This window comes from Cherax quadricarinatus, chromosome 89 (genome assembly GCF_038502225.1).
Source record: "Cherax quadricarinatus isolate ZL_2023a chromosome 89, ASM3850222v1, whole genome shotgun sequence".
NCBI lineage: Eukaryota > Metazoa > Arthropoda > Malacostraca > Decapoda > Parastacidae > Cherax > Cherax quadricarinatus.
Window position 1 is genome coordinate 12,551,905 of NC_091380.1, and position 144,179 is coordinate 12,696,083.

Genomic DNA, 144,179 nt, shown 5'->3' on the forward strand with positions numbered 1-144,179 from the left:
TTCCAGGAGACACTTACCAATTCGTCACATCAAATGCAGCCACGTATCGCGGGATTCTCGGCCTACCTTTAGTGCCTTGAAGAGACTAGCAGGGGCATGGCGATCTACGTTAGGACCATTATCCCTCATTCAAACTCCACTGACCCCATCAACTGTGGGGAGTGCGTGGAGGTTCAGGCTGTCTGCGTACACTTGCCGGATGGACCTCTCGTGGTTTACAACATTTACAGAAGCTCTCGGTACACCCTTGACATTTCAGAGGTGGCAGAATTTGCTCCCCGGGAGGGTCTTGTTGTGACTGGGGACGCCAATACCCACCACCCAATACTTTCTTCTGTCTCTCCTACCAACGCAGCTGGGAGGCACTTTGCGGCTGTGCTGGAGGAGGTCCCTGACATCGCCCTCCTCAACAATGGTGAGCCAACCCATCACTACGGTGGCTGCTTGGATGTCACACTCATCTCAAGGCGGTTGCTCTCAAGTGCAAGATGGGAGGTCCAGCCCCGTCTCACCAGTGATCACTTTGCAGTGGTCACCACGCTGATGGTCCAGCGGTGCCCGCTCCCCACACCTACCCCCAGATGGAATGTAAAAAAGGCCGACTGGCAGTGCTTCCAGGAGGTCATCAAGCACTGGTGGGCAGAGTCTCCTCTTCCGGAACACCCAGATGAGGCGGCTCAAAGCTTGCAGGTGGCCTTCATATGTGCAGCTTAGGCAGCCATACCTATGATTACAGGCAGAGGGTCATACAAACGTGACTGGTGGTTTTACAATGAAAACATCAGGGAGCAGAATCACCGCATCAACGTCGTACACAAGATGCACAGGCGTAATCCCATGGTTGAGTCCATGTGTCTGCTAAGGGAAATGGTGTGGCATGCATGTAATGTCTCACTCAGGGTACGGCAGGCTAAATGGTTCGAGTGGTGTGCCTCCCTCAGCTACTCCTCCACTTTATTTGAGATTTGGACCAAGTTATGATTGGCCACAGGGCAGTGTTGCAGTGTGGCTCAGTTGCACCCAGACCCCGCAACGGAGGCAGAACTTCTAGTGGACCTTTTCACCTCCAGAGCGGCCATGGCTCAACTGCCTCAGGATCTCTGGAACCACCATGCCACCCTCCTTCCTAGAAGGATGATGGTGATCCAAGCAGCATGCTAGGCTAAGGACATCATGGATGAAGACTTCACCGATGAGGAGCTCCAGGCAGCCTTCACATCTCATCGGGACACTGCACCGGGGCATGATGGTATCACCTATGGCATGATTCTCGGTCTGGCCATTCTGGACATGCAGCTGTCCTGGGAGTCGTCAACCGGACTTGGAGAGCTGGCAAACTCCCTGTCGTATGCCTGGGGATCCTGGCAGTGTGAGACCAATCTCCCTCACCAGTTGCATCTCGAAGGTGTCTGAAAGGATGGTGTTGGAGCACCTGAGGTGGAATATTGGCCCTCCTCATAAACACCTCTATGGCTTCACCAGAGGAGTGGGCACTTTCGAAAGCCTTACCACTCTTCTGACCGGCAATGGGTCGGATGCCCAATCCCACATTGTTGTCTTTCTTGATCTCGAGAAAGCTTTTGAGCTAGCCAGTGCACCTGCCATCCTCTCACTCTTGGCCTGCAGGGTAGTTAAAGGCAGGCTGCTTTCATGGCTTTGTTCCTATCTCCAGGACAGGCGGGCCCGTGTACGCTTACAGGGGCATGCCTCTTCTCTCAAGACCCTGGACAATGGCACTCGACAAGAGAGGGCTCTGCAGAGGGTTAGGGCATTGAGTGCCATGACCAACCCTAGGGTTGGGACCAGCCTCAAGGTCATGAGGTTGTTCTACATCCAGGCAATACGCTCCCTCGTTGACTATGGGGCACTTGCTCTAGTTCACGCCAGACCCACAAACATCAAATCCCTCTGCGTGATCCAGAACACAGCTGTACACGCAATGCTGGGGGCTCCTAAGTGGGCCAATGCAGTGGTTCTGAACCTTGAGGCGAAGTTGCAGCCCCTTGAAGAGAAGATCCAACTGGAAGCTGCCAAGAGGATCACAAATTATCTCCGACTCCCAGGGGCTGACAAACTGATGAGGGATTTACGGGTCTGCCAGGGACAGGTCATTCCACTACATCTCAGCCGCCGATGAATGTGGTCGGTAGCAGATGCCACACGGAAGCTCTTGCCCATGATGTTGCTCCATGCGGGAGGCTGCAACAGACTGGCGGCAAACTACACAGTGCCGCCCCCTTGGGCACCACAGCTGTTGGCGGTGCACTGGACAACCCTACCAGACAGCAAGAGGCATTGCACCCAGGACATTATGCAATGCCTTGCCTCGGCTAGCATTATGGGTGTGGCAGGCCCAGGGTGTGTGCCATATTACACTGATGACTCAAGAGACCCAGTGGCAGGCCACACAGCTGCTGGGATATTCCACAGCAATTTGACAGCAGGTTGGCGCCTCCCAGACCATTGCACCATCCTCCAGGCTGAACTCTTTGCCATCCAACAAGCTCTGCAGCATGCTCTTGCAGACCATCAGCATCCCCCCATCACCCACATTGATTCCAAGGCAGCATTCCAAGCAATTATGCACAGAGAGCCAAAGGACAACATACACTTAATCACATCCATCTGTGGTGACCTGCAGACTCTCATGGCCCAGGGTCGCAGGGCCACCATCAACTGGATCCCGAGCCATGTGGGTATCCCTGGCAATGATGCTGCAGATGAAGCTGCTAGCACTGCAACCCTCGAGGCACAGCCACATGCTGCAATCTCCATCAGCCTCAGTCAGATTGCGCTGTGGGCTGCTGGTGCAGCCAGGCACCCACTCCCTGACCGTGGGGATTCACGGAGCCTTCGCTGGTATGTCAGGGCGACCCACAGGGCACTCCCTACAAGTCTTTGGACACAGTTCAGAGAACTGAGGGTGAATATCCACCTCCTACGCTTAGGGTATCCCACCACTGCGCAGATTGTTGAACGGGCATGAGAGGAGCTCTGTGCCCATTGTGACCGAATGGCTCCAAAGCCCTTGGTGCACTACCTTTTAGACTGCCCGGCTATGATGCCCCTTCGCCGTAGACACTTCCCAATGACCCCTGTGGGGCAGGCACAAGAGGATGAGGCAGCACATCCGGTGTGCTTTGCCGTCAGGGACTTGGAAACCTTACTTCCAGTCATTGCACGTAATCCCTCCCCCCGCTGAAGTCGCTGTTAGGGCCTGCTTTGGGCCTCCATTGCACCGCACACCAGCCGCCGTTAGTGCACACTAACGTTTGGTACGTCATCTGGCCATAGAGCCTGTGAGGTAACCCCCCCCCCCCCTTCCCGCTGAAGAACTGCCACGCATGTGCAAGAAAAGATAAACGACAGTTCCCTACCCAGGGAGCCAATGCCGGGTCACCAAAATGGAAAAGACCCAGAATGGGATACCATACCAGAGAATCAAACTGAATAGAATAGAATTCATATATTCGAAAATGCTTCTTGTGAAAACAATGATTCAATTATATTCCTGTCAACAATGAATAAAAGGTTCAAAGTGATTGTTGAAGTTATGGTGTGGGAGTACATAAGAGAGTATGTGTGTACTGAGTATTTAGCATTTAGTCTAGGGTGATTAAGTGGCTTTTGAGAAGTCTTAAATTGATTTTCAGACCGGGTTACTTTAATTTATTAACACATTTTTATTAACACACTGGCCGATTCCCACCAAGGCATGGTGACCCGAAAAAGAAAAACATTCACCATCATTCACTCCATCACTGTCTTGCCAGAAGGGTGCTTTACACTACAGTTTTTAAACTGCAGCATTAACACCCCTCCTTCAGAGTGCAGGCACTGTACTTCCCATCTCCAGGACTCATGTCCGGCCTGCCGGTTTCCCTGAATCCCTTCATAAATGTTACTTTGCTCACACTCCAACAGCACGTCAAGTATTAAAAACCATTTGTCTCCATTTACTCCTATCAAACACGCTCATGCATGCCTGCTGGAAGTCCAAGCCCCTCACACACAAAACCTCCTTTACCCCCTCCCTCCAACCATTCCTAGGCCGACCCCTACCCCGCCTTCCTTCCACTACAGACTGATATACTCTTGAAGTCATTCTGGTTCGCTCCATTCTCTCTACATGTCCGAACCACCTCAACAACCCTTCCTCAGCCCTCTGGACAACAGTTTTGGTAATCCCACACCTACTCCTAACTTCCAAACTACGAATTCTCTGCATTATATTCACACCACACATTGCCCTCAGACATGACATCTCCACTGTCTCCAGCCTTCTCCTCGCTGCAACATTCATCACTCATGCTTCACACCCATATAAGAGCATTGGTAAAACTATACTCTCAAACATTCCCCTCTTTGCCTCCAAGGACAAAGTTCTTTGTCTCCACAGACTCCTAAGTGCACCGCTCACCCTTTTCCCCTCATCAATTCTATGATTCACCTCATCTTTCATAGACCCATCCGCTGACACGTCCACTCCCAAATATCTGAATACATTCACCTCCTCCATACTCTCTCCCTCCAATCTGATATCCAATCTTTCATCACCTAATCTTTTTGTTATCCTCATAACCTTACTCTTTCCTGTATTCACTTTTAATTTTCTTCTTTTGGATACCCTACCAAATTCATCCACCAACCTCTGCAACGAGGGCCGGATTACCGCATAGGCAAACTAGGCATTTGCCTAGGGCCCCATGCATTTGGGGGCCACATGGTCCAAGGGGTTCAGGGGCTCATCCAACACTGCACAAATGGTGCAAGTGCAAAGGGGTCCCTACCTAAAAAGTTCAAGTGTTTGGAGAGTAAAATTGATTTTTAAAAATTAATCAGCACAAAAATAAATAATGAAATAAAATAAAATAAAAATAAATAAACCTAACCAGAGAGAGAGAGAGAGAGAGAGAGAGAGAGGGTGAAGACGTGTCACAGTGTGCTCCACAAACTTTCTTAATATTACTTAAATACGAGGGTTGGTGAGGATAAAAACTGTTCAGTGTCGAAGAACTACCTACAACACATTAGTACAAGTAAGCCAACTCCTCCACTGAAGTGAATATAAGCAATATCAGTGATATTTAAGTGTGGTATGGTGAAGACATGGTGTGAGTGAGGGGACAGCGGCAGGCCTTATGAGTGACGTCACTATTGCCTTCAGAGTGAGCATCTAATATTATCTAATATTATGTGTTTTGTGCTATGTACTAGCATCTGGTGCTTTATAACAACGTGACTGGTACAATGCAACATAGTGATTTGTGTAACATCTTCCTTTAGTGGAAAAGTGGATAGCATAAACAGTGTTTATTAAGTGATAGTGAGAAGGCAACACTTTCAGCTCGTCGGCCCACTGCCGCCCTCACTACCAACCACGCTATAAACACCCCCACCCACGATACACCACCCCACCCACGATACCACCACCCACCCTCTCTCTCCTGTGAACTTCATTGCAAACCTACAAGCCTCCTCTGGGATGACTTCACACCGCAAAATAGCAAGAATATCTACGCTATCTGGCTATTGTCCCAGTAGTTACTGCAGTGTTTGTGGGTATACCACAAGGGACAAAATTCTTCTTAGGTGTAAGGAGCCTACTTGTTCCAACTACTGCCACACAGATTGCATTCCAGAAGAAGAATTTTGTTGTAGCCAGGTTGAAAATTTCAGAAAATTGAAGGATATCCATAATCCTGTGGTATATGTGGATACAAGCCTGGAGCTACAGGAGGAAGGTTCAGAAGTCCTACCTCAGGGACTCCTGTCCAAAGATCAAGACTGCCTTCTTGGGCTGTGTTGTAAAGTTGCAGCTAAGATAATCCATCACAGGGAAGCACTTCATGAGCTCCTCAAATCATTAGATAACCTACAAGCTATTGTAGAAGGCCAGTGCAAGCCTACATCAAGTGACGTAAGCTGCACAGCTGATGGTGACACTATTGACAAAGACTGGAAGTCCCACACTGAGCTTAACTCAGGGGTAAATAACTGGTGGAATTCTGTCATCGCTAAGGTCCCACAGACTGACAGAGTTCAAAACACTACCTTTGGGAATTCTAACACAATTCCTCTGACCACCACAGAGGGAACAAATCCTCTTCCCAGCAACGAGGGAAGCCTTGGATCTGTTAATTCTCCTACACCTGACATCTCTGCTTCAGCCACTGCCAGTCCACTTGACAGTGCACATACCATCTCTGATCCTACATCTGTCAGCACACCTGCCGACACTATTCCAGAATCTGGTAACAGTGCTTCATCAGCAAGTTCTGAGCCAGGAGTTTCTCCACCAGAGATTGGTGCAGTTAATGATCAGGGAACTATCACTGCACCTGATCACCTACTGCGCCAAAGTACAAACAGCAGGGACACATCTGTCAGAACTGGTAGAGGACGGGGCAGAGGACGTGAAAGAGGACGTGGAGGAGGAAGACATCTACAGCCGTCTCACTCTCCACTAACACATTTCCAGCTGCAGAATCTGAGGATAAATCTGCAAAACACAGGAGGTGCAACAAATCCTAGTCCACCCTCCCAGGCACCTAGGCTGTGCTCTCGCTGTCACCGGAAGGGGCACACTGCCTACAACTGCCTGCGAGATACCAGGTGTAATTACTGCTACAAGAAAGGACATCAGGAGGACCAGTGTCGGAAGAAAAAGGAACTTGACAGACAGGGCCACCTGTTTAGAGACCTGTTCTCAGAACAAACCAGCAGGATCTCTGAATTGGTGAACAAACTCACACGTCACCCACTTGGCTACTCCTATCCCAGCCCAGCAGGTGGTATTGTGCCTTATACAAGACCACAGACCTACATCCCTGCAACTGCTTCAGTACCCTACCTCTCTCAAGGGCAGGCACCTTACATTCCCTACACACCCACCACCTCAAGCTGACCACTTCATCATGAGGAGCCAGTCTATCAGCATCCTGTTAGCCAACATTAGAGGTTTCATTACCAATGTTGGAGAGCTCACACATAGTTTTGTGAACACTCGACGTCCCGACATGATAGCTGTTGTTGAAACATTTTTGGATGACAGGACTCCAGAAAATTTTGCAAGAATTGCTGGCTACACCTCATGGATGAGAACAGACAGGCAAGGGCAAGGAGGAGGTGTTGCTGTGTGCTTCTCTAAAAGTGTTCATGCCCAGCACATTGATGTTGCCATCCCTACACATCTTGAAATGATGTTCTTCAAGCTCTGTATAAACACTAGTACCTCTGTACTAGCATGTGCAATGTACAGACCTCAGTGGCAACATGCAGACCCCATCAACTTCCTAATGGAAAATATTGACTCCCTTCTGCTACAACACAACTGTCAACATATTATAATTGTTGGTGACCTCAACCAGCACCTTATACAGAGGGACTTTGATGACCTTGCAGTGTTTGACATGAGAAACTTTGTTGATTTCCCTACTCATATCTCTGGCTCCTCCCTTGATCCAGTAGTGAGTGATCTGGCAGAAGGTATAGCCACTTGTCAACCCCTCGGCTACGTTGGATCGTCTGACCACAAGGCTGTTTTTACGACACTTAAGATCCGAACAGAACGGGGTGAGGAGTCCACACGCACAACCTGGCTATGGGAAAGAGGTAATTGGCCAGCCCTTCGCTCTGAGCTCGCCACCACCGATTGGAATGGTCTTCTCCAAGGGGATGTTGACAACCAAGTGAAAGCCTTCACTGGACACATCCTTAATCTACAACAAGAACACATTCCTCACCGGCAATATGTGACAAAGCCTACAGATCAGCCTTGGTTTGGCTTTCGTTGTAGAGAGGCTGCTACTGCTAAGTACAAAGCATGGCGAAGGTATAAGAGACATCCTACCACCTATAACAGGAACTTGCACACGCAAGCCTGTAGGCATATGGGTGACGTTCAAAAGTGGGCCATTGCTAAATGGGAGGTGGACACTAAAAGAAAGCTAGCATCAGGTAGGGTAGGCTCCAAAACCTGGTGGTCCCTGGTCAAGGACAGACAAGGTGAGCTCATTCCACCTCTAAATCGACAGGATGGGACCACCTATACTAGTAGTCAAGAGAAGGCGGACCTCTTTGCTGAACACTTTGCTACCAAAATGCAAGTTCCTGATCCAGCAAGGGACCCTCCTTGGCTAGCTGCAAGAACTGTGTCAAAACTGTCAGTGGTGACAATAAGGCAGGAGGGGGTGCATTTCCTTCTTAAATCGCTTGACCAAGAAAAGGCTGTGGGCCCAGACAAGTTGAGCCCAAGACTGTTGAGAAGATGTGCAGACCAGCTAGCAGCACCTCTAACTCGCATCTTTCAGCACTGCCTAGTACAGTGTAAATGGCCCTCTCTATGGAAAGAGGCAAATGTAGTCCCTGTTCACAAAAAGAAGAGCAGAGCAGAAATCAGCAACTACAGACCAGTGTCACTCCTGTCAATCACTGGTAAGATCCTTGAGACAATAATCTCAAGACAAATGACAGAGTTTTTTGAATACCACTCACTACTTTGTGATCGCCAATATGGCTTCAGGAAAGGTTACTCTGCTGCTGATCTGTTGTTAAACCTCTCCACTAAGTGGCACCAGTCACTGGATGAATCCAAAGTCAGCTGTGTGGTAGCACTGGACATTGCTGGCGCTTTCGACCAGGTGTGGCACCAGGGCCTCTTAGCAAAACTTCAAGCACTGGGAATTGCAGGCTCTACGCTATGTCTCCTCAGTGATTACCTTCATGGTAGATCTCTAAGTGTAGTTCTCAATGGAACGGAATCAGCAAGACATCCTATTGGGGCAAGTGTTCCACAAGGTAGCGTGCTGGGTCCATTGTTATGGAATGTCTACTTCAACGACCTTCTTCATCTCATCCCAGAATCACATGCATATGCAGACGACTGTACACTGACATTCACTTATCCAAGAGAAGAAATGCCAGCTGCTCTAAGCTACATCAATCACCAGCTGAGAGCTATATCAGCTTGGGGAAATAGATGGCAAGTAACATTTGCACCTGAGAAAACGCAAATGATGACCGTCTCTAGGCACCATGATGGTAATGCTGGTGCAGTAGTAAGGATGAATGGGAGGGTGTTGGCACCTGGAGAAGAAGTTGATATCCTTGGGGTGAAATTTGACTCCAAACTAACCATGAAGAACCGTGTTGTAAATCTAGCAAACAAGGCAGCCAGGAAGTTTACAGCACTTCGCCGTATCTCGCATCTGCTTGACAGTAGGGGTTGCAAGATCCTGTAAGAGGCGCAAGTACGCTCACACCTTGAGTATGCTCCACTTTCTTGGTTTGCCTGCCCCCCCCTCTCATCTGCGACTGCTTGACAGAGTAGAGAACAGAGCAAGACGTCTCATCTCTCGCCTGGACCCATCCTCGATAGATCTGTCATTTCAGCAGAGCCTTCAACATAGGAGGGATGTGGGTGGCCTTACTGTTATGTACAAGACCAATATTGTCAAAATACCACACTTGGATCCACCTCGAGGACAGCGTGAAACAAGCTTTTATGCCACAAGACGGGCAGAAAGCAGCAACTTCACTCTGGCTGTACCCTTCTCCAGAACATCACTCCATCTGAGATCATACATACCCAGGATGACTCGAGTATGGAACACATTCGTACAGCATAATGATGTCAACGAGATAAAGTCAGTTGATCAAATGAAAATGCTGGCCCATAGATGGCTCCAACTTCATCCTGTTCCCTACTTGTATGTCTCATAACAATAAAAATGCTTTCAAATGAGCTGATGTAGGTAACAGGGAATACAGTCACAGAAACCCAAGGCAAACGGAAACCAAGCCTGTGCACATACTATGCACTCGGTATCTGCAGACATGGGAAATCTGGAAAAACAGACGGGACGTGCAACTATGACCACCCTAGAAAATGCCATGCCCATATGACAACAGGAAAATGCAAACTCCCTTCCTGTAAGCTTTTTCACCCTGAAATGTGTCCCTCTTCAGTACAGGAAAGACTGTGCTATAACTTAAATTGCCAGGCACACCATCTAAAGGGGACAAAAAGATACAAAACATCCAGGCCATGGGAAAACCTGGGTAGCCACAGCCACTCAAGAGGGAGAGGTTTTTTAGTGCCAGGAAGGAAAAAAAACTGGCAGGAAATGGCAGAAATCGTACACCAAATCCAGTCATTCCTGGAGTGGAACCACAGTCGATGGCCTCCACTCCAAACCAACAGATACAGATACTAATGCCGGAAAAAAAATCCCCCCCCAGTACCAACAATACCACCAGTCCGATGACATTCTTCTTTGCAAATATACAGGGTCTAAAGCCAGTAACAAACAACAAAATACCTTTCATCCGTGGACTGCTTGCAGAGGCAAAGGCAATGTTCACGGCTTTCACTGAGACCCACATAAAGGATCACTTGGACAACGAAATATGGATCCCAGGTTACAACCTATACAGATGTGACAGAGTGAACAGGCAAAAGGGGGGGGGGGTTGGCCTGTACATTGCAGAGTCACTTGTTTGCACAAAACTGCTAAATGCCTCAAATGATGTAGTGGAAGGTTTAGCAGTAAAGGTCGAGAACCAAAACCTAGTCATTGTGGTAGTCTACAAGCCACCGGATGCAACATCCCAGCAATTCCAGGAACAGCTGTTAAAAATTGACCACTGTCTGGAAAATCTTCCAGCTCCTGCACCCAACATCTTGCTCCTGGGGGATTTCAACTTAAGGCACCTAAAATGGAGGAATATAGCAAATAATATTGTTGCAGTAATAACACCAGGAGGCAGCTCTGATGAAAACTCACACTCACACGAGCTTTTAAATCTCTGCACAAAATTCAATTTAAACCAGCAAATAATAGAGCCTACTAGACTGGAGAATACACTACACCTCATCTTCACTAACAATGATGATCTGATAAGAAATGTCACCATATCAAAAACAATATACTCAGATCACAACATAATTGAGGTTCAGACATGTATGCGTGGAGCCCCAGACAGACATAATGAGACTAGTCACGAGGGAGCATTCACCAAATTCAACTTCAATAACAAAAACATAAAGTGGGACCAAGTAAACCAAGTCCTCACCGATATAAGCTGGGAAGATATACTAAGCAACACAGACCCCAACGTATGCCTAGAACAGATTAACTTGGTGGCACTCGATGTATGCACAAGGCTTATTCCTCTAAGAAAAAGGAGGAGTAGATGTAAAATAGAAAGAGACAGGCGCTCCCTTTACAGGCGACGGAAAAGAATAACAGAGCGGCTAAAAGAGGTCAATATTTCTGAAATGCGTAGGGAGACACTGGTCAGAGAAATAGCAAGCATCGAACTCAAGCTAAAGGAATCTTATAGGAGTCAGGAATCGCGGGAAGAACTAAAAGCCATAAATGAAATCGAAAGAAACCCAAAGTATTTCTTCTCCTATGCCAAATCAAAGTCGAGAACAACATCCAGTATTGGGCCCCTACTTAAACAAGATGGGTCCTACACAGATGACAGCAAGGAAATGAGTGAGCTACTCAAGTCCCAATATGACTCAGTTTTTAGCAAGCCGCTAACCAGACTGAGAGTCGAAGATCAAAATTAATTTTTTATGAGAGAGCCACAAAATTTGGTTAACACAAGCCTATCCGATGTTATCCTGACGCCAAATGACTTCGAACAGGCGATAAATGACATGCCCATGCACTCTGCCCCAGGGCCAGACTCATGGAACTCCGTGTTCATCAAGAACTGCAAGAAGCTCCTATCACGAGCCTTTTCCATTCTATGGAGAGGGAGCATGGACACGGGGGTCGTCCTACAGTTACTAAAAACAACAGACATAGCCCCACTCCACAAAGGGGGCAGTAAAGCAACAGCAAAGAACTAGAGACCGATAGCACTAACATCCCATATCATAAAAATCTTTGAAAGGGTCCTAAGAAGCAAGATCACCACCCATCTAGAAACCCATCAGTTACACAACCCAGGGCAACATGGGTTTAGAACAGGTCGCTCCTGTCTGTCTCAACTATTGGATCACTACGACAAGGTCCTAAATGCACTAGAAGATAAAAAGAATGCAGATGTAATATATACAGACTTTGCAAAAGCCTTCGACAAGTGTGACCATGGCGTAATAGCGCACAAAATGCGTGCTAAAGGAATAACAGGAAAAGTTAGTCGATGGATCTATGATTTCCTCACTAACAGAACACAGAGAGCAGTCGTCAACAGAGTAAAGTCCGAGGCAGCTACGGTGAAAAGCTCTGTTCCACAAGGCACAGTACTCGCTCCCATCTTGTTCCTCATCCTCATATCCGACATAGACAAGGATGTCAGCCACAGCACCGTGTCTTCCTTTGCAGATGACACCCGAATCTGCATGACAGTGTCTTCCATTGCAGACACTGCAAGGCTCCAGGCGGACATCAACCGAATCTTTCAGTGGGCTGCAGAAAACAATATGAAGTTCAACGATGAGAAATTTCAATTACTCAGATATGGTAAACATGAGGAAATTAAATCTTCATCAGAGTACAAAACAAATTCTGGCCACAAAATAGAGCGAAACACCAACGTCAAAGACCTGGGAGTGATCATGTCGGAGGATCTCACCTTCAAGGACCATAACATTGTATCAATCGCATCTGCTAGAAAAAATGACAGGATGGATAATGAGAACCTTCAAAACTAGGGAGGCCAAGCCCATGATGACACTCTTCAGGTCACTTGTTCTATCTAGGCTGGAATATTGCTGCACACTAACAGCACCTTTCAAGGCAGGTGAAATTGCTGACCTAGAAAATGTACAGAGAACCTTCACGGCACGCATAACGGAGATAAAACACCTCAATTACTGGGAGCACTTGAGGTTCCTGAACCTGTATTCCCTGGAATGCAGGCGGGAGAGATACATGATTATATACACCTGGAAAATCCTAGAGGGACTAGTACCGAACTTGCACACGAAAATCACTCACTACGAAAGCAAAAGACTTGGCAGACGATGCAACATCCCCCCAATGAAAAGCAGGGGTGTCACTAGCACGTTAAGAGACCATACAATAAGTGTCAGGGGCCCGAAACTGTTCAACTGCCTCCCAGCATACATAAGGGGGATTACCAACAGACCCCTGGCAGTCTTCAAGCTGGCACTGGACAAGCACCTAAAGTCGGTTCCTGACCAGCCGGGCTGTGGCTCGTACGTTGGTTTGCGTGCAGCCAGCAGCAACAGCCTGGTTGATCAGGCTATGATCCACCAGGAGGCCTGGTCACAGACCGGGCCGTGGGGGCGTTGACCCCCGGAACTCTCTCCAGGTAAACTCCAGGTAAACAGCTCTTAGCTTTCCAATAAAGTTAGGAATCCTTAACCTGTAAATAGCTTGTCAATAAAGCTAGGGATCCTTAACCTTGTCAAACCCTGTGTAAAAAAAAAAAAAAAAAAAAAAAAAAAAGGCAACACTCAACACGCCTTTGTTTACATCAGAACAGCTGTGTTTTCCCGCTAATGGCTGAGTATGGGAGATTCCTCTCCAATTTTCTGTAGTAATTACACTTTATCTAGACTTGTACTGTGACAAATTAACTGAAGTGTTGTTGATAGACATTGATGTGTATGGATAAATGTTTGTTAGAGTTACTTGACCAGTAAAGACGCATGGACCAGTAAAGACGCATTTTTGGTAAAAATACTATAAAGAAAAACCTAAAAACGCAAACTGACTTCCGTTTGTAGGTTTTAAAAGCACTTTGTCCTGTCTTTAAGTCTTTATCATTTCAATAACAGATCTCAATTGATTGATGTTCTACATCACTTCCATCGCAAATACTTAGTTTTCAAGTTGCGACGGAAGTGATGTAGAACATCAATTAATTTACTACATATTACGGGTCGCTTCGCTTACCCGTAACTCAAAGGGGCCCCGCCAATCTGAATAGCCTAGGGCCCGGAGACTTCTTAATCTGGCCCTGTCTGCAACTTCTCTTCAGAATCTCCCAAGAGCACAGTGTCATCAGCAAAGAGCAACTGTGACAACTCCCACTTTATGTGTGATTCTTTATCTTTTAACTCCACGGCTCTTGCCAAGACCCTCGCATTTACTTCTCTTACAACCCCATCTATAAATATATTAAACAACCACGGTGACATCACACATCCTTGTCTAAGGCCTACTTTTACTGGGAAATAATCTCCTTCTTTCCTACATACTCTAACTTGAGCCTCACTATCCTCGTAAAAACTCTTCACTGCTTTCAGTAACCTACCTCCTACACCATACACCTGCAAATTCTGCCACATTGCCCCCCTATCCATCCTGTCATACGCCTTTTCCAAATCCATAAATGCCACAAAAACCTCTTTAGCCTTATCTAAATACTGTTCACTTATATGTTTCACTGTAAACACCTGGTTCACACACCTCCTATCTTTCCTAAAGCCTCCTTGTTCATCTGCTAACCTATTCTCCGTCTTACTCTTAATTCTTTCAATAATAACTCTACCATACACTTTACCAGGTATACTCAACAGACTTATCCCCCTATAATTTTTGCACTCTCTTTTGTCCCCTTTGCTTTTATACAAAGGAACTATGCATGCTCTCTGCCAATCCCTAGGTACCTTACCCTCTTCCATACATTTATTAAATAATTGCACCAACCACTCCAAAACTATATCCCCACCTGCTTTTAACATTTCTATCTTTATCCCATCAATCCCGGCAGCCTTACCCCCTTTCATTTTACCTACTGCCTCACGAACTTCCCCCACACTCACAACTGGCTCTTCCTCACTCCTACAAGATGTTATTCCTCCTTGCCCTATACACGAAATCATAGCTTCCCTATCTTCATCAACATTTAACAATTCCTCAAAATATTCCTTCCATCTCACCAATACCTCTAACTCTCCATTTAATAACTCTCCTCTTCTATTTTTAACTGACAAATCCATTTGTTCTCTAGGTTTCCTTAACTTGTTAATCTCACTCCAAAACTTTTTCTTATTTTCAACACAATTTGTTGATAACATCTCACCCACTCTCTCATTTGCTCACTTTTTACATTGCTTCACCACTCTCTTAACCTCTCTCTTTTTCTCCATATACTCTTCCCTCCTTGCATCACTTCTACTTTGTAAAAACTTCTCATATGCTAACTTTCTCTCCCTTACTACTCTCTTTACATCATTATTCCACCAATCGCTCCTCTTCCCTCCCGCACCCACTTTCCTGTAACCACAAACTTCTTCTGAACACTCTAGCACTACATTTTTAAACCTACCCCATACCTCTTCGACTCCATTGCCTATGCTCTCATTTGCCCAACTATCCTCCAATAGCTGTTTATATCTTACCCTAATGCCTCCTCTTTTCGTTTATAAACCTTCACCTCTCTCTTCCCTGATGCTTCTATTCTCCTTGTATCCCATCTACATTTTACTTTCAGTGTAGCTACAACTAAGAAGTGATCTGATATATCTGTGGCCCCTCTATAAACATGTACATCCTGAAGTCTACTCAACAGTCTTTTATCTACCAATACATAATCCAACAAACTACTGTCATTTAGCCCTACATCATATCTTTTATACTTATTTATCCTCTTTTTCTTAAAATATGAATTACATATAACTAAACCCCTTTCTATACAAAGTTCAATTAAAGGGCTTGGCCTGTACATTGCAGAGTCACTTGTTTGCACAGAACTGCTTAATGCCTCAAATGATGTAGTGGAAGTTTTAGCAGTAAAGGTCGAGAACCAAAACCTAGTCATTGTGGTAGTCTACAAGCCTCCGGATGCAACATCCCAGCAATTCCAGGAACAGCTGTTAAAAATTGACCACTGTCTGGAAAATCTTCCAGCTCCTGCACCCAACATCTTGCTCCTGGGGGATTTCAACTTAAGGCACCTAAAATGGAGGAATATAGCAAATAATATTGTTGCAGTAATAACACCAGGAGGCAGCTCTGATGAAAACTCACACTCACACGAGCTTTTAAATCTCTGCACAAAATTCAATTTAAACCAGCAAATAATAGAGCCTACTAGACTGGAGAATACACTAGACCTCATCTTCACTAACAATGATGATCTGATAAGAAATGTCACCATATCAAATACAATATACTCAGATCACAACATAATTGAGGTTCAGACATGTATGCGTGGAGCCCCAGACCGACAAAATGAGACTAGTCACGAGGGAGCATTCACCAAATTCAACTTCAATAACAAAAACATAAAGTGGGACCAAGTAAACCAAGTCCTAACCGATATAAGCTGGGAAGATATACTAAGCAACACAGACCCCAACTTATGCCTAGAACAGATTAACTCGGTGGCACTCGATGTATGCACAAGGCTTATTCCTCTAAGAAAAAGGAGGAGTAGATGTAAAACAGAAAGAGACAGGCGCTCCCTTTACAGGCGACGGAAAAGAATAACAGAGCGGCTAAAAGAGGTCAATATATCTGAAATGCGTAGGGAGACACTGGTCAGAGAAATAGCAAGCATCGAACTTAAGCTAAAAGAATCCTTTAGGAGTCAGGAATCGCGGGAAGAACTAAAAGCCATAAATGAAATCGAAAGAAACCCAAAGTATTTCTTCTCCTATGCCAAATCAAAATCGAGAACAACGTCCAGTATTGGGCCCCTACTTAAACAAGATGGGTCCTACACAGATGACAACAAGGAAATGAGTGAGCTACTCAAGTCCCAATATGACTCAGTTTTTAGCAAGCCGCTAACCAGACTGAGAGTCGAAGATCAAAATGAATTTTTTATGAGAGAGCCACAAAATTTGATTAACACAAGCCTATCCGATGTTATCCTGACGCCAAATGACTTCGAACAGGCGATAAATGACATGCCCATGCACTCTGCCCCAGGGCCAGACTCATGGAACTCTGTGTTCATCAAGAACTGCAAGAAGCCCCTATCACGAGCCTTTTCCATCCTATGGAGAGGGAGCATGGACACGGGGGTCGTCCCACAGTTACTAAAAACAACAGACATAGCCCCACTCCACAAAGGGGGCAGTAAAGCAACAGCAAAGAACTACAGACCAATAGCACTAACATCCCATATCATAAAAATCTTTGAAAGGGTCCTAAGAAGCAAGATCACCACGCATCTAGAAACCCATCAGTTACACAACCCAGGGCAACATGGGTTTAGAACAGGTCGCTCCTGTCTGTCTCAACTATTGGACCACTACGACAAGGTCCTAAATGCACTAGAAGACAAAAAGAATGCAGATGTAATATATACAGACTTTGCAAAAGCCTTCGACAAGTGTGACCATGGCGTAATAGCGCACAAAATGCGCGCTAAAGGAATAACAGGAAAAGTCGGTCGATGGATCTATAATTTCCTCACTAACAGAACACAGAGAGTAGTCGTCAACAGAGTAAAGTCCGAGGCAGCTACGGTGAAAAGCTCTGTTCCACAAGGCACAGTACTCGCTCCCATCTTGTTCCTCATCCTTATATCCGACATAGACAAGGATGTCAGCCACAGCACCGTGTCTTCCTTTGCAGATGACACCCGAATCTGCATGACAGTGTCTTCCATTGCAGACACTGCAAAGCTCCAGGCAGACATCAACCAAATCTTTCAGTGGGCTGCAGAAAACAATATGAAGTTCAACGATGAGAAATTTCAATTACTCAGATATGGTAAACATGAGGAAATTAAATCTTCATCAGAGTACAAAACAAATTCTGGCCACAAAATAGAGCGAAACACCAACGTCAAAGACCTGGGAGTGATCATGTCGGAGGATCTCACCTTCAAGGACCATAACATTGTATCAATCGCATCTGCTAGAAAAATGACAGGATGGATAATGAGAACCTTCAAAACTAGGGAGGCCAAGCCCATGATGACACTCTTCAGGTCACTTGTTCTATCTAGGCTGGAATATTGCTGCACACTAACAGCACCTTTCAAGGCAGGTGAAATTGCCGACCTAGAAAATGTACAGAGAACTTTCACGGCGCGCATAACGGAGATAAAACACCTCAATTATTGGGAGCGCTTGAGGTTCCTAAACCTGTATTCCCTGGAACGCAGGAAGGAGAGATACATGATTATATACACCTGGAAAATCCTAGAGGGACTAGTACCGAACTTGCACACGAAAATCACCCACTACGAAAGCAAAAGACTTGGCAGACGATGCACCATCCCCCCAATGAAAAGCAGGGGTGTCACTAGCACGTTAAGAGACCATACAATAAGTGTCAGGGGCCCGAGACTGTTCAACTGCCTCCCAGCACACATAAAGGGATTACCAACAGACCCCTGGCAGTCTTCAAGCTGGCACTGGACAAGCACCTAAAGTCAGTTCCGGATCAGCCGGGCTGTGGCTCGTATGTTGGTTTGCGTGCAGCCAGCAGCAACAGCCTGGTTGATCAGGCTCTGATCCACCAGGAGGCCTGGTCTCAGACCGGGCCGCGGGGGCGTTGACCCCCGGAACTCTCTCCAGGAACTCTCTCCAGGTAACACCTGGCACCCCAAACTTACCTACCACACCCTCTCTAAAGGTTTCTCCTACTTTAGCATTCAGGTCCCCTACCACAATTACTCTCTCACTTGGTTCAAAGGTTCCTATACATTCACTTAACATCTCCCAAAATCTCTCTCTCTCTCCTCTACATCCCTCTCTTCTCCAGGTGCATACACGCTTATTATGACCCACTTTTCGCATCCAACCTTTACTTTAATCCGCATAATCCTTGAATTTACACATTCATATTCTCTTTTCTCCTTCCATAACTGATCCTTCAACATTACTGCTACCCCTTCCTTAGCTCTAACTCTCTCAGATACTCCAGATTTAATCCCATTTATTTCCCCCCACCGAAACTCCCCTACCCCCTTCAGCTTTGTTTCGCTCAGGGCCAGGACATCCAACTTCTTTTCATTCATAACATCAGCAATCATCTGTTTCTTGTCATCCGCACTACATCCACGCACATTCAAGCATCCCAGTTTTAGAAAGGTAGGAGGTTGGTAGACAGCAACCACCCAGGGAAGTACTACCGTCCTGTCAGATGACTGTGAAACAGAAACCTGTAACTGTTTTGCATGATGGTAGGATTGCTGGTGTCTTTTTCTGTCTCATAAACACGCTAGATAACATGGATATCTTGCTACTCCTACTTACACTTTGGTCACACTTCACAGACACGCACATGCATATATATATATATATACATATATATATGTATACATACATATATATATATATATATATATATATATATATATATATATATATATATATATATATATATATATATATATACATACATCTAGGTTTTTCTCGTTTTTCTAAACAGCTCTTGTTCTTCTTTATTTCTTCTATTGTCCATTTAGATGTGGAAAAGAATCTTTCCTCCGTAAGCCATGCGTGTCGTATGAGGTGACTAAAATGCCGGGAGCAATGGGCTGGTAACCCCTTCTCCTGTAGACATTTACTAAAAAAAAAAAAAGAGGTTACTTTAATATGTTCTGGTAATGAATTCCATATTTTGGGGCCCTTTATGTGCATAGAGTTTTTACACATTGTGATATGGACACGAGGTATATCAAAAAGAGATCTGTGTCTTCTCTTGTGGTCATTTGTCCTGTTTAGGTTGGTGAGGAGAAGTTTGAGTGGAGGGTTTATATTTGCGTGTATTGTTCTTTGTATGTAGTAGGCACATGAATAAGTATGGATGTTCTTAATGGTGAGCAGATTCAGACTTTTGAAAATTGGTGGAGTATGCTGGCGAGAGTGGAAATTTGTTATCATTCTTCTGCCTTTTACTGGGTTATTAGGGGTTTTAGGTGTTTGGATGTTGTTGATCCCCATGCACAAATTATATATGTAAGATATGGGTATATGAGTGAATGGTACAGTGCCAGGAGAGCTGATTGTGGAACGTAGTACCTTATCTTTGATAGTATGCCTACAGTCTTGGTGATTTTCTTGGTGATTTGTTGTGCGTGTGTTTGGAACTTAAGAGTATTGTCAAGGTGGATGCCTAGGAATTTTCCCTCTGTGAGTCTTGTGACTGATGATCCGTTTAGCATTATGTTAATTGAATCATTTGCAGCTTTGTTTCCAAACTGAATGAAATGGGTTTTATCAGTATTCAGGGTAAGTTTATTAGTCATCATTCAGGCAGATTTTTTTCTGCAATTCGGCACTGACTGTGTTTGCTAATATGATTGTGTTTGGGTGGGAAAAGACATATGTAGTGTCATCTGCAAAAATATGGGTTTGAGTAGCTGTGATGCATTCGGTAGATCATTGATGTAGATGAGAAAGAGGAGTGGTCCAAGGACACTTCCTTGTTGGACTCCTACTGTGATTGGTTGGGTGGAAGAGTTTGCATCGTTTGCATTCACATATTAAGTTCTGTTACTAAGGTATGATTTTAGGTAGTTGAGGGAGTGGCCTATGATATCATAGTGCGTTAGTCTGGAGTACAGCAGTTCATGGTCGACTCTATCGAAAGCTTTACGTAAATCAATGAAAATGCCCAGCAGGATTTCTTTCTTTTCGAGTGCCGTATGTATTAGTTCTAGCATGTGTATGATGGCATCATTTGTGCTTTTATTATTCCTGAATTCAAACTTAAAAGGGTTTAATATGTTGTGTAAGACGAGGTAGGAATAGATCAGTCTATGAATTAATTTTTCAAAGATTTTAGAGAGCAGTGGTAAGTTAGATATTGGTCTATAGTTATTCAAGTCAGCTTGGACACCTCCTTTGTGGATCGGAGTGACCCTCGCTATTTTGAGGATTGTTGGGAAGGTAGATGATTCAATGGATTTGTTAAAGAGCATTGCAATAATTGGTGACAAAACTTGAGAAGCTTTCTCGTACATAAAAGCAGGCAAGTTGTTTATGTCTCCTGCACCTTCTTTTTAAGGGTGTTTATGATGAGTGTAACTTCTATGGGGTTGATTTGGGGAGGTACCTATGAAGTAGTCTGATAGACGGGTGTTTACGCTTGGTATTTTGTTTGCTAGATTTTTTCCTATGGTGGAGAAGAAAACATTGAGTCTGTTTGTTGTATCAGTTGGAATGAGTAGGGGTTCATCTGATTTTGTTATTTTGATTGTTTTGTTTTTGGATAACTTTTTAGTTCCAAGAATTTCAGATAGAGTTTTCCAGGTTTATCTCTTATCACCTTTGATGTTATGTAATCTATTTTCATAATACAATTTTTTAGATCTTTTTATCAGGCTGGTAAGTGCTGATGAGTAATGTTTAGACTGTCAGTCAGATGTGTAGGTATCCTTGTGGGAGCCAATCAGATAGATGACTTCCTATCTACACGACTGGCCTTTAGGGAAGGAATTGGTTTATACAGATCCCCAGTAGGATACATCATAGGTGGAAGGATTCCACCTGAATTCCCTGCCACGCCAGAGAGAGAGAAGAAGGTATCCCCATGATAGCTGGGGGAGTAGTGATAATGAGTACCAGTATACACGATGAATCGCCAGGGAAGCTGAACCAGGAAGGACGTGACGTACACTCGGCCACCTTGGGAAAACACTTTTACGGGGTTCTTAAAGAGGGAGATAGATTGCCATTAAATCCAGGGAACCTCGTATCAATGGGAGGAAAGGCTACCGGGGCATGTGGGCCACTGGGTGGGAAAGTACGGAGCCGCTCAGAAAAGGCTAAATATACGAAAGATGTTAAAGTTAAAGGAAAGGGTGCCAAGACCACCGGAACCAACAAGTTTACACCCCCAGAGGTCCACACAGGGGAAACTGGTTGGTTGAAGTTAGACCGGAGTCTGCTCGACGAGAGTGGCCAGATGGCACTCGTGTCCAGGGTTTGCTGTGGGGGCTCACAGAAGGTGAACTTGATGTAGACTTAGCGCCTACCTTCACCGGCGGGAGGATGTGGAAATTTAATTGGTCCCTAAAGTTCCACAGGACAGATGCATCGTTCAAAGATCCCAACATGGCTGTGTATGGAACGGCTTAGTTGGGTGGCTTTTAAACCCACCCAAAACACACACACACACACACACCCAGGTTGGCGAAGGTGGTTGGAAGGTACTTCTTAATTGATAGATTTACCCTTCAGGGAAGAAGTAGGTAGTTTATACTGTTAGTACACTAATATTAGAACTATTGAGGCAACTGTAGATAACAATAATGTAGACCTAAGACCTCAACATAGGTAGTAAATAGGCCGATAATGTACGCAAACACTAGGTTATGTTAGCCAGGGAAAACTGGCAGCCCAAGTTTGAATGTGGGGGAACAGGGTTTTGAGACAGCTGTGCTTTCTTCTAAGACTAGACACTGTTGGAACAGCAAGTGCCCCCACGTGTCTTCACATACTATACCTGGGGAAATCTGGTGGAGGCACCTCAACGTACCGTAGATGACCTCCTCCGTCAGTCCCATACAGTAAGACAAGACCTCCCTTTTTCTACTCGATTCTGGCCAGTTTCTGGGGAAAATTGTGGGTGAGTTGAGCTGTGGGGCTTTTGTGCAGCCGGCAGTTCATGACCAGTACGTATCGGCATCTCTTGTCAGCCTAGAAGCTAGTGTCACTCTCTGCATAGTAGTCTAGGGGATTCACACCCTCTTGGAAACAGGAATTTCTGAGGTGCAGGCAGGTCACTAATATCGACTGAATATTGCAGGAATTAAGGCTCCAGGTTGCACGTGGTTCTGAGGGGAAGTCCACAGGGACTAAAGCTTAGGGAGGTTGAAGACCGAGACACATTCTTCAACACCAAGTAAATTAGTCCTTTATATGTGCATGCAGGCGAGATTTCTTGGAACATCAGTCATTTATGAAAATCTGTCCTATAAGCCACTTGTGAGGCTGAGGTACCGACCTCAGGGCTCGGTGTCAACAGAGCTTGCCAGGGTAGGCAACTCACATGGAAGCAGTCAAGACAAATTTTCACACTAGTACTAGTAGTACTAGTAAATTTTATATTACTGCTCCTTGGCTGCTGGATCAACTATCAGTAATAATAATAACACTACATATAATACTACTAGTACTACTACTAGTACTAATAGTACTAGTAAACTTTATTTTACTGATCCCTGGCTACTGGATCAACTATCAGTAATAATAATAATAATAATAATAATAATAATAATAATAATAATAATAATAATAATAATAATAATAACAACAACAACAATAACACTACTAGTACTACTACTAGTATTTGTAGTACTAGTAGTACTAGTAAACTTTATATTACTGCTCCCTGGCTGGCTGGATCAACTATCAGTAATAATAATAACACTACTAGTACTACTACTTCATTGTCCTCTTCGCTTTCAGGCCGAGAGGATCTACTGCACAGACACTCCTCAGTTGCCTGGCTGCGGTGGTGTGAAGTGGTGCTGTAGTGCCTCTGCTGTCAAACCAGGAGAACTACCATTAGTCAACATGGCGTTCAGTCATAGACGCCGGATCAACACTGTCGGAATTAAGCCTCTCCGAGAGGCAATATCGCCTGTTTCGGCTCAAGTATTACTACCCATGTTCATCAGAGAGACGTATGGCATTCAGGATGGAGAGTTATACAGGGTAGCTTTAAATGGAGCTCACATAATTTTTGTGAAATTGCTCACAGCAACAGTCTACGAATCGTTGGTCAATCATTTTCAGGATGTAAGTCTTGATTCTACTCCACCTGTTAATGTGAGGATGATTGACTCATCTTGGCATTACATGGATCAAGCTTCGTAACGTTCCCTTCGAGGCTGATGAGGCAGATATTAGAATAGTTTATGAGAAATATGGGACAGTTCATTTAGCCCAGCATGGTATGTGGGTGATGGAAGCCTATGCGGGTAGGCTGTAAGGCGCTTTTAACCTAAAACTGGCATTGTGACACCCCATACAGTCCTACGTGTACCTACAGGAATTCAGGACACAGGTCATGGTTTCATATGCCGGGCAAAGACATACATGCCGCCTATGTGGGGAATATGATCACATAGCAGCGGTGCGTGGGAAGCGGCAACGAGCGCCTGGCCCAGAGGTGGAGGCATCCGCTCCTGCAATGGAGGAAGCAGGTGGGGAACAACGACGTGAGGGAGGGCATTGTCGTCTATGGAGCAAGATAGTGGATGAGGCGCATATGGCTGGGGGAGAGGGTGAGGCCCTCGACCAGTTAACTGGCCCAGAGGCTCTTCCAGAGGCAAGTGATGAGCAGAAAGTACAGGAGGAAGTGCTGGAAATTGAGAAATTGGCTGAGGTGTTGAAGTCTTTGTCACCATCTGAGGAGGCGGCTGCACCTGAGTGGGTAGTAGATGACCAGTTGATGGCTGCGGTGCGTCAACAACCGGAGAACCATACGGACTACGGGATTGATAGCATGGCAGAGGTATCACCGGGATCAATGAACCAATGTACAGTAGAAGTACAGGTCCATTGTGAGGCATTCCCCCACCAATCTATGGAGGATGTGATCGTCACAAGGAAGAGGGCTGCTGCGTCTGATTCAGATGATGTCTTGACACCACAACAGCGGCCTGGGAAGCAGATTTGGGTGGAAGGTGAAGGTAGTGGTGGCCACGACAGGAGGCACCGAAAGAGAGGAAGGGGGGGAGAGAGGGAAGTGTGAAGGTGACAAGTGGAACTACATGCTCTGGCGCCCCTGGGAAGAGTGGAGAGAGGATGCAGGGGTGGAAACTTTAAAAGGCCTCAGTAAATGTTAACGGTTTGTGTAATAGTTTAAAGAGAGAATGGTTGAGAATGCTTCTGAATAAATCTATAGTGGATGTTGTGTTCCTTCAGAGCATAATTTTAAGGAGGGTAGGGTGTTGGAGGTGGCAGGGTTTCAGGTGGTAACCCTGCCATCTGCCCGTTTAAAAGGAGGTGTGGGTATATTAATTAGAGAGGCGATCCCATTTGTTTTGCAGAGAAATGAGGGGGGAGAGGGTGTTGTGTGTGGGTGGTTGGTGGATGGGCAAGCGTGTCCTTTGTAAGTGTGTATGCACCTGCAGAGAATAACATACAGGTGAAACAGGAGTTTGTGTGTGAAGACCTTGTGTTTTTCATATGTGCATTACCGGAGGTGGCACTAGTAGGAGGAGACTGGAATTGCGTTATTAGGAGGGCTGATGTGGAACCGAAAGGGGCAGGATATGTGTCTGTGACCCTAAGAGATTTAATGAGGGATATTCGGTTACTGGATGCATTTGAGGGGGGGGGGAAGCAGAGCATACGTTTGTTAGGAGAGGGTATGCATCGAGGTTAGACAGAGTATATCTTTCTCAAGGGATTGTAGTACAATCTTTCAAAACTATTGAGGTAGCATTGTCGGATCATAGAGCAGTGGTGTTGGAGGTAGGGTGGGAGCCGCTTGCAGAAATATACAGGAGTTACTGGAAATTAAACATAAGTGTGTTGAGTGATGAGGAAGGATTAGAGGGATTTTCTGTCCTATGGAAGGAGCTTAGTGAGGACGCACAGGGGGTCGAATTGTATTGCTAAGGAAAGGATTAGGAAATATTACGTGAGGGAGGGTAAACATATAAATAACTTAAAATGTGGACTTTCAAACTATTTAGAGGACAGGTTAAGGGGTTGTTATGGGCAGGGGGATGTAGGGGGCAACTATCCTATGGACAATATTGTCGAAGTGAAGGGGAGACTGAGGGAGTTAAAAAATGAGAGGTTTCAAGTGGTAAGGGTGCAGGCAGGGGTAGAAGAGGTGCTTTGGGGCGACAAGCCATCAGCGAGTATGTTGCTACGTCAAAAGCAAAGGCAGCAGGTTACAGCTATCCCAAGGTTATAGGTACACGAGTCTGCAGGAGGTTATAGGGTAGGTCAGGAGATCAGGGCTACGAAAGGAATGTGTGCATATGCGGATAAATGGTATGAAGGGTATTGAACAAGAAGGGGGGTGGGGGATGTGGCTTTGGAGAAAGTGTGTGAGTATGTGATGTGCAATTTGGGAAACAGTGATAGGAAGACATTAGGAGGGGTAATTATGGAAGAGGAAATAGAGATGGCATTAATGGGATTGAGGAAGGGCAAAGCACCGGGAATAGATGGTCTCCTGGCTGAATTTTATTTACAACATTGGGAGTTGATAAGGGGTTTCATGGTCAGGTTATTAAATCAGATGAAGGAGAAGGGGGAGAAGCAAGCAACTGTGGTTGAAGTGTTGGTCCCGAAGGGTAAGGGGCAGCACACCATCAAGGAGTACCATACCGTGCCATATTGCTGCTATGTGCAGTTTATAAGGTGTTTGCTAAAGTCTTAGGAAATCGATTTAAATGTGTTGTAGGGAGAGTGGTTTCGAAAATGCAGTTTGGGTTGCCTGGAAGGTCGATGATTAAAGGTCATGGGATACTGAGAAGTTTTGTGGAGTCAAAAGGGGGGGAGGGGGCTGTGTTGTTGGCTTCAGATTGGCAGGGGGCCTACTCAGGAGGCAGGGTTATGGGAAAGAAATAGTTAATTGGGTAACCATGTTGTACAAAGGAGCCAAGATGCGGATACAGATAGATGGATGTTTGGGGGAGGAGATTGCAATGGGTAGGGACTTAGGCAGGGGTGTCCCATGTCACAAATATTGTTTGCGTACATTCGTGACCCCTTCTATAGAATGGTTGAACGTAGTGTATGTAATAAGAGTGGGGGTGGGGGGGACGTAGGGAAAGTTTGGCCTGGATTATTAGGATATGTAGATGATACAACAGTCCTGGTTCGGGAAGTGATGTCGCTGGGGGTTTTGGATGATGTTGTGCAATTGTTTTGAAGTGCAACGGGAATGCAGGTAAATAGTGAGAAGTCAATTGTCATGGGATTGGGAGATTGGGTAGGGGGGAGGGAGATGTAACGTTGTGAGGAAACAGACGGTGTATTTAAAAATTTGTGGTATCATCTATAGGGATGACCTGGATGCTGCACGAGAAGAAAACTTGAAAAAGTTGTTGGAAAGGATCCTGGTGTATCTGGGTGCATTGCGACCTCATCATCTGACCCTCGTGCAAAGAGTGATTGTCATAAATGTATTATTGTATAATAAGGTTTGGCATGTAGCAGCCGAGTTCCCAATAACAGGGACTGCTAATGCGGGCTTCTGAGACGGGTGTTTAAACTCTTGTGGGGTTCAAGTTGTGATTGGTTAAGGAGAGAGGTTGTAATGTTACCTGTGCGTCAGGGTGGGTTGGAGTTAAATGTGTGTTTCTTAAATGGGAGGTTTTGTGCGAGGGAGTGGGGGGAGGGAGCTGAAAAAAGTACATGATAAGTTTGGAAACTTGTATGGTGGAGTTCAGGGAGTGTGAAATCGTCTTGTGGGCTATGATGTTGGTTAGAGAACCAAGGAAAATTCGAATAGGGGTTTTGTGTAGGCTGCTTGCATGGAGGATCATTGCCCCAGTAGAGGGGTTGTTCCCCATGTATGTGTGGGGAAGCATTTGGTATAGGTTTTGCAAACTGAAGTTAAATCCTAGGGTGCGTGAGGTAATGTATTGTTTTCTGCACAGCATCCTACCGTTGGGAGAGGTACTAAGAACCAGAAGGGTAGTAGTGGATGGGAGGTGCAGGATCTGTGGTGGGGATGAGACAGTGTTCCATGCAGCATATTTTTGTGAGGGGTTGGAGGGTGTCAGGTGTTGGTTAAGTAGGGTGGTACAGAGGGTGAGGGGCCGTGGGGTGTCGGTTCTGCATGCACTAAGCCTAGATGTGGGAGGGTTAGACGAGGGTGTCATAATAGCTTTGGATTATATCATGGTGGATTATATATATATATATCATGGGTGATGAGAGGGAAAGTGGATTTTGAGGTGCGGCAGCGGGTACTTGCGGTAACGTTTTATCGTATGTGTCGTAATAAGGAACTGTATGGGAGAAGGTGGGCGCAGGATTTCTCAGAAGGATATAGAATGCTAACGTTAGGGATTCTTGTGCATCTGTGAATTGGGATGAGCGAGTAAAGGGTACGGGTTTTGGGGATTACATACATAGAGAGGGAAGTCAGGGGGTCACAGCGGGGTCGCCTCCTGGGGGGGTGAGAGTGACGTGAATGTGGGTATAGAAGGTGTAGTGGTGTGTTATAGGTGCATGTAGCATCAACCTTGTGGTTGTCATGCCACATATGTACGTGGACCCTGAGGGTTCGTCATGGCCATCATAATATACTAAGTGTGATTGGTGTTATGAATGTAGGTGTAAGATCTTGTAAGAGTAGAAATATAAACACAAATGCAGTATAATGTGATCCATTATTGACAATGTTTCGCCCACACTGTGGGCTTTCCAAATCACAAACGTTGTCAATAAAGGATCACATTATACTGCATTTGTCTTTATATTTCCATTGTGTCAGTATTTTATAACATTTATTTTCATCTTGCAGGAGTATTTGGGTTTATGTAGACTGTGCGTACACAGCCTTGTGTGACATGTTTCATGTGCAATATGTTTATTGCGTTTTGAGGTGTTAATTTGTTGTTATTTACAAAGTGTGTTATGGCTGTTTATGTTAGGATATACTCCTTTATTGTTTGTTTGGTATACTGTGCATTTCTTTCACGCATTGTCCTGACAAAGAGAGCTTGTAATTGTTTTGTACTGTATTTTCTTTTTGCATTATATAATGTGCCTATCTTGTAGATGAGGTAGGAATGCTTATGACTTTCATTATTTAGTAATGACTCGATAAGGTTTGTAGTGAGGCACGTATGTATGTTTTAGAGAATTTCCTGTATCAGGGGTTAGTTGGGGAAGAGTATGTACTTGTTTTAATGAGATTATGATGTAGGTCATTTAGTTTATAGACTAATGTGAAGGCTGTTGTTGGAACTTATTCGGTCCGAGAAGACCCAACGGGGAAAAACACACTGTTCGAGGGCCCTTAAACCCACCCACAACACAAACAAACTCTACCGGATTGGTGTAGGTGAATGGAAGGTACTTCTTAATTTATAGATTTACCCTTCAGGGAAGAAGTAGGTAGTTTATACTGTTAGTACACTAATATTAGGATTATTGAGGCAACTGTAGATAATAATAATGTAGACCTAAGACCTTAACATAGGTAGTAATAGGCTGATAATGCAGGCAAATGCTAGGTTAAGTTAGCTAGGGAGAACTGGCAGCCCAAGTTTGAACGACGAGGCGCGGGTCTCGAAGGCGCCAGATCTTTCTTCTATGACTAGACACCATCTGGACAACACGTGCCGTGATCAGCAGACGGCGCCCCCCACGTGTCTTCACATATGAGACCTGGGGAAATCTGGTGGAGGCACCTCGATGTACCATAGATGACCTCCTCCATCAGGCCCATACAGTAAGACAAAACCTCCACTTTTTCTTAGGATTTCTGGCCAGTGTCTGGGGAAAATTGTGAGTGAGTTGAGCTGTGGCCTTTGTGCAGCCGGCAGTTCATGGTCAGTACGTGATTTTGTCTCTTGTCTACCTAGAAGCTAGTGTCCGTTTCTGCATAGTTATACCTGGGGATACACACCCTCTTGGATACAGGAATTTCTGAGGTGCAGGCAGGTCACTAATATCGAATGAATATTGCAGGAATTAAGGCTCCCAGTTGCACGTGGTTTCTGAGGGGAAGTCCAAAGGGGCTAAGCTTAGGGAGGTTGAAGATCAGGATATATGCTGCAACACCAAGTAAGTTAGTCCTTTAAACGTGCATGCAGGCGAGATTTCTTACAACATCAGTCATTTATGAAAATCTGTCCTATAAGCCACTTGTGAGGCTGAGGTACCCACCTCAGAGCTCGGTGTCAACAGAGCTTGCCAGGGGAGGCGATTCACTTGGAGGCAGTCCAGACAAATTTTCACAGCTGTGATTAATTGATATATTTTCTCGTGCATATTCTTTTTATTGTATTGAACCTTTGTCATATGTCACAGTAATATAAAGTAATATTATGTAACTATATATACCTGAAAGGCTTGGATTCAATGGATGTTTATATAATTCATCATTTGTCCCTGGTACTGAGGTCACCTGTAAGTTATGTCTTTTGTTAGGTTTCTTGTAAATAAGGTTCAGATATCCCATTCTTCTTAATGTTACGTCTGTTATATAGCAATATTTGCGAGTGTATATGTCCACCCTCTTTGTGTCAGTTAATTTGTGTGGTGTTTATTTTGTCAGTGTTACGTTATGTAGGATTGAGATTCATAATGGATTTATTTTAAATTTTATTTAAGGGGTGTTATGTTAAGCTGTATTGTTTTTAAATAAAATATATATGTAAGAAAATACTACTACTAATACTACTACTAGTACTACTACTAGTACTAGTAATACTAGTAAACTTTATGTTACTGCTCCCTGGTTGCTGGATCAACTATCAGTAATAATAATAATAATGATAATAATAATAATAATAATAATAATAATAATAATAATAATAATAATAATAATAATAATAATAATAATAATATTACTAGTACTAGCAGTACTAGTACTACTAGTAAACTTTATATTACTGCTCCCTGGCTGCTGGATCAAATATCAATAATAATAACACTACTAGTACTACTAGTACTAGTACTACCAGTACTAGTACTAGTACTGGTAGTACTAGTACTAGTAGTACTAGTACTAGTACTGGTAGTACTAGTAGTGTTATTATTATTGATATTTGATCCAGCAGCCAGGGAACAGTAATATAAAGTTTACTAGTACTAGTTCTGCTAGTACTAGTAGTACTAGTACTAGTACTACCAGTACTAGTACTACTACTACTACTACTAGTACTAGTACTACTAGCACCACTACTAGTAAACTTTATATTACTGCTCCCTGGCTGCTGGATCAACTATCAACAATAATGATAATAATAATAATAGTACTACTACTAGTACTAGTACTACTACTAGTACTACTAGTACTAGTACTACTACTAGTACTAGTACTACTACTAGTACTACTAGCACCACTACTAGTAAACTTTATATTACTGCTCCCTGGTTGTTTTGTTTATGTTTTGTTCTTAAGGTCAGACTCTCGTGTTGTTTGACTTTATTTTCGACTTTATTGTTCTACCTGAGGTCAAGTATTATGTAATATACACTTTATGTGGTCCTAATATGCGAGTGTTGCTAAGACCAGTGTCACAAATAACAGAAATTAGGTGTAGGTCGGGTACATTAGGCGTTAATTAGGTGACGCTGCTTACTAGGTGCTTCCTTGGTGAAAGGCTTCTGATCTGAGGTATTGGAGGTGGATTAATTAATTTACGAAGGTGAATTCATGCCTGTGAAAGGCTCTTGATCCAAGTAACTGGATTTAACCTCCCGTAAATGAGTTAATTAGGTGTTCCTACGTAGGTGCTTCAGTAGCGGGGGTCTTCCGATCCGAGGAAGTGGATCTGTCTTACCCTTTCTAGGGAGGTGTCTAGTTACCAACGAAGAGCTCTTGATCCAAGGAACCAGATTTACCCTTCACTGTGTTAATTAGGTGACTTTGCTTCGTAGGTGCCTCCGCTGAAGGTTAAAGGGCTCCTGATCAGAGGAAGTGGAGCTACTTTACACCTAAGGGCTCTTGATCCAAGGAGCAGGACTGACCCTCCCAGGATCTTTCCACTGTAAACTGGAAGCTTATTTTAATTATGGGGAAGCCCTAAACCTGTAGGGGTAACAGCATTTACAGGAATGGGAGTTAATTAGGTTCGCTCCTAGGAGACTCTGGGTCCTTGGATCAAGAGTCCTCAGGCACAAAGGCATACATACCTTACACCTGCTGTCACTGTTCACCTAGCAGTAAGTAGGTACCTGGGTACCTCAGACACATTCTTGTAGTCGGTCCTGGAAATCAGCTTTCTCAGCTCTGCTGGGAAGCTTTCTCAGCTCTGCTAGGAAGCTTTCTCAGCTCTGCTGGGAAGCTTTCTCAGCTCTGCTGGGAAGCTTTCTCAGCTCTGCTGGGAAGCTTTCTCAGCTCTGCTGGGAAGCTTTCTCAGCTCTGCTGGGAAGCTTTCTCAGCTCTGCTGGGAAGCTTTCTCAGCTCTGCTGGGAAGCTTTCTCAGCTCTCCTGGGAAGCTTTCTCAGCTCTCCTGGGAAGCTTTCTCAGCTCTCCTGGGAAGCTTTCTCAGCTCTCCTGGGAAGCTTTCTCAGCTCTGCTGGGAAGCTTACTGTGTCAACATGGTCAACCAAAAATTCTTTTTGTACTAAATTTAACATTATGAACATTATTGGTCTTTTAAAGTCGTGAAACCATCATCAGTAAGTTTATTTATGTACAGGTACACATAGCTACACTATTTAGGTACAGGTACACATAGCTACACTATTTAGGTACAGGTACACATAGCTACACTATTTAGGTACAGGTACACATAGCTACACTATTTAGGTACAGGTACACATAGCTACACTATTTAGGTACAGGTACACATAGCTACACTATTTAGGTACAGGTACACATAGCTACACTATTTAGGTACAGGTACACATAGCTACACTATTTAGGTACATGTACACATAGCTACACTATTTAGGTACATGTACACATAGCTACACTATTTAGGTACATGTACACATAGCTACACTATTTAGGTACAGGTACACATAGCTACACTATTTAGGTACAGGTACACATAGCTACACTATTTAGGTACAGGTACACATAGCTACACTATTTAGGTACAGGTACACATAGCTACACTATTTAGGTACAGGTACACATAGCTACACTATTTAGGTACAGGTACACATAGCTACACTATTTAGGTACAGGTACACATAGCTACACTATTTAGGTACAGGTACACATAGCTACACTATTTAGGTACAGGTACACATAGCTACACTATTTAGGTACAGGTACACATAGCTACACTGTTTAGGTACAGGTACACATAGCTACACTATTTAGGTACAGGTACACATAGCTACACTATTTAGGTACAGGTACACATAGCTACACTATTTAGGTACAGGTACACATAGCTACACTATTTAGGTACAGGTACACATAGCTACACTATTTAGGTACAAGTACACATAGCTACACTATTTAGGTACAGGTACACATAGCTACACTATTTAGGTACAGGTACACATAGCTACACTATTTAGGTACAGGTACACATAGCTACACTATTTAGGTACATGTACACATAGCTACACTATTTAGGTACATGTACACATAGCTACACTATTTAGGTACATGTACACATAGCTACACTATTTAGGTACAGGTACACATAGCTACACTATTTAGGTACAGGTACACATAGCTACACTATTTAGGTACAGTTACACATAGCTACACTATTTAGGTACAGGTACACATAGCTACACTATTTAGGTACAGGTACACATAGCTACACTATTTAGGTACAGGTACACATAGCTACACTATTTAGGTACAGGTACACATAGCTACACTATTTAGGTACAGGTACACATAGCTACACTATTTAGGTACAGGTACACATAGCTACACTATTTAGGTACAGGTACACATAGCTACACTGTTTAGGTACAGGTACACATAGCTACACTATTTAGGTACAGGTACACATAGCTACACTATTTAGGTACAAGTACACATAGCTACACTATTTAGGTACAGGTACACATAGCTACACTATTTTTTCACAGTGGTTGTTTTGATATCACCTGTTTTCTGTTATTGCATAATAATGTAGTGTAAATTACTCATCAGAATAGACCAGAAAAATCAAAGTAATTTATTTATTTCCCAGTATTGGGGATCCATGACTTATTTCCATTGGGGTCCATGATTTGTTTCCGTGGCTCATGGCCTGGTGGCTAAAGCTCTCACTTCGCACACCGTAGAAACATTGGGCGTGCTTCTTTACACCAATTGTCTATGTTCACTCATCAGTAAAATGGGTACCTGGGTGTTAGTGGACTGGTGTGGGTCACATCCTGGGACAAGGACGTAATTTGCCCGAAATGCTCTGCATAACAAAGGGCTTTCTATATACAGTAATACCACTGTTTTCATCCTTAATGTGTTCCAGGAGGTCAGCCAAAATCCGAAATGGACGAAAACTAAAATAATATTTCCCCTAAGAAATAATGTAAATCCAATTAATCTGTTCCAGACACCTAAAAATATTAACAAAAAATACATTTTATAGAGAATAACTATAGTTTTACATACAGAAAACAATGGGAAATAATTTTAATGATAAAATGAACATTACATACCGTTACTGAAGATTCTTTTGACATATGGAAGAAGGCGAGGAGGGGAGAGGGAGTTGAGGTTATTGTTTGGTATCAAAGCCCTATCTGGGGTTACTTCCCTTCTATGTCTTATACTGGCACTAGGACCAGCTTGAGAGTCACTGCACCCCTGTCTCACAAAAAATGTGCCAGAGAGGCCTGTTTCTGGCATCTCTTTTAAATTTTGCCTAAAATGGGACAAGACATTGTCATTGAACATGTTGCAGACACGGCTTGCAACAGTTTTGTTAGTGTGACAATTCTCCGCAAAACTTTGCAATTCATTCTACTTTGCACACATGTACTTATTCACTGAAAAAGGCCTATTCTCCCTTCTCTCTCCTATATTTTTTTTTACAAGATCTGCATGTAACTGCCTTGCCTTTTTGCAAATTATCCCCTCTGCAACACTATCTCCTGCTAACTGTTTTTTGCTGATCCACGCCAACAGCAACTTCTCCACATCCTTAATTGTTTGTGATCTCTGTTTTGTTAGCATATTTACCCCTTTTGCAACATCAGCTTCCTTCAGTTTTGCTTTCTTTGCCAGGATGGAAATGATTGTCGATGTCAACTTTCCATACATCCTGGCGAGCTTGGAGACACGTACACCTCTTTCATATTTTGCTACAATTTTTCCCTTGTATTCTATCATGTTTGTCACCTTCTTTACCATGGTGGCTTATTTCACAATCACAATCAATAAACAAGCACAAAAAAACAATGGATGAATGTGCAGAGTATTGCTGACTCAACGAGAGACAGAGACAGACTGAGTCTGGTACATATGAGAAGTGGTAGGTCTCCCTAAAGCAATGGAGAAGCCTATACACGAATGGGAATTTTCCTTTACTAAGTGGAGGAAAATTTTCCCTCACGAAGCGGAGAAGAATTTTCATTCAAAAAGTGAAGGAGAATTTTCCTTCATGAAGCTGAGGAGAATTTTCCTTCTTGAAGTGGAGTAGAATTTTCCGTTTTGGAACCAACCCAAATGAAATTTTTCTCAAACTTGGCAGCATTAAACACAGGCTGGAGTCACATACTAATAATTTTGGCACATATTTATTTATTTGTTTATTTATTTATTTATTTATTTATTTATTTATTAATTTGAACATGATACAGAGAAGTACAAAAGAATACAGTTAAATTCAGCATGCCAAAGCCACTTGAATGCATAGCATTACGGGCAGGCTTAAAATTAACTTAAGATTAATTAAGCAATGAAGTATTCAGTGGTAAAACATTATTGTAAACAGATAACAGTTAAGCACAAATGAGTACATGTATTACAAAAGGTCGTATGGTTGCTTGCATTGCTGTGCAATCAGTATTTATTTATTTATTTATTTATTTAATTTGAACATGATACAGAGAAGTACAAGGAATACAATTTTTAAAGTGCAACATGCCAAAGCCCCTTGTTTGCAGAGCATTATGGGCAGGTTTAAAATTAACTTAAGATTAACTAAGCAATGATATATTCAGTGGTACAAAAATTATTGTAAAACAGATAACAATTTAGTACAAATGAGTATTACAAAGACAGGTCATATGGTCATTACTGTGTTGCTGTGTAATCAGTAGAATGGAGTATTCTGTTAGGTAATGAAGTTAAATAGTAACAAAGTTTGATTGGGTCATAGGTTGACATTTATGAGATACAATAATGAGATACATATATGAGATACAATTTATGAGATACAATTATTCAGTATTTATTTAGTTGTGGGTGAGTAAGTGATTTTTGAGAAGAGACTTGAATTTATAAACAGACAGTGTTTCTTTTATATTCACAGGTAATGAATTCCAGATTTTAGGGCCTTTTATGTGCATTTAGGATTAGCATTTTAATGAAAGTACAGGTACTCCTCGCTTAACAACTTAGTTAGGTTCCTAAAAGTAGGTCGGTAAGCGAATTGGTCATTAAGTGACGAGCCGCCTTTTTCTGATATTTCAAGCATACTTTACTGGTAGTAGATGTTTGTCAGCCATCTTTACATATTGTTTTAGTGTCACCTTTGCAGCATTTATAATGCTTTCAGTGTATTAAAATTGAACTAGGCATTAAAAAGCAATAAAAAAGTAAAATACACTTAAGTACAGCCTCTCCTCACTTAGCAATGTACTCATTTACCGACGACTCAGACTTGCGATGGGCTCTCTAACCAGTATGCATACTTAACCCTTTGACTGTCGAAAGGCCCATTCCTGAAGTGTCTCCTGGTGTCGCAAAATATTCATAAAAAAAATTATTTTTTCTTATGAAAATGTTAAGATTATTTTTCTGATTGTTTTAGTCCAAAAATTTTTTTTTGCCCATCAGTACTTACCGAGATTTAGAGGCATGAAGTTTGCAGAAAATGAGCGGCATATGGCAACAGCGGCGACTGCCGCTCACCCGGTAAACTTTGGTTTACTTTTTTTCAACGGTTTCTTGTTTTTTCACTATTTTATTTTTCACATAACTTTTGTGGCCTGTGAGACCAAAGTATGGTGCAATGTTCATATATACACTCGTTGAATGTAACACAATTATAGCAAAAACAGTAGTATCATCATAATGTTCCTAAAACTTGTTTACACAAACAATATAAAAAATTGTTTATTATGATTGTTCTATAATATATATATACATGTGTACAATCACTGGACACTTTTCTAGAACTGCTGCAGTTTGTGGAATTCTTTGAAACATGGGTATAAGCACAATGGTGTTTTACACTCCTCACACGTAAAACAAGTATCTCTGCTTTTTTGTGGGAATTTTGTGGTATGTCCACAGGCAAAACACCTCTTCTGAGCATTTTTCTTGAGAGCAGTAGCAGGCAGTGGTATGGGGTAGTGATCACCAGGCCTCAAACGAGAGGACATGTGTTGATAATTTTGTGGCCGCTGGTCTATTGCAAGTGTTTTTCCTTTGGTACTTGAATATTATTTGTCTGATGACTGACAAACAAAATTCACCATATTTGGGTTTGTTGTTGGTCTTCAACTTATACATATTATAAGCATTCAGCATGGAAATGTCAAGAAGATGGAAAAAGAGTTTTATGCACCACTTATAACTCTTGCAAACACAGTCAGCAAACCCAATCTGCATGTCACATTTGTCCACTAAGTGCATATTGAGGATGTAATCCATCACAGCTGCAGGTTTTACAGTGGGTTCATTGGTCTCTCTATTCTGCTTGCCACTGTCTACCATTTCATGTCGGTGAACTGATGTCAACAGTGTGACATCACATTTGTCATGCCACCGAAATGCCATGATGTCATTGGCAGCAAACACCTGCACCTCACCTCTACCGCTACTAGTGTCGAACCTAGGTATATGCTTACGATTTCCACGCACTGTGCCACACACATCTGTCATGTTCACTCGCAAGAAATCACTGAGTAAAGGGCTTGTGTACCAATTGTCAGTATATAAAATATGCCCCTTACCAAGATATGGTTGTATCATTGTTCTAACCACATCACCAGAGATACCCAGTAACTTCCTGGTATCTTGCAGTGTTTTACCGCCAGTGTACACAATTATATCCAAAACCAGATGAGTTTTGCAATCACACAGAACAAATAACTTTATACTAAAGCGTTTCCTCTTGCTTGGTATATACTGCTTGAATGAGAGTCTTCCTTTGAACAAAATCGAAGACTCATCAGTAACAAGCTTCCTGAAGGGATAAAAATACATACAGCACTTTTGTTTCAGGTACATAAACACATTTCTGATCTTATATAACCTGTCGTTTCTGTCAGGCCTTGATTTGTCTGAAAAGTGTAACATACGTAGCAGTAACACAAATCTATTCACTGGTATAATGTCACTGAAAGCTGGGGTTGAAATCAGGCGGTCTGTCAACCAGTGTGTGTTGACAGTGTGCTTGTACACATGTGGCATAAGCATTATTGTGGCAAAGAACAGATACATCTCTGCCACAGTTGTGTCCTTCCACTGGAGTAGGCGTGATCTTGGTGAAAGAATTGTGTTTGCCATGGTGTACTCAAAGTATGTATTGCTTTCCCTGACAATAATGTCCATCAGGGGTTTATCGAAGAACAACTGAAAGCATTCCAGTTCAGTGGCATTGTTCCTAAGTGTACATGATGGCCGTATTCCACTTTGTGTTTCATCAAAGTCATGGGGACTGGGAACAAACTCGTCACCTTGCTGCCAATCCCAGATGCGGTCAGCTGGTGGGTTCTGGATATTGAAACGTGGTTGTGGTTGTTGTGGGAGTGTGGGGTTAGGTGAGCTTGGTTGTAGTTGTGCAGAGTCAGCAGTGTCGGTAGTTGCGTGGCCCGCTGCTGGTGCCACATGACTCATGCTACCATCACTATCACCACCACCGCCTGCTGCCTCACTCGTATCATTCATACCCATCATAACAATATCATCATCTTCACTATCAGGTCATGGTGTAGGGCCACGGGATGTGCTCCAAGATTTACTCCTTCTCCTTGGAACAGCATATGGCACACTACCAGACCACAAACAACATCGTATATACTGCCGCTTCACTGGGGAATATTCACCCTCACTGCCACAACTAGAACTGCTTTCAATAGCTTTGAAATCACTGTCACTGCTCACATCTGAGTCTCATACACGGGCAAATAGTTTCCTCTTTCATCCTGGTACAGATGAGCATGAACTAGCCGGCCTAGCACCAGAGGTGGAAGGTTGTGGGTCATCTGGGTTTTCATCACTAATTGCATTATCCTGGGCACTGTTTTCGGTCACACCTGCTTGAAAACCAGGGAATTCGCTTTCACTGACACTTTCATTGCTGTTAGAGCTATCACTTGGGAACAAAAGACCTCCAATCCGCCGAGGAGTGAGGAACTTCTTACAACGAGGCATGGTGAAAATGGACTACCAAGATGGCGTTCCCACAATGCACTGCTGAGCCCCAGATTTTTTTCACAGGGTGCACACCCACCACTCAGACCCATTCTCTCTCATGTAGGCCTACCAGCCCTCTCACACTTGATTTGAAGCTGCTAGAATTTATGTGTATAGATACGTCAAACATGGTATCTCGTATAACGCATATATACGACCGAAACAGTCAAGGGGTTAAATAATGTATGTATATTAGAGCCGATTTCCTCAATTTTTTTTATTACAATATAAAGTACACTGCTGCATATACATTTAAAAATATACTAAAAATGTTGTAAGTGGTGCATAGGTAACATTAAAACAATATCAAAGATGGTTGACACAAGCCCACTACCATTACAGTATGCTCCTTACTTAGTGACGAATTCTTTTACCAACATGATCTTAGGAATGCAACTTCATTGTTAAGTGACGAGGGGCTGTACTCTGATCAGAGGGCAGGTCATAACTCTGAGCAGTTGTTAAACAGTTAGGTCATTAAGAGAGGAATACCTGTACACTATGTAAATCCATGTTATGAGGGACCTGTCTGCAGTGTGATTTTTTGCAAATGCAATTGATAGAGTGCATGCAAAATTGAATAGCAGGTATTATGAAGGCCTTCTCAGGTGATATTCAATTTATGATGCTGTATTTCAATTGCATTTACAAAAAACTGGAATACAATAGACCGTCAATTACCATGGTAGTTACGGTCCTGAAAATGCAGTGTAAGACAAATCCGTGTAAAAGGAACTGAGGAATTTATATGAAAAGTAGGGTTATGTTTCTGGGGCCCTCAAAAAAAGCCAAAGAATTTTTTGTAAGTCTAGAAATCTTAGAAAAATAAAAATGATAATGTAAATTGTTGTTCATTGTTGTTACGTATTATTTTTTCTATTGCTTAAGGCTATAAAAGCAACAGAAATAACATTTCTTACTTTAAAGTGAGGTTTCTGGTGTATGTGAAGGGAGTGGAGAGGTATGCTGTGCCTCTACAGGGCTGAGGTGGATAATAATAATCATAATAATCATCATAATAATGAGAATCATAATAATATTTTATTTCAAAATGATATATGTTTGTACAAAGGAATAGTATAGTAGTTTGGTGTACATGCCAAAAGCCCCTTATATGCAAAGCATTTCAGGCAAACTTAAAACTAACTTTTGATTAAAATGGTTATTAGGTGAGTTGTAGTGAATATGAGAGAATTGAATACAGTGGACCCCCACCTTACAATATTAATCCGTTCCTGAGATCTCATCGTATTCCAAAATTATCGAAAGGTGAATTAATTTTCCCCATAAGAAATAATGGAAATCAAATTAATCCATTCCTGACACCCCAAAGTATGAAAAAAAAAATTTTTTTACCACATGAAATATTAATTTTAATACACACAAACTGACACTTACCTTTATTGAAGATCTGGTGATGAGTGATGGGATGAGAGGAGGGGAGAGTGTGGAAGTTGTTAATGTTTAGAAGGGGAATCCCCTTCCATTAGGACTTTAGGTAGCACGTCCTTTTCCGGGGTTACTTCCCTTCTTCTTTTAATGCCACTAGGACCAGTTTGAGAGTCACTGGACCTTTGTCGCACAACATATCTGTCCATAGAGGCCTGTACCTCCTGTTCCTTTATGATTTGTGTAAAGTGGTTCACAACATTGTCATTGTAATAGTCACCAGCATGGCTTGCAATGGCTGTGTGATGGTGATTTTCATCTATAAAGGTTTGCACTTCAAGCCACTTTGCACACATTTCCTTAATCTTTGAAGTAGGCAACTTCTTCAATTTCTCTATCCCCTCCTCCGAAGCAGTTTCCTCAGGTCTGGCCTCATGCTGTTGAAGATGACCTTGCAGCTCATCGGTGGTTAGTTCTTCATTGTCCTCCTCAACCAACTCTTCCACATCCTCCCCATTAACCTCCAACACCAAGGACTTCCCCAATGCCACAATTGATTCCACAACTGGCATACGCTTCTCAGGGTTAGCCTCAAATCCTTCAAAATCCCTTTTGTCTACACATTCTGGCCACAGTTTCTTCCAAGCAGAGTTCAAGGACCTCTTAGTCACTCCCTCCCAAGCCTTACCTATAAGATTGAGACACTTATGCAGCATATGGGAATCTTTATTCAGGAAACGTTTCGCCACACAGTGGCTTCATCAGTCCAATACAAAGAGGAAGGCGTAATGAGAGGAGGAGTATGAGGTAATCAGTCCCTCATACTCCTCCTCTCATTACGCCTTCCTCTTTGTATTGGACTGATGAAGCCACTGTGTGGCGAAACGTTTCTGAATAAAGATTCCCATATGCTGCATAAGTGTCTCAATCTTCAACTTGTCGGTTTTTCAAACCATTCAGCACACTTACCTATAAGGTTTACACTACTGAGGATACTAAAGTGATCTTTCCAAAACTCTCTTAGAGTCAATCGAGTGTCTGAGGCCACTACAAAGCACTTTTGAAACATAGCTTTTGTGTAGAGTTTTTTGAAGTTTGAAATGACCTGCTGGTCCATGGGCTGCAGGAGAGGAGTGGTATTAGAAGGCAAAAACTTGACCTTAATGAAGCTCATGTCCCCAGAAAGTCGCTCTCCCAAATCTGAAGGATGACCAGGAACATTGTCTAATACCAGGAGGCACTTAAGGTCCAATTTATTTTCCAGGAGGTAATTTTTCACAGTGGGGGCAAATGCATACTATACCCAGTCATAGAAAAAGTCCCTAGTGACCCATGCCTTAGTGTTTGCCCTCCACAGCACACACAAATTAGCCTTGAGGACATTGTTTCTCCTGAACACTCTGGGAGTTTCAGAGTGATACACCAATAAAGGCTTCACTTTGCAATCACCACTAGCATTAGCACACATCAAGAGAGTAAGCCTGTCTTTCATAGGCTTATGTCCTGGGAGTGCCTTTTCCTCCTGAGTAATGTAGGTCCTGTTTGGCATTTACTTCCAAAACTGGCCTGTTTTGTCACTATTAAACACTTGTTCAGGTTTCAGTCCTTCACTGTCTATGTACTCCTTGAATTCCTTCACATATTTTTCAGCCGCTTTTTGATCCGAACTGGCAGCCTCACCATGCCTTATCACACTATGTATGCCACTATGATTCTTAAATCTCTCAAACCAACCTTTGCTGGCCTTAAATTCACTCACATCACCACTAGTTGCAGGCATTTTTCTAATTAAATCCTCATGCAACTTCCTAGCCTTTTCACATATGATCACTTGAGAGATGCTATCTCCTGCTATCTGTTTTCTGTTTATCCACACCAATAACAGTCTCTCAACATCTTCGAGTACTTGCGATCTCTTATTTGAAAACAAAGTTGCACCTTTTGCAAGAACAGCTTCCTTGATTGCCATTTTGTTAGCCACAATAGTAGCGATGGTTGATTGGGGTTTGGTATACAACATGGCCAGCTCCGAGACACGCACTCCACTTTCGTACTTAGCAATTATCTCTTTCTTCATTTCCATAGTAATTTTCATCTTTTATACTGCAGGTACAATCACTAAAAATGCTGTGATAATATGAAATGTTCCGATTGTATGCGTGGATGCGACTGCACTGGCTGGCTTGTAAACACTGGCACCCACAGGGCAGATGAGGCTCGCTCAGGCCACACATGGGATGCATCTCGGACGAATCGCGTGAGGTGAGTTTTTTAGTGTGAGGCGAGGCAAAATTTTTGCGTTAAAATGTATCATATGGTGGATTTAACGTAATGTGATGCCATCGTAAGGTGGGGGTCCACTGTATTCTATTAGGTTGTGTTATATGGCTTTAATAAGTTTTATAGAGAAGAATTACAATTATGATTATTAACCTCAGGTGGACACAATGGAGTGATTAATGTTTGAGATGAATACAGATATGTATTGAGATTAAGTTCATGTTGATTTTTAAGTTTTACCTATGTTTGTGATATTGAGCAAATGCATGTGTAGATTTTACAAATGTATTTAAGATGGGCTGGGATAGGTTGAGGAGATAAGGTGTTTTTTAGCTGTAGTTTTAAAACTGCTGGCTGAGCCAGTGGTTCTGTATGGTAGTCAAGTCAGCCAGTAAGTGAGTCAGTCAAGTCAGTAGGTCAGTCAAGTCAATACAGTCGGTCAAGTCAGTAGGCTAGTCAAGTCAATACAGTTGGTCAAGTCAGTAGGTTAGTCAAGTCAGTACAATCAGGCAAGTCAGTAGATTAGTACAGTCAGTCAAGTCAGTAGGTCACTCAAGTCAGTACAGTCATCAGTCTAAGTCAGTCCCATCAAGTCAATAAAGTCAGTCAAGTCAAATCAGTGAGTCAATCAAGTAAGTAAGTCAGTAGAGTCAGTCAGTCAGTCAAGTTAGTAGGTCAGTCCAGTCAGGTCAGTCATGCACAGTCAAGACAGTCAGGAAGTCAGTCAAGTAAATAAAGTCAGTAAATCAGTCAAGTCACTAGGTCAGCCCAGTCAAGTCAGTCAGTCAGTCAAGTAATTCAGTACAGTCAGTGAGTTTGATCAGTCAAGTTAGTCAGTCCTGTAAGTCAAGTCAGTCAGTCATGTCAGTAGGTCACTGAGTCCAGTCGGTAAATCAGTGAGTCGAGTCAGTAAGTCAAGGCAGTCAAGTAAGACAAGTCAGTACAGCCAGTCAGTCAATTCAGTAAGTCAGTCAAATCAGTAGGTCAGTAAGTCAAGTCATTATAGTCAGTGAGTCAGTAAGTCAAGTCAGTACAGCCAGTCAGTAAGTCAAGTCAGTACAGCCAGTTAGTCAGTCAGATTATTCATGAAAACATAGACATCAATACAGTTAAATTATGGTACATAGCAGCATATGTAAACACTGCATGTACTGACTGGTCTTCAGGACTCAACTAAGTTAATCACAAACACATATCTGACACTCTTATGGCACACGTATGTACAGACCAAAGATGGTAAATTAACCAAACAGGTATTAAACATGTTGCAGAATCATCATGTCTCAACAAGTAGAAAGATACAACTGTGGCTGAAATGTGTAATACTTGCCACAGTAATAAGTTTATTTAGGTACAAGTACACATAAATACAGTTACACAAATATCATACATAGCAGCATATGTGTAGATTACCCAGGATAACCCAAGAAAGTCAGACAAAGTGACTTATTTCCAGTGTGGTCCTTGACCCCAGTGCCTTATGCCTTATATCTACAAGCACTATATGTAAAGCATTTTGACATTTTTAGGGGGATATCCTAGGTAATTTACACTATGTATGATAACTGTCCTTAAGTGTATCTGTATCTATATAAACTTTGTTCTTGATTCTGATTCATGAGCGACTCTGACACAGAGACAGACAGAGATAGAGATAACCAGCTAGCCAGCCGAACATGTTTTACACATGATGGAGAATCGTCTTATCTGAGCAAGTGGAAATGTTATTACTTGCCAAAGTAATGCTTATGGCTCATCAACAAGCACAGTATAACACTTTGTCTGGCTTTTTTGGGTTATCCTAGGTAATTTACACTATGTATGATAATTGTACTCATATGGATCTGTGCTTAAATAAATGTAGAGCTAAACATATTGATAAATGGTTCACCTATTTTGAGACAGGCAGTGGGCAAATTTCTAGGTCTCCACCTTTACTGCAGTCTCAGATTTCAGACACACAGCAAATTTCCAAGAAAGTCTCAAAAACAGTAGTTATCCTTTTAAAGACACAGTACTATGTACCACAATCAGTTCTTCTAGCTTTGTACCACTCTTTCATTTACCCTTACCTCACCTATGGTATTTGTGCATGGGGTCTCAACCACAGCAAATCACCTTAAACATTTAATTATCCAACAAAAAGCTGCATTGCAAATGATTACTAACTCCTGCATTAGACAACACACACCACCTCTTTTCAAGAGTCTTAACTTGCTAAATGTACAAAACATCCTCACTTATTATTGTGCCTACTACATACACAGAACACTACACCTACCATCTGACTTACGACCTGCTCGGCATACGTCCACTCGACTTACGACCGTAAATCTGGCAGATGGCTGGGCCGGCTGGTGCATACCACTGTACAATTGTATTTGACAATATTCGCGGTGGAAATGCGCCATGCAGGCAGCATCAGTTTGAGTTACCCTGTATACTCTAATGTAAACCCTACCCTCAAACTCCTCCTTGAACACACAACCATAATATGAGACACAGATCACTCTTTGATATCCCTCGTATCTGTCTCTATGCAAAAATGCTGTGCACGTAAAAGGCCCGAAGATCTGGAATTCATTGCCTGAACACATTGAAGGATGCGTCTGCAAATCAGTTTAAGGCTTAAATAAGAAATCATCTCGTCACCCAAAATTAACCAGACAAACCATATCTAATCACTACCAGTTTCTCAAAAGCTACTGATATTGTGCTGATGAATGCTCAGCTACTTGCTACTTCAAAATTAGAATTTCTGTTTTTTCATTGTTTTAAATAGTAGTAGATTGTAATACAATACATCATAATGTAAATTGTTCTATTGTAATACCAAATTTCATTGTTTTAAATAGTACTAAACTGTAGTACATCTTATTATAAATCATTTTAAATTGTTTCATTGTAATACTGTAATCTTTATTAACTAATTCAATAGTCTAATCAATCTCTACTAGACTTATCAAAACCATGTAGCATTATCTGATAGAATTCTCCTGTACTCACTGTAACTTTTCTAATGACCATGTGAACTATGTATTATTGCCTTACTAATCTTAAGTTAATTTTTAGGTTTGCCCAAAATGCTATTATATTCCTCTATACAACCATGTAATTTGTCAAAATAAACATCTTACAGTGGAACCGCGACTTACGAGTGTCCCAATATATGAGTTTTTCGAGATATGAGCTATTGCTCGGTCGTTTTTTGCTCTGAGTTTTGAGCCAACATCCGAGTTATGAGCCAGCTTCACCTGCTTTCCCCTCAACCCAAAACCTTCACACCTCACGTGTTTATCTATGATTTCATGCTTTAATTCCAGGGAAATCATCTTCTTTTCCTTCTCAGCACTGCCTTTACACATACAGTGGACCCTCAACCAACGATGGCATCGTATAACAAATCTGACTAGCGATACATTTTAACGCAAAAATTTTGCCTCAACTAGCGCTAAAAAACTCGACCAACGCGATTTGTTCCATTCGAGATGCATCCACGTGTGGCCTGAGCACGCCTCACTTGTCCCATGGGTGCCAGTGTTTACAAGCCAGCCACCGCGGTTGCATCCAAACATACAATGAGAACATTTCATATTATCACAGCGTTTTTAGTGATTGTACCTGCAAAATAAGTCACCATGGGCCCCAAGAAAGCTTCTAGTGCCAACCCTGTGATAAAAAGGGTGAGAATTAGTATGGAAATTAAGAAAGATTTTGAAGGGTTTGGGGCTAACCCTGAGACGCCTATGCCAGTTGTGGAATCCATTGTGCCTACTTCAAAGATTAAGAAAATGTGTGCAAAGTGGGTTGAACTGCAAACCTTTATGGATGAAAATCACCCTAACACAGCTATTGCAAGTCGTGCTGGTGACTATTACAATGACAATGTTATGGCCCATTTTAGACAAATCTTAAAGGAACGGGAGGTACAGAGCTCTATGGACAGATATGTTGTGCGACAAAGGTCCAGTGACTCTCAAGCTGGTCCTAGTGGCATTAAAAGAAGAAGGGAAGTAATCCCAGAAAAGGACTTGACACCTCAAGTAATAATGGAAGGGGATTCCCCTTCTAAACACTAACACCATCCACAGTCTCCCCTCCTCCCATCCCATCAATCATCACCAGATCTTCAATAAAGGTAAGTGTCATGTAATTGTACATGTCTTCTTCAGTTTGTGTGTATTAAAATTAATATTTCATGTGGTAAAAATTTTTTTTTTTCAATATTTTGGGGTGTTAGGAATGGATTAATTTGATTTCCATTATTTCTTATGGGAAAATTAACTCGACTAACGATAATTTTGACTAACGATGAGTTCTCAGGAACGGATTAATATCGTTGGTCGAGGTCCACTGTACTTTCTAAGGAGCCATTGTTAGAAAAAAAAATTGAACAAATGACTGTAAAAAATGTAAGCAAAGCATGAGAGAAATGCTCCCACATTGAGGTAAACAGTGTACTGAGTTGGTGGTATTCTAGAGCTCTCCCTGTTATTATTATTATAATTATAACTATTTCTTCTTCTTCTTCTTCTTCTTCTTCTTCTTCTTCTTCTTTTTCTTCTTCTTCTTCTCTCAGTAGTACCAGTAACCAGTTACCAGTAGATGATTCACTGACAGAACCAACTAGAGGAAACAATCTGCTTGACTTAGTTCTTGCCAACAAAGATTCACTAATTAATAATCTTGAGGTTAATGATGAGCTTGAGGAAAGTGACCACAAATCACTTAGTTTCAATATATCATGGAATTACCCAGATAACTGCAATCAAATCTCTGTCCCAGATTTTTGCTTGGCCAGCTTCATGGGACTGAAAAATTACCTGGGTGGGCTAAATTGGGATGTCTTGACTATGGGTCAAGTAGGTGATCTTGGTTGCCAATATGACGTTTTTCAGAGCATAGTTCTAGCTGCCCAGACAACTTTTGTTCCGAGTAGGGAAATTAGAAATAACAAAAATGATCCCAAATGGATGAACAATAGATTAAAACATCTCATTGGTCAAAAGAGAGGCATATATTGGCATATCAAAAGAGGGAATGGGCAGTTAAGAAATCAATATATACAGTTAAAGAGAGAAATAAAGAAACAAATTAAAGCAAAAAGGGATTGTGAGGCTAAGGTCGCAAGAGATTCAAAGACTAACCCAAAAGGGTTCTTCCAGGTACACAGAAGTAAGATTAGGGACAAGATTGACCCACTTAAGAGTAACTCTGGTCAGATCACTGACAGTGATAGGGAAACGTGTGAAATTCTCAATACCTACTTCCTCTCAGTTTTCACCCAGGAAAATACTAGCAATATTCCTGAAATAATAGATTATTTAGAACAGGATGATAAACTATGCACGATTGCGGTAACTAGTGACATGGTCCTCAGACAAATAGAGAAACTAAAACCTAACAAATCCCCAGGCCCTGATGAACTGTTTACAAGGGTGTTAAAGGAATGTAAAGAGGAACTTAGCATACCTTTGGCTAATCTTTTTAGCATATCACTACAAACTGGCGTAGCGCCTGGTAAGTGGAAAATGGCAAATGTAATACCTATTTACAAGGCAGGTGACAGGTTCTTGGCTTCAAACTATAGACCAATAAGCCTTTCCTCCATAGTGGGAAAATTTATGGAATCAATAATTGCCGAAGCAATTCGTAGCCATCTTGATAGGCACAGATTGATTAATGAATCTCAACATGGTTTTACGAAGGGGCGTTTCTGTCTTACGAATTTACCAACATTTTTCACTAAGGTGTTTGAGGAGGTAGATCATGGTAATGAATATGATATTGTGTATATGGACTTCAGTAAGGCTTTTCCATAGTTCCACATCAGAGGCTATTGAGGAAACTTAAGGCACATGGAATAGGAAGAGAAAATTTTTCCTGGGTAGAGGTATGGCTGATGAATAGGCAGTAGAGAGTTTGCATAAATGGGGAGAAATCAGAATGGGGGCACGTCACAAGCGGTGTTCCTCAGGGGTCTGCGTTGGGCCCGTTGTTGTTCACAATTTACATGAACGACATAGATGAGGGAATAAATAGTGACATAAGCAAATTTGCTGATGACACCAAAATAGGCCATCCAATTCATTCTAATGAGGACATTAGAGCACTCCAGGATGATTTGAATAGACTGATGCAATGGTTGGAGAAGTGGCAGATGCAGTTTAATATAGACATATGCAAAGTTCTAAATATTCAACAGGAAAGTAACCATGCGACATATAAACTAAATAATCTAGATCTTAATACTACTGATTGCGAAAAGGATTTAGGAGTTCTGGTTAGCAGTAATCTAAAACCAAGACAACAGTGCATTAGTGTTCACAATAAAGCTAACAGAATTATTGGCTTCATATCTAGAAGTACAGTGGACCCCCGCTTAACGATCACCTCCAGATGCGACCAATTATGTAAGTGTATTTATGTACGTGCGTTTGTACGTGTATGTTTGGGGGTCTGAAATGGACTAATCTACTTCACAATATTCCTTATGGGAAAAAATTCGGTCAGTACTGGCACCTGAACATACTACTGGAATGAAAAAAGTTCGTTAACCGGGGGTCCACTGTATAAATAATATTAGTCCTCAGGTTGTTTTTCAACTCTATATATCCTTGGTTAGGCCTCATTTAGACTATGCTGCTCAATTCTGGTCACCGTATTACAGAATGGATATAAATGCTCTGGAAAATGTACAGAGGAGGATGACAAAGATGATCCCATGTATCAGAAATCTTCCCTATGAGGATAGACTGAGGGCCCTAAATCTGCACTCTCTCAAAAGGCTTAGAATTAGGGGGGATATGATCGAGGTGTATAAATGGAAAACGGGAATAAATAAAGGGGATGTAAATAGTGTGCTGAAAATTTCCAGCCAAGACAGGACTCACAGCAATGGTTTCAAGTTGGAAAAATTCAGATTCAAGAAGTACAGGTCTCCCTCAACATTCACGTTTTCAGCTTTCACGGGCTTCACACATTCGCGAATTCCCAACCGCCAAATTCCCAGCCACCAAATTCCCAGCCGCCAAATCATATTTAAGTTTCCCGCCACCTGCGAGTCCCTACTACCCTCCCTCCGACCCCCGCAACTGGCAGCCAGCCCTCCCACCACTCAGTGTGGTGAGTGTTTTGTTTGTTCATTATTTGCTATTAAACTACAGAATAAATAATGTAAACCCATTTATGACTGCATATTGGAATGGCTATTCGGACAGGTATTAGACGGTGACATCATGTGTTTACTCTTGAACACTGCAAAGAATTAAACATTTCTGCTACAGCTAATAATAACAATAGTAATAATAATAATACTAATAATAATAATAAATGTGATATAATTGAAGAAGGAAATTGTACAAAAATACGAGGGAGTGATTGACACATCGTCAGTGTGACTTTGTTTATGCTGGAGTGAACATTAGTCTCCCTGCTCTTCCAAACATTTCACAATAATTCATTGTGTTTGGTGCTTGTAGATTGAGTGTGACTGGAGTGGTAGAGGCAGTGATTGAGGCAATGGTATTTAATAACATACATGTTAATAATAATATATGTTATTAATAATATGTACTATTATTATTTATAACATATACAGGTGTCCCTCAACATTCGCGAGGGTTAGGGGATCAAGAGCCTCGCGAATGTTGAAAAACCGTGAATGTTTGGTGCCCCAATATATTGTAGGGAAATATAATACAATACTGCTTAACTTGTTGAACCATGAACAATCATAAAATACATGAAAACGTCGTAAGTTGTACTAAATATATACATGTTATGCTTTAATAACATGTATGTAATTAAATACCACAGACTCCACCACTGCCTCCACCACTTCCTCAACCAATGCGAGTCCCTGCTACCCTCCCTCCGATCCCCGCAACTGGCAGCCAGCCCTCCCACCACTCAGTGTGGCGAGTGTTTTGTTTGTTCATTATTTGCTATTAAACTACAGTATAAATAATGTAAGCACATTCATGACTGCTTATTGGAATGGCTATTTGAACAGGTATTGGACGGTGACATCATGTGTTTACTCTTGAACACAGCAAAGAATCAAACATTTCTGCTACTGCTAATAATAACAATAGTAATAATAATAATAATAATAATAATAAATACGATATAATTGAAGAAGGAAATTGTACAAAAATACGAGGGAGTGGTTGACACATCGTCAGTGTGACTTTGTTTATGCTGGAGTGAACATTAGTCTCCCTGCTCTTCCAAACATTTCACAATAATTCAGCGGTTGAGGCAGTGGTAGAGGCAGTGATAGAGGCAGTGATAGAGGCAGTGATAAAGGCAGTGATGGAGACAGTGATAGAGGCAGTGATAGAGGCAGTGGTAGAGGCAGTGATAGAGACAGTGATAGAGGCAGTGATAAAGGCAGTGATAGAGACAGTGATAGAGGCAGTGATAGAGGCAGTGGGTGAGGCAGTGGTATTTACTAACATATACGTATGTTATAAATAATAATAGTACATGTTAATATTAATAACATTTATAATAATAATAATAATAAATGTTATTCATAATGTACTATTATTATTTATAACATATATGTTAGTAAATATCACTGCCTCTATCACTGCCTCTACCACTGCCTCTACCACTGCCTCTACCACTGCCTCTATCACTGCCTCTACCACTGCCTCTATCACTGCCTCTATCACTGCCTCTACCACTGCCTCTACCACTGCCTCTACCACTGCCTCTATCACTGCCTCTATCACTGCCTCTACCACTGCCTCTACCACTGCCTCTACCACTGCCTCTTCCACTGCCTCTACCACTGCCTCTACCACTGCCTCTATCACTGCCTCTATCACTGCCTCTATCACTGCCTCTATCACTGCCTCTATCACTGCCTCTATCACTGCCTCTACCACTGCCTCTATCACTGCCTCTATCACTGCCTCTACCACTGCCTCTACCACTGCCTCTACCACTGCCTCTATCACTGCCTCTATCACTGCCTCTACCACTGCCTCTACCACTGCCTCTACCACTGCTTCTATCACTGCCTCTACCACTGCCTCTATCACTGCCTCTACCACTGCCTCTACCACTGCCTCTACCACTGCCTCTACCACTGCTTCTATCACTGCCTCTACCACTGCCTCTATCACTGCCTCTACCACTGCCTCTACCACTGCCTCTATCACTGCCTCTACCACTGCCTCTACCACTGCCTCTACCACTGCCTCTATCACTGCCTCTATCACTGCCTCTATCACTGCCTCTATCACTGCCTCTATCACTGCCTCTACCACTGCCTCTACCACTGCCTCTTCCACTGCCTCTACCACTGCCTCTACCACTGCCTCTATCACTGCCTCTATCACTGCCTCTATCACTGCCTCTACCACTGCCTCTACCACTGCCTCTATCACTGCCTCTACCACTGCCTCTACCACTGCCTCTATCATTGCCTCTACCACTGCCTCTATCACTGCCTCTATCACTGCCTCTACCATTGCCTCTACCACTGCCTCTATCACTGCCTCTATCACTGCCTCTACCACTGCCTCTACCACTGCCTCTACCACTGCCTCTATCACTGCCTCTATCACTGCCTCTACCACTGCCTCTACCACTGCCTCTATCACTGCCTCTATCACTGCCTCTTCCACTGCCTCTATCACTGCCTCTATCACTGCCTCTACCACTGCCTCTATCACTGCCTCTACCACTGCCTCTATCACCTCTACCACTCCAGTCGCACTCAATCTACAAGCACCAAACAATGAATTATTGTGAAATGTTTGGAAGAGCAGGGAGACTAATGTTCACTCCAGCATAAACAAAGTCACACTGACAATGTGTCAACCACTCCCTCGTATTTTTGTACAATTTCCTTCTTCAATTATATCGTATTATTATTATTATTATTATTATTATTATTATTATTATTATTATTATTATTATTACTATTGTTATTATTAGCAGTAGCAGAAATGTTTGATTCTTTGCTGTGTTCAAGAGTAAACACATGTCATCGTCCAATACCTGTTCAAATAGCCATTCCAATATGCAGTCATGAATGTGTTTACATTATTTATACTGTAGTTTAATAGCAAATAATGAACAAACAAAACACTCACCACACTGAGTGGTGGGAGGGCTGGCTGCCAGTTGCGGGGGTCGGAGGGAGGGTAGTAGGGACTCGCAGGTGGCGGGAAACTTGAATATGATTTGGCGGCTGGGAATTTGGTGGCTGGGAATTTGGCGGTTGGGAATTCGCGAATGTGTGAAGCCCGCGAAAGCTGAAAACGTGAATGTTGAGGGAGACCTGTATGTTATTAAATACATACATGTTATTAATAATAACATGCACTATTATTATTTATAACATATATGTTATTAAATACCACTGCCTCAACCGCTGAATTATTGTGAAATGTTTGGAAGAGCAGGGAGACTAATGTTCACTCCAGCATAACAAAGTCACACTGACGATATGTCAACCACTCCCTCGTATTTTTGTACAATTTCCTTCTTCAATTATATCATATTTATTATTATTATTATTATTATTATTATTATTATTATTATTATTACTATTGTTATTATTAGCAATAGCAGAAATGTTCAATTCTTTGCTGTGTTCAAGAGTAAACACATGATGTCACCATCTAATACCTTTCCTAATAGCCATTCCAATATGCAGTCATAAATGGGTTTACATTATTTATTCTGTAGTTTAATAGCAAATAATGAACAAACAAAACACTCACCACACTGAGTGGTGGGAGGGCTGGCTGCCAGTTGCGGGGGTCGGAGGGAGGGTAGTAGGGACTCGCAGTGGTGGAGGCAGTGGTGGAGTCTGTGGTATGTAATAACGTACATGTTATTAAATAACATACATTATTAAAGCATAACATGTATATATTTATTGCAATTCATGACGTTTTCATGTATTTTATGATTATTCATGGTTCAACAAGTTAAGGAAGCAGTATTGTAATATATTTCCCTACAATATATTGGGGCACCAAACATTCACGGTTTTTCAACATTCGCCAGGCTCTTGATCCCCTAACCCTCGCAAATGTTGAGGGAGACCTGTATATAGGAAAGCACTGGTTTGGTAATAGAGTTGTGGATGAGTGGAATAAACTCCCGAGTACAGTTACTCAGGCTAAAACGTTGTGTGGTTTTAAAAATAGGTTAGATAAATACATGAGTGGGTGTGGGTGAGTGTGAGTTGGACCTAACTAGCTTGTGCTGCTGGGTCTGGTGCCGTGCTCCTTCCTTGAGTGGAGGTGACCAGACTGGGTGGGTCATTGGGCTAATCCGGGGAGGTGGGTCATTGGGCTAATCCGGGGGGAGGGGATGGATCTGCTCCGCATGGGTCAGTAGGCCTGTTGCAGCATTCCTTCTTTCTTATGTTATTATTATTATTATTATTATTATTATTATTATTATTATTATTATTATTATTATTACTATTAATTTAGGGAACTGGAGCACAGATCCAATTCCCTAGATCAAGACCCCTAACCAGTGTCAAGGAACCTTGATGCTGGTGAAGTGTGATAGATAAATAAGCCATAGAGTTGATATTAGTGTCATACCTTACCTTATACCTTTGAAGAGTTTTGAGAGTTTACCTACTCTCTGAGCTTGGCAATGGGCCAGGTTCGTCTGGTGCTTGCCTGGTCAACCAGGCTGTTGCTGCTGGAGGCCCGCTGCCTCACATAGCCATCACAGCCTGGTTGATCTTGCACCTGGGAAAGGTACTTGTCCAGTTTCCTCTTGAAGGCTTCTACACTTGTTCCAGGCATATTTCTGATATCTTCTGGTAAGATGTTGAATAGTTCAGGACCCCGGCTCCTCACTGGGTTTATTTTACACTTCCTCCAATATCTTGTTATGGCAGCGTGCAGATTTGGGACCAGGCCCTCGAGTATCTTCCAGGTATATATTATCATGTATCTCTCTCTCCTCTGCTCCAATAAATACATGTTCAAGACTTGCAGGCATTCCCAGTAGTTTAGGTGCTTTACAGGCTCAGTCTGAGCTGTAAACAATCTCTGTATTTGTTCCAGCTCGGATATCTCTCCTGCTTTGAACGGGGCTGTCGGCATTGAGCAATATTCTAAGTGAGGGAACACTAGTTATTTGAGGAGTGTCACCATTGGCATTATTTCCCTTGTTTTCAAAGTTCTCAATACCCACCCCATCATCTTCCTGGCTGTCGTGATCTTTGTCTTGTGGCCTTTAAAAGAAAGGTCCGCTGACATAATTATTCCTAGGTCTTTTATGTGTTCCTTACATTGTATTTGGTGACCCTCTTGAGTTTTGTATATAGTGTTCCTTTTCAGTTCTTAATTCTTTCCATACCTAAGCAGCTGGAACTTGTAACCATTGAACATCATGTTGTTTTCCACTGCCCACTGGAAAACCCTGTTTATGTCTTCCTGTACTTTTTCAGTGTCCTCTACTGTAGTGAGTTTCATGCTTATTTGAGTGTCATCTGCAAATGATGATACAAAAGTGTGCCGGGTGTTTTTGTCTATGTCTGCTATGAGGATGAGAAGCAGCAGAGGTGCCAGGACAGTGCCTTTGGGCATGGAGCTTTTGACCTCGCTGATGCTGGATCTTGCCCTGTTCACTACTACTTTTTATGTTCTGTGTGTTAGGAAATCAAAAATTTATCTGCCTACCTTCCCTGTAATGCCCATAGCCTTTATTTTGTGCACTATCATTCCATGATTGCATTTGTCAAAAGCCTTTGTAAAATCTGTATAAATCACATCTGCGTTTTGGTCGTCTTCCAATGCCTCCCTAATTCTGACATAATGGTTCAGCAGCTGTGACAGGCATGATCATCCTGCTGTAAAACCATGCTGGTTCAGGTTACGTTGGTTGTCCTGCTCCATGAAATTTGTAATCTGCCGTCTCATCACTTTTTCGAAGATTTTTATGAAGTGCGAATTTAGGGCTACTGGTCTATAAATTTTAGTTAATGCTCTACTACCTCCCATATAGTATTTTGTCCTGCCTCCAGAGAGCAGGAATTCCACTGGAAGGGATTAATGGCATTTCAATTAATTTAAGTGAGGAACATTGATTTGATGTAACAGCAAATTGAGTTATGAGCTAGGCCACTGAACGGATTAAACTTATAAGTTGAGGTTCCACTGCAGTCTATGATTCTTTTCTATCATTCAAGCAATAACATTTGCATAACCCTTTTGCTGTTGAGACTCCTGATCACAAACTTGCTCTCAGTGTTGAAAAATATTAAAAAAAAAAAAAAAAATTCTTACCAAAATTTGAGAATATTTTTCCGAGTGTTTTAAAAGAAAAAAATATTGTGATCAGTACTTACCGAGATATAGAGGTGTGAAGTTGACAGAAAGTGAACTGCTTATGGCAGCATTGGTGACTGCTGCTCACTCTGTTATATTATTTCTACTTTTATTCTATTTTTCTCTTTTCTTTTCTAATACAGTGGACCCCCGGTTTACGATATTATTTCATTCCAGAAGTATGTTCAGGTGCCAGTACTGAACGAATTTGTTCCCATAAGGAATATTGTGAATTAGATTAGTCCATTTCAGACCCCCAAACATACACGTACAAACGCAGTTACATAAATACACTTACATAATTGGCCGCATTGGGAGGTGATCGTAAAGCGGGGGTCCACTGTATTTTATTTTTCAAGTAACTTTTGTGTCCTGTAAGACCAATATAATGTATATACAGTGGACCACCAGTTATTGGCCATAATCCATTCCAGAAAGTCAGCCTAAAACCGAAAAGGCCAAAAACCGAAATAATATTTCCCATAAGAATTAATGTAAATTCATTTAATCTGTTTCAGACACCCAAAAATATTTACAAAAAATACATTTTTTGATGATGAACTATAGTTTTACATAGAGAAAACAATGAGAAATAAATATAAAGCACAATTTTAACCCTTTCAAGGTCCAGAGGCCAAATTTCAAAGTGTGCACCAGGGTCCAAGAATTTAAAAAAAAATTTTTTTTTTTTTTCTTATGTAATGGTAGAAAATCTTTTTCTGAAGGTAATAAAACAAAAAGTACGAAATTTGATGGAAAATTGACGAAATTATGCTCTCGTGAATTTTGATGTGTCAGCGACATTTACGATCCGGCGATTTTGCCAACTTTAACTCCAATTTTAGGCCAATTACACTATTCCAGTCGACCAAATTCTTAGCTATTTCACTAGTATTACTTCTGTAAAGTAAAAGGAGACAAGTGCAACTAATGTGACATTTCTTGTGGCAATGTTTCGCTCTCCAGGAGCTTTGTCAAGCCATTACAAACAATACATGGACACAGAGGGTATATAAAGGCTCAGAGTGAGGTGCAATACTAGTGAGGTACCATTTCGATGTTCACTAGTGGTAGTAGTAGTAGTGGTGGTAGTGACAAAAGTAATACAATATGGTAGAGCAATTCATTCATGGTATAAACCTTGGTAATAAATACCGACAAGCTGGTTTAGAAAGACACGTAAGCAAACACTATAACATATTTATTAGGAAACGTTTCGGTCCTGGGACCTTGATCACTTCTAACATACAGAGGTAGAAAGACATTATATATATAGGCGGAGAGTGAGATGTGACGCACGTGACCTGAGGAATGTCATAAGAACATAAGAATGGAGGAACACTGTAGAAGGTCTACTGGCCCATGCGAGGCAGGTCCTTATCAAAACAACCTCTACCTATGATGAGGACGGGTAGACGATGAAATCATGTGACTCCTGTGTTGTTGGGTTGGTGCTGCTTAAGTATCATGTATGCCAATGTTTTTGAAATTTTGTAGTTTCCAGTATTGCGTTCTATAATGTCGGTGATGGCGATTAGTGAGGTTTCTAGGCATCGTCGGCATCTGAGGTCTGGTTCGGTGAGAACGAGTTGTGCCTCATTCCAGTTCATCAAATGCCCCGTGGAGTCTCTGTGGAGGACACAGGCGTACCTTACATCATCTCTGTTAGAGGCATTTCGATGTTCATTCAGGCGAGACAGGCAGAGATCTTGCAGTCCGCCTGAATGAACATCGAAATGCCTCTAACAGAGACGATGTAAGGTACACCTGTGTCCTCCACAGAGACTCCATGGGGCATTTGATGAACTGGAACGAGGCACAACTCGTTCTCACCAAACCAGACCTCAGACGCCGATGGTGCCTAGAAGCCTCACTAATCGCCATCACAGACACTATAGAACGCAACACTGGAAACTACAAAATTTCAAAAACATTGGCATACATGATACTTAAGCAGCACCAACCCAACAACACAGGAGTCACATGATTTCATCGTCTACCCGTCCTCATCATAGGTAGAGGTTGTTTTGATAAGGACCTGCCTCGCATGGGCCAGTAGGCCTTCTACAGTGTTCCTCCATTCTTATGTTCTTATGACATTCCTCATGTCACGTGCGTCACATCTCACTCTCCGCCTATATATATAATGTCTTTCTACCTCTGTATGTTAGAAGTGATCAAGGTCCCAGGACCGAAACGTTTTCTAATAAATATGTTATAGTGTTTGCTTACGTGTCTTTCTAAACCAATTAATTCGTACATGAGTAAAAAGATATAAAAGCTATTACTTGGGTAACATAAAAATAGGTTGGACAAATATAGACTGGAAAGAGGCAGCTTGTTTCAGTGTTCACTCTCTGTAATGTGCTTTGTGTAGTATAACAGGAGAGACTATGTGATGGCAGGGTTTACTGTTTTCAGGAGGATTCTTGCTAAGACTTCGGAGATGGTGAAGCTGCTGTTGTTTTGTTTAATTGTATTCGAAACAGTGGTCAGTGCTGATTCGAGGCACTTGCGTCTGCGGAAATTAGTTTCTTTGATCACTAATTGGGCGTCTCTGAATTTCATGAGATGATTGGTGGAATTTCGGTGTTGTACACAGGCGTTGTTCAAGTTATCGTTCCTACATGCGTAAATGTGTTCATTGAGGCGGGTGTCGAGGTTTCTTGCTGTTTCACCTACGTAAATCTTGTCACAGCCTCCACAGGGTATAGTGTAAACTCCTGCATTGACTGGTTCGTGGTGCTTGGATTTTGTCCTGGTTAGAGTCGCCATCGCTTCTAGCACTTCAATAAAGGATCTAACCAGGACAAAATCCAAGCACCACGAACCAGTCAATGCAGGAGTTTACACTATACCCTGTGGAGGCTGTGACAAGATTTACGTAGGTGAAACAGCAAGAAACCTCGACATCCGCCTCAATGAACACATTTACACATGTAGGAACGATAACTTGAACAACACCTGTGTACAACACCGAAATTCCACCAATCACCTCATGAAATTCAGAGACGCCCAATTATTGATCAAAGAAACTAATTTCCGCAGACACAAGTGCCTCGAATCAGCACTGATCGCTGTTTCGAATACAATTAAACAAAACAACGGCAGCTTCACCATCTCCGAAGTCTTAGCAAGAATCCTCCTGAAAACAGTAAACCCTGCCATCACATAGTCTCTCCTGTTATACTACACAAAGCACATTACAGAGAGTGAACACTGAAACAAGCTGCCTCTTTCCAGTCTATATTTGTCCAACCTATTTTTATGTTACCCAAGTACGTAATAGCTTTTATATCCTTTTACTCATGTACGAATTAATTGCTCTACCATATTGTATTACTTTTGTCACTACCACTACTACCACTCTGTCTGACTTTTTTGGGTTATCCCAGGTTCTCTACACATATGCTGCTATGTATGATAATTCTATGTAACTGTATTTGTGTATACCTGAATAAACTTACTTACTTACTTACTACCACTAGTGAACATCGAAATGGTACCTCACTAGTATTGCACCTCACTCTGAGCCTTTATATACCCTCTGTGTCCACGTATTGTTTGTAATGGCTTGATAAAGCTCCTGGAGAGCGAAACGTTGCCACAATAAATGTCACATTAGTTGCACTTGTGTCCTTTTACTTTACATATTGTCGGTAATTCTACCAACTTTATTACAGTATTACTTTTGTTCTATCGATTGAGCACAAGAAATCGCCCAGTCAACTGTTTCAACTACAAAATAAAGTGATCTTAAATTGGTAATTTGGCCAATTTAAAACAAAGTTCAAAATATTCCAATTTCAAAATAGGGTCCAGAATAAATAATGCAGGCATTCCTAGCACTAAAATAACATTTCCTCTGTTTATTAGTTTGTTTTCAGGCTTTACAAATTAATTCCATTTTGATTTTTTATTTACATAATGAATTTTTATTCAAACCAAAAAATAGAAGATTTACTGTTATGCAATATTGTAATAATTGTATAAGTATCATCAAAACATTTGTGAATGTATATTAGACCCACCAGCTGGCGTGTATTAGACATGTGAGGTCGTTTGTTTACTCTTGAACATCGACAAAAATTTAACATCTTTTATACTTTGAGCTCAGTTTCAAGCCATTTCCAGCACTAAAACCAATCAAGATCATTTCTATTTCTGTAATATATCTTCCATTCTATCAAATGAGACCAAGAAATCGCAAATACAACTATAAAAAACAAACGAAAAAACACTGCGAAGTCACTGTTTTAATCGAAAATCACGGTCTCAGTTTTTTTCTCTCATTATACACTGTGTGCTTCAGGATTTGTTTTATGTGGTGCATACATACCACATAGATGTATTCTCTCATATCTAGGCCCAAATATACCACTCACAGCTTGTCAGAGTGAGCTGAGCACATGGTGTAGATCTACGGTTTGGACCCTGAACGTAAAGCCGTAGATCTACGGCATGGACCCTGAAAGGGTTAATGATAAATAAACATTAAATACCTTTATTGAAGGCTCTTGTTGGGATATTGAAGAATGCAGGAGGGGAGAGGGAGTTCGGAATCCCCCTCCAAAAGGGCTTCAGGGTTATTTCCCTTCTTTGTCATTTACTGCGACAGTACATTCATTACATACCTTAAAATATTTACAGTCTTAATGTAGGGCGAGAAGTGAGCAGTATTTATTTGTAGGAAGTCAGTGAATGCAGTGGTAATGTAGGTACATGTAGTATGTAGCCACAATGGCTACATTACACAACCATATTATTACACTACACAGCCGTACTATTATGCTATACAACCATATTATTACCATGTTCACTGAGTTTAATCGTTTTTAACAACTACCTTTAGATGCCATCATAAACAGAGTGAGAAGTAATGAATAATTCATGTCAGTGGTCAAGAGCGGTCATACCGCTAAGCTCTTGGGGGTTAGCCTGGGCTGTTACCCATACCATGGCTTGTTGTAGTGCTTTAGAATCCCAGGTTCATGTGTTGAAGAAGGAGATTCTACTTCTTCAGGAGGAAAATAGGAAGCTGAAGCTTTGCATAGATGAGTTTGGGAGCGAGTGTGAGAAGGATTTAGCTGGTAAGGTAGGAATGGTCACCAGCAGTGATAGTGGCAGCCGCTTTAAGTGGCAAGTGGTTCACGGTTCAGGAAGAAGGAAGATGAGGAGAGTTAATAGAGAAGATGTGAAGGTAGGAAATCGATTCTCTGTTCTCCAAGACGAGTGTACTTCAGTGGATAGTGAGGTTGAAGGTACCACTGATTCCCCTGCTAATCAAGGTAAGAATATTTTAATAGTAGGTGATTCTCAGGTAAGATATATGGACCATGCATTTTGTAACAGAGACAGAAAGGTCAGACAGAGAGTGTGTCTTCCTGGAGCTGGTGTTGGCGACATAGTCAGCAGGTTGGATAATATTATGGCAGGTAATGGGAACAAGCCCATTATCTGTCTTAGTGCTGGGGGTAAAGACATTGGGAAGGGCAGGAGAGAGGAGCTGCTGGATAAGTACAGGTCAGCCATAGAAGTAGTTAGGTCTAAGGGAGGGATCCCAGTCATATATAGCATCTTGCCTAGAAAGGGAGTGGGCAATGAAAGGATGTCTAGGGCAATAGGTATAAATCGCTGGCTAGACAGGTACTGCAAGGACCTTGCAGTCCCATTCATTGATAACTGGGACCTTTTCTTTGGCAAACGTGATATGTATGCAAGGGATGGGGTTCATCTCTCTGGAGATGGAGTGGTTGCATTAGCCAATTCAATTGAGAGGGTAATTGATGACTTGTCTAGGAATTTCAACTGATAGATTATAGAGATATGGGTGTTTGTGGGAAACAATCATGCTGCAGCATTAGGGTTAAAAACAGCAGTTATCACCGGGATACCTCAGGGATATGTTTAAAAGACAATATTCAAAATAAAGTTGCTAGTAATGGCAAATCAATTGATCAACAAACAAAGAGAGATAGTAGAGGGCAACGAGTGACTAGCTCCCTTAAGGTTTACTATACAAATAGTAGAAGTCTAAGAAATAAGATAGATGAGCTAAAATTACTTGCAAGTGTAGGTAATATAGATATTATTGGTATAACAGAGACCTGGTTCAACCTGAAAGATAGAGAAATGCCTTCTGAATGCAACATACAGGGTTATAAACTATTCCACACTGATAGGGTCAACAGGAAGGGTGGTGGTGTGGCGATGTACGTCAGAGAAAATTTAAATTGTTGTCTTAGACATGATATAAGATTACAAACATCGAACACAGAATCGGTTTGGCTTCAGTTTCTCGAGGGTTGTGACAAATTAATTTTGGGTGTGATTTATAGGCCCCCAAACCTTGATAGGGAGTGCAGTAAGCTGTTATGGGACGAAATTCATAAGGCATCTAGATATGAAAATGTTGTTATAATGGGAGATTTTAACTTTAGACAAATTGATTGGAACAATATGACAGGAAATCTTGAGTCTAGTGACTTTCTTGATACGGTTCAGGATTGCTTTTTAGAACAGGTTGTGACAGAACCAACTAGAGGAAACAGTCTGCTTGACTTGGTTCTTGCCAACAAAGATTCACTAATTAATAATCTTGAGGTTAATGATGAGCTTGGGGAAAGTGATCACAAATCACATAGTTTCAATATATCATGGAATTACCCAGATAACTGCAATGAAATCTCTGTCACAGATTTTCGCTTGGCCGACTTCATGGGGCTGAAAAATTACTTGGGTGGGCTAAATTGGGATGTCCTAACTATGGGTCAGGTAGGTGATCTTGGTTGCCAATATGACGTTTTTCAGAGCATAGTTCTAGCTGCCCAGACAACTTTTGTTCTGAGTAGGGAAATTAGATCTAACAAAAATGATCCCAAATAGATGAACAATAGATTAAAACATCTCATTGGTCAAAAGAGAGGCATATACAGTAAGGCCCTGCTTTACGGCGTTTCACCTTACGGCGTTCTGCTAATACGGCGATGTCAAATTATGACCAAAATTTGCTGTACGGCAAGCGTCTTTTAAATACGGTGCCCCCCACCCGGCTTGTTTACATTTTCCGTGACCACATCTATTATATCAGGAAACTTTCAAAAATTTAAAGTGTTTTAAGGGGGGGTTGCAGGGTTCCCGCGCGCGGAGCAAAAAAAAAATCGAAAATATATGAAAACTGAGTTATTGTTACCAAAAAATAGCTGAACTTTCTGGCTACACGCTGGTATAATTATTATCCTTGTACGATGTTTCTAAAAGGAATTACAGCCATTTATAACAGGCATGGTGACAGCGCTGACGCGACATTGCGTAAGAAGCGCTGACTCAGCTTTGTTGACGTTTTTGTTACGTTTTTCCCCGTGTTATTTTTATCGTTTTCGTATATCTTTATGTCTAATATAATACAAATTCACCATCTGAGATCATGCCAGAGTGGGCGGAGATAATGTGATCAAGGAACCAATCGGGAACACCTGGGAATAGTGCACAAAATGGGCGACACCTCCAGCCAACAAAATATTCCATACCCACGCTAATATCAATTATAAGGCTTATTTATCTATCACAATTGATCTATTATGATATAATGCAATATAATAATAGCATATAAACATAAAAGGTACACCTCAAAAAAAAATATATAGCATAATATGACGCCCCAAGGAATAAATTTCTATCGATATTTCCCCTGAAGGTGAAGAGAGGGTTCGCCCTCTCTCATCAGTGATGAGAGAAAACGGATTTACAATGGTTAACTGTAATAAACACTCGTAGGTCGCGGAAAAAGTGTAAAATAATGCGAATTTTTCGGAGAAAAAAATTATTTCCCGGGCAGCGGGGGTGCCGCGCGCTTCGGCCTATATCTCGAAAGTAACTTATTTACCTATTTAGGGGGAATGCATCCTTATTTATGAATGAATTGACTTGATTTTCACAACAAACATAGATACCAAAAAAACTATGCAAAAACTCAATGCACATAAAAGGCCCTAAAATCTGGAATTCATTACCTGTAAATATAAAAGAAACACTACCTGTTTATAAATTCAAGTCTCTTCTCAAAGATCACTTACTCACCCAAAACCAAATAAATACTGAATAACTGAACCTTATAAATTGTATATCTTAAATGTTTCTCACAATTATATCACATAAATGTTAAACCTAAAACCCAATCTAACTTTATTATTTTTTAAATACACTACCTAACAGAATACTCCATTCTACTGAATTTATAACAATGCATGCAACCATATGACCTGTCTTTGTAATACTCACTTGTGCTTTATAGTAATCAGTTTACATTAATGTTTTTCACTGATTTCATCATTGCTTAGTTAATCTTAAGTTAATTTTAAGCCAGCCCGTAATGCTATGCATAGTATAAGTGGCTTTGGCATGCTGCTCTTATCTGTATTTTTTTTTGTACCTCTGTAAGTGTGCTCAAATTATAAATAAATAAATAAATAAAAAAGAATGATTGCTTTACAATGTGATATGTACCTTTCTGAACTATCCCAAATATTTTCAGATTTGTGTGGGCAACAAGACCGACATCTTCCAAGATGTCAAAAAAGTTATGAAACTTTATTTTTTTTAGCATGAAGATAAGAGTTATTATATAATTTTAATCTGCAAAATGATGGAATTAGAAGTGTTCTATCAGCAGAAAGAGTCAAAACCACTTTTCCAAGTACCAATAAGTACAGGTCCCCTGCCAAATGTAATTTTTCGTAAATTTTGCATATTTCATTTCCTTTTGGGCCGATATTTTTTAAACTTCAGCATAGCATACTCCATATAAGCTTCTAATAGTACACCAAAAATGAATGTAATCGGTTCATAAATAAAGACGTCAAATATTTTTTAGTGAGCCCCCCTGCATATTTTATATGTACTCTGATAATTATACTTATGTGTACCTGTACCTTAATATACTTACACACTGTGCTGGTGTGCAGGTACACATTAAAATCGCTAAGTCTCTCTCTACTCATGACGCCAATACTACGTAATAATAATCACTCTTGGGCACACTAAATGTCTTATTTTACATCAATATAGGCTTTTTCATTAATCCATCTATGGTATTTTCCTCAAAATTATATATGAAACCCATTACATAGCATATAAACATGATACATACACTCACAGAATAAAAATTGATGTAAATATGAGATTTGTTTACAAAGCAGCTGTTTAGGTAGTGTTGTAAGAATTACGTTTTCTCTAGTCAAACTGGGGGATAACTGTAGAAAAATATTCTTTTTGTTTGCCTTTACTCTATGTATAGTAATTCACGACCCTTGTGGGTTTAGTGCTTTTTATAATAAATATTAATAATAATAATAATTATTATTATTATTATTAATATTAATAATATTGTTATTAATAATAATAATAATAATATTATTATTATTATTATTAATATTATTATTATTATTATTATTATTATTATTATTATTATCTTCATTCACTCTAAAAATGGTGTGTTGCTGTTTGTTTATTCTGAACTAACTTGTACAACTTGTACACAATGTAAGAGTATTTGTATTGTGAGGTAATTATTATTAAAATAAAAAAAAATTGAGGTAAATGTTTTACAAACTCTTACAAATGGACGTGAATGAGCTAAAAGTAGACACATATTAATACGCATTTCGCCTGACCAAGTGATCGTCCACTGCCTGTTCAGTTTGTGTTCTTACATTGTCTCAACTCTGTATCTCGTTCTCTCTCTCATTTACTCTTTCGTTAACTAGTTGGCTCTCATTGATGATGGCGTCTAAGGTTAGCTGCAATGAAAAGAGAAGTCGTAAGCCTCTTGCTTTAAGTGCCAAGTTAGAGGATGATGGTGTGCCATTTTGATTTTATTCAATAAACACCCTGCCACTCACCTCTCACACATTAATATTAATATTTTAAGGTAAGTAATAAGTGTACTCTGTGTGTATCTTACCTTCTATTGTGTTTTTAATGCCTATTTCTATTGCTAACTTAATATAAGTTAGTGTAAACTTGTTGTCTGGCATTTATTGCATATTTTATATGCTCTGATAATACTACTTGTGGAGCCGGGCGGAGGGACAACATTACGTTTTCTTTCTGTTCAGCCATCAGAGAAAACGTGTATGAATCTGCGTTTAGCCCAGCCACTCCCCCACTCCGCTTTTGTTTACAATTTTCGGCATGAATTATTCATTACTTCTACCTTCGTTTATGATGGCATCTAAAGGTAGTTGTTAGAAATGATTAAATTCAATGAACAAGGCATGTCGATGTTAATAATATGGCTCTGGGCCACAGTGTAGGTAGCCGGTAGGTGTAGCCCAGGCTGGCTACACCTACCGGCTACCTACACTGACTTTATACAAATAAATACTACTCACCTCTCTTCCTATATTAACCCTTTGACTGTCGAAGGGCCAAATCCTGAAGTTGCTTCTGGTGTCGCAAAATATTCGAAAAAAAAAAAATTATTTTTTCTAATGAAATGATAGAGAATCTTTTCCTGATTGTAAAGACACCAAAAAAACGAAATTTGATGGAAAACTGACGGAATTACGCTCTCGCGAAGTTAGCGACTTCGGTGATATTTAAAAATCGGCAATTTTGCCCACTTTGAGCCCTATTTTCGGCTAATTCCGTTATTCCAGTCAACCAAACTCATAACTATTTCTTCAGAACTCTATTTTTTCTATCGATTGAGTACAAGAAACTGCCCATTTACCGATTTCAACTACCCAATAACATGGTCAGAAATTTGCAATTTGGCCAATTTCACGAAAATTAAAAAATATGACAATTTCAAAATAAGGTCCAGAATGAACAATGCAGACATTCCTGGCTCTAAAATAACATTTTCTTTGTTCATCAGTCATGTCTCCAGGTCCCTGTGATATTACTCTTGCTTTTTATTTTGAAATTTTATTCAAACAAAAAATAGAAGATTTACTGTTATGCAGACTACTGCAATACTGTAATAATTGTAAAAATTACATCAACCCATTCATGACTGCGTATTAGAATGGCTATTTGGACATTTATTGGACAATGACATCATTTGTTCACTTTTGAACATCGGCAAAAATCAAACATTTCCTGTACTTTGTGCTCCATTTCCAGGTTCTTTTTATAGTAAAATTAATCAAAATCACCTCCATTTCTATAATATAGTTTCCATTCTATCAAACGAGACCAAGAAAACGAGAATACAACCACAAATACTATACGAAAATAGACCACAAAGTCGGCATTTTAATTAAAAAAAACGGTCGGAGTATTTTTTTTCTCATTATGCACTGCATGCTCCAGGATTTTTTTTATGTGGTGCACACTGACCACACAGACCCATTCTCTCACATGTGGGCCTACTAGCTTTCTCCTGCCTGATTTGAAGCCGCTAGAATTTATGAGTATATATACGTCAAACACGGTACCTCGCAAACGTATATATACGGCCGCGACAGTCAAAGGGTTAAGACTACACATATTTTAAGGTAAATAATGAGTGCACTGAATGTGCATTTTACCTCTCTGGGATGTTTTAAATATCGTATATTAAGTATGAGATGGGGAGCCAGTGCTACCTACACCTGGGCTACATGCACCTGACTTCCTACAAATAAGTACTACTCACCTCTCTCCCTACATTAAGATTACAAATACTTTAAGATAAGTAATGAATTTACTGTGACTGTATTTTACTTTGTGTGTTTTTAATGCCTAGTTCTATTACTAACTTAATATAATTTAGTGTAAACTTGTTGTCTGGCATTTATATGCATTTATAAATGGAAAAAAATGGAGTTCTGCCTTCCGGCGATGTCTACTTTCCAGCGACAGCCTGGAACCTAACCCGCCGTATAAGTGGGGCCCTACTGTATAGGTGTATCAAAAGAGGGGATGGGCAGTTAATAAATCATTATGTTCAATTAAAGAGAGAAATAAAGAAAGGAATAAGAAAAGCAAAAAGAAATTATGAGGCTAAGGTCGCAAGGGAATCAAAGACTAACCCAAAAGGGTTCTTTCAGGTATACAGAAGTAAGATTAGGGACAAGATTGGCCCACTTATGAGTAACTCTGGTCAGATCACTGACAGTGATAAGGATATGTGTGAAATTCTAAATACCTACTTCCTCTCAGTTTTCACCCAGGAAAATACTAGCGATATTCCTGAAATAATAGATTAAGTAGAACAGGATGATAATAAACTATGTACGATTGCGGTAACTAGTGACATGGTCCTCAGACAAATAGAGAAACTAAAACCTAACAAATACCCAGGTCCTGTTGAACTGTTTGCAAGGGTGTTAAAGGAATGTAAAGAGGAACTTAGCATACCTTTGGCTAATCTTTTTAACATATCACTACAAACTGGCATAGTGCCTGATAAGTGGAAAATGGCAAATGTAATACCTATTTACAAAGGCAGGTGACAGGTCCTTGACTTCGAACTATAGACCAATAAGCCTTACCTCCATAGTGGGAAAATTTATGGAATCAATAATTGCCGAAGCAATTCGTAGCCATCTTGACAGGCACAGATTGATTAATGATTCTCAACACTGTTTTACAAAGGGGCGTTCCTGTCTTACGAATTTACTAACTTTTTTCACTAAGGTGTTTGAGGAGGTAGATTATGGTAATGAATATGATATTGTGTATATGGACTACAGTAAGGCTTTCGATAGAGTTCCACACCAGAGGCTATTGAGGAAGCTTTGGGCACACGGAATAGGAGGAGAAATTTTTTCCTGGGTAGAGGCTTGGCTAACAAATAAACAGCAGAGATTTTGCATAAATGGAGAGAAATCAGAATGGGGGCACGTCACAAGCGGTGTTCCTCAGGGGTCAGTGTTGGGCCCGTTGTTGTTCACAATTTACATAAATGACATAGATGAGGGAATAAATAGCGACATAAGCAAATTTGCTGATGACACCAAAATAGGCCGTCCAATTCATTCTAATGAGGATATTAGAGCACTCCAGGATGATTTGAATAGACTGACACAATGGTCGGAGAAGTGGCAGATGCAGTTTAATATAGACAAATGCAAAGTTCTAAATGTTGGACAGTTAAAAAACCATGCCACATATAAACTAAATAATGTAGATCTTAATACTACCGATTGCAAAAAGGATTTAGGAGTTCTGGTTAGCAGTAACCTAAAACCAAGACAACAGTGCATTAGTGTTCGCAATAAAGCTAACAGAATTCTTGGCTTCATATCTAGAGAGAAATCAGAATGGGGGCACGTCACAAGCGGTGTTCCTCAGGGGTCAGTGTTGGGCCCGTTGTTGTTCACAATTTACATAAACGACATAAATGAGGGAATAAATAGTGACATAAGCAAATTTGCTGATGACACCAAAATAGGCCGTCCAATTCATTCTAATGAGGACATTAGAGCACTCCAGGATGATTTGAATAGACTGACACAATGGTCGGAGAAGTGGCAGATGCAGTTTAATATAGACAAATGCAAAGTTCTAAATGTTGGACAGTTAAATAACCATGCCACATATAAACTAAATAATGTAGATCTTAATACTACCGATTGCAAAAAGGATTTAGGAGTTCTGGTTAGCAGTAACCTAAAACCAAGACAACAGTGCATTAGTGTTCGCAATAAAGCTAACAGAATTCTTGGCTTCATATCTAGAAGTATAAATAATAGAAGTCCTCAGGTTGTTCTTCAACTCTATATATCCTTGGTTAGGCCTCATTTAGACTATGCTGCTCAGTTCTGGTCACCGTATTACAGAATGGATATAAATGCTCTGGAAAATGTGCAAAGGAGGATGACAAAGATGATCCCATGTATCAGAAATCTTCCCTATGAGGATAGACTGAAGGCCCTGAATCTGCACTCTCTCGGAAGGCGTAGAATTAGGGGGGATATGATCGAGGTGTATAAATGGAAAACAGGAATAAATACAGGGGATGTTAATAGTGTGCTAAAAATTTCCAGCCAAGACAGGACTCGCAGCAATGGTTTCAAATTGGAAAAATTCAGATTCAGGAAGGATACAGGAAAGTACAGTGGACCCCCGCATAACGATATTAATCCGTTCCTGAGAGCTCATTGTTATGCGAAATTATCGTTATGCGAATGAATTTTCCCCATAAGAAATAATGGAAATCAAATTAATCCGTGCAAGACACCCAAAAGTATGAAAAAAAAAATTTTACCACATGAAATATACATTTTCCTACACACAAAGAGAAGGATACATGCACAATAGTAGAGTAGTACATGCACAATATATATTGTGCATGTACTACTCTACTAAATGAAGAATAAATGACACTTACCTTTATTGAAGATGCAGCAATGATTGATGAGACACTGTGTCCTGGGAGTGCCTTTTCCTCCTGAGTACTGTAGGTCCTGTTTGGCATTTTCTTCCAGAACAGGCCTTACCACACTGTGTATGCCACTACAATTCTTAAATCTCTCAAACCAACCTTTGCTGGCTTTAAATTCACCAATATGAGCACTAGTTCCAGGCATTTTTCCCTGTTCACCTGGGTGTTAGTCGACTGGTGTGGGTTACATCCTGGGAGACAAGATTAAGGACCCCAATGGAAATGAGTTAGACAGCCTTCGATGACACTGACTTTTTTGGGTTATCCTGGGTGGCTAACCCTCTGGGGTTAATTGTTTCTTGGTATTCTCAATAAGCCACACCAACAACGGTGCTACAGCAGCAGCAGCAGCAGCTGACAGTGCTACAGCAGCAGCAGCAGCTGACAGTGCTACAGCAGCAGCTGACAGTGCTACAGCAGCAGCAGATGGTGCTACAGTAGCAGCAGACGGTACTACAGCAGCAGCAGCAGCTGACGGTGGTACAGCAGCAGCTGATGGTGCTACAGCAGCAGCAGCAGCTGACAGTGCTACAGCAGCAGCAGCAGCTGACAGTGCTACAGCAGCAGCAGCAGCAGCTGACAGTGCAGCAGCAGCAGCAGCTGACAGTGCTACAGCAGCAGCAGCAGACAGTGCTACAGCAGCAGCAGACGGTGCTACAGCAGCAGCAGACGGTACTACAGCAGCAGCAGCAGCTGATGGTGGTACAGCAGCAGCAGCAGCTGACGGTGCTACAGCAGCAGCAGCTGACAATGCTACAGCAGCAGCAGCATCAGCAGTTGACCATGGTACCACAGTATTTCAATAATATTTCTCACCCTTTTTACCACAGGGTTGGCACTAGAAGCTTTCTTGGGGCCCATGATCACTTATTTTGCAGATAAAATCACCAAAAACGCTGTAATAATACGAAATGTTCCGATTGTATGCTTGGATGTTACCGCGGAGGCTGGCTTATAAACAATGCCACCGGCGGAACATGTGAGGCTGGCTCAGGCCTCACATAGACGCGTCTCGGACGAATAGCATTGAGCGGGTTTTTTAGCGGTATGCGAGGCAAAATCTTAGCGATAAAATGTATCGGTATGCGGATTTAACGTTATGTGATGCCAACGGTATGCGGGGGTCCACTGTACTGGTTTGGTAATAGACTTGTGGATGAGTGGAACAAGCTCCCGAGTACAGTTATTAAGGCTAAAACGTTGTGTAGTTTTAAAAATAGGTTAGATAAATACATGAGTGGGTGTGGGTGGCTGTGAGTTGGACCTGACTAGCTTGTGCTGCTGGTCTGGTACAGTGTTCCATCCTTGAGTGGGGGATGACCAGACTGGGTGGATCATTGGGATAATCCGGGGGGTGGGTCACTGGTCTAATCCGGAGAGGAAGACATGCACCTGCTTTGCATGGGTCAGTAGGCCTGTTGCAGTGTTCCTTCTTTATATTCTTATTCACAGTTTTCTCTAACGTTGCATCAGAGAAAACGTAATGTTTACCTTCCTCCCTCCTCCTCCTCCAAAAACAATGAATAATAGCAAAATGTTTGGATGAATGAGCAGAAGCTTCTTCACTCTCCCAGAGACACAGCCAGAACAGTGGGAGTGGCTGGCAGCGGACGGTTGACGTATCCCATACGGCCGATAAGCAAAATAATGGCCAATAACAAGAAGCTGTAAAACCAGCCTATAACTGAGTTTGCTGATAACAGGAATGGCCAATAACTGGAGGTTCACTGTATATATCTGCTTGTATGCAACACACTAACCACACAAATATTGTAATAATTTTTTTTTTAACACATTGGCCGTTTCCCACCAGGGCAGGGTGGCCCGAAAAAGAAAAACTGTCATCATCATTTGACAAATTCTAACCATACAATAGAGCAAAAAAGAAATGTGAAGGACCTGGGAGTGATAATGTCAGGATCTCACCTTTAAAGACCACAACAATGTATCTACCTCATCGGCTAGGAAAATGATAGGATGAATAATGAGAACCTTCAAAATTAAGGATGCCAAGCCCATGATGACACTTTTCAAATCACTTGTTCTTTCTAAGCTGGAGTACTGCTGTACACTAACGGCCCCCTTCAAGGCTGGAGACATTCCAGACCTGGAGGATGTACAAAAAACTTTCACAGCACACATAAGTACAATAAGGCACCTAAATTACTGGGAACGGTTGAAGGTCCTTGATCTGTATTCCCTCAAACGCAGTCGAGAGAGATACATGATAATATACACTTGGAAGGTCCTGGAGGGATTGGTACCAAACTTGCACATGAAAATCACTCCCCATGAAAGCAAAAGATTCAGCAAGAGATGCAACATTCTTCTGATGAAAAGCAGGGGCACCACGAGTACAGTGAGAGACAACACAATAAGTGTACAGTGCCCAAGACTGTTCATCTGCCTTCCAGCATACATAAAGGGGAATACCAATAGACCCCTGTCTGTCTTCAAGAAGGCACTGGACAGGCACCAAAAGTCAGTACCTGACCAACCGGGCTGTGGTTCGTATGTCAGTTTGCATATGGTCAGCAAAAACACCCTGGTTGATCAGAGCCTGATCCACCATGATGCCTGGTCTCAGACCGAGCCGAAGGGGAACTGACCTCCAGAACCCTCTCCAGGTAAACTCCAGGCAATTTACTTCATCACTGCCTTGCCAGAGGCATGCCTACACTACAGTTATAAAACTGCAACATTAACACCCCACCTTCAGAGGGCTGACACTGTACTTCCCATCTCCTGGACTCAAGTCCGGCCTAGCAGTTTCCCTGAATCCATTCATAAATGTTACCTAAATCCTAAATCCTAATCCTAAAACCATTTGTTTCCATTCGCTCCTGTCTAACACGCTCACTCGTGCTGGAAGTTCAAGTTGATCACATACAAAACTTCCTTTACCCCCTTCCTCCAACCTTTCCTAGGCCAAACCCTACCCCGCCTTCCCTCCACTACAGAATTATATCATCTCAAAGTCATTTTACTTCATTCCATTCTTCCATCTACATGTCCAAATCATCTCAATAACCCCTCCTCAGCCCTCTGGATAATAGTTTTGGTAATCCCATACCTCCTCCTAATCTCCAAACTATGGATTCTCTGCATTATATATACACTACACATTGCCCTCAGACATGACATCTCCACTGCCTCCAGCCTTCTCCTTGTTGCAACATTCACAACCCATGCCTCACACCCATACAAGAGCATTGGTATAACTATACTCTCGCACATTCCCCTGTTTTCTTTCATGGATAGAGTTCTTTTTCTCCACAGACTCCTCAGTGCACCACTCAAATTTTTCCTTTCGTCAATCTATGATTCACCTCATCCATCATCAACCCATCTGACACATTATTTTATTTTTTTTTATTATCACACTGGCCGATTCCCACCAAGGCAGGGTGGCCTGAAAAAGAAAAACTTTCACCATCATTCGGGCCACCCTGCCTTGGTGGGAATCGGCCAGTGTGATAATAAAAAAAAATAAAATAATGTGTCAGATGGGTTGATGATGGATGAGGTGAATCATAGATTGGCGAAAGGAAAAATGACACATCATCTCCCAAATACCTGAATACATTCACCTCCTCCATACTCTCTCCCTTCAATCTGATATCCAATCTTCCTTTACCTAATTTTTTTATTTTCCTCATCACCTTACTCTTTTTTATATTCACTTTTAACTTCATTTCAATAGTCATTAGCACCCTTGGTCTCGATGGGTTTTACGTGGACTTTGCCTGGAGAGAGTTCCGGGGGTCAACGCTCCTGCGGCCCGGTCTGTGACCAGGCCTTCTTGTTGGCACTAGAAGCTTTCCTGGGGCCCATGGTGACTTATTTTGCAGAAACAAGCACCAAAAACAGTGATAATATGGATAATATGGAATGTACCGAATGTATCCTTAGATGCGCGCACACTGGCTGGCTTGTAAAAACTGGCACACACGGGGCAGTTCAGGCCACACGTGGACATGTCTCGTACGAATCGTATTGCGTACCGGGTTTTGTAACGGGAACCGAGGCAAATTTTTTGCGATATAATGCTTCGGATACCAGATTTATCGGTTACTGATGACTTCGCGAACCGGTGGTCCACGGTACTGAAATGGCATTCCCATTATGCACCACTGGCTCCCTGATATTTTTTTTATACTGCGCACACTGAGCATGCAGACCTATTCTCTCACATGTAGGTCTACCAGCTTTCTTGCACTAGATATAAAGCTGCTAGAATTTTGGTGTAATATTATGGCACCAACACTGCTTGCAAACCGTAATATTGCGGCACTGACAGTGAAAGGGTTAATATATATTTTTTGAAGGACAGACATCCCTTGAACAGAATCAATGACTAAGTTTATTTAGGTAGAGGTATACATAAGTGCGGGGTAGGGGTCGGCCTAGGAAAGGTTGGAGGGAGGGGGTAAAGGAGGTTTTGTGTGCGAGGGGCTTGGACTTCCAGCAGGCATGCGTGAGCGTGTTTGATAGGAGTGAATGGAGACAAATGGTTTTTAATACTTGACGTGCTGTTGGAGTGTGAGCAAAGTAACATTTATGAAGGGATTCAGGGAAACCGGCAGGCCGGACTTGAGTCTTGGAGATGAGAAGTACAGTGCCTGCACTCTGAAGGAGGGGTGTTAATGTTGCAGTTTAAAAACTGTAGTGTAAAGCTCCCTTCTGGCAAGACAGTGATGGAGTGAATGATGGTGAAAGTTTTCTTTTTTCGGGCCACCCTGCCTTGGTAGGAATCGGCCAGTGTGTTAATAATAAAATATAAATAATACATAAGTGCAGTGTAAATTACCTAGGATAACCCAAAAAAGTCAAAGTGCTATTCTGCACATGATGAGGCATAAGCATTACTGTGGTGAGTAATACACATTTTGGCCGCAGTTGTATCTTTCTACTTTTGCAGATGTGATGATTCTGCAACATGTAATACCTGTTCGAAAAGCTAGCTGGCTATCAGGTTCATGAGCAACTCTCTCTTTCTGAGACTGAGACAGGCCAGCCAGCTGGCCAGCCAATGGGCCAAGCAGCCAGCCAGCCGAATTCATCAGTCAGTCAGTTTATTCGAGTAAACATTCACATAAATACAGTTACATAAATTATCATACATAGAAGCATATGTAAACACTGTATGTATTGACTGGTAAGCAGGAATCAACAAAGTTAAACACAAACACACAAGCACTCCATTTTTTACTCCAGAAGTGACACCATGTTAGTTGAATTTTACAAAGTGTTAGTCGAAAATATGCCACAGTTTTGCAGTAGTGTAATGGAGAAAATGTTAATTGATGGTCTACTGTATATAAATGAGTCTTATAAGAGAGCTGACTGTAGCATCATTATTATTTTTTTTTTTTTCAGTATTATTGAGGGAACACAATCGTTTTAGGCAGACACATGTAATACAGGTTCTCCTCAGCTTACAGTGGTTCCACTTATGATTGTTCCATTGAAGATGGTTCCACTTATGATGGTTCCACTTGTGTTGGTTCCACTTATGATGGTTCCACTTATGATGGTTCCACTTGTGATGGTTCCACTTGTGATGGTTCAGCTTTTGATGGTTGTTGTGTTTATTCCAGCATGCTCTGCCATATAGACACATAACTTTTGCATAGTATCTGCCAATGATCGGACTGCCTACATTTACAGAATTTGAGTCTTTCCCAAATTCTGCCATGTGATCTGAATTCTCTTGTTTTCTTTTGTCTAGGCATATTTCTACATTTTTTCATTTTTGTTTGTTTCTTCTCTAGCTTTATCTTCATTCATTTCCTTTTTCTCTATATTATGTACACTTGTTTTGTTGTTTACTGCCTTGTCCTGAATGACATTCTCCACTCTTATTTAGACTCCTTGGTCTTTACCTTCATTTTGTTTTCCTCCTCCTCTTGTTCTTTACCCCTTTTTTTCCACTCTCTCTATATATCTGGTAAGTTCCTTAAAGAACTTTCTTATACTTTCTAGGTTTTTACTTTTCAGTACTTCTCTTATGCCCAATCAGATTTCCATCTCACTGGGGCAAATCCAGGAACATCTTGTTTTAGATCATTTCTCGTAGTTGAATTAAGGTTTGTACATGATATATGTGATGTTTTACCACATATTTCTCAATCAATGCAAATAATATTTCACCCAAATTTTTTTTTCACATATACAACAGATCTTATTTCTGGTCATGTTCACTTCCATTTATCTTATCCTGGCAGTTTTATGTGGTGGGTAGTTGGCTGGGGTTGAAGGTGATGGGAGGTGGGAATCTGTGGAAAAAGGGTAGGGGTGTGAGTGGGGGGACCCTTCCTGCTAGGTGGGGGTGGTCAGTAGAGAGAGGTCTGGAGTGAGAGTGGGGAGGGACCCTTCCCACTGGGTGGGGGTGGTCAGTGGAGAGAGGTCTGGAGTGAGAGTGGGGAGGGACCCTTCCCACTGGGTGGGGGTGGTCAGTGGAGAGAGGTCTGGAGTGAGAGTAGGGGAGACCCTTCCCACTGGGTGAGGGTGGTCGGTGGAGAGAGGTCTGGGGTGACAGTGGGGGGACTTCCCACTGGGTGGGGTGGTTGTTGGAGAGAGGTCTGGGTTGAGAATGGCGGGCCCTTCCCACTGGGTGGGGATGGTCAATGAAGAGAGGGTAGGGGTGTGAGTGGGAGGGCCCTTTCCATTGGGTGGGGTGGTCAGTGGAAAGAGGTTTGGATTGAGTGGGGGACCTTCCCACTGGGTAGGGGTGGTCGGTGGAGAAAGGTCTGGGGTGAGAGTGGGGGGGACCTTCCCACTGGGTAGGGGTGGTCGGTGGAGAAAGGTCTGGGGTGAGAGTGGGGGGGACCTTCCCACTGGGTAGGGGTGGTCGGTGGAGAAAGGTCTGGGGTGAGAGTGGGGGGGACCTTCCCACTGGGTAGGGGTGGTCGGTGGAGAAAGGTCTGGGGTGAGAGTGGGGGGGACCTTCCCACTGGGTAGGGGTGGTCGGTGGAGAAAGGTCTGGGGTGAGAGTGGGGGGACCTTCCCTCTGGGTGGGTGGATCAGTGGTAAGATGTTAAGTGAGAGACACTTCACATGGTAAGCAAGGTCATTTGGTTTATTACTTTTCCCTTACATTATGCACAAACAATAAATTGAAACTTTCAATCAACATCTTAATCTCCTCCTTTTAATCTTCACCTTCAGATACTCGTGTTCTTCATTCTACCTTCTTTTCTGTTCACCTGGTTCATTTAGTTTCTGTTCCACCTTGATGGTGTCCCATAACTGGGTTGCTAACACACTGAGCTCACACATTTAGGTCCATGGTTCAATCCCCAGTATGGGTGGAAACATTGGGTGTATTTCCTTAACCCTTTCACTGTCAAGACCCCTGCTCACAGACTTGCTCTCATTGTCAAAGAAATTATAAAAAAATTCTTATTGAATGATAGAGAATCTTTTCACAATAGTAATGACACCAAAAGTACGAAATTTGATGGAAAACTTACGGAATTAGGCTCTTGTGAAGTTAGCGGTCTCAGTGACATATACGCATCGGCAATTTTACCCAATTTGAGCCCTAATTTATTGTAATTTCATTGTTCCAGTGGACCAAACTCATTGCTATTTTGCTAGAGCTATATTTGTTCTCTCGAATGAGTATAAGAAACTGCAGACTTACCTATTTGAACTACCCAATAAAGTGGTCAGAAATTGGCAGTTTGGCCAATTCCACACAAATTTCAAAAAATGCTAATTTCAAAATAGAGTCCAAATTGAACCCTGCAGACATTCCTATAACTAAAATAACATTTTCTCTGTTCATTAGTCATGTCTCCAGGCCCCTCTTAAATTACTCTTGCTTTTCATTTTGAATTTTTATTCACACAAAGATAGAAGATTTACTGTTATGCAGACTACTGCATTATTGTAATAATTGTATAAATAATGTCAACCCATTCATGACTGCTTATTAGACTGGCCAGTTGCACATTTCTGCTACTTGGAGCTCAATTTCAAGATACTTTTCATATGAAACCAATAAAAGTCATCTGTATTTCTGTACTATATCCTCCATTCTATGAAATAAGACCAAGAAAACGAGAATACAGCCATAAATACCATACAAAAATACACCTCAAAATCTGCATTTTAACCCATAAACGGTCCAAACGTATATATACGTTTTTTCAACATTTGAAAGTATGTAAAAAAAGTAGATCTTCTTTTTGTTTTTTTACATTTGAAAATGTGTAAAAAAAAACTGTGATCTATTTTTTTTTTGTTATATTTGAAAATATGTAAAAAAAACGTAGATCTACTTTTGTAGCACTACACATGTGAATGTAGATCTGCTTGGACCGTTTACGGGTTAAACCAAAAACACGGTTGGAGTTTATTTTTTCCTCAAAATGCTCTGAGTGCTGCTGGATTTTTTTATACTGTGCACACTGACCTATTCCTTCACATCTAGGTCTACCAGCTTTTTCCTGCTAGATTTGAAGCCACTAGAATTTTGGCAATTAATATGTTACTGAAAACAGTGAAGAGTTTTTACAAGGATAGTGAGGCTCAAGTTAGGGCATGTAGGAAAGAGGGAGATTATTTCACAGTAAAAGGAAGGCATTAGACAAGGATGTGTGATGTTACTGTGGTTGCTCAATACAGTGGACCCTCGACCAACGATATTAATCTGTTCCTGAGAGCTCATCATTAATCAAAATTATCGTTAGTCGAGTTAATTTTCTCCCTAAGAAACAATGGAAATCAAATTAATCCATGCAAGACACCCAAAAGTATTGAAAAAAAAAATTTTACCACATGAAATATTAATTTTAATACACACAAACTGAAGAAGACATGTACAATTACATGAAGATCTGGTGATGATTGATGAGATGGGAGGAGGGGAGACTGTGGATGGTGTTAGTGTTTAGAAGGGGAATCCCCTTCCATTAGGACTTGAGGTGTCAAGTCCTTTTCCGGGGTTACTTCCCTTCTTCTTTTAGTGCCACTAGGACCAGCTTGAGAGTCACTGGACCTCTGTCGCACAACATATCTGTCCATAGAGGCCTGTACCTCCTGTTCCTTTATGACATTCCTAAAGTGTTTCACAACATTGTCAGTGTCACAATTAAACACTTGTTCAGGTTTCAATTCTTCACTATGTACTCCTTGAATTCCTGCACATATTTTTCAGCTGCTTTTTGGTCCAAACTGGCAGCCTCACCATGCCTTATCACACTATGTATGCCACTACGATTCTTAAATCTCTCAAACCAACCTTTGCTGGCCTTAAATTCACTCACATCACCACTAGTTGCAGGCATTTTTCTAATTAAATCCTCATGCAACTTCCTAGCCTTTTCACATATGATCGCTTAAGAGATGCTACCTCCAGCTATCTGTTTTTCGTTTATCCATGCCAATAACAGTCTCTCAACATCTTCTATCACTTGCGATCTCAGTTTCGAAAACATAGTTGCACCTTTGGCAAGAACAGCTTCCTTGATTGCCGTTTTCTTGGCCACAATAGTAGCGATGGTTAATTGGGGTTTTGTGTACAACCTGGCCAGCTCGGAGACACACACTCCACTTTCATACTTAGCAATGATCTCTTTCTTCATATCCATAGTAATTCTCACCCTTTTTGCTGTAGGGTTGGCACTAGAAGCTTTCTTGGGGCCCATGGTGACTTATTTTGCAGGTGCAATCACTAAAAACGCTGTGATAATATGAAATGTTCCGATTGTATGTTTAGATGGGACCGCAGTGGCTGGCTGGCTTGTAAACACTGGCCACAAGTGGACGCGTCTCAGATGGAACGAATCATGTTGGTCAAGTTTTTTAGCGCTAGTCGAGGCAAAATTTTTGCGTTAAAATGTATCGCTAGTCGGATTTAACGTTAAGACGATGCCATCATTTGTCGAGGGTCCACTGTATATTTATAGATGGGGTTGTAAGAGAAGTGAATGCGAGGGTCTTGGCAAGAGGTGTGGAGCTAAAAGATGAAGAATCAAACATAAAGTTGGAGTTGTCACTGTTGCTTTTTGCTGATGACACTGTTCTTGGAAGATTCTGAAGAGAAGTTGCAGAGGTTGGTAGACGAATTCAGAAGGGTATGTAAAAGAAGGAAATTGAGAGTGAAAATAGGAAAGAGTAAGGTTATGAGAATAAAAAGATTAGGTGATGAAAGACTGGATATCAGATTGGAGGGAGAGAGCATGGAGGAGGTGAATGTAATCAGATATTTGGAAGTGGACGTGTCAGTGGATGGTTCTATGAAAGATGAGGTAAATCATAGAATTGATGATGGGAAAAGGGTGAGCGGTGCACTTAGGAGTCTGTGGAGACAAAGAACTTTGTCCTTGGAAGTAAAGAGGGGAATGCATTAGAGTATAGTTTTACCAATGCTCTTATATGGGTGTGAAGCATGGGTGATGAATGTTGCAGCGAGGAGAAGGCTGGAGGCAGTGGAGATGTCATGTCTGAGGGCAATGTGTGGTGTGAATATAATACAGAGAATTTGTAGTTTGGATGTTAGGAGGAGGTGTGGGATTGCTAAAATTGCTGTCCAGAGGGCTGAGGAAGGGTTGTGGTGGTTCGGACATGTAGAGAGAATGGAATGAAACAGAATGACTTCGAAAGTGTATAACTCTCTAGTGGAGGGAAGGCAGGGTAGGGGTCAGCCTAGGAAAGGTTGATGGAGGGGGTAAGGGAGGTTTTGTGTGCAAGGGTCTTGGACTTCCAGCAAGCATGCATGAGCATATTTGATAGAAGTGAATGGAGAAAAATGGTTTTTATTACCTGACGTGCTGTTGGAGTGTGAACAAGGTAACATTTATGAAGGGATTCAGGGAAACCGGCAGGCCGGACTTGAGTCCTGGAGATGGGAAGTACAGTGTCTGCACTCTGAAGGAGGAGTGTTAATGTTGCAGATTTATAAATGTAGTGTAAAGCACCCCTATGGGAAGACAGTGCTTGAGTGAATGATGAAAGTTTTTCTTTTTCGGGCCACCCTGTCTTGGTGGGAATCGGCCGATGTGTAATAAAAAAATAATAATATGTCACCGACACTGGCTTGTAAGCTGTACCTATATGTCGCTGACAGTGAAAGGGTTAAGACACCTGCTCTCCCTGTTCACCTAGCAGTATATAGGTACCTGATTGTTATCCAACATGTGTGGCTCACATCCTGGGGACAGAATTAACTTAATTTGCCTGAAAAGCTCTACATAACAATTGAAACCATACCACGGGCGGGATTTGAACCCACAGTCAGAGAATCTCAAAACTCCAGACCGTCGCATTAGCCACTGGGCCAGCTAGCTTCAATAAGATTCGTCCAACTAGGTGTATTTCTGCACCATAGGAAGGTTAGCATAGGCACCACTGTGTCCACAAATGCACGTTTTTACAGACGAATCTCCTGCTTGCATGGCCGTGATGAACCACGGGTTCAAATCCCCCCCATGGTATGGTTTGTTTGCAATCATGTCATTACGATTTCGTGAGTCATAACAAGGGGTTTTCTATATACTTTGTCATTGATGCCAGCTTTGGTCTGTTTAAGCTGTACTTGTAGAAATAAAGATTATTACTATTATTATTGGGATGTACCAGTTGATCAAGTATATTAAAGATGGGAACACCAATAAAACATCCTTCTTGAAAGATAGAACAGTCTTATATAACAACTTGGAAAATAAAATGGGTGGGTTTGATAAGGCTGTCTTGGAAGACAGTGCTCCAGAAGGTGCTAATGGTGTCCTGGAGGACAATGCACCAAATGGGAACAATGGCCCTGGTGATGAAACAAATAAAGACAACTTTATATAATTTACAGAGGTACGAAGTAGCGATACTACTGGAAACGGAGCAAAAGGGGATGATGCCTCAGAGAATAGTGTTGACACATTACCAGAAAAAACTGGTGGAAGCACTGATATCCATACAGGGGTGGTAGGTAGTGGGGAAACAGAAACAAAAAATGTTCCAACAGAGAATGCAGCCATAAAAATTCCTAGCAAACAAAATTCCAATCTATGCAAATTTTATGCCTTGGATATCTGCAGGCATAGTTCATCTGTAACAACAGGCGGGACATGCACCTTTGACCATTCCAAAAAATGCCATACCCATATGACAACAGGAGGGTGCAACTACCCTTCCTCTAACATATTTCACCCCAAAATATGTCACTCATCTGTCCCTGAAAGAAAATGCTACAATTTATACTGCCAGGCACATAATCTAAAGAGGACAAGAAAACACAAATCAGCCAGACCGCTGGAAACAAAGAGGTGAGCCATAACCTCTCCAGAGAAGGAAGATTTTTAGTGTCAGGAAGAAGAAAAGGCTGGCAAGAAATGAGAGAAATCTTACACCAACTGAAAATGTTTCTAAAGCAGATGCACAGCCATTGGCCTCCACTCCAGAACAACAAACATTAATGCCAGCAAATAAAAATCCCTAAATTTCAACAATATAACAACTTTTATCTTTGCAAATATACAGGGTCTAAAGCCATCACCAAACAAAATTCCTTACATCAAGGGACTGCTCATAACAATAATAATAAGTTTATTTCTTTGTAAAGGTTACAGTGTGTAATGCTGTATAGCACTTGTGGCTTAGCGCTTCTTTTTGATTATAATAATAATAATAATAATAATACAATGTGTAATTACAATTTTGATTTGCTAGGTACAAAGATAGCCACTATCATTCTGAGGAATTTCGGGCAAACTAATCCTAATACATAGTAACTAATTAAAACTTGATAAGATAATAGAGCAGTGCCGCGTGCCTTGTTGTGCTCCGGGTTTTCTCGTGTTTTCACGGTCGCTCTTACGTGCTAGAACTTTAATTTGTGCCATCAATCCTATACGATACATCCCTCTAGCGCCTGGAACCAATCTTGGGCGGAAAACATTATATACTGAGTCAAAAAAGGAGAATTAGTGTGCACTACCTAGCAGAGTTTACTGCCAGAGGGGAATTATAGGCCTGTGTTCCATGTGCAAAATAATAATAATAGAACTTTTCTTTGTCAGAGGAAAGAAAGTCTCCCTGATAACATTGTGTATACATAGTGTATAGTGTATACTACAGTGGCTCCCTAGTATATAGATGAAAAAGGCTAAAGTGTCATTTGAAAACAGGTGAATTTGTAAATGAAGTGATAAGCCTATAGAGGCAGGTGCCAGAAGTCGCCAGAATCTTACCACAGTGGTCAGCTGTTTTAATAATCTTTCTGGCCTGCTAGTGTACTCGCATATAATCTAGTGATACCAGTGAATAGCAGAATACAGTGTTGTAGTAGCAACTAACCAGTATTATAATGGTACTTAGTGGAGTGGAGTCACTTTCATTAGTTTCTTTTTTCTTGAAATACCAGACGTATACTGTGAATTTCATATAACCTGTAGTTACCAGCGGTCGCAATGTACACAACGAGAAGCAATTATTACTACAGAAAAAGCGTCCTTCCTCCAAAATTTCCACCAGTCAACTATAGTGATAATATAGCATTTATTGTGGTGGAGACGAAAAAAAACTAGAAAAGCTAGATACAGCGATTGATAAACAAGGGTTGAGGCTCGACCGTTCGTCACTGTAGGAGCTGCCAGAAATCACCGGCTCTTCAACATGCAAGTTATACTTTTGTATCAATCAAATCACATATTACTCGGGTAGATAATTTCAAGTAGATCCTTCATGTGTTAGCCCAAATCACCGACTAGTATGTTTTAAATAAGTGACCCACTGATCAGATCAGATCGACTGGTCCGAACCCTCGACTGGTCCGAGCCCTTGATGGTCCGAACCCTTGACTGGTTTCAAACGGATTCGTTGGACAATAAAGCAGACTGTAAACGGATGGGGTTGTAGGCACCCTTATCAAACACAAACAATAAATATAAATCAGGAACGTACACGGTAAACTGTCCAATTAGTTAGAAATAGAAATACAAATAGCTAGAGCTTCATTTAAGGAGGTTATTAATAGAGTATTCAAGAGGTTGCTAGTAGAATTACAGTAAATCAACCACTCAAATCATTATGAAGCTCTGTGTAGTCTGCAGTCAATCAAACAAACGGGCTTCCACATGGATAAATTGTCATTTTTGTGGAAATTGGTGTCACGCCCCTTGTGCAGATATCCAAGAACTAGCTACAAGCAGTATTAAAACAGGGAAGTGTTTTTGGGTATGCCCAAATGAGGAAAATCTGTGGACTAAAATCACAAGGGTATTAAAAGAGGATAACATCAAAGCTGCTTTCATAGACAACCTGGAAGCTTTCTACAACAGATGGGAACATAAAAAGTCTGGGCTGAATGGTACTGCCCTTGATACTGGCCATGTAGTCAGAAACTGTAAGGCTGGAGGTGATGTCTTGGTAGTCAGTAAATGTGGGGCTGATAGTGCTGTCCTGGGAGACAGTAATGGTGAAGCTGGAGGTGCTGTCCTGGGAGACAGTAATGGTGAAGCTGGAGGTGCTGTCCTGGGAGACAGTAATGGTGAAGCTGGAGGTGCTGTCCTGGGAGACAGTAATGGTGAAGCTGGAGATTTTGTCCAGGTAGTCGGGAATTATACGCAGGAAGGAATATATATAAATGACCTCATAGGGGACAGGAGCCGTAGTGGGGAAACAAGTGTAGTCAAAGGTAAGATAAAACCAATATTGCAAACTAGAAATACCACAGGAAATAGCAAACAAGAGGACTCCACTAGCAATAGTGAGGATATATTACCAAAAACAACTGGTGGGAGCTCCATTGTTGGTGCTAGGGAGGATAGGAATAAGACAGGGAAACATGCACCAACAGGGAATACAGTCACAGAAACCCAAGGCAAACGGAAACCAAGCCTGTGCACATACTATGCACTTGGTATCTGCAGACATGGGAAATCTGGAAAAACAGACGGGACGTGCAACTATGACCACCCTAGAAAATGCCATGCCCATATGACAACAGGAAAATGCAAACTCCCTTCCTGTAAGCTTTTTCACCCTGAAATGTGTACCTCTTCAGTACAGGAAAGACTGTGCTATAACTTAAATTGCCAGGCACACCATCTAAAGGGTACAAAAAGATACAAAACATCCAGGCCATGGGAAAACCTGGGTAGCCACAGCCACTCAAGAGGGAGAGGTTTTTTAGTGCCAGGAAGGAAAAAAAACTGGCAGGAAATGGCAGAAATCGTACACTGAATCCAGTCATTCCTGGAGTGGAACCACAGTCGATGGCCTCCACTCCAAACCAACAGATACAGATACTAATGCCGGAAAAAAAATCCACCCCAGTACCAACAATACCACCAGTCCGATGACATTCTTCTTTGCAAATATACAGGGTCTAAAGCCAGCAACAAACAACAAAATACCTTTCATCCGTGGACTGCTTGCAGAGGCAAAGGCAATGTTCGCGGCTTTCACTGAGACCCACATAAAGGATCACTTGGACAACGAAATATGGATCCCAGGTTACAACCTATACAGATGTGACAGAGTGAACAGGCAAAAGGGGGGGGTTGGCCTGTACATTGCAGAGTCACTTGTTTGCACAGAACTGCTAAATGCCTCAAATGATGTAGTGGAAGTTTTAGCAGTAAAGGTCGAGAACCAAAACCTAGTCATTGTGATAGTCTACAAGCCTCCGGATGCAACATCCCAGCAATTCCAGGAACAGCTGTTAAAAATTGACCACTGTCTGGAAAACCTTCCAGCTCCTGCACCCAACATCTTGCTCCTGGGGGATTTCAACTTAAGGCACCTAAAATGGAGGAATATAGCAAATAATATTGTTGCAGTAATAACACCAGGAGGCAGCTCTGATGAAAACTCACACTCAGGCGAGCTTTTAAATCTCTGCACAAAATTCAATTTAAACCAGCAAATAATAGAGCCTACTAGACTGGAGAATACACTAGACCTCATCTTCACTAACAATGATGATCTGATAAGAAATATCACCATATCAAAAACAATATACTCAGATCACAACATAATTGAGGTTCAGTCATGTATGCGCGGAGCCCCAGACCGACATAATGAGATTAGTCACGAGGGAGCATTCACCAAATTCAACTTCAATAACAAAAACATAAAGTGGGACCAAGTAAACCAAGTCCTAACCGATATAAGCTGGGAAGATATACTAAGCAACACAGACCCCAACTTATGCCTAGAACAGATTAACTCGGTAGCACTCGATGTATGCACAAGGCTTATTCCTCTAAGAAAAAGGAGGAGTAGATGTAAAACAGAAAGAGACAGGCGCTCCCTTTACAGGCGACGGAAAAGAATAACAGAGCGGCTAAAAGAGGTCAATATATCTGAAATGCGTAGGGAGACACTGGTCAGAGAAATAGCAAGCATCGAACTTAAGCTAAAAGAATCCTTTAGGAGTCAGGAATCGCGGGAAGAACTAAAAGCCATAAATGAAATCGAAAGAAACCCAAAGTATTTCTTCTCCTATGCCAAATCAAAATCGAGAACAACGTCCAGTATTGGGCCCCTACTTAAACAAGATGGGTCCTACACAGATGACAACAAGGAAATGAGTGAGCTACTCAAGTCCCAATATGACTCAGTTTTTAGCAAGCCGCTAACCAGACTGAGAGTCGAAGATCAAAATGAATTTTTTATGAGAGAGCCACAAAATTTGATTAACACAAGCCTATCCGATGTTATCCTGACGCCAAATGACTTCGAACAGGCGATAAATGACATGCCCATGCACTCTGCCCCAGGGCCAGACTCATGGAACTCTGTGTTCATCAAGAACTGCAAGAAGCCCCTATCACGAGCCTTTTCCATCCTATGGAGAGGGAGCATGGACACGGGGGTCGTCCCACAGTTACTAAAAACAACAGACATAGCCCCACTCCACAAAGGGGGCAGTAAAGCAACAGCAAAGAACTACAGACCAATAGCACTAACATCCCATATCATAAAAATCTTTGAAAGGGTCCTAAGAAGCAAGATCACCACGCATCTAGAAACCCATCAGTTACACAACCCAGGGCAACATGGGTTTAGAACAGGTCGCTCCTGTCTGTCTCAACTATTGGACCACTACGACAAAGTCCTAAATGCACTAGAAGACAAAAAGAATGCAGATGTAATATATACAGACTTTGCAAAAGCCTTCGACAAGTGTGACCATGGAGTAATAGCGCACAAAATGCGTGCTAAAGGAATAACAGGAAAAGTCGGTCGATGGATCTATAATTTCCTCACTAACAGAACACAGAGAGTAGTCGTCAACAGAGTAAAGTCCGAGGCAGCTACGGTGAAAAGCTCTGTTCCACAAGGCACAGTACTCGCTCCCATCTTGTTCCTCATCCTTATATCCGACATAGACAAGGATGTCAGCCACAGCACCGTGTCTTCCTTTGCAGATGACACCCGAATCTGCATGACAGTGTCTTCCATTGCAGACACTGCAAAGCTCCAGGCAGACATCAACCAAATCTTTCAGTGGGCTGCAGAAAACAATATGAAGTTCAACGATGAGAAATTTCAATTACTCAGATATGGTAAACATGAGGAAATTAAATCTTCATCAGAGTACAAAACAAATTCTGGCCACAAAATAGAGCGAAACACCAACGTCAAAGACCTGGGAGTGATCATGTTGGAGGATCTCACCTTCAAGGACCATAACATTGTATCAATCGCATCTGCTAGAAAAATGACAGGATGGATAATGAGAACCTTCAAAACTAGGGAGGCCAAGCCCATGATGACACTCTTCAGGTCACTTGTTCTATCTAGGCTGGAATATTGCTGCACACTAACAGCACCTTTCAAGGCAGGTGAAATTGCCGACCTAGAAAATGTACAGAGAACTTTCACGGCGCGCATAACGGAGATAAAACACCTCAATTATTGGGAGCGCTTGAGGTTCCTAAACCTGTATTCCGTGGAACGCAGGAGGGAGAGATACATGATTATATACACCTGGAAAATCCTAGAGGGACTAGTACCGAACTTGCACACGAAAATCACCCACTACGAAAGCAAAAGACTTGGCAGACGATGCACCATCCCCCCAATGAAAAGCAGGGGTGTCACTAGCACGTTAAGAGACCATACAATAAGTGTCAGGGGCCCGAGACTGTTCAACTGCCTCCCAGCACACATAAGGGGGATTACCAACAGACCCCTGGCAGTCTTCAAGCTGGTACTGGACAAGCACCTAAAGTCAGTTCCGGATCAGCCGGGCTGTGGCTCGTATGTTGGTTTGCGTGTAGCCAGCAGCAACAGCCTGGTTGATCAGGCTCTGATCCACCAGGAGGCCTGGTCTCAGACCGGGCCGCGGGGGCGTTGACCCCCGGAACTCTCTCCAGGTAAACTCCAGGTAATAGTAACATTCAACACTGACTGTTTCAGCACCTCAGCAATCATAAAGACATAGTAACATTCAACACTGACTGTGTCATATCCTCAGCAGTTGTAGGCAAGCATGAAGACCTAGTCTTTTGTGTTTTAGGTTATTCTGGTGGCCAGGACAATGAACTTTTAAACTCTTCTGCATGTTCCACCATTCAGAATCAGTCCATTCATACTATTTTCCAGTTTTGTTTCAGAACATTCATGTTCTCTGGGTTTAACATTAATTGTGGTTAGTGAACAACAAATTGTTCCAGATCAAACCATGGTTAAGTTGCTGATCGACTTTTTTTCATTGCTGTCACATTTATGATCTGTGGGAACAACATTAGTCAAAGTTAGTGAACAACTGATCATCTAACCATAGTTGGGTTGTTGATAAACATTGTTGTTCTTGAGAGACAGTTATCACACAACTGTGTATTAACCACTCGAGGTCTCATTATATCACAGGAAAGGGCATCCAGTGTGCCTCCAAGAAACTTTTACTCTTCTATTGACATTTGAACACCTTATTAATTGTTCCACGTATAATGAAACAAAGAATTAATTTTTGTTTGTGTGTATTTTAAGGCATGTGTGTTCTCAAACTTTTCCTGCTTCAATTTTAGAAAGGCTGACTTGAAGTGCAGATACTATGACTTTTTGATTGAAACTGACTTAATGGGTCAAGTCTGATTTGTTAGTTCATAAGTTCAGTTATCTCATTCACCCATCAATTAATCAAACTAATATTGGGGAGCAGATAGTCAGCAAAGGTAATTTAGGTGGAAAGAGATGAGATTGTTTTATGATTGTACACAAGCAATTGTGTAATCTTGCAAACTTGTTGTGTCTAAATTGTCCCTTAGAATTTTGTTGAGTATTTCTGTCTTATTAAAGTGAGTCACATTAAACTCTGGCTTTACTGAGCTTCCTCTTACTGATAGTTCCCTCAGTCTTGTAGTGATCTTTTACACATACAGATGTGACTCATTATGTGAACACTGTATAATAATATGTTGCACTTTTTGAACTGTAGTATCAGTAAACTTCTGGAAAGATAGAGTGATAGAGCGATGATGAAAGTGTTTCCTCTTTTTTGAGTCACCCAACCTTGGTGGGAAATGACCAATGTGTTAAAAAAATAATACTGTGTAGTGTAAATATTATGCAGAGAATGAGTTTGAAATAAGAAAGAGGTGCAGAGTTAATAAAAGTATTATCCAGAGAGCTGAGAAGAGGTTGTTGAGGTGCATTGGATGTTCAGAGGAGGGCATATAAATCTGTAGTGGAAGGAAAGTTGGAAGGAGGGGGTAGAGGAGGTCTTGTGTGCAGGGGGCTTCGACACCAAGCAGGCATGTGTGAACATATTATAAAGGAGTGGAGGAAAATGGGTTTTTGTACATGACATTTAGGGAAACTAGCTAATCAGGCTTGAGTCCTGGAGGTGAGAAATACAGTGCCTGTACTCTGAAAAAGGGGTGGTGGTTGGAAGTACAGTGCCTGAACTCAGAAGGAGGTGTGGTGGTAGGGAGTACAGTGCATGCACTGACAAAGAGTGGTAGAGGTAGGAAGTAAAGTGGCTGCACTCTGAAGAAGGAGTAGAGGTAAGAAGTACTCTGAGGGAAGAGTGGGGGTGGGAAGTACAGTGACTGCACTCTGAAGGATCAGTGATGGTGTGAAGTACAGTGTCTGCACTCTGAAGGATCAGTGGTGGTGGGAAGTACAGTGACTGCACTCTGAAGGGTCAGTGGTGGTGTGAAGTACAGTGTCTGCACTCTGAAGGATCAGTGGTGGTGTGAAGTACAGTGTCTGCACTCTGAAGGATCAGTGGTGGTGTGAAGTACAGTGACTGCACTCTGAAGGATCAGTGGTGGTGTGAAGTACAGTGACTGCACTCTGAAGGATCAGTGGTGGTGGGAAGTACAGTGACTGCACTCTGAAGGATCAGTGGTGGTGGGAAGTACAGTGACTGCACTCTGAAGGATGAGTGGTGGTGGGAAGTACAGTAACTGCACCCTGAAGGATCAGTAGTGGTGTGAAGTACAGTGACTGCACTCTGAAGGATCAGTAGTGGTGTGAAGTACAGTGACTGCACTCTGAAGGATGAGTGGTGGTGGGAAATACAGTGTCTGTGCACCCTGAAGGATCAATAGTGGTGGGAAATACAGTGTCTGCACTCTGAAGGATGAGTGGTGGTGTGAAGTACAGTGTCTGCACTCTGAAGGATGAGTGGTGGTGTGAAGTAGAGTGTCTGCACTCTGAAGGATGAGTGGTGGTGTGAAGTAGAGTGTCTGCACTCTGAAGGATGAGTGGTGGTGTGAAGTAGAGTGTCTGCACTCTGAAGGATGAGTGGTGGTGTGAAGTAGAGTGTCTGCACTCTGAAGGATGAGTGGTGGTGTGAAGTAGAGTGTCTGCACTCTGAAGGATCAGTGGTGGTGTGAAGTAGAGTGTCTGCACTCTGAAGGATGAGTGGTGGTGTGAAGTACAGTGTCTGCACTCTGAAGGATGAGTGGTGGTGTGAAGTAGAGTGTCTGCACTCTGAAGGATCAGTGGTGGTGTGAAGTACAGTGTCTGCACTCTGAAGGATCAGTGGTGGTGTGAAGTACAGTGTCTGCACTCTGAAGGATCAGTGGTGGTGTGAAGTAGAGTGTCTGCACTCTGAAGGATGAGTGGTGGTGTGAAGTAGAGTGTCTGCACTCTGAAGGATGAGTGGGAATATTTACAGTTTGGATGGACATCAGAAGTGTAGCAACAGCCCTCCTCTTGCAAGACAATGATGGAGAAAGTGTTTCTTCTTTATTGAGTCACTTTACCTCTGGTAGAGATGGCTGGTGTGTTTAAAATAATAATAATGATATTAATTATAATTACTTATAATGATTATAATAATAGGTCATAAATTTTCAATTTTATTTTGCAGATCATCTTGTGGTGTTAATACTGCAGGTCATCCTGGTACAAGAAGGTGGTACTTGTAGTGTCAATACTGCAGGTCATCCTGGTACAAGAAGGTGGTACATGTAGTGTCAATACTGCAGGTCATCCTGGTACAAGAAGGTGGTACTTGTAGTGTCAATACTGCAGGTCATCCTGGTACAAGAAGGTGGTACATGTAGTGTCAATACTGCAGGTCATCCTGGTACAAGAAGGTGGTACATGTAGTGTCAATACTGCAGGTCATCCTGGTACAAGAAGGTGGTACATGTAGTACCAACATCAGTGTCAGAAAACTACTGTAAGTTCTGTAAGTTCTGTAAATACTGTAATGTATATATAGTAACAACACTAACCACAGTATTAATACAATTACAACACCAATTACAGTGTTAATACAGTGACAATAACTAGTGTTCATACTTGTCAACACTAATAGAGTGCTTGAACAGTGACAACACTGCAACAACAGTGCTTATACAATGAAAACACTGTAACAACAATGTTGGTGCTACAATTAGTGCCAACAACAGTGTCATAAGGTTAATGTATCATAAATATCTGCTAGTGTCATCCTTCCTATTCCTCAGACATCCTTACCCCTACATGTTTAGTGCTTGCTATACTTACAGTGATAGAATAATTCAGTAATATTAGTTTTTTCTGTAATAAAATATTCTCAAATATCCCCAGGTTAAGCAATTTAAATATGTGAGAGCTTATTGTTCATTATGTCTGAAACACCTGAAAAACAATGTGTTGAGGCAATACAATGTACAGTTGTTCACGTAGGAAACGAATTAGATCAACATTCACACTCACTCAAACAATCTTCACAACAATCTCAGTGTGGATATCAGACCAGGTTTGCCACAGGCAAAAAAACACTTCAGTGTTCAGTGTGTCTAAAAGAGTTTTCTCAAAAATATAATTTAGTCATTCACATGAGAACTCATACTGGAGAGAAGCCATATCAGTGTTCAGAATGTCTGAAAGACTTTTCTCATAAATCAAACTTAGTAAAACACATGAGAATTCATACTGAAGAGAAGTCATATCAGTGTTCAGAATGTCTGAAAGACTTTTCTCAAAAATCAAGCTTAATAAGTCACATGAGAATTCATACTGAAGAGAATCCATATCGGTGTTCAGAATGTCTGAAAGACTTTTCTAAAAATTCACATTTAGTAAGACACATGAGAAGTCATACTGGAGAGACACCATATGAGTGTTCAGTATGTGTGAAACGCTTTTCTGAAAATTCACGATTGATAGTTCACATGAGAACTCATACTGGAGAGAAGCCATATCAGTGTTCAGAATGTCTGAAAGACTTTACTCAAAATTCAGGATTGATAGTTCACATGAGAACTCATACTGGAAAGAAGCCATATCAGTGTTTAGAATGTCTGAAACACTTTACTCAAAATTCAGGATTGATAGTTCACATGAGAACTCATACTGGAGCGAAGCCATATCAGTGTTCGGAATGTTTGAAACACTTTCTTCACAAATCACCATTAGTAAGACACATGAGAACTCATACTGGAGAGAAGCCATATCAGTGTTTAGAATGTCTGAAAGACTTTTCTCGCAAAAATTATTTAGAAAATCACATAAGAACTCATACTGGAGTTAATCCATATCATTGCTCAGAATGTTTGAAAGTCTTTACTCAGAAATCAAGCTTAGTAAGTCACATGAGAACTCATACTGGAGAGAAGCCATATCAGTGTTCAGAATGTCTGAAAGGCTTTACTCGAAAATCAAGCTTAGTAAGTCACATGAGAACTCATACTGAAGAGAAGCCATATCAGTGTTCAGAATGTCTGAAAGGCTTTACTCGAAAATCAAGCTTAGTAAGTCACATGAGAACTCATACTGAAAGAGTTGTCTAGAAAATCCAATTTAGTAAGTCACATGAGAACTCATACTGAAAGAGTTATCCAGAAAATCTAATTTAGTAGGTCACATGAGAACTCGTACTAGAGATAGGCCGTATAAGTGTTCAGAATGTCTGAAAGACTTTTCTAAAAGATTTCATTTAGAAAGTCACATGAGAAGTCATACTAAAGAGAAAGCTTTGCCAGAAGAGGTGTCATGTGTCATGCACTAAAATTTCTTCCTCTACCAACACTGATATTAACACTTTCACTGTTGGTCCCATAATATTATGACTTTCAAGCCAGTGTTGGTCTTGTAATACTACTACAAAATTCTAGCAGCTTCAAATCTTGCAGAAGAAAGATGGTAGGCCTACATATGAGAGAATGTGTCTGAGTGGTCAGTGTGTGCAGTATAAGAAAAATCCTTCAGCATGCAGTGCATAATGAGGAAAAAAACTGTTTCTTTTTTTAGTTTAAAACAGTGTTGTTGCTAATTTAAACAAAGTTTATTAATGGTTGTATTTTCATTTTCTTTGTTTCATTTGAAGATATACTACACTTGGAAGATATACTGCAAAAATTGAATTGATTTTGATTGGTTTATGGACTAAAAGTACCTTGAAATTGAGCTCAAAGTAGAGGAAATGTTTGATATTTGTTGATGTTTAAAAGAATACAAATCACGTCACATGTCCATTACACATCAACTGGTGAGTTTGATAGGCTTTCACAAATGTGTTGATATTATTAATGCCATTTTTACAATTGTGCAGTAGTCTGCATAACAGTAAATCTTTTATTTTCTGTGTTAATAAAAATTCAAAATGGAAAGCAAGCATAATATGAAGGGGCCTGGAGAAGTGACTAATGAACAGAGAAAATGTTATTTTAGTGCTAGAAATGTTTGCCTTGTTAATTCTGGAATTTATTTTGAAATTGGCTTTCCTTGAATTTTGTATACAATTGGCCAAATCACCAATTTTTTATCACTTTATTGGGAGGTTGAAATTGCTAAATGGGCAGTTTCATGTACTCAATCGATAGAAGAAAAGGAGTTCTAGCAAAATAGCTATGAGTTTAGTTGACTGGAACAGTGGAATTGACCAAAAACAGGGCTCATAGTGGGCAAAATTGATGATGCATAAATATTGCCAGACTGCTAACTTTGTGTGAACGTAATTCAGTAAATTTTCCATCAAATTTCATACTTTTAGTTTCATTATCATTAGGAAAAGATTATCATTTCATAAGCAAAAAATAATTCTTTTAAATTCTTTTACATTTTGAGTAAATTTGTGAGCAGGAGTCTTGACAGTGTAAGGGAAGCTTTTTTTTTTTTTGGTGTGCTTGAAAGACAGAAGGTAATGGAAGCATATTACATACATTAAGAAAAAAACATTCTTTTTTGGAGGAATTTTGGGCCTCCCAGCATACTTAAGGGGGATTACCAATAGACTCCTGGCTGTCTTCAAGAAGTCACTGGACAGGCACCTAAAGTCAGTACCTGACCAACTGGGCTGTGGTTCATCTGTCAGTTTGCATGTGGCTGGATGTAACAGCCTGGTTGATCAGACCCTGGTCCACCATGAGTCCTGGTCTCAGACCAAGCCACAGGGGAATTGACCCCCAAAACCCTCTCCAGGTAATAGTATCAGCAAGGCACTCCTATGCCATGTTGGATAGAGTGTTTAACCCTTAAATGGTCCGAACGTATTAATATGTTCTTTTGCGTAGTGCCCCAAATGTATATATACGTTTCATTTGTCATTCAACATTGGCACAATAGGCCTGAGTTACCTAGACATGAGAGAATGGGTGTGCACACTCAGTGTGCACTATATGAAAAAAATTGGGGATGCCTGGGTACCATATGCTCTTTTTTTTCTATAATTTTTTTTTTCTCATAATATTCAGAGCGCTGCACAGGTGAACATATACAGTGGACCCCCGCATACCGTTGGCATCACATAATGTTTAATCCGCATACCGCTCGCTTTTATCGCAAAAATTTTGCCTCGCATACCGCTCAAAAACCCGCTCACCGCTGTTCGTCCGAGACGCGTCCAATGTGCGCCCTTAGCCAGCCTCACATGTGCCGCCGGTGGCATTGTTTACCAGCCAGCCTCCGCGGTAACATCCAAGCATACAATCGGAACATTTTGTATTATTACAGTGTTTTTGGTGATTTTATCTGCAAAATAAGTGACCATGGGCCCCAAGAAAGCTTCTAGTGCCAACCCTACAGCAATAAGGGTGAGAATTACTATAGAGATGAAGAAAAAGATCATTGATAAGTATGAAAGTGGAGTGCGTGTCTCCGAGCTGGCCAGGTTGTATAATAAACCCCAATCAACCATCGCTACTATTGGTGATACAGCTGCTGCTGCTGCTGTACCACCGTCAGCTGCTGCTGCTGCTGCACTGTCAGCTGCTGCTGCTGCTGCTGCTGTAGCACCGTTGTTGGTGTGGCTTATTGAGAATACCAAGAAACAATTAACCCCAGAGGATTTGCCACCCAGGATAACCCAAAAAAGTCAGTGTCATTGAAGACTGTCTAACTTATTTCCATTGGGGTCCTTAATCTTGTCTCCCAGGATGCAACCCACACCAGTCGACTAACACCCAGGTGAACAGGGAAAAATGCCTGGAACTAGTGCTCATATTGGTGAATTTAAAGCCAGCAAAGGTTGGTTTGAGAGATTTAAGAATCGTAGTGGCATACACAGTGTGATAAGGCCTGTTCTGGAAGAAAATGCCAAACAGGACCTACAGTACTCAGGAGGAAAAGGCACTCCCAGGACACAGTGTCTCATCAGTCATTGCTGCATCTTCAATAAAGGTATGTGTCATTTATTCTTCATTTAGTAGAGTAGTACATGCACAATATATATTGTGCATGTACTACTCTACTATTGTGCATGTGTCCTTCTCTTTGTGTGTAGGAAAATGTATATTTCATGTGGTAAAAATTTTTTTTTCATACTTTTGGGTGTCTTGCACGGATTAATTTGATTTCCATTATTTCTTATGGGGAAAATTCATTCGCATACCGATCATTTCGCATAACAATGAGCCCTCTTGCACGGATTAAAATCGCTATGCGGGGGTCCACTGTATATACATTTGGACCGTTTAAGGGTTAATGTTCTAAAGGGTAATGTCCACATTGTCACAGTGTACAATGCTGGACATGCTCATAACCTCTCACTTCTTACCAGTATTGACAATACTGGTACCACAATTCATAAACATTTCAATTCTTGCAGTTGAACCCTCTTTAAAGGGGGGCTTCTTACAGTGGTAAAGAGGCTATCGGTCTGAGAAATTGGACCTTTTTGCCTTCATCTTCCAACCGAACCTAATTACCCCCCAATCCCCCCTTCCCTACCCCACTCTCCTCATACCCCCCTTTTTTCCCCTTTCCTCCCCTCTCCCTACCCTCCCCTTGTTTCCAGTCCCATTTATAGCCTCTGGGGTCCTCACCTCTGGTCTTACAGTTTATAGGTAGGGGGTGGTGTGCTGGGGTTCGTCCCACTCCGTGACGTCCCTCAGGGGTGGTGTGGTTTGCTGTGTAATCTGAATTGTCTGAAGTTGCCCTTCTCCCATCCCGGATTTCTGGGAAGTGGGCGAGGTGCCCTTTGGGTAATGGATGGATCTCCTAAAGCTGCCTGTCAGTTCTGGGAGATGGCGGCTGAAGGAGGTATGCTACATGGCGGGTTTCCAACTGCCCTTTCTTTTGTCTGCTGAGGTAGCTCGGTAGACATGAGACTGCTATCCCAGGGCACTGGTTTACTGGCTTGAAGGGTAGGGTATGGAACAGGTTCCACACGTGGGCTCGAGGCCCTCTTGGATGAGGGGTGGAGCTTTCAGTGATTGTCCCTCCGCTGTCCCTCTTTTTTCCTTTCCTTTTCTTGTTTTTTTCAAAATAACAAGAAAGGAGATATCACAGAAGAAGCACCTTAATTATGGAGTCTTCACCCAGTGAAACCCTTTCTCTTCCCAGACCCCTTTCTGATCACACACCCTGTTCTGACCTGGCTTCATTATTGGTCCATTATCTCGACTCTTCTCATACCTCTGTACCTTCTGCTGGTGACACTTCGTCACCTGCTTCAGGTGCTGCAGCATCACCCATTTCTGTACATGTTGCTGCTTCTCGCACACCTTTCACAATGCTTCCATCTTCCCCGAATACAGTGTGAAGATTTTCGGATGACCCACAACCCTCAGGTCAGACCACCCACAGTACTACTCCTAAACGTCCAAGACAACCTACTGACGACAGTTCATCGATGATCTCTCAGAAACGACCTATGTGACACTACCTTTGCATACTGGGCTAACTAGTATGCAATGGACATAATTCTTTTCTTTACAGACGATGTCTCAAACCAATTATCTTTCTGATCATTGATTTGGGAAAACTCTTTTATGGCACGTTGGCCAAAATATATCCTACCATGCTCTTTGAAGTGGTGCATGTGTCATAACAGTACAGAAATCAGAGCAAGCCCATACTCTGTCCCGCATCACTTCCATAGATAACATAACAGTCACCATTCGTTAGCACCCTATTAATTCTTGTAGTGGTACTGTGGTCTTACTGTGTACCATTGTACTGCTGCGAACTTCTGTCCTCTGTCTATATTGTGGGATATTGCCTAGAGGTCCATCAAGTAGTTCCCACTCCCCAACAGTGTAGTAATTGCTGGCATTTTGGACACCCTGCTGAACATTGCAGATCTGTGGTGGATTACCTGGTTTGCAGTGCAGCAGATCATTCCAATGTGTTTTGTAGACTTTTACCCATTTGTCTCAATAGCAAGGAACCTCATCCTTCCTTTTCACACCATTGTCAGTTTTATTGTAATGAACATAAGAACATAAGAACGAAGGAACACTGCAGAAGGCCTACTGGCCCATGCGAGGCAGGTCCAAGTCTCCTACCGGCTTAAGCCAATGCACCCAACCTAGTCAGGTCAGGTCACATTGACTTAAGGGAGGAACACAGCAACCGACCTGGTAGCACAAGCTATCAGGTCTAACTCACACCCACCCACATCTACTCATGTATTTATCCAACCTATTTTTAAAGCTACACAACGTTCTGGCCTCTATAACGGTACTTGGGAGTTTGTTCCACTCATCCACAACTCTATTACCAAACCAGTACTTTCCTATATCCTTCCTGAATCTGAATTTTTCCAACTTAAAACCATTGCTGCGAGTCCTGTCTAGGCTAGATATTTTCAGCACACTATTTACATCCCCTTTATTTATTCCTGTCTTCCATTTATACACCTCAATCATATCCCCCCTAATTCTACGTCTTTCTAGAGAGTGCAGTTTCAGGGCCCTCAGTCTATCCTCATAGGGAAGGTTTCTGATACATGGGATCAACTTTGTCATCCTCCTTTGTACATTTTCCAGAGAATTTATATCCATTCTGTAATACGGTGACCAAAACTGTGCAGCATAATCTAAATGAGGCCTAACCAAGGATGTATAGAGTTGAAGAACAACCTGAGGACTCCTATTATTTATGCTTCTTGATATGAAGCCAAGGATTCTATTAGCTTTATTGTGAACACTTATGCACTGTTGTCTTGGTTTCAGATTACTGCTAACCAGAACTCCTAAATCTTTTTCGCAATCCGTAATATTAAGATCTACATTATTTAGTTTATATGTGGCATGGTTATTGTCCTGTCCAACATTTAGAACTTTGCATTTGTCTATATTAAACTGCATCTGCCACTTCTCCGACCACTGCATCAGTCTATTCAAATCTTCCCGGAGTGCTCGAATGTCCTCGTCAGAATGAATTCGACGGCCTATTTTGGTGTCATCGGCAAACTTGCCGATGTCGCTCTTTATGCCCTCATCTATGTCGTTTATGTAGATTGTGAACAGCAGGGGGCCCAACACTGACCCCTGTGGAACACCGCTCGTGACGCTTCCCCACTCTGATTTCTCCCCATTTATGCAAACTCTCTGCTGCCTATTTGTCAACCATGCCTCTATCCAGGAAAAAATTTCTCCTCCTATTCCATGTGCTTTAATTTTCCTCAATAGTCTCTGATGTGGGACCCTGTCAAAAGCCTTACTGAAGTCCATATACACAATATCATATTCATTACCATGATCTACCTCCTCAAATACCTTAGTGAAAAAAGTTAATAAATTCGTAAGGCAGGAACGCCCCTTTGTAAAACCATGCTGAGATTCGTTGATTAATTTATGCTTTTCAAGGTGGCTACGAACTGCCTCGGCAGTTATTGATTCCATAAATTTTCCCACTATGGAGGTTAGGCTTATTGGTCTATAGTTCGAAGCTAAGGACCTGTCACCTGTTTTGAAAATAGGTATCACATTTGCCATTTTCCACTTACCTTGCACCATGCCAGTTTGTAGTGATATGTTGAAAAGATTAGCCAAAGGTGTGCTAAGCTCCTCTTTACATTCCTTTAGAACCCTTGCATACAGTTCATCAGGGCCTGGGGATTTGTTAGGTTTTAATTTATCTATTTGCCTAAGGACCATGTCACTTGTGACCCTAATAGTGCACAGTTTATTATCGTCCTGTTCTACATAATTTATCATTACTGGAATATCGCTGGTATCCTCCTGTGTAAAAACTGAGAGGAAGTATGTGTTAAAAATTCTACACATTTCCTTATCACTGTCAGTGAGCTGACCCGAGGAACTTTTGAGTGGGCCTATCTTGTCCCTGATCTTTCTTCTGTATACCTGAAAGAATCCTTTTGGGTTAGTCTTCGATTCTCTTGCAACTTTAACCTCATAATCTCTTTTTGCTTTTCTAATTCCCTTTTTTATTTCTCTCTTTAACTGAATATATCGATTTCTCAATTGCCCCTCTCCTCTTTTGATTTGCCTATATATGCCTCTCTTTTGACCAATCAGATATTTTAATCTATTGTTCATCCATTTAGGATCATTTTTGTTTGATCTGATTTCCCTATTTGGAACATAATTTGACTGAGCAGCTAGAACTATGCCCTGGAAAGCATCATATCGGCAACCATCACCACCTACCTGACCCTTAGTCAGGTCATTCCAGTTCAGCCCACCTAAGTAATTTTTCAGTCCTATGAAATCAGCCAAGCGAAAGTCAGGGACGGAGACTTGATTGCCATTATTAGGGGAATTCCATGATATATTAAAACTGAGTGATTTGTGATCACTTTCCCCAAGCTCATCATTAACCTCAAGATTATTAATTAGTGTTTCCCTACTGGCAAGAACCAAGTCAAGGAGGTTATTTCCCCTAGTTGGCTCTGTCACAAACTGTTTTAAAAAACAATCCTGGATCGTATCAAGAAAGTCACCTGACTCTAAATTTCCTGTCAAATTGCTCCAGTCAATCTGTCTATAGTTGAAATCTCCCATTAGCACAACATTTTCGTATGTAGATGCCTTACGAATTTCGTCCCATAGAAGTTTACTGCACTCCCTATCAAGATTTGGGGCCCTGTAAATCACACCCAAAATTAGTTTTTCTCGGCCCTCGAGAAGCTGTAACCAAACAGATTCAGTGGCTGACGCTTCTAATTTAATATCTTGTCTAACACAACAATTTAAATTGTCTCTGACATACATCGCTACCCCACCACCTTTCCTGTTGACCCTGTCAGTGTGGAATAATTTATAGCCTTGTATGTGACATTCAGAGGGCATCTCTCTATCTTTCAGATTGAGCCAGGTCTCTGTTATAGCAATAATATCTATGTTTCCTGCACTTGCAATTAATCTTAGCTCATCTATCTTATTTCTTACACTCCTGCTATTAGTATAGTAAACCTTAAGGGAGCTAGTCCTTTGCTGCCCTCTGCTGTCCCCCTTTGTTTGCTGACCTGATCTATTGTCTTTATTTATAACTTCATGCTGTATACCTTTTATACATTTACTGTTTCCAACCCAAGTGTTGCAACCTGCTTGTTTCCCACACACACCCATACCTCTATCTTCCATCAGTTTAAAATCATAGGCATTTCACCAATGGCCTTCTCAATCGAGTCTGCAAGTGCTACCACCCCAGCCCCAGAGAGATGTACCCCATCCCTTGCATACATATCATGTTTGCCATAAAAGTTGTTCCAGTTGTCAATGAATGGGATTGCAGAGATCTGTTATCTTAACCCTTTCAGGGTCGGCAGGCCGTCTCCCAAACCTGTTCTCAGGGTTGGTAAAAATTCAAAAAAAAAAAATATTTTTCTTACGAAAAGATAGTGTTTCTTTTCTGAATTTTATAGTCTAAACAAAATTTTTTTACCATCAATACTTACCAAGATATGGAGGCGTGAAGTTGACAGAAAATGACCGGCATACAGTAACATCGCGGACTGCCAGTATTTTTTAGGTACTATTTTCTATTATTTTTAATTTTTTTTTCCCAGTAACTTTTATGGCCTGTGAGACCAATATGAGCATTATTTTGTAAGTTATTTTTTTTTCTATACTACACAATAAATGCATAAACACTGTTGTCACTGTTTTGTTTACAAAACATATTTACACAAACGAACAATACAAAATGTTGTTTATTACTTTTTCTCTATATTTTATATACACATATACAGTCACAGGACATGTTTTTAGAAGTTCTGCAGCCTGTGGAAGTCTTTGAAACATGATGTCATGCACAATGGTGTTTTACACTCCTCACACATAAAACGAGTGTCTCTCCGCTGTTGTGGTCATTTTTTTTTGTATGTGCACAGATGTAATACCTCTTCTGAGCCTTTTTCTTGAAAGCAGTAGCAGGCAGTTTTGTTAGGAAGTGATCACCATGCTTCAGACAAGAAGGTAGTTGTTGATAATTACATTGGCGGTTTTCTATGCAGGTGCTGTTCCTTGGTACTTTATTATTTGTCTGATGACAGACAAAATTTGCCATATGGTGGTTTGTTTCTGGTCCTCATCTTATATATATTATAAGCATTGAGCATGAAAATGTCCAGAATATGGAAAAAGAGTTTTATGTACCATTTATAACTCTTGCAAACACAATCAACAAACCCAATCTGCATGTGTCTGCCATTTCATTACGGTGAACTGATGACAACAGTGTGACATCTCGTTTGTCATGCCACCGAAATGCCATGATGTCATTGGCAGCAAGCGCCTGCACCTCACCTCTACAAGTGCCAGCATCGAACCTGGACATATGTTTATGATTTGCATGCACTGTGCCACACACATCTGTCATGTTCACTCGCAAGTAAGCACTGAGTAAGGGGCTTGTGTACCAGTTATCAGTATATAATATATATCCCTTACCAAGATATGGTTCCATCATTGTTCTAACCACTTCACCAGAGATACCCAGTAACTTCCTGGTATCTTGCAATGTATTACTTCCAGTGTACACAGTTATATCCAATACAAGACCACTGTAGCAATCATAAAGCACAAACAACTTTATACCAAAGCATTTCCTCTTGGTATATATTGCTTGAATGAGAGTCTTCCTTTGTACAGAATCAAAGACTCATCAATAACAAGCTTCCTGAAGGGATAAAAATACCTATTGAATTTCTATGTCAGGCCTGGTTTTGTCTGAAGTGAAACATACGTAATAGTAGCACAAATCGATTCACTCCTGTTATATCACTGAAACCTGGGGTTGCAATCACGCGGTCTGTTGACCAGTATGATTTCACACTGTGCTTATGCACATGTGGCATAAGCATTATTGTGGCAAATAAAAGATACAGCTTAGCCACAGTTGTCTCCTTCCACTGGTGTAGGCGTGAGTTTGGTGAAAGTATTGTGTTTGCCATGGTGTACTTGTAGTATCTGTTGCTTTCCCTGACAATTTCCATCAGGGGTTCGTCAAAGAATAACTCGAAACATTCCAGTTCACTGGCATTGTTCCCAAGTGTACAAGATGGCCGTATTCCACTTTGACTTTCATCAAAGTGATGGGGATTGGGAATAAAATTGGCAGCTTACTGCCAATGCCAGGTGCGGTCTGCTGGTGGGTACTGGATATTGACAGGTGGTTGTGGTTGTGGAGGCTGGTGTAGTGGGTGTGTGGGAGATGGTGGCCTTTGTTGTAGATCAGCTGAGGCAGCGGCGTGGGTGGCAGCATGGCCCACTGCCGGTGCCTCACGGCCGGCACTACCACTACCACCATGCACATTTTCCATCCCAGCTGCAACACTATCATCCTCATTTTCACTGCCTGTTGCTGTTGTACAGCCACAGGATATATTCCGAGATGTACTCCTTCCCCTTGGAATAGCATATGGCACACTACCAGAGCACATATATTGTCGTATATACTGATGCTACAATGGAGAATATTCCACTTCACTATCACTACTGGAACTGTTTTTAAGAGCTTGTAGTTCATATTCACAATCACTATCATCACCAATGCTCACATCTGAGTCTGGGATTTGGGAAAATAGGAGTTTCCTCTTTGATTCTGGTACAACTGAACGTGAACAAGATGGCCCAGCAGCAGAGGTGGAAGGCTGAGGGTCATCAGGGTTTTCCTTACTATTACCGGTATTATGGTAATTAGTTTCTGTCACAACCTCATCAAAACCTTGAAACTCATCTTCACTGGCACTTCTGTCTGTATTAGAACTGTCATTGGGGAACAAAAGTGTCCCAATTCGCCGAGGAGTGAGGAGCTTCTTACCGGGAGGCAGCAGTTTTATCATCTGACACTCCTACTTCTATACCACCTCTACTTCTTCTTCTTCATCTCACTTGCTTGCTTCTCAGTCTACGAGACTTCGCAGACCTACACTTTCTTCACGTCAATCACCTGCACAGAATCTATCTTCTACCTCGGAGCCTAGTTCTCACCCCTTTTCCAGCTCTCTCATGAAGGTAGAGGTTCAGCCCCCTTGTATAGTCCCCTCTTCCCCCCCTCTATCTTCCTCCATAGTTAGCCTCCAACCTCCTTCCTCTCCTGTTACACTGCAGGCCTCTTCTACCCCTGCCGATGCATCTCCCCAGGTTCATACTCCCTGCCCCCCTCTGACCTCTTTGGTTGCCTCCATAGTTTCTCCGACCTTCACTTGCCCTGCCTCTCCTGTCCCTGACATCATGGCATCATCAGCTTCCTTAACAACTGAAATGTCAGATGCTCTCTCCAGCTATATTGTGGAGATGACACCCCTGATGGACGCCAACGTGCTTCCTTCTACCCCTTCTATTTCACAATTCTTCCAACAATCTATTCCTCTGCCAGATTCTAATTCTTCCTAACACGCTTACCATTGCCCCCATGCACTGACTTTACTGTTCCTAAGAGCCCATAGATTTTACCGTTTCTTATTGTTGCTATTTTTATTTCTGTACATAATGTCTTTTTTACAATGGAATGTTCTTGGCCTTAGGGGCAATTGAGAAGAACTCCCAGTGTTGCTCCCCCAGTTGTCCCCAGTATGTGTTGGGCTGCAAGAACCTAAAATTCTTTCTGCTGTCATTTGCCCGGTATCGGGCTACATGATTTTGCATTCTTCCGATCCTTTGCCTGATGAATCATTTAATGAAAGTGCGCTTCTTGTGTGCATTGATTTACAGAATCAACAAGTTTTTGTTCTTTCCCCTGCTGCATTATACTACAGCTCATATTTCTTTACATTGATGGTTTACAGTTTGTTCTCTCTATCTCCCTAGCATGCATTCTGTATCTCTGATATCATATTTTTAATTTCGTCTCTACCACTGCCCATGTTGTTGGGTGATTTGAATGCTCACCATCACCTGTGGAGAGGGTCCCACTGCAACTCTCTTGGTGATCAGTTGGAGACTCATTTCACTTGACATCCTCTTCATGTTTTAAATACGAGTACTCCTACTCATTTTGTCTCGCACTCAGTCTCTCTCCTGCATCGATCTTTCTATCTGTTCCTTGACAATTGCACTTGATTTCACGTGGTCTGTTCTCCCAGATTACATGATAAAGGTCAATTTCCAATCCACCTTACTTATACTACATATACTGGACCGTTTCATAGCCCTCATTGGGGATTTGCTCAAGCAGATTGGGACTTATACTCCTATCTTATCACCTGTTGTGATAACCCCCTTTCATCCTCTAATGATGAACTGGTGAACCAATTTTCGACCTTAGTCCTAACTGCAGCAATGCATTCCATCTCCCAAACCTCTGGTGGGCATTCTCAGGCATGCATAACTTGGTGGTCTATGTGTGCCTGTGCAGTGCATTTAAAGCATGCTGTGTGGGGCCTTTATCAATATAATCATAATGCAGAGCATCTGTGGTATTTTAAGTGGGCAAGGGTAGTTGCTCACTGTATCATGCGCAATGCTAAACTCACTTGTTGGTGAGACTACGTGTTTACCATTACCTCTGCTTTCCCTATGTGTGCGATTTGGAGAAAGGTGTATAAATTGTATGGTAAGTACACTCTGGACCCAGCTCCCATATTGCAGGTTGCTGAAGTTGATGTTGCAGAACCCCTAGAGGTTGCCGCAGAAATTTTGAACTATCTTGTCGGTATCTCCCAAGGTCTTCACCTCTGTCCCTCATTTCTTGCGGCTAAGCCTACCAAAGAGCAATTGCCCTTAGATTTCTTCCCCAATGGATTGGAGTTGTATAACGTACCTGGTGGCTTAGCGCTTCTTTTTGATTATAATAATAATAATAATAATAATAATAATAATAATAATAATAATAATATTAATGTATAACGTACCTTTTACTTTTCTGGAAGAGAGGCCTGGTCACAGACCGGGCCGCGGGGGCGTTGACCCCCGGAACTCTCTCCAGGTAAACTCCAGGTAAACAACATCTCCATTCTATGGCCCTTCCCATTCTTTTACATCTTTTCAATCATATTTGGGAGCAAGGAGTTCTCCCTCAACAAAGGAAATTGGCTATTGTACTACCATTTCAAAAACTGGGTGCTTCGAGGCTTGACACCTCTCACTATCATCACATTCCCCTGACCAATGTGGTCTGCAAGGTGATGGAACGATTGGTGAATAGATATCTAATGTGATTCACAATAGCCTTTCCCCTTGCCAATATGGCTTTTGCAAAGGCTCCTCTACTTTAGACCCCTTGCCCCACTTAGATACATGTATTTGAAATGCCTTTGATAATAACCACTCTGTCCTAGCGATCTTTTTTAATCTAGAGAAGGCATATGACACCACTTGGAGGTATAACATTCTTGCCCAAGCCCACTCCTTAGGCCTCCATGGTAATCTATCAAACTTTATCACTGCTTTCTTGTCCGATAGACATTTTCGGGTTCGTATTGGTGACTTGCTTTCCTCAGACTTTGTACAAGGCGAGGGAGACCCACAAGGTTGTGTTCTCAGCCCTACTCTTTTTCTCTTAGCTATAGATGACCTACCTTCCATTCTTCCTTCGCATATTTGGTCATCACTTTATGTTGATGACTTCACTATAGCTTAATAGGGTGCTGACTGTCGACTAGTAGCAGCCTTCCTTCAGGTTGTGATAGACTGAGTCTCCCATTGGACCACTGCTCATGGTTTTAAATGTTTTAGTGTGAAAACCTTAATCGTTACTTTCACTAGACGTCCGCTTATTCTGGATAATCCATTGTACTTACATGGTTCACATATTCCAGCATGTGATAAGGTCAAGTTTCTGGGTCTGCTCTTTGATCGCTGGCTGATGTGGAGACAACTTTCCATGGTCGGCTAAATCTCCTTAATATTTTCGCATATCGTTCATGGGGAGCAGATCATTGCACTTTCTTCCATTTACATTACACCCTAGTCTTGTCCAAGCTAGATTATAGTGACCAAATCTGTTCTGTGGCCTCTCCCGCAACTCTGTCTAAGTTAAATCCCATTCATCACCAAGGCCTCTGTTTGTGCCTTTGTGCCTTTTGTTCAGCCCCTGTTGAATGCCTCTATGTAAAAGTGAATGTTTCTTCCTTGGCTGATCATTGTGATGCTCATTGTCTTTTTTATTATATCTGCATTCATGATTTTCGTGTTTCTTCCACATATAGGTTAGTCTCAGACAGTAGGAACTCACTTTGTTGGACGCCCATGCCTCCTCCGATCATTTTCTCTTCACATTCACTGCTCCGATCTTCTCTTCAGTTGCCCTCTTGTACGTTCATTTAGCATTTGCCTTTTTCCTTTCCCCTTTGGAAGTTCTGACAGTTCATGTCTGCCCCCCACTACAGTGCGCCAAAGCTTTCTTGCCTATGCCTGCTACTCGCTCTCTTTTTCTCAAGCACTTCTGGTCACATGCTCGTGTCATTGCTGTGTATACAGATGGTTCTAAATCTGCTGATGGAGTTGGGTTTGTGGCAGTTTTCCCTGATGACATTGTCTGAGGCCGCTTGTTTTTACTGCAGAGTTGTATGCCATCTTCATAGTGCTTCTTCATATTACGTACATGTCTCCTTCGATGTTCGTGATCATTTCAGGTTCCCTCAGTGCTTTACAAGTAATTAAACACTTTGATTTCCCTCATCCATTAGTTCTTCATATTCAACAATGGTTAAGCTGCATGGCTAGCAAGAATAAAGATGTTTTCTGCTGGGTCCCTGGTCACATTGGTGTGCAGGGCAATGAGCAGGCAGATGCTGCTGCATGGCCAGCAGTGCATGATCTCCCTGTTTCTTATAAGGGTATTCCATACAGGGATTATTTTCCAGTCATCTCTGCTCGTCTCCACTTCTGTTGGCAACTATGGTGGTCGGGCATATGCTCTATTAAATCACCTTTAGGTCTGTGGCCATCTTCCTACCACCATTGCTGTTCTCGGGAGACTGCGCTCTCCCAACTCCACATTGGTCGTACACACCTTACCCATGGGTATCTCATGGATAGATGCCCCGTTTCTCTCTGTGAGGCTTGTTAGGTCCTTCTTTCAGTTCTTCACTTCCTTGTCAGTTGCTCAATTTGCCAGCAAGCTCGCAGGATTTACCTCCAACGCTACCGCCGTCCTACCACTCTTACTTTATTTTCTCTCCTTGCAGAAGACCCCACCTTTGACTCCAAAGCTCTTTTTGACTTTTTGTCAGCAACTGCTTTATTATACAAACTCTGACACATAGTGCTTAGCATCCTTTCTGTCCCTTTTCTTCCCTCACCTCTGATTCCCTTTCCATCTAGCTGATTATAACCTCTGCACTACATACTGCTCCACAATGGTGTATGACCCTTGTCGATTTAGCACTTTCTCTGATTACAATAATCTAGCAAACACAAGGATATTGTTTATTGCTGGGTCGCCAGTTGTGTTGATGTACAGAGCAATAAACAGACAGACTGCTGCACGGTCAGCAGTACATGACTGTTATTGCCTTATTAATCTTATGTTAGTTTTTTTAAGTTTGCCTGAAATGCTCTGCATATAAAGGGACTTTGGTCATGTACACACACTTATTATGCTTCTTTGTATAAACATGTATCATGGTGAAATAAAGTTCTTATTCTTATTGTTTTTAGTGACTATTATTACCCCTGTGCCTATTATCCCTCTCCACAGAATATTTATGGCATGTGAATGAGGTTGAAATTGAAATGCTTATTTCTCTGTAAACATTGCAGTGTGGGTTTACATATTATAAAATATTAATTACGATGTGTGGTTAACAAATTACAAAATATTAATTACGAAGAAGACCACTAGCATGCCTAGGTATTTCAGGCAGACTAATACTAATCCTTACTCTATGTTGATACAGGTTATGGAGCATACTAATGTTAAAGTTATGTAACTTTAGTGGTCAAATAGATTTAAGATAGTGAGGTAGTTTCTTGCAGTTCGTGAAGAATATGGAGTTCCACGAATCTGGACCCGATGTCGAGTGCATGGGCATGTCATTTATTGCCTTTTCAGAGTTCTGTAGTGCTAGGATTTTATCAGAATTTCTGGAATTAGCCAAATTTTGTATTTGTCATAAAAAATCATTTAGATTTTCTACAATTAGGTTGATTAATGGCTGACAAAATGTTAGTATCTCATTTCTTTGCTGTCATCTGCGTAAGTTCCTTCTCATTTAAGTAAAGGCCCAAAACTGGATGTGGTTTTTGCTCTAGATTTGGAATAAGAAAGGAAATATTTTGGGTTTCTTTCAATTTATTTTTTTGCTTTAAGTTTTTCCCTTGTTTCTTGGCTTAAGTTCGAAGCTTAAGTTCGATATTTTTTGCTTCTTTGGTCAGTGCCTCTTTCCATATTTCAGATAGACTGGAACCTTAAAGCAACTCTGTGATTCTTTACCTTCACCTGTAGCTTATATCTCTTCTTTTAGCTTTAGTGGAATGTACCTTGAGCATACCTCAAGTGCTACAGAGTTAATTCTTTCTAGGCAAAGGTCCCCTCAAGGAAGGTTCCTTGATGTTGGTGAGGGGCTCTTGATTTAGGGAATTGGATCTGTGCTCCAGTTCCCGAATTAAGCCTGAATGCCTTCCACATCCCCCTCCCCCAGGTGCTGTATAATCCTCCGGGTTTAGCGCTACCCCCTTGATTATAATAATAATCTAGGCAAAGGTGTATAATTGGTCCATTGATTCTAGAAGATACCTTTAATCTGCCTTATCGTCAAAATTGACAACTTTGACACAGTCCTGCGGCTATCAAAGAAGGTTCCCTTGTTTTATCAGGAACTTGCATCTTGGCAGTAAAGCGTTTGACAAAGAAGTCAGCTTTCTTCTGACTGCTAGCAGAGATGGTCCCATCCTGCCGTTTTAGAAGAGGAATAATTTCACCAGGTAAATAACCTTGTTGATCACTGACCAAGGACCACTAGGTTTTGTCGACCACTCTACGTGACGCCAGCTTTCTTTATGTGTAAGTATACTGTCTTGACTCCTACCATTTGCCAAAAGGCTTACCTGTGCGAATTACTGTTACAGGTAGTGGGATACTTCTGTGACATGAACCTGATCATTTTTCACTCGTGTACTCAGATCATTATGTCACTCTCGACAGCAACTTTTATGTAAAGTAAAAGGACACAAGTGCAACTAATGTGACATTTTATTGTGGCAGCGTTTCGCTCTCCAGGAGCTTTATTCATGGCTTGATAAAGCTCCTGGAGAGCGAAACGTTGCCACAATAAAATGTCACATTAGTTGCACTTGTGTCCTTTTACTTTACATATTGTCGGTAATTCTATCAACTTTATAGCAACTTTTATATAACATAATAATAATAATAATAATAATAATAATAATAATAATAATAATAGAAATGAATGGAGACAAATGGTTTTTAATACTTGACGTGCTGTTGGAATGTGAGCAAAGTAACATTTATGAAGGGGTTCAGGGAAACTGGCAGGCCGGACTTGAGTCCTGGAGATAAGAAGTACAGTGCCTGCACTCTGAAGGAGGAGCGTTAATGTTGCAGTTTTATAACTGTAGTGTAAAACACTCTTCGGCAAGACAGTGATGGAGTGAATGATGAAAGTTTTTCTTTTTCGGGCCACCCTGCCTTGGTGGGAATCGGCCGATGTGTTAAAAAATATAATAATAATAATAATAATAAAAAATAAAAATATCTTTACTTCTACAAGTACATGTACAAGGTATACAAGTACATGTACAAGGTATACAAGTACATGTACAAGCCACTTCTTATGCAGAACATTTCGGGCAAATTAGGTCAGTTCGGACCCCTCAAGGGAGGTTCCTTGATTCTGGTGAGGGGCTCTTGATCTAGCAAATTGGATCTGTGCTCCTGTTCCCTGAACTGAGTCTTAATAAATTCCATCCCCCCTCCCCACATGCGCTGTATAATCCTACGGGTTTAGCGCCCACCCATGATTATAATAATAGGTCAGTTTGGTCCCAGGATACGACCCACACTAGTCTACTAACACCCAAGAACCCATTTTACTGATGGGGAACATAAACAACCGGTGTAAAAAAATGCCCAATGTTTCTACCCTCGCTGGGAATCAAACCCAGAACCTCGCCGTGTGAAGCGAGAGCTTTATCCCCCAGGCCAGTGATTGACAGCATTATCATTAGTTTTAACTTTTTAAACTATCAGAACCTTGCAGCTAAGACCCTGGACCAATTATGCAAGTCTGAAATGTTGATGTAGAGTTCCTGGACCCATTATGACACTGTATTGTTGAAGTACAGACCCTGGACCCATTATGACACTGTATTGTTGAAGTACAGACCCTGGACCCATTATGACACTGTAATGTTGATGTACAGACCCTGGACCCATTATGACACTGTATTGTTGAAGTACAGACCCTGGACCCATTATGACACTGTAATGTTGATGTACAGACCCTGGACCCATTATGACACTGTATTGTTGAAGTACAGACCCTGGACCCATTATGACACTGTAATGTTGAAGTACAGACCCTGGACCCATTATGACACCGTATTGTTGAAGTACAGACCCTGGACCCATTATGACACTGTAATGTTGAAGTACAGACCCTGGACCCATTATGACACTGTAATGTTGAAGTACAGACCCTGGACCCATTATGACACCGTATTGTTGAAGTACAGACCCTGGACCCATTATGACACTAATGTTGATGTACAGACCCTGGACCCATTATGACACTGTATTGTTGAAGTACAGACCCTGGACCCATTATGACACTGTAATGTTGAAGTACAGACCCTGGACCCATTATGACACTGTAATGTTGAAGTACAGACCCTGGACCCATTATGACACTGTAATGTTGAAGTACAGACCCTGGACCCATTATGACACTGTATTGTTGAAGTACAGACCCTGGACCCATTATGACACTGTAATGTTGAAGTACAGACCCTGGACCCATTATGACACTGTAATGTTGAAGTACAGACCCTGGACCCATTATGTTACACTGTAATGTTGACTAATTTTTGGACCACCGTCTATATCATGGGTTTGTCTACATAAGAACTTCAACAGAAATTTTTGCGAGTATTTAAGATCCATCGACAAACTTTCACCCACGGACTGTCATGGACTGTCATGGACTGTCATGGACTGTCATGGACTGTCATGGACTGTCACCATGGACTGTCACCATGGACTGTCACCATGGACTGTCACCCACGGACTGTCACCATGGACTGTCACCATGGACTGTCACCATGAACTGTCACGATGGGCTGTCACCCACTTACTGTCAACATGGACTGTCACCCACGAACTGTCACCCACGGACTGTCGCCATGGACTGTCACCCACGGACTGTCACCATGGACTGTCACGGACTGTCACCATGGACTGTCACCATGGACTGTCACCACGGACTGTCACCACGGACTGTCACCATGGACTGTCACGGACTGTCACCATGGACTGTCACCATGGACTGTCACGGACTGTCACCATGGACTGTCACCCACAGATTGTCACCATGGACTGTCACCCACGGACTGTCATCATGGACTGTCACCATGGACTGTCACCCACGGACTGTCACCCACGGACTGTCACCATGGACTGTCACCACGGACTGTCACCACGGACTGTCACCAACGGACTGTCACCATGGACTGTCACCAACGGACTGTCATCATGGACTGTCACCCACAGACTGTTATCATGGACTGTCACCCACGGACTGTCACCATGGACTGTCACCCACAGACTGTTATCATGGACTGTCACCTACGGACTGTCACCATGGACTGTCACCCACGGACTGTCACCATGGACTGTCACCCACGGACTGTCACCATGGACTGTCACCATGGACTGTCACCATGGATTGTCACCATGGGCTGTCACCACGGACTGTCACAATGGACTGTCACCATGGACTGTCACAATGGGCTGTCACCCACTTACTGTCAACATGGACTGTCACCCACTTACTGTCAACATGGACTGTCACCATGGACTGTCACCCACGGACTGTCACCATGGACTGTCACCCACGGACTGTCACCATGGACTGTCATGGACTGTCATGGACTGTCATGGACTGTCATGGACTGTCACCATGGACTGTCACCATGGACTGTCACCATGGACTGTCACCATGGACTGTCACCCACGGACTGTCACCATGGACTGTCACCATGGACTGTCACCATGAACTGTCACGATGGGCTGTCACCCACTTACTGTCAACATGGACTGTCACCCACGGACTGTCACCCACGGACTGTCGCCATGGACTGTCACCCACGGACTGTCACCATGGACTGTTACCCACGGACTGTCACCATGGACTGTCACCATGGACTGTCACCACGGACTGTCACCACGGACTGTCACCATGGACTGTCACCATGGACTGTCACCACGGACTGTCACCATGGACTGTCACCCGCGGACTGTCACCATGGACTGTCACCCACAGATTGTCACCATGGACTGTCACCCACGGACTGTCATCATGGACTGTCACCATGGACTGTCACCCACGGACTGTCACCCACGGACTGTCACCATGGACTGTCACCACGGACTGTCACCACGGACTGTCACCAACGGACTGTCACCATGGACTGTCACCAACGGACTGTCATCATGGACTGTCACCCACAGACTGTTATCATGGACTGTCACCCACGGACTGTCACCATGGACTGTCACCCACAGACTGTTATCATGGACTGTCACCTACGGACTGTCACCATGGACTGTCACCCACGGACTGTCACCATGGACTGTCACCCACGGACTGTCACCATGGACTGTCACCATGGACTGTCACCATGGATTGTCACCATGGGCTGTCACCACGGACTGTCACAATGGACTGTCACCATGGACTGTCACAATGGGCTGTCACCCACTTACTGTCAACATGGACTGTCACCCACTTACTGTCAACATGGACTGTCACCATGGACTGTCACCCACGGACTGTCACCATGGACTGTCACCCACGGACTGTCACCATGGACTGTCATGGACTGTCATGGACTGTCATGGACTGTCATGGACTGTCATGGACTGTCACCATGGACTGTCACCATGGACTGTCACCATGGACTGTCACCATGGACTGTCACCCACGGACTGTCACCATGGACTGTCACCATGGACTGTCACCATGAACTGTCACGATGGGCTGTCACCCACTTACTGTCAACATGGACTGTCACCCACGGACTGTCACCCACGGACTGTCGCCATGGACTGTCACCCACGGACTGTCACCATGGACTGTTACCCACGGACTGTCACCATGGACTGTCACCATGGACTGTCACCACGGACTGTCACCACGGACTGTCACCATGGACTGTCACCATGGACTGTCACCACGGACTGTCACCATGGACTGTCACCCGCGGACTGTCACCATGGACTGTCACCCACAGATTGTCACCATGGACTGTCACCCACGGACTGTCATCATGGACTGTCACCATGGACTGTCACCCACGGACTGTCACCCACGGACTGTCACCATGGACTGTCACCACGGACTGTCACCACGGACTGTCACCAACGGACTGTCACCATGGACTGTCACCAACGGACTGTCATCATGGACTGTCACCCACAGACTGTTATCATGGACTGTCACCCACGGACTGTCACCATGGACTGTCACCCACAGACTGTTATCATGGACTGTCACCCACGGACTGTCACCATGGACTGTCACCCACGGACTGTCACCATGGACTGTCACCCACGGACTGTCACCATGGACTGTCACCATGGACTGTCACCATGGATTGTCACCATGGGCTGTCACCATGGACTGTCACAATGGACTGTCACCATGGACTGTCACAATGGGCTGTCACCCACTTACTGTCAACATGGACTGTCACCCACTTACTGTCAACATGGACTGTCACCATGGACTGTCACCCACGGACTGTCACCATGGACTGTCACCCACGGACTGTCACCATGGACTGTCACCCACGGACTTTCACCCTGGACTGTCACCCTGGACTGTCACCACGGACTGTCACAATGGACTGTCACCATGGACTGTCACCCACGGACTGTCACCATGGACTGTCACCCGCGGACTGTCACCATGGACTGTCACCCACAGATTGTCACCATGGACTGTCACCCACAGACTGTCATCATGGACTGTCACCATGGACTGTCACCACGGACTGTCACCAACGGACTCTCACCATGGACTGTCACCAACGGACTGTCATCATGGACTGTCACCCACAGACTGTTACCATGGACTGTCACCCACGGACAGTCACCATGGACTGTCACCTACGGACTGTCACCATGGACTGTCACCCAAGGACTGTCACCATGGACTGTCACGCACGGTCTGTCACCATGGACTGTCACCATGGACTGTCACCATGGACTGTCACCCACAGACTGTTACCATGGACTGTCACCCACGGACTGTCACCATGGACTGTCACCTACGGACTGTCACCATGGACTGTCACCCAAGGACTGTCACCATGTACTGTCACCATGTACTGTCACCATGTGCTGTCACCATGTGCTGTCACCATGTGCTGTCACCATGTGCTGTCACCATGTGCTGTCACCATGTGCTGTCACCATGTGCTGTCACCATGTGCTGTCACCCACTTACTGTCAACATGGACTGTCACCCACGGACTGTCACCCACGGACTGTCACCATGGACTGTCACCCACGGACTGTCACCATGGACTGTCACCCACGGACTGTCACCATGGACTGTCACCCACGGACTGTCACCCTGGACTGTCACCCTGGACTGTCACCACGGACTGTCACCATGGACTGTCATCATGGACTGTCACCCACGGAGTGTCACCATGGACTGTCACCCGCGGACTGTCACCATGGACTGTCAACCACAGATTGTCACCATGGACTGTCACCCACGGACTGTCATCATGGACTGTCACCATGGACTGTCACCCACGGACTGTCACCCACGGACTGTCACCATGGACTGTCACCCACGGACTGTCACCCACGGACTGTCACCATGGACTGTCACCCACTGACTGTCACCATGGGCTGTCATCCACGGACTGTCACCATGGACTGTCAGCCACGGACTGTCACTATGGACTGTCACCCACGGACTGTCACTATGGACTGTCACCCACGGACTGTCACCATGGGCTGTCACCCACGGACTGTCACCATGGACTGTCACCCATGGACTGTCACCATGGACTGTCACCCACGAACTGTCACCATGGACTGTCACCCACGGACTGTCACCATTGACTGTCACCCACGGACTGTCACCATGGACTGTCACCCACGGACTGTCACCATGGGCTGTCACCCACGGACTGTCACCATGGGCTGTCACCCACGGACTGTCACCATGGACTGTCACCCATGGACTGTCACCATGGACTGTCACCCACGAACTGTCACCATGGACTGTCACCCACGGACTGTCACCATTGACTGTCACCCACGGACTGTCACCATGGACTGTCACCCACGGACTGTCACCATGGGCTGTCACCCACGTACTGTCACCATGGACTGTCACCATGGACTGTCACCACGGACGTCTTCCCAACAATATACTAACCACAGTTCTAAATAATTTTGGTAAGCCGGGGCCACGGTCACAGATGGCTCTGCTGAGAGCCATCTGCGACCGTGATGTGGCTCCTGTAGACTGGATGGCTCTGCTGAGAGCCGTCTGTGACCGTGGTGTGGCTCCTGTAGACTGGATGGCTCTGCTGAGAGCATCTGTGACCGTGGTGTGGCTCCTGTAGACTGGATGGCTCTGCTGAGAGCCATCTGTGACCGTGGTGTGGCTCCTGTAGACTGGATGGCTCTTGTGAGAGCCGTCTGTGACCGTGATGTGGCTCCAGTAGACTGGAAATTGTCTTCTTTGTCAACCATTGTATGTTTCAGAAATGATGGTTCTGTTATCTTCTTGCTTCTCTCACCATTAATACATTTATAATGACTATGGATAATTCTTGAGTTGTAGTTGTATTTGATGTAGAATAAAGCCTATGATTCTTCCTATTGTTGCTAAATTTTATCCTATGCCTGATCCATAGGCCTCCGAGGGAGCCTATCACTCTGTCTTAGAGAGTTTGTGTTAGAGAATGTGAAGATACAGCTGCTCTTTCAGGTCCTCAAAGTGTATTTAAAAAGAAACTTCCTTCTTATGAAAAGAAAATAGAAAAATAATTAATTACAGCTAAGAACAATCAATCTGAGAAAAATTATGCAGAACATGTAATGGGAAGGGGGGAGGAGTTGCATTATATTGTCGAGAAAATATTAATTGTTGCATAAAAACAGGTATGTGGTGAATGGTTTTGAAAACCGACAAGTTGAAGAATTGAGACACTTGTACAACACATGGGAATCTTTATTGAAGAAACGTTTCGCCACACAGTGGCTTCATCAGTCCAATACAAAGTAGAAATGGGTAAGGAGAGGAGGATATCAAAATGGTATTCAATACCGACAGGATTGTTGTTAAGACACATAGGCAACACTTAAGCAACTTTATTCCGAAACGTTTCGCCTACATAGTAGGCTTCTTCAGTCGAGTAAAGAAAATAGGCAGGAGCAGTAGAGATGTGATGACGATGTAATCAGTCCATCACCCTTAAAGTCGTAGATTTGAGGTTGTCAGTCCCTCAGCCTGGAGAAGTCCTGTTCTATGTGTCTTAACAACCACCAAGGAGAGGAGGAGTTCGAGGTAACCAGTCCCTCAACCTGGGACTCTGTCACCCCACTGGGAAGACTGTTCCACGCATCTACAACTCTGTTAGAAAACCAGTACTTACCTATGTCCTTTCTAAATCTAAATTTATCCAACTTAAATCCATTATTTCTTGGATCTGCCTCGTATGGGCCAGTAGGCCTTCTGCAGTGTTCCTACATTCTTATGCTCTTATGTTCTTACCTGGTTTGACACCCTCAGTACTTTATTAATATCTCCCTTGTTTATGCCCGTCATCCACTTATACACTTCAGTGATATCTCCCCTCGTTCTACGCCTCTCCAGAGAGTGGAGATTTAAGGCTTTAAGTCTATCTTCATACGGGAGGTTGTGTAAGAATGGTATACAATACCGACAAGATGAAATTAAGACGGATGTGCAACATCTGGGTATCTTTATTGTAGACGTTTCGCCATCCAGTGGTTTTATCAATACAGATTCGTGGACATAATAGTTCTTTTATTTTCTTATTATGCCCAAGAATCTGTATTGATAAAGTCACTGGATGTCGAAACGTCTACAATAAAGATAACCAGATGTTGCACAAGTGTCTTAACTTTCATCTTGTTGGTATTGTACTTGGAGTTGGTGTGAAGAGCAACTCAGAGGTGAAGAATCTTCACGACTACGGTCCTAAAATTTGTATTGATAAAGCCACTGGATGTCGAAACAATAAAGATACCCAGAAGTTGCACATTTCTCTAATTTTCATCAGTTATAGTGATGTTTAAGCTATTGATTAATTATGGGAAAAAATGAACTCTTAAGTTGTTTAAGAGTTCATTTTTTCCCATAATTAATCAATACCTTAAACATCACTATAACTGATGAAAATTAGAGAAATGTGCAACTTCTGGGTATCTTTATTGTTTCGACATCCAGTGGCTTTATCAATACAAATTTTAGGACCGTAGTCGTGAAGATTCTTCACCTCTGAGTTGCTCTTCACACCAACTCCAAGGCTGCGGTACTGATTACCAGATATTTTGTATATTTCTTCAAGATTGATGGACTCACCACATCGACTCAAGGTTGAGGGACTGATTACCTCATTCTCCTCATGTTCTTCAAGTTTATCCTTTGTATGGACTGATGAAGCCACTGTGTGGTGAAACGTTTCCTCAATAAAGATACCCAAGAGTTGCACATAAGAACATAAGAACACAAGAAAGGAGGAACACTGCAGCAGGCCTGTTGGCCCATACTAGGCAGGTCCTTTACAATTCATCCCACTAACAAAACATTTGCCCAACCCAATTTTCAATGCTACCCTGTGTGTCTAATTTAACAACGTGTCGGTTCTTTGAACCATTCATCTACAATCTATATTTCTTCTGTCTTCCTGGAGAGAGAAACGTTGTCAACAACAAAAATATGACATTAGTTGCACTTGTGTCCTTTTACTTTACATATTGTCGGTAATTCTACCAACTTTATTACGATGATGATGATAATAATAAGAGATTATATGACTTAAGAAATCGTAATGACACGATTGCAAATAAACCATACCCCCGGCCGGGATTGAACCCGCGGTCATAGAGTCTCAAAACTCCAGCCCGTCGCGACGGGCTGGAGTTTTGAGACTCTATGACCGCAGGTTCAATCCCGGCCGGGGGTATGGTTTAAGAGATTATATATTTTATTTATTTTGCAGGTCATCCTGACACCTGAGGCTGACTCTTACTGTGTCAATACTTCAGGTATCCTGACACCTGAGGCTGGCTCTTGTTGTGTCAATACTTCAGGTATCCTGACACCTGAGGCTGGTTCTTGTTGTGTCAATACTTCAGGTATTCTGGCACAATATTCTGATACTTGTAGTGTCAATACTACACTGACTCTTGCAGTGCCAATATCACTGTTACAAATCTGAAGATTCTGTAAATACTGTATATATTGTTAACATAAGAACATAATACAATGACTACACTAAAAACATAGTTAAGTAAATTAATATACGACAATATTATTAATCATTATGTTGAAAACATCTGAAAAACTGTGTTTTAAGACAAATCAACGTACAGGTGTTGATGAACATTCACACTCGCTACAACACCCTTCTTCTCAAGAACTTCAGTGCGTATCTCTCACCAGATTTATTATAGACTATAAAACACTCAAACGTTCAATGTGTCTTAAAGAGCTTCCTGATAAATGTAATTTACTACAATACATGAGAACTCATATTGGAGAAAAACCATATCAGTATTCAGTGTATCTGAAAAAATTTTCTCAGAAATATACTTTAAAAAGGCACTTGATCATTCATACTCAAAACCGGTCTACAAGAAAATCGGAAACATCACACATCGGGTGGAGATCATACGATTCGACTGGACGAAGATTGGAAAACAGTGTGTTGTGTTCGCAAATCTGTGTTAGTTTACGCACAGATTAGTGTCGTTCCTGGTGATCCTTGGACTGTGTTCAGTGCTTCAGAGCAGTGAGCCACGAGAGGGTGGCTACGGGCCCCGACTGGGGCTCTGAGCCTCACAGCTCTGCACCCAGTGTGTGCGGCTGTGAGGTCACAGGCAGCAGCTCTGCTGCTGGCTCTGTCCCCACACCTACAGTCACCATGACAGATCCAGGAGAGCGGCCTAAACGTTCATTGGAATGCGGGGACGAGTTGGAGGACGACGTGGGGCAGGTGGGAGCCCCCACCAAGAAGGCCAAGGATGCAGTGGAGACTACTGTGTCTACAAATCTGCCACTAGGTCCGTCGACGGCCCCTACCCAAGGAGACTTTCGCCCCCAGATGGCCATAGGGGTCGTGGAAGGAAGCCAGGAGGATGTAGCTCCTCAACTGGCAAGGATGGAGCCATCCCAGGTCCCTACACCAGATGCGCCAGCTTCCACAGTGGACGGGGACTGGCTGACTCCACGTGAAAGGAGGAATTCCCGCTCAGCTCGGGCACAAGCAACCAGGGCCTTCAACAAATTCAAGGTTCCCAACTACGGGTTTGTAAGGTATCTGGATCTACCCCGCCTCAAGTTCTGCTGCGAGTTCACTCTCAGGAACGAGGTTCTGGTCATTCCTCGGGGCGAAGACTCTTACGAGGAGTTGAAGGGGCTGGTTATGATCCATCCCAGCATGGTGGAACTGGTTGCTTCGGAGAGGGTGTACAAGGGAGTGCTCTTACACGTCCCTGTGCCCCTCCCACTGGACCCCATTTTGGAAGTGCCCAATATTGTCAAGGCAGAGCTACTCACTGCAACGGTGAACAAGGTGCCCACCCGCCAGGTGCTGATCCACCACAAAGGTCCACTTCCCACGCACCTGGGCCTTAGGGTCTGGGGAAGATTCAAGACCCGACCATACCTGTCAGGCCCCGTACAATGCTTCAACTGTCAGGGGTTCAATCATATTGCAGCCACCTGCCAGCGAGAGAAGTGTGGTGTGTGCAGCAAGGCACACGACTCGAAGGACTGCATTGCAATCCTCAAACAGCCAACTGGCGAAGCCCATCGGCCAGAGCCCAAGTGTGCCAACTGCTCAAAGAGGCACCATGCCTGGAACCGGAGCTGTCCTGTGATGGTGCAGCACCGGCAGCAGGTTCGTCATCGGAACGACCCGACAGCCCCGCCGCCACCCAGCCTTGGAACTGCCCAGCAACAGTCAGCATGGGCTCCAATCACGGTTCCCTGGATACCGCAGGAGGGCAATACCAGCGAGTTCCCAGCACTGGGTTCCCAGCGGTGGCATCAGGGGGCAGGCACTGGTTTGCAGCAGCGCGGTCAATTGCAGGGTCAGATGGCAAGGTGGCCAAGACGACAGAATCATTGGGAAAAACAGCCACAGGCCAGTCACACTGCCCAGCAGGACCCAGCTGGGCACCAACATTCCTTGCCATACCACCAGCAGGCCTCTTCCCAAGGGCAGGCCCCTACTGTGAGCGGCCAGAGTCAGGCAGAGGTTCCCCGCCGGGGGGACTGGGAAGCCCATGGCCACTCAGGCCGGGCCCAGGGTGCACCCAGCTTATACTGCTGCAGTGTCGACAGCCACCCAGACATACCCAGTGACCCAGCCCTGACTCGACGGGTCGTCCAGCTCAATGCCTGCAGAGGTAATAGTCGAATCCTTTCCGGATAGACTGAAGAAAACCATCGGGGTCATCTCAGCGCTCCTCTGTCGCCTGCTGCCGTCGGCAGAGGACAGGGGCGCCTGCAGGCAGCTCCTGTCATGGATGCTGGGCGTGGTCCTGCTGGACAGGAAAGACTCAATGGAACTTCAAGCCATCATCCAGGAGTCCTTCCAGTCTGTGATGGAGGAGGCCCCGGAGTCGCCAACAACGGACGACGAGTCCCAGGCAGAGATGGAATCAGTGAGCCACCTCTGCGGCCCTTGAGGATCCTCCAGTGGTTGAAGTGATAGTGATTGAAGCTGCCGTTCAGGATGAGGTTGATGTCTTCCTGTTTCAGGAGACACTCACCGATTCGTCACGTCAAATGCAGTCACGTATTCCAGGATTCTCGGCCTGCTTTCAGCGCCTGGAAGGGACTGGCAGGGGCACGGCGATCTGCGTCAGGACCACTATCCCTCATTCAATCTCCAATGACCCCATCAACTGTGGGGAGGGCGTAGAGGTTCAGGCTGTCACCCTACACCTGGCAGATGGACCTCTCGTGGTTTACAAAATTTACAGAAGCTCTCAGTACACCCTTGACATTTCAGAGGTGGCAGCACTCGCCCCACGGGAGGGTCTTGTTGTGGCTGGGGATGTCAATGCCCACCACCCAATACTTTCTTCTGTCTCTCCTACCAACGGAGCTGGGAGGCACCTTGCGGCTGTGCTGGAGGAGGTCCCTGAGATCGCCCTCCTCAAAAATGGTGAGCCAACCCATCACTATGGTGGCCGCTTGGACGTCACACTCATCTCTAGGCGGTTGCTCTCGAGCGCGAGATGGGAGGTCCACCCCCATCTCACCAGTGATCACTTTGCAGTGGTCACCACGCTGATGGTCCAGCGGTGCCCGCTCCCCACACCTACCCCCAGATGGAATCTAAAAAAGGCCGACTGGCAGTGCTTCCAGGAGGTCATTGAGCGCTGGTGGGCAGAGTCTCCTTTCCAAAAGACCCAGGTTGTTACTGCTGGCCTCACACAAGCTGATGTACTAACCACAGCCCAGTTGGTCAGGTACCGACTTTAGGTGCATGTCTAGTGCCTTCTTGAAGACAGCCTGGGGTCTATTGGTAATCCCCTTATGTATGCTGAGAGGCAATTGAATAGTCTTGGGCCCCTAACACTTACTGTGTTGTCTCATTGTATTCGTGGTGTCCCTGCTTTTCATTGGGGGAATGTTGCATCTTCTGCCGAGTCTTTTGCTTTCATACATTGTGATTTTTATGTGCAGGTTTGGTATCAATCTTTACAGGACCTTCCAAGTGTATATTATCAAGTATCTCTCTCGCCTGCATTGAAGGGATCAAGGACCTTCAACCGTTCCCAGTAATTTACGTGCCTTATCGTACTGATGTGTGTATCAGGATCTGGTGAACCAGGCAACTACTGCTGCCCACACATAAACCAGCATTCGAACCAAAGCCCGGCTGACCAGGTACTGACTTTTCATGCCAACCCAGCGCTTTGTTGAAGACAACCATGGGTCCATTGGCAATCCCCTTTATGTATGCTGGGAGGCAGTTGAACACTCTTGGTCCCATGAAACTTATTGTGAGTTCTATTAGTGTACTCGTGGTGCCTCTGCTTTCCATTCTGAGAAAGGTGCATCTCCTGCAGAGTTTTTTTTTGCATTTGCAGGGAATGATTCTCCTGAGCAAGTTTGGTACTAATCCCTCTAGGATTTTTCCAAGTGTTTATTATCATGTATCTTTCTTGCCTGCGTTCCAGGGAATACATATTGAGAGACTTCAATAGTTCCCAGTAATTGTGCTTTATCGTACTTATGTGTGCTTTGAAAGTTCCCCTGCCTTGAAGGGGGCAGTTAGTGTACAGCAGTATTAAAGCCTATTACAATAATAATAATCACAATAATAATAATACTAATAATAATTGCAGACAGCAACCGCCCAGGGAAGTACTACCGTCCTGCCAAGTGAGTATAAAACGGAAACCTGTAATTGTTTTACATGATGGTAGGATTGCTGGGGTCCCTTTTTCTGTCTCATAACCATGCAAGATTTCAGGTACATCTTGCTATTTCTACTTACACTAAGGTCACACTACACATACATGTACAAGCATATATATACATACCCCTCTGGGTTTTCTTCTATTTTCTTTCTAGTTCTTGTTCTTGTTTATTTCCTCTTATCTCCACGGGTAAGTGGAATAGAATTCTTCCTCTGTAAGCCATGCTTGTTGTAAGAGACGACTAAAATGCTTTATGAATTGCTAAATTTAAGAGGAGTGTGAGGGAAAAGTTCAACAGATGGGAGTAGCGAGCGAGTATATGGTAACGATTGTTTGATTGCCGGCTGCTTGTTAAGGTAGGGTCAGTCTAGCTCCTGCTATCCTCCCCTTTTCTCCCCACCCCGAAAGGTGACGTTTGGGGCTCCTGCCAAACAGTAATCACTCGACTCACAGCTCCCAGCACAACTGTAAGTAAAAGCCTCTGCTCCTATTCTAGTGGATATTGGTTGAATGCTTCACTTTTGACCAATAATAAACTGAGTCCTTTCAGTTTTAAACTCCACATGAGACTTTTAGATAATCACCACCTTTTTTTATGTATCTTACACTTATCATGGAGAGTGATTTCTTAAGCAGTTGGTGGTAACCTGTCTCTCTTTCCAGCTTGGAATGACAGCTCGGGTCACCTGCCAACCAACGAGAAGTGTTGAAGGAGACGGACTGAAACCGGTCTTGAGACGTCACTTTATGATCTACCTACCTGATTAATTGTACAGGACACTACCTCTCATCTTTGTAGTGGTAAAGAACCTGCGTACCTGTCATCGGGACTTACTGTTCAAGGCTATAGACTCTGTGAAGAACTAGTCGTTGGGTTGTCACTAAACACCTGTGACCTCCCCCACATCAGCAACGGCTACAATTTCTACAAGACGGTGTCAACCTCCACCAGACACCCCAGTATAACTGTATATATTAGCATTGAATTCAAATGTCATTTTCCATCTCATTTTTCATTTTTATAAAGTAGGATACACCTTCATGTTTCAATGTTTTATCTTTGCATTACTAAATAATAAAGTGTTACAGGTAACGCTCTTTCGCTTGTTCGACTTTTGGATAGAGAGTTCAGGAATTGATCATAGTTATGAATCTCTTAGAGATTTAATGGTTACTGACCAGTTCCTGACAGCTCTTCACCACCAAATACGAACATTCATTAGAGAACGTAACCTGATTAAAGCTGATGAAGTTGCTGAGGCCGCTGACTTGTATGCTGAGGCTCACAATTCCTATAAAGACCAAAAGGGATCGAACCCTAAGGGCAAGGGTTCACCAGATCAAAAGAAAACAAAGCCTCTAATAGAAAGCAAACTAACTTCTTTTATTCCTGTGTAGTGATACTGGTCCTGTGGGGAGCAGCAGCAGGATAATACTGCACCACCTCTAGGGGCCCTTAACAACAACAACCTGTGCACGCCAAGGGGAATCACTCGGTTCTATAATACCCTCCTTCAGCAGCCTCTGAGTTTCTTTCTCAATGAACATCCGATCCTCATAAGAATAGCGGCGTGACTTAGCTGATATAGGATGGCAATCCGCGGTAAGATTTGCAAACAGCAATTATTAGATGTACTAGTCATTATATTTTGTTGTTGCAGAAGTACTATGAAGATTCTATGTTCAATAAAGCCTAGAGATAAGGCCTGTGTTTCTATCACAACATCCTGTTTGTCATTTATGTGGTGATAAGGGACATAAACGTCCCTATTGTTCTTCTAAGAAGGTCCAAAAAGTTGGAAGATGTTTTAAAGACTGTAATGACCAGGCACCCTTCTGTTCAGGAACAGTTAACAGACTTAATGTATCTACCATTTTACTAGACACTGGATGCACATGTATAGTCATTTCTGATAAGCTGTTCCCTAACCTTAAAGAAATTCATTCCTCTGCTATACTTTCAGACTACTTGGGCCGTACGGACACTTTTCCTACCATCCGTTGTTACATTAGGTTTAAATGGTTCACAGGTTGGTCTGAAGCCGTACTAGCTCCCATCACTTCTTGCTCCGTACTAATAGGTAATGTAAAAAGTGCCATTCTTCCTTCTGAGGTTGACCTTTCATCACCAAAGATGGACATCAGTTTTTCAGCTCCCCTTCCTGTAGAGTCAGAGAAGCCCCTCGATAGTTCAGATGAGGCAATGTCTCGGGATATTCATGTGGGGTTAGAAACCAGTGATACTACTCTCGAAAGCGAGATAGTAGAATCACCGGTTCACTTGTTAGATTAAAGTGAGGATATCACCTCCGATACTATAAATGTCTTGACTAGGGCTCGGACCAAAGCCCAGGCTTCTCCTACTGTCCATCCTTTGATTTTCCCCGACTTTAAGCCTTTAGATATATCGAAGTACTCCTTTGTCAATTTACAACGTAATTGCCCTTCTCTTCAGAATTGCCATAATGCAGCTAGACAAAATCAAGTTATCCAAAGAAAAAACTTTTCATATAAATTTGAATATATAAAAGGCATCTTTTATAAATCAGTATTCAAATTAAATTCAGATGAGATAGACTATTCTATCTTAGTTGTTCCAAGTCAATGCAGAGAGACTGGTCTTAAAATAGCTCATGACCTACCAGTGGACGGACATTTCTCGCATCGTAAAACCTTAAATAAAATTAGGGAAACCTATTTTTGGCCCAAAATGTCCTCAGATATCACTACCTATTGTAGATCGTGTAAAGTATGCCAACTGTCATCCTCCCGAGGTACCCGGCGAGTACCTATGGTCAAAATGCCAATCTTTAAGGTACCGTTTGAAAGAGTAGCTATTGACATCGTTGGTCCTTCATCATCACTTTCATCTGGGGGACAGATATATATTAACATTAGTTGATTATGCTTCGAGTTTCCCTGAAGCTATACCCTTAAAGTCCATAACTACTACAGAGGTGGCTGAAGCCCTTTGTCCATCTTTTCCAGAGTTGGCATACCTAGAGAAATTTTGTCTGACCGTGGGCCACAATTCACATCTGACTTAATGCAACATCTCTACCAACTTCTGGGAGTGAAGCCTCTCTTCACCACACCCTATCATCCCAGCTGTAATGGCAGAATTGAGTGCCAGCATTCGGTTCTAAAGTACATTTTAAGGAAACTTTGCTCCCTTAAACCTAAGGAGTGACATCGTTACCTACCCTGTGCTTTGTTTTTCATGAGGGAAGTTCCCAGAGACTCTGGGGTTTTCACCTTTTGAACTTCTCTATGGTAGACAGGCCAGAGGTCCATTGTCCATCTTTCATGACTTATGGACTAATTAGGAAATGAATGCTGAGGTTCAGTCTTCTTACAAATTTCTCCTTGACCTTAGATCCAAACTTGAGGTGACCTCTGACATAGTTTCGAAAAACTTAAGCTTGTCAATGGACCAGTACAAAACCTATTTTGATTCCAAGAGTCAGAGGAGAAGTTTTAAAGTAGGGGATGAAGTTCTGGTACTTTTACCAAAAAAATCAAATAAATTATTAGTAGCATGGAAAGGTCCGTATAAGGTATTAAAAATTTGTGGGAAGGTTGATTATCTCATAGAAGTCAAGGGAAAACCCAATCTTTATCATATCAACATTCTTAAGAAATATTACCGATGAAATTCGGTTAACTGTTTGAATGACTTTGATTTAGTTTTTCCACACATACTTGATACGACAACTGAGGAGTGTAAGGTGTGCGTAATTGACACCTCTAACGTAGACTATGACAAAGAACTACATGACTTGGTGACTCTTGACCACTCGGGTGCAACAAACATTAATATTAATGAGTCTTTGGATGACCATAAGAAACATGAACTACTTCAATGTGTGAGTAACTTCTCAGACGTTTTTACTGATATTCCAGGTGTCACCTCCACGGTAGTCCATAAGATTGACGGAAAATCCTATCAAACGGAAATTATACCCAGTTCCAGCTCACCTTAGGGATGCATTTGACCGAGAGGTAGACAAATTATTAAAACTAAAGATCATTGAACCTTCAGTATCTGCATATTGCTCACCAGTAGTCATGGTTAAGAAGGAGGATAATTCATATAGACTTGCTATTGACTTCAGAGGCCTTAATGCTATAACTCTGTGGGATGCTGAGCCTATGCCCTTAATAGATAGCGATCTACACAAATTTTATGACTCTTCCTTCTTTTTAGAGATTGATATTGCACAGGCATATCATCAAGTAATGCTAGATCCTTCTTCTGAGCAGTACACCGCTTTTCCTACCCACAAAGGACTTATGCAGTATAGAACTATGCCCTTCGGTTTGGTAACTGCCTGTGCTACCTACATAAGACTGATGAGAAAGACCTTGGGTAATATGCCAAATGTTTTGAGTTTATTTTGATAACATTTGCGTAATGACATCGACGCGGAGCAAGCATATCCAAACATTAACGTCAGTTTTACGTAGGTTACGCTCACATGGCCTCACTGCCAAGCCAAAGAAATGGTTCCTTGGGTATAACAAGATTAGATATCTCGTACTGATCCTTTCTAATAACTCTTTGCAGCCTCTCCTCAGTAAGATCGAAGCTATATTAGAGTTTAAATTCCCCAAAACCAAGAAGCTCATGCGTAGCTTTCTTGGTTCTGTAAATTTTTATGTAAAGTTTATCCCGAACCTCACTGCTCTTACAGGCATCTTATCTGACTACCTTAAAAAGTCTGTGAAGGAACCTCTTGAACTTTCCAACGTAGCTCGAGAAAAGTTTAATGAGATTAAGGACATCTTCTCTAAAGACCCTATACACAAAATTCCAGATATTAATAAGCCATTTTGTTTAAGGACTTATGCCTCCAATACCGGCTTAGGTGCAGTGTTACTACAGTACCGTGATGATACGCCCTTCCCTATATGCTTCCTTAGCCGGAAACTTCTTCCTGCAGAAACAAGATACTCCACCATAGAAAAGGAATGTTTGGCCCTTGTGTGAGGTATCTCCAAACTTAAATTTTATTTACTGGGAAAAGAATTTATTTTAGAGATGAATCACAAGCCTTTGATATACCTAGAAACTTTTAAGGGAACCAACAGTCGCTTCTTGAGGTGGTCATTGGCACTCCAAGCTTTTAAGTTTCATATTGTAGATATCAATGGTTCATCCAATTATTTCTCTGACTGGTTAAGTCTTGACAGTCAGTAGATTTGGTGCCTTACGCAACTTTGTATCAGAACTGTTTCCTTGCCTATTCTTCTTATACTCCTTGACTGTAAATCTTGGTATGGGGGAGTGTGAGGGAAAAGTTCAACAGATAGGAGTAGCGAGCGAGTATATGGTAACGATAGTTTGATTGCCGGCTGCTTGTTAAGGTAGGGTCAGTCTAGCTCCCACTATCACCCCCTTCCCTTTTCTTCCCACCCCGAAAGGTGACGTGTGGGGCTCCTGCCAAACAGTAATCACTCGACTCACAGCTCCCAGCACAACTGTAAGTAGAAGCCTCTGCTCCTATTCTAGTGGATATTGGTTGAAAGCTTCACTTTTGACCAATAATAAACTTAGTCCTTTCAGTTTTAAGCTCCACATGAGACTTTTAGATAATCACCACATTTTTTAAGTATCTTACACTTATCGTGGAGTGATTTGTTAAGCAGTTGGTGGTAACCTCTCTCTTTCCAGCTTGGAATGACAGCTCGGGTCACCTGCCAACCAACGAGAAGTGTTGAAGGAGACGGACTGAAACCGGTCTTGAGACGTCACTTTATGATCTACCTACCTGATTAATTGTACAGGACACTACCTCTCATCTTTGTAGTGGTAAAGAACCTGCGTACCTGTCATCGGGACTTACTATTCAAGGCTATAGACTCTGTGGAGAACTAGTCGTTGGATTGTCACTAAACACCTGTGACCCCCCCCCCAAATCAGCAACGGCTACACAAGACGGTGTCAACCTCAACCAGACACCCCAGTATAACTGTATATATTAGCGTTGAATTCAAATGTCATTTTTCCAATTCATTTTTCATTTTTCTTTAAAGTAGGATACACTTTCATGTTTCAATGTTTTATCTTTGCATTACTAAATAATAAAGTGTTTATCTTTGTGAATTATTTCTTTTTCTATTCATTAATTTTCCTGAGGAGGAGCCAGCCTTGGTAATACTGTCTGAAGTTGTTACAGGGCTGAGTAAGCCTCGGTGGGATATGGCTGGTGCGTTGAAAGAAAGAATAATAATAATAATAATAATAATAATAATAATAATAATAATAATAATAATAATTGTAATTATAATAATAATTATAATAATAATTATTATTATTATTATTATTATTATTATTATTATTATTATAATTATTATTATGTAGAGTAGAGAGCTTTGGACCAAACAATGCAGTCTTGCAAGGAACTAGGCCTCAAGGTCTCCGTCGAGAATTTTATTGCAATGATGTTCAAGGGACCAGATCCTATGAATAGATTACGCATTCAGGATATAGAACTTGAGTGGACAGGCTCCTACCTGTACTTGGGAATCTACATTGATAAAAAGCTGTCTTTCAGAAATAGGCCGAGCATGTCAGCTCCGGTGCTCTACTCAGACTCAACACCACGAGAGCCATGCCGAGGCACCATGCAGGGGCCAGCTTGTTCTATATACAAGCTGTATGCTCTCTCACTGACTACGGCCACATTAGTGTACCATAGAGTAAACGAACCAGACAAACTGTTGCCCGAGATAATAACATCCTCCTCCTCGCTAGTGTCCATGGTTAGGAGTGCATACGGTGTTGTCCCTCATAAGACGCATCAGACGAACTGACCAGACCAGTGCTTGAGCAGCATACGTTGCAACATTGCAGAACCCTTTCTCCTTCGGGAGCCAGAGACGGGTCATCGCAAGATTGGGACCCGTGCCAGGAGTCCGGTCTTGGCGAACGTTATACATATTCATAAGCTGTTTTTTTTTCAAGATTTATTGACTGACCACATCGACTCAAGGCTGAAGGACTGATTACCTCATATCTCCTCATGTTCTTCTCCATTCTCCTTAGTTTGGAAGTAGGTCATGCCTAAAGATTTAGGCAGATGAAGAATCCCCTGTATTAAGATTCTTTTTATGGACTGATGAAGCCACTGTGTGGTGAAACATTTCTTTTTTAAAAATACCTGAATGTTGCACATGTGTCTAATATATCAACTTGTCGGTTCTCCGAATCTTTCATCTACATTGCTGTCAGACACAGCAACAACTTGGGATCTTAATACAGGGAATTCTTCACTTGCCTAAACCTTTAGGCATGACCTACTTCCAAATTAGTCAGATGTGACACCACCTAAGAGTGGTGCACCCCTCCTGCCTACAGTATATAAGCCACTTCTTGGAACATATTCTGTATTATTTTTAAGATTGATGGACTGATTACATTGACTAAAGGCTGAGGGACTGATTACTTCAAATCTCCTACTGTTCTTCACCAAGTGTAGTGGAGGAACAGAAATCAGCAGGAAGAGAAAAGAGAAGGGAGGTTTCTTCAACATATTTTATACTAATGCACGTTGTACGAGAAATAAGATGGACGAATTGAGATTAGTTGCAAGTGCAGGTAACACTGATGTTTTTACCATAACTGAGGCATGGTTTAATATAAAAAATCGGGACATGCCTACAGAATTTCACATTCAGGGTTTTAAATTGTTTCAAGTAGATAGAAGTATCGGTAAAGGGGTAGGGTGACAATCTATGTCCGAGATCGTTAAAACTGTTGCATAAAAATGGCTATAAAGTCTGAAAAAACACATACAGTCTGTCTGGATAGAATTTTCAGAGGGGTACGAAAAATTGATTTTAGGTGTGCTATACCGTCCCCCATACTTAGATAGGGACCAAGGGAGACTGCTATGGGAGGAAATTGGTAAGGCCACAAGGCACGATAACGTCTATTTCTAGGGGACTTAAACTTTACACAGATTGGAATTTTTTGACTGGAAATTTAAAATCTATTTACTTTTTAGAAATAATTCAGGAACTTTTTTTTTTTTAAGCAATTTGTGACAGAACCTACACTGGGATATAACCTGCTTGACTTGGTTCTGGCAAACAAGGAAACCCTTAATAATATTTTAGAAATTACTGAGGTACTCGGCACAAGTGACCACAAATCAATTACCTTTAGCATAGTAGGAACAACTCATTAACGGTCTCAGATTTTTGCTTAGCACATTACAATGTGCTTAGAGAACATTTATCATCTGTGGACTGGGATAATGCAGAGAGCTATCAACTTGACAGTTTTCTAAACACTATACACACTGCCCAAAGAACGTTTTTCCCTTATAAAGAAATCAGATAGAAGAGAAATGACCCAAAATGGATGAATAATACGCTCAAATATCTTTTAGGGCAGAAAAAGGAATTTATAGGCACGTCAGAGGAGGAGTGGGTCATCTTATGAATCAAAATAATGGCATTAAGAGGGACGTTAAAAAGGGAATATGAAAAGTTAAACAGGACTACGATATTAAAGTCGCTAGGGACTCGGAAACTAACCCAAAAGATTTTTTCCAGGTTTATAGAACAAAAGTTAGAGACAAGGTAGGTCCCCTTAAAAATAACTCTGGGCATCTTATTGATATGGAGAATGAAATTTGCTCGATTTTTAATGTTTTTTCTTTCGGTTTTCACACAGGAAGACACTAACAATATATCAGTAATTAATTTTGTATAGGGCCTGAAGAAGATAAATTATGTAATATCACAGTCACTAGCGAAATGATTATGAAACAAGTAGACCGACTGAAACATAATAAATTGCCTGGTCCAGATGAGCTTATTTCAAAGGTTCTTAAGGAATGCAAAAAGGTACTCAGAGAACCATTAATTAATATTTTAAATTATCTCTTCAAACTGGTGTAGTGTCTGATATGTTGATGATGGCTAAAGTAATTCCTAATTTTAAAGCAGGGGACAAGTCGTTAAATTCAAATTATCGCCCAGTAAGGCTAACCTCAGTTGTAGGCAAATTACTAGTGTCAATTATAGCTGATATTATATGAAGCCATCTTGATAAGCTTAATTTGATTAATGATATTCAGCGTGGATTGACGAAGGGCTGTTCCTGCTTAGCTAATTTATTTATTTTTTTTTATTTAAAACAACACAATACATTAAATAGATAAAAGAACACAGTATCAGTTCTTACACAAAATTATAAATCTCATTGTCTAAATGCACACAGACGATTAACGTTGTGTTGTCATAACTGTCCCTCATCCCCTATACATTATATCCCATGTAACTATGTTAAGTAAGATTACACAAGATAACATAACAATATCCATCATTATTATTATTATAACCAAAGAAGACCCAAACCTACAAACTGCATTATTTTTTCCACTTTGTTATTTATATATTATTAATCCTTCATACAGAATCCTTACAAATGCCATAACTGATTCTGTTACACACTATTAATTTTATATTTCCATACACTTGTCACGATTACCGTTAATTTTGATAGATCTGATCCTGGCAGAAAATTTTTACTAATCTTCCCCCTTCACCCCGAAGCAAAAAAAACTAATATCACCAACAGATTGGGATATATACAAACTTTTACTAGATTTCATCAAATGTTACATTGCTATTTTGACAATGGAGTGTATCACCACCCCAAAAAGAATGTACATTATTATATTTTCCTAAAAAAGATAGAAATTTACTATACATGAGAGTTGTTTAATAACCTTTTAAAATGAAGTTTGTAAAAAAAGCATTCAAAACGCTCTAAATCTTCGAAATATGCAGTAAAATATGATTTTAGCACATTTTTCTGAGTTTTTTAATGCTTCAAGTGTTTTTAAAAAAAATATTTGGAATATTCAAAATTAATATTGATTTCTATCGATTTTATTAGGATTTTCTAAAAATGTCTAAAATGCATGTTAATGTTGAAAAATCATTAATAATAATATTTTGTGGCATATGTCGACTATTCAAGGCATATTCAAGCATATGAGGAAAAACTTCATTTGTTGAGTCAAATATGTATTTTTAAAGTACTTCAAAAAAATAGCATAATTTTGCTTACTTCTCGCATAAAATTCAAATGCAGCAGTAATTATGTTTTAAAAGAGTGAAAATCTATGAATTATAGCTATAAAAGGAAGTTTGCCAGAAAAACCATACAAGATGCTCTAAGTCGTCGTAATACGAAACAAAATATCATTTTAGCACCTGTTCCTGAGTTTTTAAATGTTTCAAGTATTTTTAGAAAATATATTAGGTATTCAAAATAATTATTGATTTTTATCAACTTTCAGTGGGATTTTTTTTAAAATATACAAAATATTCATAAATATTGGAAAATCAGTAAAAATCATGTTTTCTGGCGTATTTCGACGATTTAACTCTTTCAAAAAAATGCTAGGAATACTTTATTCTTTTTACTTATAATATGTTATGAGACTTCAGGAAAGTCTCATAATTTAGCTTACTTTTAGCAATAAATTAGTTGTAGTAGAAGGTTTTATTAAAAATGCGAAATTCTAAGTATTTTAGCTAAAAAATATGGTTTATCTAAAAAAGCATTCAAAACGATCCAGATCGTCGATATACACAGTAAAATATGATTTTTAGCACATTTCCACCTATTTCTATTGTGATTTTTTAAAAATATCTAAAATATATGTTAATCTTGAAAAATCATTAAAAATCATATTTTTCGTCATATTTCGACGATTCAAGGCATTATCAAGACTTTAAATAAAAATATAATTTTTTTGAGCTTGAATTTGTATTTTGAAAGTACTTCACAAATTTAGCATAATTTTGCTTACTTTTAGAAAGCATAAAATTAAGTTGCAGCTTTAATTCTCATTTATAAATCTGAAAATCCATGAATTTTAGCGTTAAAATGAAGTTTGCCAAAAAAGCATTCAAAACGCTCTAAATCATCGAAATATGCAGTAAAATATGATTTTAGCACATTTTTCTGAGTTTTTTAATGTTTCAATTATTTTCAAAAAATATTTGAAATATTCAGAGTTAATGTTGATTTCCATCTATTTCTATTGGGATTTTTTTAAAAATGTCTAAATTATATGTTAATGTTGAAAAATCATCTAAAATCATATTTTTTGACGTATATCGATGATTCAATGCATTTTCACGAATTTTAGGAAAATTTCAATTCTAGAGCTTAAATTTGTATTTTGAAAGTACTTTCAAAAGTAGCATAATTTGGCTTTCAGTGGAATTATTTTTAAAATATAAAAAATATTTATAAATATTGAAAAAATCATTAAAAATCACATTTTTTGGCATATTTTGACGATTTAACTCTATTTAAAAAAATACTATTAAAGCATTTACTTATAATATGTTATGAGACTTCAGAAAAGTCTCATAATTTAGCTTACTTTAGCAAAAAATTCGTTGTAGCAGAGGGTTTTATTAAAAATGCGAAATTCTAAGTATTTTAGCTGAAAAATATGGTTTCTCTAAAAAAGCATTCAAAACGATTGAAATCGTCGAAATATGCAGCAAAATATGGTTTTAGCTCATATTTCTGAATATTTTAATGTTTCAAGTATCTTTAAAAAAATATTTGAAATATTAAAAAATAATATTGATTCTTATCGATGTTTACTGGAATTTTTAAAAAATTATTAAAATATATGTTAATGTTGAAAAATCATTAAAAATCACATTTTCTGGCAAATTTCGACGGTTCAAGGCATTTTCACGCATTTCAGGAAAAACTTAATTTTTGAGTTAAAATTTACAAAATTCACGAAAACAGCATAATTTTACTTACATTTAGCATAAAATTCAATTGCAGCAGAAATTCTGATTTAAAAGTGTGAAAATGATTGAATTTTAGCTTCAAAATAAAGTTTGCCAAAAAAGCATTCAAAACGCTCTAAATAGTCGAAATATGTAGTAAAATATGATTTTAGTACATTTTTGTGAGTTTTTTAATATTTCAAGTATTTTTTAAAAAAATATTTGAAATTTTCAAAATTAATATTGATTTTTATCGATTTTTATTGAGATTTTTTAAAAATATCAAAAATATATGTAAATGTTGAAAAATCGTTAAAAATCATATTTTTTGACAAATTTAGACGATTCAATGCATTTTCAGGGATTAGAAGAAAAACTTCATTTTTTGAGTTAAAATATATATTTTCAAAATAATTCACGAAAACAACATAATTTTGCTTCCTTTCAGCATAAAATTCAATTGCAGCAGTAATTCTGATTTAAGACTTATATATTATAGCTAAACTTATATATTATAGTAAAAAAAATGATGTTTTTCCAGAAAAACCTTAGAAGACGCTCTAAATTGTCGTAATATGCAATGAAATGTCATTTAACATCTGATCCTGAGTTTTCAAATGTTTCAAGTTTTTTTTTTTTAAATATATTGAATATTCAAAATAATTACTGATATTTATTTACTTCCAGTTGGATTTTTAAAAAATATGCAAAATATTTATATATATTGAAAAATCACTAAAAGTCACATTTTTTCAATATTTCGTCGATTTATCTCTTTTTCAATGATTTATACGAAAAATTAATTTTTTCTGATAATATGTTTTGACTAAGTACTTCAGAAATGTCTTATAATTTAGCTTACTTTTAGCAAAAAATTTAGTTGTAGTAGAAGATTGGATGAAAAATTCGAAATTCTAAGTATTTTAGTTAAAACTCTGGTTTGTCTAAAAAAGCGATCAAAACGCTCTAAATCGTCGAAATATGCAGTAAAATACGATTTTAGCACATTTTTCTGTTCAAAGTTACTACTGATTTACATCGATTTTTATTAGATTTAAAAAAAATGTCCAATATATATATTATTGTTGAAAAATCATTAAAAATAATTTTTCTTGGCATATTTCGATGATTCAAGGCATATTCACGAATTTCAGGAAAAATTTAATTTTTTGAGCTTAAAATATGTATTTGAAAGTACTTCATAAAAATAGCGTAATTTTGCTTACTTTTAGTATAAAAGTCAGTTGCAGCTTTAATTCTCATTGATAAGTGTGAAAATCCATGAATTTTAGCTTTAAAATGAAGTTTTTTAAAAATGCTAAATTCGAAGTATTTTAACTAAAAATATGGTTTATCTAAAAAAACATTCAAAATTATCTAAATCGTCGAAATATGCACTAAAATATGATTTCAGCACACTTTTCTGAATATTTTAATGTTTCAAGTATTTTTACAAAAATATTTGAAATATTAAAAATTAATATTGATTTTTATCGATTTTTATTGGAATTTCTAAAAAAATGTTTAAAACATACGTTAATGTTGAAAAATCATTAAAAATCACAATTTCAGTCAAATCTCGACGATTCAAGGCATTTTCAAGCATTTCAGGAAAAACTTCATTTCTGAGTTAAAATTCACAAAAATACACGAAAATAGCATAATTTTACTTCTAGCATAAAATTCAATTGCAGCCGAAATTTTTATTTAAAAGTGTGAAAATCAATGAATTTTAGCTTCAAAATGAAATATTCAAAATGTTCTAAATCGTCGAAATATGTAGTAAATTATGATTTTAGCACATTTTTCTGAGTTTTTTATATTTAAGTATTTTTTAAAAAATGTTTGAAATAGTCCAAATTAATATTGATTTCTATCCATTTTTAATGAGATTTTTTAAAAATGTCAAAAATATATGCAAATGTTGAAAATCGTAAAAATCATATTTGTTGACAAATTTCAACGATTCAATGCATTTTCAAGGATTAAAACAAAAACGTAATTTTTTGAGTTAAAATATATATTTTCAAAATAATTAACAAAAACAACATAATTTTGCTTCCTTTGAGCATAAAATTCAATTGCAGCAGTAACTCTGATTTAAAACTTTGAAAATCTATGAATTATAGCTAAAAAATGATGTTTGTCAGAAAAACCATACAAGACGCTCTAAATCGTCGTAATATGCAATGAAATGTCATTTTAGCATCTGATCCTGAGTTTTCAAATGTTTCAAGTATTTTTAAAAAAATATCTTGGATATTCAAAATAATTACTGATATTTATTTCTTTCAGTGGGATTTTTTAAAAATATACAAAATATTTATAAATATTGAAGAATCACTAAAAGTCATATTTTTTTTTCAATATTTCAACGATTTATCACTTTTTCAATGATTTATGCGAGAAATTCATTTTTGCTGATAATATGTTTTAACTAAATTTTTCAGAAATATCTCATAATTTAGCTTTCTTTTAGCAAAAAATTTAGTTGTAGCAGAAGATTTGTTTAAAAATGCGATATTCTAAGTATTTTAGCTAAAAAATCTGGTATGTCTAAAAGAGCGTTCAAAACACTGTAAATCGTCGAAATATACAGTAAAATACGATTTTAGCATATTTTTCTGAGTTTTCTAATGTTCAAAGTTACTAACGATTTCCATCGATTTTATTAGATTTTTAAAGAATGTCTAATATATATGTTAATGTTGAAAAATCATTAAAAGTCAAATTTCTTGGCATATTTCGATGATTCAAGGCATTTTCAAGCATTTCATGAAAAACTTGGATTAAAATATGTATTTTCAAAGTACTTCTAAAAAATAACATAATTTTGCTTACTTTTATTATAAAACTCAATTGCAGCATTAATTCTGATTTAAAACTGTGAAAATCTATGAATTTTAGGTAAAAGATAACTTTAGTCGGGAAAGCATTCAAAAGGCTCTATATCCTCGAAATATGAAGTAAAACATGATTTTAGCACATTTCTCTAAGTATTTTAATGTTTCATGTATTGTTAAAAAAATATTTGAAAGATTCAAAATTAATATTGATTTCCATCTATTTCTATTGGGATTTTTTAAAAATGTCTAAAACATATGTTAATCTTGAAAAATCATTAAAAATCATATTTCTCGGCATATTTCGACGATTCAAGGCATTATCAGGAATTTAGTGAAAAATATATTTTTTTGAGCTTAAATATGTATTTTCAAAGTACTTCACAATAATAGCATAATTTTGCTTACTTTTAGAAAGTATAAAATTAAGTTGCAGCTTTAAATCTTATTTATAAGTGTGAAGTTTTTCGATATTACAACCCAGGATTCCAAATGGCCTGTTATTCCGGGTGTAATGGGAGCAAAATAAACACAGCAGAAAAGTTTAGACTTATATTATCCTTCACCAATTGTACAGTGATAAGTATAGTGCACTCCACGGTAAGCAAGGCAGAAATAGAAGCCACAAGATAGCAGACCGTGCTTCAAGCAGCTCTAGAATGGGAATGACAAGGGCATACAGGAGAGTGGTACCCACATAACCCCTGCGATTTCCAAAACCATCTTGTGTGATGAATGGTTTGAAAAACCGACAAGTTGAAGATTGAGACACTTATGCAGCATATGGGAATCTTTATTCAGGAAACGTTTCGCCACACAGTGGCTTCATCAGTCCAATACAAAGAGGAAGGCGTAAGGAGAGGAGGAGAATGAGGTAATCAGTCCCTCAACCTGGAGTCGATGTGTTCAGTCCATCAATCTTGTAGAATGTACAGCATAGGGCCGTAGACGTGGCTTATATACTGTAGTGAGGTGAGGTGAAGCAGGCGGAGGCGAGGTCAGAAGACTGATGAAGCCACTGTGTGGCGAAACGTTTCCTGAATAAAGATTCCCATATGCTGCATAAGTGTCTCAATCTTCAAAACCATCTTATTGGCTAGAACCTGGTCACTAGTTGAACGACGGGGCCCCATCATCAACTCTTAGCAACCTGGTTCGCTGGTTGGGGGAGATAGCCTGTAGATGAGGGTGTGTACATACGCCGAATAAAGGTTATGTACTCTTTGCATGCCACACCCCCACCCCGAGAAGGCTCATGATTAGGCTGCCACCTCCCAGTGGTAACCGTGCTGCCATGGCACAAAATAATGGGACCGCCTTTCCTCTCCACCATCCAACTCTTAGATAGAGCTCAGCTTTTCTCGTGACAAAAAGCCAAACCCTAAACTCAGAGTGAGACAGCAGTCAGTCAGGCTAGCATAGGTCCAAGATACAGGCGGACGGTAGCCCGCATCCCCTCACTAAAAAAAAAACCCACACCAGGGGATAAAAAAAAGAGCGTGAAAAGGGGTTACCACAAATAATATAGCATCTTAACCTAAATAAATAAAAATATTAGACTAGATAAAGAGTCCGCCAACACATTTTCTTTGCCGGCAATATATTTAATTCTGAGTGAGTATGGTTGCAGTCTTAGCTTCCAGCCTTGTGTTGTGGTTCTTCATGGCTTGGAGATATACTAGAGGATTGTGATCACTGTAGATTGTTACCACCTTCGATGTCTGGCCCACATAAACATCGAAATGCTCCAAAGCCAGTACAAGCGCGAGGGCTTCTTTTTCAATGGTAGAGTAAGCCCTCTGATGTGGCTGGATCTTGGCTGAAAAGTATGCTACAGGCTGCAACTCCTCATTCTCGTTTTGTAATAGTACTGCCCCAACCCCAGACTCACAAGCATCAACCTGTAATGAAAAAGGTTTGGAGAAGTCTGGAGACAAGAGAATGGGTGCAGCACACAATATTCTTTTTGCCTTGTCAAAAGAAGTTTGACAATCTGGTGTCCAATTAAAGGGAACTTTGTGACTGGTAAGAGGTAAGAGGGGCTACAATATCTGAGAAATTCTTACAGAATCTTCTGTAAAATCCTATCATGCCTAGGAAACGTTGAAGAGATTTCGTGTCATGAGGAACTGGATAATCTTTAATAGCAAGAACTTTAGCAAGTTTAGGAGCAACTTTACCACTACCTACTTCATGGCCTAGAAAAGTGACAGTGGCCTGGCCAAAGGAAGATTTAGATAAATTAACTGTTAAATGGGAACTCTGAAAGGTCTCAAAAAGAGCCTTAAGTCTAAGTAGGTGTTGATTCCAAGTATCAGACACCACAACAATATCATCTAGGTACGCTGCCGTGCCTTCAAGTCCTTTAATAGCCTGATGGATAAGTTTCTGGAATGAAGAGGGGGAATTTTTCATTCCGAAGGGGGTAACTGAGTATTGATAATGACCTTCTGGAATTACGAAGGCAGAGATTTCCTTCGAATTATCCGTTAAAGGTACCTGATAGTAACCTTTAAGGAGATCTAACTTGGACACAAAAGTAGCCTTACCAACAAAGTCAATTACGTCATCCAGACGAGGAAGAGGGTAAGCATCTGTAATTGTGACCTCATTCACCTTACGGTAGTCTGTACACATACGAAACCCTCCATCAGCCTTCTTCACAAGGATGCACGGTGAAGCCCATGGACTAGATGACTCCTCCACTAAACCATGCTTTAACAAAAATTCTACTTCCTGCTGAAGTAACCTTTGCTTTTCAGCATTAGCTCTGTAGGGGGAGAGTTTAATTGGTTTAGAGTTTCCCACATCCACATCATAACCTAACGTACATTTTTTCGGCACATCCGAAAAAATATTAGGATATGACTGTAGAAGCTCAGTTAAATTTGTTGCTTGCGTTTCAGATAGTCCCTCCATTAAAGGGCTAGGATCCTTGAGGAGGACAGAATTTGAAAGTTTAATATTAATTTCAGAGATAAAGTGCAAAGAATCAGAGTCGTCCTCAGAGGTAGAGGACAGAGTCATTACTGGGACTTTATGTGGTGTATGAAAAGATTTTAATTGATTGATGTGGTAAATTTTAGTTTTTGAGGTCTTATCAATGGGAGCTGCCACATAATTTACATCAGATTATCTACTTACAATCTGCATAGATCCCGTAAATCTAGCTTTCAAGGTGTGGCCAGGTATAGGTTCCTGCACCAACACCTTGTCTCCTGGATGGAAGGAGCGGAATTGTGCACTTCTGTCATACCTCTGTTTCATCTTACTTTGAGCTGTCTTTAGGTTAGCCTTTGCTAACTGACGTGCGACCTGCAACCTTGAAGACGGGTTGTAGAGTGTTGAGCTAACGTCTTCTCTCATCCATCCTTCTTTGAGCACCCGAAGAGGACCTCGTACACTGTGCCCAAAGATCAGCTCAAACGGACTATACCCTGTAGACTCTTGCACCGTCTCTCGTACTGAGAACAGCAACAAAGGTAGTGATTCATCCCAGTCTGTAGGAAAGTGCATGCAAAAAGTTCTCATCATAGTTTTTAACGTCTGATGGAATCTTTCCAAGGCGCCTTGGGACTGAGGATGATAAGCAGTGGATAAGTTGTTAATACTTCCCTAAATGCTTTGGCAGTAAAGTTAGTACCTTGATCACTTTGAATAGTTTTAGGAATGCCAAAACAATTTGGTTAAAGCTTTGAGAATAGCTTTAGTATTAATACTGCGCATGGGAATTGCTTCAGGATATCTGGTTACTTTATCCATAATCTTAAATAAATATTGATTTCCAGACTTTGACCTAGGTAGTGGACCTACACAATCTATAATTAAATCAGTAGGTATAGGTTGAAGAGGTGCAGGTTTAATGGAATGTCTAGGTTTCCCTACTTGCTGACATTCTCGGCAACACCTAATATGATTCTTCACATCTTTCTTTAATTTTGGCCAATAAAATTCTTTTGTGATTCTATACAAGGTTTTTGTAATTCCTAAGTGACCTCCTAATGAAGTATTATGAGCTATATTTAATAATTGAGGTCTAACGTGGTTGGAACCACTAACCTGTCATACAATTGCCCGCCCTCTATCTCCTTACCAGTCTCAGTGCAGATCAAATAATCGTTTTTAACTTCATACTTGACTGGATGACCCAAAGAGGATTTACCCATGGCTGCCTGAAAAGCGAATTTTAAAGAAGGGTCATTTTGTTGTTCCTCCCGGAAGGACAGTCCCTCGGGCATGGAAACAGAGACATCTGGCAATCCTGCAACCTGGGAATAGGAAGGCTTGATCGGGGTCTGTTCACTTGATTTACGAGGCTCCGGCCGGTGTGCTTCATAAAACAAAATGGCTATTCCGAGATCGGAGTCGTCCAAGGATAGGTCAACATTCTCTCCTTTGGATGTTGCCTGAGTTATGATCAACACCGGAGAAGAATTACTCATTATAGGTTCAGGACACGCACTAACAGTAGTAATATGCTCCAGTATCTCTAAAGGTCTTCACTTCAGTTGTTTCTGAGTTTTCCTGAAAGGAAATGAGACTCTTGCAATAATAAGGGGCCATACCTTTTTCTACTTCTCTAGGGGACATGTTACTAGGGATATTAGAGATTTTCCCAATGGGTTGGGGTTTTGGGGGCAGTTGGGACGGATATGACCTACTTTGTTACAGAGGAAGCAGACAACAGGCTTGCCCTTTACTCAATGCTGACGTTGCAAATGGTGTCGTTCTAGCTGGTGTCTCTCTGGATACTGTTGTCGAGATGCACCATGAGTAGTTTGCCTCTCCGCAGGTGGACCATAAGTTGAGAAGTGTGGCTCATCAGGAGACTTAGTTGGCTGACGTAGACGTTCTCCCTCCAGCTGGCACTTCATTCTCCAAGGTTGACGATCTCTGCTCATGTCAGGCTGTTGAAAAGAGACACGGGATCGCTAGGACAAGGAGCGGTTAGTTTCGAAGGTATCAGCCAACCTGGCTGCCTCCAATTCGTTTTAGCAGGTTTTATTGAAAATGCGAAATTCTAAGTATTTTAGCTAAAAAGTATGGTTCATCTAAAAAAGCATTCAAAACGATTTATTCGTCGAAATATGCAGTAAAATATGATTTTAGCACATTTCTCTAAATATTTTAATGTCTCATGTATTTTATAAAAAATATTTGAAATATAAAAAATTAATATTGATTTCAATCGATTTTTAGTGAGATTTTTAAAAAATGTTTAAAATACATGTTAATGTTGTTCGACGAT

At 41.5% G+C, this 144,179-nt stretch overlaps 1 protein-coding gene across 2 annotated transcripts; it reads left to right on the top strand.

Moving 5' to 3' along the window:
• Positions 1-29,155: 29,155 nt before the first annotated feature.
• On the top strand, positions 29,156-94,818 carry LOC128697269 (zinc finger protein 84-like). 2 transcript variants are annotated; one of them, XM_070104203.1, is made up of 2 exons: positions 29,156-29,279; positions 91,714-94,818. In XM_070104203.1, the coding sequence occupies exon 2, from the start codon at positions 92,459-92,461 to the stop codon at positions 93,623-93,625; it is 1,167 nt and encodes a 388-aa protein (XP_069960304.1). In that variant the 5' UTR covers positions 29,156-29,279; positions 91,714-92,458; the 3' UTR covers positions 93,626-94,818. The 2 variants fall into 2 exon arrangements, with proteins under 2 accessions (XP_069960304.1, XP_069960303.1); XM_070104202.1 differs by lacking the exon at positions 29,156-29,279 and adding an exon at positions 30,943-31,009.
• The last annotated feature ends 49,361 nt before the right edge of the window (positions 94,819-144,179 follow it).

What these genes read in the sequence shown, in the direction of transcription:
- LOC128697269 (XM_070104203.1), top strand. Translation starts at nt 92,459, where the DNA reads ATGTCTGAAACACCTGAAAAACAATGTGTTGAGGCAATACAATGTACA.